This window comes from Phocoena sinus, chromosome 13 (assembly GCF_008692025.1).
Source record: "Phocoena sinus isolate mPhoSin1 chromosome 13, mPhoSin1.pri, whole genome shotgun sequence".
Taxonomy (NCBI): Eukaryota; Metazoa; Chordata; class Mammalia; order Artiodactyla; family Phocoenidae; genus Phocoena; species Phocoena sinus.
This window is the reverse complement of record NC_045775.1, coordinates 19,613,757-19,753,429: the sequence shown is the minus strand read 5'-3', so window position 1 is coordinate 19,753,429 and position 139,673 is coordinate 19,613,757. Positions and strand designations below refer to the sequence as shown.

Genomic DNA, 139,673 nt, shown 5'->3' with positions numbered 1-139,673 from the left:
TAGGCAGAGGATCTTTTGAGAGAACTGGCATACACTGTCAGCATCGTGGGCCCCGTGGGCTGGTGCTGATTTGTAGCTGTGAAGACCCCTGGAGAGGTGCCAGATGCATTCTGGGTCTCGAGGGAGTCGAGGCCCCACCAAGCTCAGGTTCGTAAATCCCAGCCATGCTGAGGTTCCATTTATTGTCACAGCCCTCTCTTCTGCTGGGTGTGCTTTCTCTACCAGCGCACTCCCCCTCTTTTGCATTGCTTGCGCCCTGCTCCTGCAGCCCGTTGACAGCTTCGGAAAGGTACAGTTGCTATGGCGATGCCTGGAGCCATCTGAATTCCTGCTGCACCTTCTGGAAGAAAAGGGCGTGTGAGGAGCCATGTAGTAGATTCCAAACCTAGCCTTCCCTAGCCTCCTCTGGGAAGGGGTCAGGGGTCAGGTGACTGCTACAGGTGGAGTGGGGGAGGTAGGTAGCCCACCTTCCTTGGGCAGATATTCCATCGCAGCAAGCCACATGCACCTGGACAGGTTCTCCGTGTGTGGTTCAGAAAGCCAAGTGAGGTCTCCTCCCAGGGCCTCTTAGGTGTAAGAGGCAATGCCAGTGGTTTTCAAACTTGGAATCAGTATCCCCTGGGGGGATTCTTAAAATATGGAGAGCTGGGTCCCACCCCCAGAGTACCTGATTCAGTAGCTCTGGGGCGGAGCTGGAGAATTTGCAGTTTGAACAGGCTCCTGGGTGGTGGTGGTGCTGTAGGTCTAAAGAGCACACTGTGAGGACCACTGTACTGCACATTCATGAGGAGAAGAGCATCCACGTCAGTGCCAGAAGCCCTCGCCGGTCAGGTGGAGGAAGGCCAGCGTCCGCTGTCTGCTCTAGAGGGAGGAGCGGCTTCCCGTTCCAGGAGGGCTCTGCAGTCGCATTTCTTGGCCAGGATCCCCGGGGGACCGGTGATCCTAGACTGTTTCTTTTTGGTCCCCACCAATCAATAAACAAAGATCTTCCCCTAGAATGACGGTGGGGGCAGCATCACAGGCGAGGCCTTGAACTTGCAGAAGACCAACCTCACATGCATAGTGGCTGAGTGGGTCCTGCACAGTCTAGAATCTTAGCGGTCAGGGAGACCAATGACCTGCCTGGCTCGGGAGGGAGGGAGAAGAGGGGTGAAGGGGTGTTGCTGGCACTTAGCCCCTGCAGTTGGCACTTTTACACCAAGATGCCTTCCCCAGAATGCAAATACCATATGCTCCACTAAACGATATTCAGGCCCCAGCTGGGCGGCTTACCTTTGGCCTACCTGGAGCTCCCACTGCCTGGGGTATTGTTCTAAGAGAGAAAGTGATGAGAAGAGGACCTGATAGATGTTGCAGCCCCTCCCGGTTACAAACAGCAGATGCCAACGATTCTGACACGTTCTCTGCACACTTAACCCCGCCTGGAAAACCAGGGCTCTAAGCAGTGGGCTTGGTGACTCTCCCACCGGGTGTGTCTGCAAACAGGTGGCGTGTGCTGACGCCATCTGCCTCCTGCCTCCTACCCCACGGGGGGACAGCTGGGCTAGGGCCAGGCGTGACATCAAATGGGTTTACCAATTCCAGAAAGCACTATTAGTTTCCCAGCTCTATGAAGGTTTGGGTGGGTGTGACTGCTTTCATTTAGAACACGTAGAATCCTTAAGGGAGGCCACGAGGAGAGCTGGGACTTGCTGGGGAGGGGGTCCTTTGAAGAGGCAGACACCAGATAGCCACGCTTGGTTTTCTGAGGTAAGTGGAGCCTAGCACTGCTAGAGGTAGAGGTTAGGAAGGGACATGTAGCCTAGCATGGGACTATTATTCAAGAACGTACTCGATACGCACGGTGTGCCGGCCACCAGGCCCCCTCCTCCGGTCCTCAGGCCTCACTGAATGCAGGACCTTAAAGCGTAAGGTTGAAGCCCTGTCTGAGGGCATAACTAGGGGGTGGGGAGTGGGCTTGGAGGGACTGCACTGCCCTCTGAAGCCCATCAGCCTCAGGACAGTGGATGCCAGCTGAGGCCACCGCAGGGAGGAAGGGAAATGGCCACTTAGAAATGTTGATCTTTGGGCCTGTGAATGGGAGTGGAGATGGGGGAAAGGGTGTCCCCATGAATTTAAAGGTCATGACTAATAACTTTCTAGCTCCTGGGGCCCAGGCACACTACCATTGGATAAGGAGTTATAGTTCGTCATCAGTTATAGCCTGAATCCTCGGCAGCCCCAGCCAGTGTCCTCAGACACACTTCACCCAACTTGGGTGAGGGGTGCGGTGAGTCCTCAGCACATGCGCACGGGAGTGTACACACACGCACACACACACTCGCACCTGAGCGGCCCTCTGGCTTGTGAGGTTTAGGTGTCAGGTACTGCGGTTTTCCCTGAGGAGAGCAAAGCCTTAGACTCGGCACCTGGCTTGGGGCTGGGAGAGCGTCTACACAGCAGGCCTTAAGGTCAGCTGCACACGCTGGGCTTTTCATTCGGGTCCCAGCTTACAGGTCATGCCTTCACCACCACGCCTGGTCCAAGGCCTCAGTCACTTAGTCTCCTTCCCTCCCCACAGAGATGGTATCCTTGCCCACCAGGCACTCAGCCCCTCACTGAGGAAGAATTCAATCTGGGTCCTGAATTTAAAAGCCTCTAGAAATTCTCCCCACATCTCCTCAGAATCCCAGGCCTTGTGGCCAGGCCCCTCCAGGCTCCCTCAGAAAGCAGGTCTGGCAGCTCCTCCTGCCTCTACAAAGCCTGATAGCCACTGGGGGGCGACAGGCCATGTGGCTCTGGCTCACCTCATCAACTACCTGAGGAACTCTGCCCTCTTTGGGGCTCCCCTGATGGGGTTGGTCTTTTAGAAGAAAGAACATGCCCCAGGGCTGCTGGAAGAGCAGCTCTGGGAAGGGGCAACAGCTGGGTACAGATGTTGCGTGGGAGGGAGACTTGGTGGGGGCCAGACAGCCAGCCTGAGTGCCCCTCTGGGCCAGCGTCTTGGGATGGGAGGACTCCAGGCTTGGGATCCTCTGTAGGTCCCCCTGTTCCCTTGACTGCAGGTCAGTATTTGTCCTATTTTCCTCATTGCCTTGGCGACCATTCTGGGGTCACCCTTTGTGGCCAGCCTATCCTGGGAGACCAGAGCCCGGCCATCAGAGGAGGGGAACAGAGGATGGGAAATACGGGAGCAGCAGGGTGATGTGAGGGCTGAAGGACCAAGGGAGGAGAGCGCAAGAGGAAGAAAAGGATGGAAGAGAGGCAGAGCCCAAGGTGAGGGGGAATGTTTCACAGTGAGATACAGGGGACTGGGCTGCAGGCTGAGACAGGAAACACCAGGATGGAGGAAGCGAGGAGAGGCCGGTGAGGGAGAGGCTGGGAGGAGGCAGGGTCGGGTGGATTCGCCTGCCCCAGAGCCCTAGGCGAAGGGCATCTCGTTCCTTTTCCCTGGCTCGCTAGCCCCACATTTTACCCTAACTATCCCCACTGGCTTTCCACCCCATTCCGATGAACTCAGGCTGGGGACAGGGCTGCCTGTGCCTCCCTGGGACCTCTACCCCTAGCACCGCCCCTGCCCTGGGCTCAGGCCTTGGCCTCCCACCCCCACCCCAAGGCAGAGGCCTTATCTCCCCACCCCTCCCTCCACCCCACATCCCACCCTGACCCCAGCCCATTTATGGAGCCTCCGAGGGGGCTGATGGAATTTCCCTGGGGCTTGTCTGGTTCAAGGAGTCGCTTATCTTCCTGCCTTCAGCCATCACTGGAGAGTGGAGGGGAGTTAGACTGGGGTCACTGGGAGGCCTCTGGAGCCAAACTTTGCAAACCGTGGGGTTTAATGCCAGGGTGGAGCTGGGAGAGGCCCATGTTTAACATTTCTGTTTACCGAGGCCGACCCTGGCCCACCTCACCTAGCTCCTAACTGGTCTTTTCCTGCCCCCATTTTATGATGGAGATTGGGTCTTTCTTCCCCTGCATATGCTTTCCTGGGAGCCAGCTCCCTGGACAAGGTCACCATCTAGATGTGTTGTAGACACAGAGCTACCCTCACAAAGGTCTTTTGGCTTGGTACACCCAGGGACACCTGAGACAGGAACTCCAGCAGAGACCTGGAGGCGCCCCCTGTCTGGAGAGCACTGTCCAGGCCCTGTGAAGAGGAACCAAGGAAATGCAACTCTGCCTTGAGAAACCAGCCAACAGAGTGACTTAAAGACATCTAGGAGGGTGCTTCCCTGGTGGCGCAGTGTTTGAGAGTCTGCCTGCCGATGCAGGGGACACGAGTTCGTGCCCTGGTCTGGGAAGATCCCACATGCCGCGGAGCGGCTGGGCCCGTGAGCCATGGCCGCTGAGCCTGCGCGTCCGGAGCCTGTGCTCCGCAGCGGGAGAGGCCACAACAGTGAGAGGCCTGCGTACCGCAAAAAAAAAGAAAAAAAGACATCTAGGAGGGAGTTAGTGAAGGAAAATACTAGAACAGAGAAAACAAGATAATTACACATAATCAGCTGTAGCCGTTGTGTTAGATGAATGAACGTCTAGCGTACTGATGCTGCTGGGTGATGAGAACCAGGTGGGCTTCTTCAAGAGGGCTTCGCTCTAAAAGGAAGGGAACGAGCATATATTAAGTACCTGCTGTGTGCCAGGTGTGTTCGCATATGTGATCTTTAGTGTCATCGCCCAACCAAGCTGTGATGTAAGTTCATCAATTCAGAGGACGAAGGCTCTGAGAGGTCAAGTAACTTGCCCCAGATCACACAGCCGGGAAGTGACAAGCCCATCCATCTGCTTGACTGTGATGCGACTCCACTTCCCAGCATGTCAGACTGCTGAAATGGCAGAATTTCAGCAAAGTTTCAAGGAAGAGAAAGAATATCCCAAGTTTGGGAAAGGAGGAGCGGGGAGATGGCTCAGACAAGGGAAGGGGAGTGTTGAGTCAGTTGCCTTAACTAGAGCCTGATGTGCCTGCTTCGAAAACCACAGTGGAGAAATCATTGCCCAGATTTGCTGATATTTAAGGCAAGGATTCTTAACCAAGAGAGTGGCTCTAATTCCTAGTGCCACCTCCACCTCTGGGCATACCCTTCTCCTGTGCTCCCTAGTCAATGCAAATGGAACCTCTACCTGCCCCAGACGGTTTCGTTAGTTTTCCCCTAACTACAGGCTCTATGAGACCAAATCCAGCAGGAAGAGAAGGAAGGGACAATGGCATGAGCCAGCCGTTCTGGGCACATTGACGACTTTCCCTAAAAGGTACGGCTGGCACCATCACCCCCTGTCCACAAATGAGACAGCTGGAACAAGAGAAGCATTTTGCCAGGGACACAGGGGTGGCAAGTGGCAGGGACTGGAATCCATGCAAGCCGTCTTCAGAGGCACCTCCTAAGCCCCATGTTCTGCCTCCAGGGCCAGCAGACATTGACTGAGCGAGTTCTGTGCCTGGCGCTGCGCCTTCCACGTGTCATCTCATGCACGCTGGGAAGGAAGAGGCGGAGTCTCAGCCTTGGGTTCAGCCGGGTGGCCTTTCACTAGGCCCACCCTGAAGTTGGCGAGTAATGTCCGGGGCGCCTCCATTTTCACCCTGACTTTGCAGGACAGGATTGGAAGGCCCCCTATCCACCTGTCACATTCAGCTCTGACCAGGCCTCCCACTAAGGGACTTACTGGGGGCTCCAGCAAGAGCCCCAGTGGCAGAACCGCCCGGCCCCCCATCCCCTCTATGGGGAGGGACATCAACAAGAACTTAATCGTTAGCCCCACAGAGACACTGTGATGTTGCCACTGCTATTCAAAGGTTAGGGCAAGTTGGGGAGCTTTAGAGTGTGAACAAGCCACCTTGACGACGCCAAGGAAACCGAATGGTCCGGGGCCACACAGTAAGGTGATGGAGGAGCTCTTGGGGGATATGCTGGTCCTTCCAGGCTCCCTTGTGTTAATATGTGCCAAGGGAACTGGCCCCGCTGTTTAGGATCATCCTGAATGTTAGGACAGGGTGTTTAAGGACGCTCCTCCATGAGAACACTCCACACCTCGCTTTATAACCTGGTCGTATGTGAACCCTTGAGCACTCACCCCGCCCTCCCTGCCTAAGCCGTGTCACAGAGCATATGCTCATTAACTGCCAAGGATGCTTCTGTCTGCTCACCAGGCTTTTCCACCCGTAACACAGAGGGTCCCCTCCACACACGATGTCGACCTTTGGAGAGGAAGGTCTGCCTGGAGCCATGTCTTCTGGTGATTACAGCGGGGATCCCCTCCTCTCTGCTGCTTTTAAGAATCTTGCAAGATTAGAGGGGTAAATAGGTACTTGTTGCATTAAAATAGAGTTCCTAATTTGCCATCCACTTAGTCATGTGTGTAAAATGTTGTCTCTGCCCTCAAGAGGCTACAGCCCAAAGTAGGAGGGTGTATATGGAGAAAAGGCAAAGTGATGCTTGTTAATTACCAAACACAGGGTACAGAAAAGTGCTAAGGGAATCAGAGAAGGAGGAAGAGTTTCACCATAGGTAAATAAAATGATACCCAAATATGAAGTAACAGAAGCAACACACCTGTCTCCTATTACACGAACTCATTCCTTCACTGGCTCACACACAGCCTGTCCAAGGCTGCTTTTCGATGGAGTTCCAGTGAGTTCTTTTACTGTTTCCTACGCTTGTAAGATCTTCAGTGTGCCTGGTCTGCCCCGTTAGCGTCTTTGTTTTTAAAAAACACATACTAAACACTATTTTTGAAGCAAAACCTTCCTCTTGGGATACAACTTTCCTTCACTGGCCCTTGCTTTTGAAGTCGCGCATACCCTTCTCCGAGCCAGCGTGCCTCCTCTGAGGTCTCTTTCAGGCTGGAGGCCTGTTGGGTATCAGTGTGCTTCGCCTGTTTTCAATTAAACCCCTCAAGCTGAAGCGGAGTAAATGGCTTTAGCAAGTTGATTTTCCAAAGGGTCAATCTTATTTTTGAACCAACGTGTCAAAACAAAACCGACTCAACCTACAACACACACAAGGCAAATAAATACATCTGTTTGCCGATTTACCTTAAAAATTACTAGGGCAAAGGGAGATGCAGAGGGCACACAAGGCTTCCGGGGAGGGGAGGGGGATCTCTTTCAGTTTCCCCCGCCGTGGTGGGGGAATCAAAGAAATGGCAGCACAAACCGGTGTCCTGGCCTCAGGGTGCTCAAGACTGGACTCAGGCCTGGAGGGTTCCTGCCTCTTCCCCTGCTCGGGCCCGGGATCGGGCCGGGCTGATGAGAAAGCAACCACTTGGCCTGTGGTCGCCTGCCCCCTCATCCTTGCCCACTATAGACGCTGGGCCAGGAGGGGTCTCTGGCCCCCGTGGACATGGACATCAGAGGCTGGGAAGGCGGACGCTCCCTCCTCAGCCCCACAGCTGAGGGGCTGACACCTCTTGGGGCGGGGGTTAGCGGGTGACCCACACTGACACTGGCACTTGCGCCTGCCCCGATCTCACCTGCCCGCTTGGCCCTCTGGGGAAGGAGCGCTCTGAGGAGCACAACCCCAGTGGCTGCGGCCTTATCATCTGGACTAAAGAGGCAGACGCTCTGCTTGCTGTTTGGGGACCAAATTGGAGGGTGTAACAGAGGGTGGCTTACAGTCATTTTCTTTGGCCCAGAAGGTATTTTTAAAACAATTTAGTGGGTTGCAAATGGTGAAATATCAGAAGATTTCGTAGAAAAATCCAGATTTACAGCTTCTCTGGAAAAGCTAGAATATCTGGCTATACTGATCCCACGATTCCCCCATGGCAACAAGCCCGCTAAAGACCCTCTGAAGGCTCTCAGACACTGTCCTCTCTCATCGCCAGGCCTGTGTATCCTGGGGTGCTGCTCTAGGGGCCGCCGAGGGCGTGGAACTGTCGGGCTCTATCTTGCTCGAAGGGGTGTCCCTGCATCCTCCGAAGCCCCAGCCAGAGAACTCCCACCCCAGCCCCCCACCATTCCCAAGCAGCAGCCCTCAGGGAGCCTCTCTCTGACTCTGAGGGTGTGTGTGGGAAAAAAGGCAACAATGCAAAGTGATGCTCGTTAACTACCAAACACAGAGTACAGGAAAGGGCTCAGGAATCGGAGAAGGAAGAAGAGTTCAACCATAGGTAAATAAAATGATACCCCAAAATTAACAGAAACAACATACTGTCTCTTCTTACATAAACTCACTCCTTCACTGGCTCTCATACAGAATGTCCAAGGCTGCTTTGAGATGGAGTTCCAGTGAGTTCTCTTACTGTTTCCTATGCTTGTAAAGTGTTGAATATGCCTGGTCTGCTCCGTTCACATCTTTGTTCTTAGAAAACACATACTAAAAGCTATTTTTGAAGCAAAACCTAAAATCACTTGTACTTTGCTGCTCCTTTCTAGAGTGTGACCTCAGACAGGTCACGCCTTTTTCTCTGCATCTACAAAATGAGAAGATAATTCTAACTTGCATGTTGTTTATAAAGATTATATTGAAACACGTGAGACACCTGGAACGGTGCTCGGCATGTAGCAAACGGTCAACAGCTGTTACTCTCCTTCCTTCCTCTGACACCGCAGGTGCTGCCCTTTCAGGCCCCTCAGCCTCTGGGAGGGGCTCCTGAACCCCCTAGGCCAGGCCCTCCTCCACTCACAGGTGAGAGGCTGCAGTGATGGAGATGTAGGAGGCTGGTGCTGCCAGGGCCTAAGCCCCACACCCAATGCCAGGTGGCTCAGAGTCACCCCAGGGAGTCTCCCCGGGGCTGGCAAGAGCTGCTCAGGCCTGGGGCACTGATTCATCTCCCCTGCACAGACACGTGAAACGCCACCTTCAGAGGTCAGAGGATGGGTCCGGAGCGCCAAGCCAAACCTCTAAACCCCGCTGCAGCCTTCACATCACAGAAAAAAAACTTCTGGGGGTGGGAGCTGACTCAGGAGTGCCAGGTAAGGACCAAGACAGGCTGGGGAGGGCCACCTTACAGACCTCACCCCCACCATCAAGTACACCCCTCTCCGGGAGCTAACTGCCCCTCAGCAGGTGAGGCAGTTTTTTCAAGACTCTGAAACACCAAGGTTTAGCCCAGCCTTTTCTCCCAGGGCAAAGAGGCTGGTTCGCCCTGGATGAAAGAGAGCCCTCTCTGAACAACTTAGCCTTCACCGGCGATGCCGGGCTCTGCACCGCTACATTGAGACTAAGGGAGGGTTCTCTACAGACCAAGAAGAATCTGCTTCATTCATTCACTTACCAAATATTTGTTGAGCAACTACTATGGGCCACACATATTCCAGGCCCTGGTGATATATAGTAAAGAAGGAGACAGGGTGCCCACTCTCAGGAAGTTTACATTTTAGTGCAGGAGACAGACAACAGTTGTGTGAGGGTGGGTGGTAAATGCTCAGCGGGGAGAAGCATGGTGAAAGTTGAGAGAGTGAGTCATGGGGAGAGGTCATGCATGAACTCTTCAGGGTGTAGGTCCCTGCCCCTACTTTTTAGGTGAACAAAGAGAAAACACACACTGACATTTGGCAGGAAATTCCCCCAGTAGGTCTCCAGTTGAGAACAGACTCTCTTGCCCTCGCTGTTTATGACTCTCTGGATCATGTCCCACCGTTGCCAGCCACCTGGGCCAGACTCTCCCAGCAACTAGTCCAGCCTCAGACTTACCTTCCTGCCTCATTTTCCCTCCTTCTTCTCTCTGCAGTCCACCCCTGGGTCCTGGACTCCAGGCCTTTGTTTCACACCCCAGTGGTTTTTTGTTTGTGTATTTGTTTTGCCAGTCCTTCTTTGACCACCTTCTCCTGTGACAGAGTTTACAGTCCCCCCATCATAGCCAGTCCCAGAGGATGACTTTCTATCTGCAGCAAAAAAAAAAGAATATTCTGGAAGTTACACACTTTCCAGAGCTTTCCTCCACCCTGACTATACAGGAGGCCAGGGAGCCCATCTTGGCTGCCCCAAGGTATCCCCCAAACCACCTCCAAACTCCTTCTACTCCTCCCCGGCTTCCCCACCTTCACAAGGGAGTCTTCTGAAATGAGATCAATTTAACTTCAGTCTGTGCTCTTTGGCAGAGTGGCCCTGCAGCCACTGCACTCAGTGCTATACTTCCTCAAAACTCCCGCTCCTCTCCCAAGCACCAGCCACTTCTCATTTATTGCCACAAGGGAGTTCTAAAATTTGACATGTGTGTGTAATTGCTGATTTGTGTCTGTGAGCTACTTGAGGGCAGGGCGCAGGTCTGTTTTGTTCATCAGTGACTGCAAAACCCTGCTCAACGCCTGGCAGAAAGTGGACGCTTAACAAACAGTTGTCAGATGTGCGAATATAGTACACCCACAAGTACAGTTATATTGGTAATACACGTACAACGTCAAAGACTAAGGAAACATGAAAAAAGAAGTGGTTTTGGCTGAGTGGCAGACCCTAAACCTTAGCTTCCTTATAACGATATATTTATTATAAGTAGGTCCAACCAAGAATTTTTCGTGCTGTGTAAATTTATGAGGTGTCTTATAAAGGTATGAGAAATAGAAACTCAGTTAATTGTAAAGAAAAAATAACATGACACACATTCACACACCCTCAGTTAACTGTAAAAACAAATCACACACACACACACACACACACACACGCACGCACGCACACACTTCCTCCCGCGTAGCTCAGGCGCTTTGACTGGGTGCTCTGGGTGCTGTCCCTAAGACCTGCCTCTGGACACGGAAAGAAAGCAAGACCAAGTCCAACCAATCAGAAGTCAGCACCTCCAAGGCCCCGCCCCCTCCACATGGGTGACAGACAGCAGGCTCCGCCCCAGCCCAGCGCCACCTGGAGGTCTAGGCGGACAAACGCGGCGCCTAACGAGAGGCTTCTCTGGCAGCCCGAGCGCGCTGAGCTGGCCCGGGGCTTCGTGGTCCGCAGACTTGCGGCCGCCGCCCGGCAGCACTCAGGCCGTTTAGGGGGCTACTGTGGGGTCACTGAAGGCGGAGCCGCTGAGGCGCTGTCGACAGCTGTTAACCTGTTCAGTCAAGTGACTTTTCCCACAACTTTCCGCTACTTCCTGTTGTAAATTATCCCTGCTTGACCTGAAGAATGGGTGTGATGAGGAAAAGCGGCTCAGAAAAGTGAAACAATAGTGCTTGCAAATGCTTCAATAGTATCTCTTTTGGACCCAATCTGCGTGCACCCGGAGAGCGGGTGGCGCCCTCTCCCTGGTCGCCAGTCAGCAGGGTGGGGACGCAGGGGCTGCCCTCCAGCTGGTGGCCTAGACGTCCCGGCAGGAGCCCAGGCTGCGGCCTTGCACTCAGATCTCAAGGCGGGGCCGCCAACGTGTCTTCAGCTGGCCCCGCCCTGAATGGGCCTGACTGGGTGGCCGTCAGCCCTGCTCTCCCTCACCTGCTCAGGGCACAGAACTAAAATCACTGTTATTCATTTCATGCTCCTTGTTCCTAATTTGAAAGGAGATCTGAGGTCACAGTCAAGTAGGTAGGCTGTGCTGAGGGTAAACTGGGGCAGACACTGTTGGCGCCCCTGAGAAATATCCTTTCCCTCTCTCGTGCAGCCTAACACCTAATGGCCTCTATTTCCCCTCATTGTTCCGATTACCTGTTAGTTCCCTTGTCCCCAGAGACATGCAAACCCCAGTGCTGGTCACAAAAGTTGGCTCCCATGGCCCAGGTTCTCCCCCACCCCCAGCCTCTTTTTCCCTCTCCACTGCTCTCCTGCCCTGTTCATGTACCCCAATATCCCCAGGGCTATGAGTCATGTTCAGCTCTTGGGAATTCATTAATTGTAGAATAAAAGGCTTGGTCTCCAGTAAAGAGATTTCAAGACGTCGGGGGCAGGTGGGTTTTCTAAATACTCTTTGGATGCCGGGAACCTGGGATGCTCTGGGGGGAGGGTACTGCAAGAGGAGGGGGAGGGTTAGAGCAGCGGGGACAGAGCTGTGGGCCCGAAGGCCCATACTCAGCAGGTGCGGAGCCTGGGTCCGCTGTCGCGGCCATCCTCATGTGCTCGGAGGAGCCCTGCCCCTCCCCGGGAAACTCCATATGGGTACAGAGTGGGGCTGGGCGCTCAGGTCTGGTCCTGCTTGGTCACTGAGATGCCTCTCTGGGCCTCAGTGGCCTCCTCCTTAAAACTGGCCTAACAGTCACTGGCCTGAGTGCCTCTGGGATTGTAATTAGGATCTAATGAGAGCTTGATCTGAAAGCCCATCTCAAAGATTATGTCCTATTGAGGGTATTTCCCTCATTCTTCTGTCCCCTTAGGTGACAAGGAATAGAGAGAAGGGGTGAGACAACTGATAAAAAGTACTGTTAGCTGCTTTTTTAGAGTGCAAGGGGTTCTGCTCTCCCAGCCACCTACCAGATCCTTGGGGGTCATTTCTAACATCCCTGGCCCTGATCCTGTGTTGGGCTAGAAAAGGAATTCAAGTCGGAAAGGGAGTCAGTCCTGGGGAGTGGAAAGAGCTATGGAGTTGGGTCCTGTCCCCCCGTGCCCCGAAGATGCTGCTGTGCCTTGATGGTGAGTGCCAGTTGGTGGGATGGAGATGGTGAGCCAGGTGCCTGCTTGTGTGGCTCTGCTCTGGGCGGGGCGCGGGGTGGGATGAGGAAGCAGCCCCATGCAAACAACCCAGCTCGGACCTTCTGGGAGCTGGTGGGCGCTCCATCTGCAGCAAGAGGGTTGGGACTCCTGAGTCTGTCCATATCTCCCTGAAGTGCTGGGGGCAGCTGGGATTCGGGCATCACCACCTGCCTCGCTCCATTCTGTCGTCTGCCCCTCACACTCTTCTAATACTGTCTTGTCAGGGGCACCCTGGGGGAGGCTCTGGTTGTCTTTGCTCCCTGTAGTACACTGCAGCTCAACTGGCTTCCTGGTATGCAGACCCTTATATAATCCTCTCCCCTTGAGTGTGGGCTGGTCCTAGTGACTTGCTGTTCATGAACAGAATAGGGCGAAAGCGTCTAAGACTCAGTTATAAAAGTCTGTGTCGGGGGGCTTCCGGGGCTTCCCTGGTGGCGCAGTGGTTGAGAATCTGCCTGCCAATGCAGGGGACACGGGTTCGAGCCCTGGTCTGGGAAGATCCCACATGTCGCGGAGCAACTAGGCCCATGAGCCACAACTACTGAGCCTGCGCGTCTGGAGCCTGTACTCCGCAACTAGAGAGGCCGCAATAGTGAGAGGCCCGCGCGCTGTGATGAAGAGTGCCCCTGCTCGCCGCAACTAGAGAAAGCCCTCGCACAGAAACGAAGACCCAACACAGCAAAAATAAATCAATTAATGAATAAACTCCTACCCCCACCATCTAAAAAAAAAAAAGTGTTCTCAGGCAACAAATGGCGGGCGAGAGAGGAGTGCTAAATTTGCTAGCCCCCTCCTTTCCTCTCACCCCACCCCCAGGCAAAAGAAAAAAAGAACAATTTTGAAAAAAAAAAAAAAAGACTCCACGCTTCCACTGCAGGGGGCACGGGTTGAATCCCTGGTCGGGGAACTAAGATCCCACGTGCCATGTGGTGTAGCCCAAAAATAATAATAATAAAAAATTTTTAAGTAAAATAAAAGTCTGTGTCCTCCATCTTACCCGCACACTCTCGCTCTCTCCTGTTCGCTCTAGCGAAGCCAGCTGCCGTCATGTTAGCTGCCCGGTGGGAGGCCCACAAGGCAAAGAACTGGGGGCAGCCTCTAGCCAACAGCCAGCATTGAATTGAAGCCCTCAGACCAACAACACGTGAGAAACTGAATCCAGTCAGCGACCATGTGAGTAAGCTTGGAAACGGACCGTTCGCCATCAAACCTTGGGATGACTGCGGTCAGACACCCTGAGCCTGAGGACCCCACCAAGCCACCCACAGATTCCTGACACACAGAAACTGTGTGAAAATAGATGTTGTTATTTAAGCCACTAAGATTTGGGTTAATTTGGCAGGAAATGTGTATTTCCTCCTTTCTCCTCAACCCTGTTCCCTCATCAGGGCTAAGTCTCTTTGGCCTTGGCCTTCATTCACTCCTCTGGTTCCCACCCTCCACTCCCTGCCCCTGCCTTTCGGAGGCTCCTCTCTCTTTGCCGTCATCTCTCCCACCACCTGATTGGGGTTTCCCTCAGCATCTCTGTCTCCATTCTCCTTGGAGAGCCCCTTGCTCAGGGCTTCAGTAATGAGTAAGCACTGTGTCTACGGAGATATTCTTCCAGTCGTTTCCCCCATTCCACCCGCCCATCTGCGTTCAGTTCCATTTCCCCTCTGGCCTGTGAATATATATTTTATCTGGATGTTACTATAACAACCCAAATCAGCTAATATGTCCCTCCTCGTCATCTCTGTTTTCAGTCAGCAGTAGATGTTTGTTCCCTTCAGAAGGCGGCTCAGAGCCTCCCCGGATCCCCTGCCAGAGCTGAGCACAAATCTCTCTTCCGAGCTGCCTCTCTCCAACTGAGACTCATCTTCTTTACACACGACTTTCAAGACATCAGATTATCACTCACTCTTGAGTCTCCATGCTTCCTGCTGAACCTGCCTGGTGTTTCCCACCAGTAGCCTTATGTGGCTCATGCAAATGGACCAGGGCTCACACCACATGCCAGTCCTCGCATATTTGGCCTGTGTACCCTGGTACAAGTTGGTTCACTTCCCTGGCCCCGGTTTTCTATCCTGTAGCTAAAAACTAGAAATTCCCCAGATGTTCTTCAACAGGTGGTACATCTGTGCCATGGACTACTACTCAACAATAAAAAGGAAAGCACTATTGACACACACAACAACCGGGATGAACCTCCAGAGAATTACGTTGAATGAAAAAAGCCAATCTCCAAAGGTTATATACTGCATGACTCCATGTATATGACACTGTTGACATGTGAAAGCTACAGAAACAGAGAACAGATGAGTAGCTGCCCAGATGAGCAGTTGGGGCGGTGGGGGGAGGTAGGGGAGAAGTGGGTATGACTGTCAAAGGGCAACGTGCAGAATCCTGGGCTGATGGAAATGCTCTCAAACTCGGCCACGTCAGTGTCAATAACCTGGTTGTGATATTACACTTAGGTTTTGAGAGATGCTATCATTGGGGAAAACTGGTATAAGGTATAGGGGATTTCTCTGTAGTAGTTCTTACAATTGCATGTGAATCCAAATTGATCTCGAAAGAAAAAGTTTAATTAAGAAAAGACACCCCCTTTATTGACTTGCATGGAACTCAACTTATAACCTAGAAGTTACATTACCTAGAAGGTACGTTCATTCCTAGAAGGTATGAATGAAAAGAAAATCACTGCTTTTTTTGAATAATTTGACCAGCTATAATTCTTTTTAAAATTCTTTTTTCTCCATTTCTTATTGAAATATAGTTGATGTACAATATTATAAAAGTTACAGGTATGCAATGTAGTGATTCACAAGTTTTAAAGGTTATACTCCATTCGTAGTTACTATAAAATATTGGCTATGTTCCCTGTGTTGTATAATATATCCTTGTAGCTTAAAAAAAAAAAAAATCACTGCTTTTAACCCCCTAAAATGTTTGTATTTGAAAAGTAGTAACAGAACCACAGGCTTCTAATCTTTTACCTTGACCTTGAGTGGCACTTCCACAGAAAGCTAGGTGGACTGTGGCACTGCCCACCGTGCTCGCCTGAGACCATAAGACCCGGTTCACTATGCCTACTTTCCTCCCCCTTCTGGCGCTCCTTTCCTCTTCCCTCTGGAGGAGCAGTGAAAATCGGGAAGAACTTAGGGGAGTTCCTCATGGCAGAGTACCTGAGTCTGAGGGTTTGGGCTGGGGCAGAAGGAGAGAGATGAGGGGAAGTCACCACAGGCAAATCAAGTTCTCGCCCTCACTGTGCCTTCCCTCTAAGCCCAGGATGCCCTCACTGACCATAACCCAACCATCCTCTAGCCCCAGCTCAGCTTCCATTTCCTCAGGGGCACCTTTGCTTCAGCCCACACCCCTTCTTGTTTGAGCTTCACCATTTAGCTCGTGATTAAGTGGCTAACGTCAGTCTGGATTGTGTCACGTGTAAACTCCTCACAAGCAGAGACCAGCCCACCAGGATCCTCTGTGCAACGCTAGGCACTGAATACACAGTACAAAAATAACGGTTGGCTCGTAACACAGTCAAAGGGATAACCTCCTCAATTCATGAAGAGGTCATCAAAATCAAGAAGAAAGACCCACAACCTGATAGAAAAGTGGTCAAAAGATAAACTGAGAGTGCTCGGTGTATAAATGCAAATGGCCCTTGAACACATGAAAAGACGTTCAACCTCCTCACCGTCAGAGAAATGCAAAACAAAACGTGTATGGAGAGATCACTGCTCACCCAACAGGTGGGCAAAAGTCCAAGAGTTTGACTACATACTCAGTTGGCAACATTCTCTTTCATATGTATTCCTGGTGAGAAGGCAAAATGCCACAACCCCTGGGGGTAATTTTTAAAACTTTTTATTTTATTGTTTTTTTTTGTTTTGTTTTGGTTTGGTTTTTTGCAGTATGCGGGCCTCTCACTGCTGTGGCCTCACGGGCCCAGCCACTCCGCGGCATGTGGGGTCTTCCCGGACCGGGACACGAACCCGTGTCCCCTGCATCGGCAGGCGGACTCTCACCACTGCGCCACCAGGGAAGCCCCCTAAAACTTTTTATTTTAAAACAACCTCAAACTTACAGAAAAGATGCAAATATGGTAAAAGAATTTATTTTTTTTTCTAAACCATTTGTGAATGTGTCAACATGGTGCCCAATCACCCCCCAAAACTTTAGTATAGGATATATTTCTTTTTATCCTATACTAGAAATATACTCTTATAAATAAGGACACTCTCATAACTAGAGTACAAACATCAAAATCAGGAAAGTAGCACTGATCCATTACTACCATCTAATACTCAGACCCAATTTACATTTCTCCAATTGTTCTAATAATGTCTTTTATACCCAAAATATCCAATCCAGAATCACACACTTACTTGTGATGTCTCTTTAGTTTCTTTTTTTTTAATTAATTAATTTTATTTATTTTATTTTTGGCTGCGTTGGGGCTTCGTTGCTGCGTGCGGGCTTTCTCTAGTTGCGGTGAGCGGGGGCTACTCTTCGTTGCTGTGCGTGGGCTTCTCATTGCGGTGGCTTCTCTTGTGGAGCACAGGCTCTAGGCACGCGGGCTTCAGTAGTTGTGGCTCGCGGATTCTAGAGCGCAGGCTCAGTAGTTGTGGTGCACGGGCTTAGTTGCTCCGCGGCATGTGGGATCTTCCCGGACCAGGGCTCGAACCCGTGTCCCCTGTGTTGACAGGCGGATTCTTAACTACTGTGCCACCAGGGAAGCCCCCTCTCTTTAGTTTCTTTCCTTCGATCTGGAACACTTCCTCAGGCTTTCCCTGGCTTTCATGACCTGGACGCTCCTGAAAAATACAAGTCAGTTATTTTGTAGAATATCCCTCATTTGGGGTTTGCAATGGTGTGATGTTTGTGTCCTCTCAAAATTCATATGTTGAAACCTAACCCCCAAGGTGATGGTATTAGGAGGTGAAGCCTTTGGGAGAGGATTAGGTCATTAGGGCAGAGCCCTCATGATTGGGATTCGTGCCCTTATAAAAGAGACCCCAGGGAGCTAGCTTGTCCCTTCCACTGTGTGAGGGCACAGAGAAAAGACGGCTGTCTGTGAACCAGGAAGCATCACCAATCATCTAATCTGCTGGCATCTTCATCTTGAACTTGCCCCAGAACTGTGAGATAAGTGTTTGTTGTTTGTAAATCACCCAGTCAATGGTACGTTTTAATGGCAGCTCAAAGGGACTAGGACAGGGTTTGTCTGATGTCTCCTTGAGATTAGATTCAGGTGCTGCATCTTTGGCTGGAATACGTATCACAGAAATGATGCCGTGTTGTTCTCACTGCATCCTGTTAGGTGGTGTATCATTTCAATTTGCTCCATTACTGATGAGGTTAGCTTTGATCCCTTGATTAAAGGGCTTTTCCATTGTGAAGTTATTCTTTTTTCCCTTTGCAATTAAAAAGTATTTTGCTGGGAAGTACTTTAAGACTATGTCAATATCCCATTCCTCACCAAACTTGCAATTTATTCCTTTATGTATTTCTAGCACTGTGGACTCAGGGATTCTCATTTTACACAGTGGGTTTATAATCTGTTGGTATCATTATTTTGGTGCTCAGATCTTCCCATATTTTGCCAGTGGGAGCACTTTTTTGTATCCCATCATTCTTTGAGCACTTCCTTAATTTTTAAGTGTGACATGTTCTGGGCTCATCTTGTTCCTTGCTTGACCCACCTCTAGAATCTGCCATTTCTCCAAGAAGGTCCAGTTCCTTTTAGTAGGGACTGGTATTTAGAAACCAAGATCTGGGCATGAGGTATACTCATCACTATTGAGGTTTAATTGCTTGTACGTGTTCTCAGTGGAGAGAAAAAGAGGAATATATGTATGCATATATTGGGTTGGCCAAAAAGTCCTTTTGGTTTTCTCCATAAGATGGCTCTAGTAGCACTTAGTTGTCTTTAACTTCATTTGAAACAATTTTGTTAGATTGTATTGTGACAGCTGTCATATCAGCGTGCATTAAAAAAAAATCAAAATTAGTGAATTTTTGTGTAGCCATTTTAATATTGAAGATGGAAGAAAAAAGCAACATTTTTGGCATATTATGCTTTATTATTTCAAGAAAGGTCAAAACGCAACTGAAACGCAAAAAAAAGATTTGTGCAAGTGTACAGAGAAGGTGCTGTGATCGATCGAACGCATCAAAAGCGGTTTGCGAAGTTTCGTGCTACAGATTTCCAGCTGCACGACGCTCCACGGTCGGGTAGACCAGCTGAAGTTGATGGCGATTAAATCGAGGCATTAATTGAGAACAATCAACATTATACCACGAGGGAGACAGCCGACACACTCAAAATATCGAGATCAAGCATTGAAAATCATTTGCACCAGCTTGGTTACGTGAATCGCTTTGATGTTTGGGTTCCACGTAAGTTAAGCGAGAAAAACCTTCTTGACCTTATTTCCGCATGCGATTCTCTACTTAAACGTAAGGAAAGCATTCCTTTCTTAAAACAAATTGTGACGGGCTATGAAAAGTGGATACTGTACAATAATGTGGAACGGAAGAGATAGTGGGGCAAGCGAAATGAACCACCACCAACCACACCAAAGGCCGGTCTTCATCCAAAGAAGGTGATGTTGTATATATGGTGGGATTGGAAGTCCTCTGTTATGAGCTCCTTCCAGAAAACCAAACGATTAATTCTAACAAGTACTGCTCCCAGTAGACCAAGTGAAAGCAACACTCGATGAAAAGTGTCCAGAATTAGTCAACAGAAAACGTACGTATAACCTTCATCAAGATAATGCAAGACCGCTTGTTTCTTTGATGACCAGGCAAAAACTATTACAGCTTGGCTGGGAAATTTTGACTCATCTGTTGTATTCACATCGCACCCTTGGATTTCCATTTATTTTTGGTCTTTACAAAATTCTCTTAATGGAAAAAATATACACAAGTATATTTTACGTCTATATTTATTTCCAGACCAATCAATATACAGGGTGAGCCTCAGGCTAGAGTGAGAGGCAGAGTCTAAGCTGTCGCCGGGAGGAAGGGGCTGAATCAGCATCTAGAAATAGGGGAGGGAAGTTTATGGCAGTTGCTGTGGGAAATCCAATAAGAGGGTAAAAGGAATTGAATAAAAGGACTGTGTACTGGCACAGACAAAACCATACAGAATGAATTTATGTCTCTATGATTTTCTCTGTGAATGAGGATAATGACATTTTATGGGTTACAGAGCACTTTTATTTCCACTCTTTGCCGTAACGCTCACCACTTCTGTGGTGGGCATGAAGAGGTGTCCACTCAGCAGCTTTGGGTCTTTAGGGAGCTAGTTACTAGTCCATGGAGTTCCTAGGGAAGGAGCTGACTGGCAGCCGGCTGAGGTTTTAAGGAAGGGATACTGCAATCCTCAGACCTAGTGCTTGCCCAGCCTCTGAAGGAATCCCCAGGAAGCCATGGCCATGTCAATAAGGAGCTGGCCTTCCCCAAAGAAGACCTCTTCCCTGCAGGCCCTCAGGTACAGCTGTGGAGAACAAGGAGCCAGGAAGTTTCTCCCAGGGTACCAGGCCAGGACCCAGCTCCATTGTGGAGAAGTGAGTGAGTCCTGGCTGCCCCACCAGCAGGGTGGACAGGCCACCCCTGTGTGCTCTTTCCCTTCTCCTCTCTTCCAAAGTCAGTCTTCATTGTGGATAATCTATTTTATCTCCACCATCATAGACTTGGTGTTTTGGGGATGGTTAAATTTATAACTTAGCCACTGTTGCAGATAGTAAGAAGCCACATGTAGACCATTGAGAGGAATGCACATTACTCGGATCCTGTCTTCCTTTGGGAAGGAGAGTAAGTGTTTTGGTTGTACATGGTAAGGGTTCTTTATTTTAGAAGGAGCATGTTAAAAATATCTTTTTAGGGACTTCCCTGGTGGCACAGTAGTTAAGAATCCGCCTGCCGATGCAGGGGACACGGGTTCGAGCCCTGGTCTGGGAAGATCCCACATGCCGCGGAGCAACAATGCCCGTGAGCCACAACTACTGAGCCCACGTGCATCAACTACTGAGGCCCCCACGCCCTAGAGCCCGTGCTCCGCAACAAGAGAAGCCACCGTAACGAGAAGCCCGCATACCTCAACGAAGAGTAGCCCCCGCTCACCGCAACTAGAGAAAGCCTGTGCACAGCAACGGAGACCCAATGCAGCACCCCCCCCAAATGTATATATATATCTTTTTATTGAGGTGAAATTCACGTAACGTTAACCATTTTTGAAAGTGCATGTGTGGGGAAAAGAGGGTATACGTGGGTGCTGGGTGGCCATTGGGTGGAGTGCAATGCGTTTGCCCAGTGCCCCTTGCTTTGGAGAGCAACACTGCCCCTTTTCCATGGGGTGCTGGTTGGATCTGCCAATCCCAAAACCACCTCTTGCACCCACTTAAGGGGGGTGGGCATGTGATCCACGCTATCCCACAGGCTGTAGAACCTGGTTCAGAGTGGGCTTGTGACTAGTCACAACAATTGAAGTAAACCTCAGGACTTTTTGGCTAGGGATGGCACCGTGAGTGAGGGTGACAATGAAGCACAAAACAGGACAACTGTGTCTCAGACCTTGAGGCACAGGGGTTGGGGGGCTGTTGTTAAGGGACATGGAACCTCATGTCCTAGAAGCATTAAGGAGGTTCCTGAAGGAAAGGAAATTATATTCTTCCACTGGGGCTCTAAGTTGGGAGTGTGTGAACATGAGACAGCTGCCCACCATCTTGGAGTTTGTTTAAGGTAGGGAGAAGTGCCAACGTAGTGGGAAGCAGACAAGAGTGATGGAGAGAGAGCCGGCTCTGGAGCTGGCTCTTGAGTCCCTGGATTTACCTGTGCCTGAATCCCCAGCCCTGGTCTTCCCAGTTGTCTAAACTCTATACTACTTAATCCTTTTGTTTGTTTAAGGTGGTTTAGGCAGGATCCTGTCACTTGTTTGTTACTACAGATGACCGATACTGCCCCTCACCCTTGATGATCTAGAGTCCACCAGGATACTGGTTGGGCCACAGTGGGCCAGACAGAAGTGATGGGGCTGTAGGAGCCCAAAGGCAAATCAATCTGAGCTGGACCCAGTGTGATTTGTCGTCAGAAGGGCCCAGTTGGGTTAGCCAGCATTAACGTGTCTCTTCCTAGGACAGCCTGGAGGGTCCTCCTCATGCCAAAAACGCCGAGGCCAGGCTCTGGAACCAGGCCTGTAGCCACACGGTTGCTTCCTACTGGACACGAGCAAACCCCCCAGCATGGTCACCTTGGGCCTTTTGACACCAGCAACACAGACATCCAAGGTCACACATCATGGACTCCCAATGATTTCATCATAAATAGTTCTACTGAATAGAAACGTGCTTTTTTTGTTGTTTTTGTGTTTTTGACTGCACCACATGGCTTGTGGGATCTTAGTTCCCGGACCAGGTATTGAACCCGGGCCACGGCAGTGAAAGCGCCGAGTCCTAACCACTGGACCGCCAAGGAATTCTCTCCTGAATAGAAACTTACAGTTGCCCACTTGACCCTGAAAATTTCAGCTTGTTAAGAGTAACTGTAGCGCATTCCCTGGTGGTCCAGTGGTTAGGACTCTGTGCTCTCACTGCCGAGGGCCCGGGTTCAATCCCTGGTCAAGAAACTAAGATCCCACAAGCCGTATGGTATGGCCAAAAAAATAGAGTAACTGTAATGTTTTAAGGTAACTATAATGATTTCAGAGTCAGATGAAACATGCTTTGAATCCTGGCTCTGCCACTTCCCAACAGTGTGGCTTTGACTGAGCCTCAGTCTCTTCATCTATAGAGTGAAGATAACACAAACTACCTCAGAGGGCTGCTAAGGAAAAGTGCCAACCTGGTGCCCGGCGCACAGGAGACACTCAGTAAAGTATCGCTGCTATTTGCGCGCAGTATCATACAAACCCTTAAGGAACGAAGAGGTATCGCAACCATCTTTCTAAACATGGTCCTCCTGTTGGCCAAACTTTAGCATGTCTGTGGTTGCCCGTCTTGATGCTGAAAGCAAAGTGGCACAGAACCTGCAATGCACATATTCATTCATCCAAAGCTTATTGAGAACCTACTATGTGCCAAGTGCTGGGCTACAGAGATGACAGAGGTGGTCTCTGTCCTCAAGGAAGGAACATCCCAAGTCTCTGGAACTGGCTAGGTGGAGACCACGGATAGCATGGCCTATCACCAGCGGCATGGGGTGACCACTTGAGCGAGGGTGACAGGGAAAAAGGCCGGGACAACTGTGTCGAGAGCGGCCTCTGACCTTGGGGCACGGGGAGTGGGCAGACTGAAGGACCTGGAAGCATTAGAGGACTTCTGGAAGGAAAGCTCTTGGATGAAAGGTCAGCTCTGTGTCCCAAAGAGTTAGGTAACTGTTCCTGTGACCCCTGGAGGGTTGAAGTTGGTGGCGGTGGAGGGAAAAGTACGACTGGTTTCAGCAGTGAGGGCCTGGGTGTCCATAAGTGGGATGGTTGGTGCCTGGGGAAGGGAGCACACCATGTCCTGCGGCAGGGAGCTCAGGGCACTGCCATGTAGCTGAAGCACTGGGTGGAATGGGGGTACACAGTGGCAGATGACTGGTGGAGGTACAGGCAGAAGAAAGGAGCCAGGCTGGGGAGTCAGGGGCCCCAGCACGAAGCCTTAGCGGTGGCAGTTGGGAGAGCGATGAACAGAGGAGTGGCTGTGCTGATGAAAGTAGACAGAGATGCCCCGAGTCAGAAACCTGGAGCCCTGGGAACTCTATGGGAAATGAGAACAACCCTCGCCGCAAAGGGGTGAGTAAGCATGAGGGCGGAGTGTAGGTGTGTGCACAGAATCTTAGAGCTGGAAGGGATCTTCAATGTCATTTAGTTCCACCCCCGAGCCATGAAATCTTTCAGTCTTCCACTGACCAACTGAGGACACTCAACTCTACTTGGACACCTCAAGGTACGGGGAACTCACTCCCTTCAAGGGGGCTCATCCTATAGAGGTGCTCGAGCCTCCCAGACGGCCTCGATAGCCTGGCGCCCCGACCTTGGTCCTGTTGAGTGGGCCGGCCTCCACTCGGCGGCGGCACCTGGCGGGGGTGGCGGGTGGCGTGGGACTTGCGGCGCGGATGGGCCGGCGCTGCTGTCCCCAGCCCCAGTGCTGAGGCAGGCAGAGAGCAGTGGGCTCTGGTGGAGGTCGGGAGAACTGCAGGGCGAAGACCGCCGGGGGCTCCGCGGGCTGCCGGGGGGAGGCACTTGACACCGGCCGCGGGAGAGGAGGGGCCGCTGTCCCTGCGGCCAGTGCTGGATGCGGGGACCCAGCGCAGAGGCAGCTCCAGGTAGCGGGGCGCCCCGCGGGGGGAGGGCTGCCGCAGGCCCCCGGCGGAGTGGCCGGGAGAGCGGCCGAGGCGGGGGTTCCCGGGCCCAGCGCAGGGTCGGGGCGCAGCGAGGTCCGGCCCTCCGACCCGCAGCGTGCGGGGACCCCCCCCTCCCCCAGCGGGGGCGTAGAGGCCGGGAAGTCGGGCCGAGGGCGCTAGGACCGGCCGCGCGCCCAGGCCGCTCCCGTCGCGGCGCCCCGGGGCCCCCGAGTCGGCGCTGCCTCCCTGGCCGGCTCCGCAGCGCCAGGGCCGGGGCCAGCGCGGCCGCGGGGGGCGAGCAGCGGGCGGAGGCCTGGGCCCGCGGGCGGCCGGAGGGAGGGAAGGAGGAAGGCGGAGAGAAGGGGTGGGAGGGGGGGACCCGGCGGAGGAGGCGGAGAGAGGGAGCGCGACAGCAAGCGGAGGGAGGGAGCGAGCGAGGCAGGCAGGCGGGCCGGGAGGGAGGGAGGGAGGGCGCGCGGGCGGCGGCGGCGGCGGCGGCGGCGGCGAGAGCAGAGGACGAGCCGGGACGCGGCGCCGCGGCACTAGGGCGCGCAGCCGGGCCGGCCCGACCCCACCGGCCACACGGTAATGAGCGCCGCTGCTGGCGGCCCGGGAGGCCGGCCCGGAGGCGGGCGGGGAGGAGGGGAGCCGGGCGGGGGCCACGGCGGCGGGCAGTGCCCGGCTCGGGGCACGCTCCCGGACCCCCGCAACTCGGCGCCGGGCGCTCGCGGAGCCAGGGCTGCGGGCGGCGACGGCGGGCCGGGCTGGCCGGGGCGGCGCGGGGGATTTGAGGGTTTGTTTATGTCCCCGCGGGCTCCACAGGCGCCCCCTCCCGTCCCGCCAGCTCCCGGCGCGTAGCCCCCTCCGCGCCCCCGCCCGGCTCCGGGCTCAAGTTCAAGTCTATACAATGCCGCGGGGGGCCTCCTCCGCCGCCGGCCTCAGCCGCGGTGCCCCGCTAGGCGCTGCCGCAGGGGCCCCGGCCTGGCCGCCCCCGCCTTCCGGGCCCTGCCCCCGCCCCGGGGCCCAACCTGGGGCCTGCGGCCGGGACGCCGGAGGGCGCGGACCCCGACCCGGAATAATCGGCTCCCGCCGCGGCCCGCAGGGAGCGGGGGAGGGGGGCGGGGGCCCGGCCCCGCGCAGGCTCCGCGGTGGCGGCAGAAAATGGCAGCCTGGCACGACCCGGCCCCCCGCCCCTCCCCCCGGCTCCCGGCCCTCCTCGGCCCGGCGGGGCGGGGGACCCGGGAGGCCCCCGGGGGCGGGCCGAGGGGTGATCTGGGGGCCGGACCGGGGAACGCTGCGCAGCGATCTTCCTCCGGCCACCTGTGGCTGGGGGAGCGGGGTGCCAGCGGATCTGGGAGGGGCTGCGGGGGTGGGGAGAGTGCCACTTGGGGGGCACACCTCTCCGCGGAGAGTCGGGTGGCGCGCGGGGGGGACGTCGTGCCTGGCTCCTCCCTGCCCCCGCCGCGGGCCGTGGGAGCCGGGGCGGCGGCGGCGGCGGCGGCGGCGGCGGCGGCGGTGGCGGCGCCGCAGTGTGGGGGCGGGGCGGGGGCGGGCGAAGATCCCGGGCCGGGGCCGCGGGGGCCGGAAAACGCAGGGGTGGGAGCCGCAGGGCCTGGGCCCGGAGCGTGGCTGGTGGGGACGCCCTGGGTCGCCCCCTGCAGCAGCACCCACCCCCCTGCACACACTCAACACGCACGCGGACACACTCACGCACACGCACCCCCGCTGGGCCGATGCAGACGTGTCCTTGAAAGCTTCGCATCCGCACGGTGAAGGACGAGGCCTCGCCGAGGCTGCGGATCGGGGTCTTCGGCCCCACGTCCCAGCGCCCCGGGAGACCCCAAGCTTCCGAGCCGCAGGCGGCCTCGGTCCGTGTCCCGCCCTCACCCCAGCTCCCCTCCCCCTCCCTCCTCCCTCCCCCTCGGCTCAGACGGAGCTGGCAAGGGTCCAGGGCCCGCCCCTGGCCTCCCCCAGCCCCCCATCGCTGGGGCCCGCGGCCCTCTGGCTGCCAAACTGCTTTTCGCTTTCCTGGAGGCTCCCTTCTTGGGGGCACCCACTCCCTTCCCTCTCACCCCCATTAGTTCCCCCGTTTCTCTGCATCCCTTCTGTCCTTCCTCCACTCTCCAGTGCAAAGGCAGTTGAGTAGGTGTTGGCCCCTTGGGTGGGGAGTGAGGGGCTCACTGGTTCTCAGGGGCTCTCTTCCGCAGCTTGCGAGAGGAGCCCCCTGTGGTTGCACCTTGACCCAAGATGGCGTCCTGGACCCAGCTGGGCAGCTCTGGCCTGTGTCAGGCAGGGAGGAAGGGCCCGGGCCCCAGAGCCACACAGCTCGCCCCCTTCCAAACCAGAAGGGACAGGAGGCTGCAGGAGAAGAGCCGGCCGCCCTGTGACCCAGCTTGCCCCTTGCTGCCGTGCCCAGAGACTGCCATCACCATCCCTGGGGGACTGTTCAGTCTTCATGTTTCACCCTGGGCTGCCAGCGCTGAACCGGCCTCCTGGGCTGGCGGGCTGCGAAGGGATCCTGGGATCAGGTGCTGCTCCGCTGTGCCTCCTCCCTCCCAGGCAGATGTGACAGCTGCAGCCGGGGAAGCTTTTCTCCTTGGGCGATGCTGGAGAGCTAGGACTGGCCTTTGGGATTTGGGGAGCCCAGCTGTCAGGCGGACCCTCTTTGGGCTGCCCCCTCTGCTGGCAGGGGTCGTTTCCTGGTGGTTTCCTGAGCTGCCTGGGTTTGGAGGCTTGGGCTGTTAGGAGTTCCTGCTAGGTTGCTGGGGCAAGGTGGTCCCCCTCTGCCTCCAGGTCCCGTTGAGGCCCTGGTTGGGCTGTTTGACAGGGAGCTCTGTGAAAGCGTGAGTCTGTGTGCATGTGTGCACATGTACTGCACGCAGTCAGTGGCCCAGGCAAACTTGTGTGGCGGGTCTGGCACCTGCCCGCCTCCCTTCCCGGGCACCACTCCTCTGGGCCCTGGCTCCCTCTCCAGCCTCTTGTCCAGCTCCTTGGGGCTTGTCTTCAGCTACTCATCAAATGCACACTTCCTGGCTTGGGTGGACCAAGGCTTTCCTTGTCCTCCTTCCCAGGCTTGTGGGCCTGCAACAGGAAGCCGACCTTAGAGAAGGTGAATTCCTTCTAGACTCAAGGAGTGTGGTCCACAGTGCAAGGGCTGCCCCCCGCCCCCCCCACCCCGGCACTGGAGAAGCAGAGAAGAGGACAGCCATGCCATGTGTCAGGGTGTCTGCGGACGGGATTCCTCTGCGGGGTGAGGGTTGGACTGCAGCTTGAAGGTCCATTCCAGCTTTTAAATTCTATGGCTCTGATTCTAGTGGTGGAATTTCAGACCCAGGAGTGGGGGCGGGGTGGTCTCGCCTCACAGAGATAATCAGGAATGGCTTCCAAGGAGAGGAGGCCTGAGTGAGAGCAGGGCCTCCTGGGGGCTGGGCCTTTGAAAGGAGAGGGTGGGGTGAGGGGTGAGGGCCCTTCAGGAGACAGGTTTGTCACGTCTGACTCCACAGGGAGTGTAAAAGTGCAGCCTCTGGTTAAGCCTTCTCACGTGTGTGTCCTCCTGTAGGTTTACGTGTACACTTGTGTGTGCGTAATTTCTGAGGTTTCCTCCCTGAGTCCGGTTTGCGGTAAGCTCCTGAGTTCCTATGGACCTTCTTGAAGCTGAAACTCCAAGCTTCTCATCCTTTCTTGGTCTCTCTGGTGACCAGCCCCCATCCAGGAGCCCACCCAGAGTCATCTATCTCACCAGAACCAGAGATGCTCCCAGTGCTTTTCCTAGCACAGTCACACATCACCGCCGTTGGGCCTCTGAAAAAGCCTGCAAGGGAGACAGACAAGCTGTAAAATACTTGCCCCGGGTGACCTGGCTGGGAAGAAGCGGGGGCCAGGCCTGCCCTCTGGGGAGCTTAGACTGTCTCCTGCTCCAGCTCTCCCGGGCTCCTGCGCTGCGTGTTGGTCTCTCCTCTCAGTTTGTGGCCTCCACGCGACCTTGCCCTGGCCACCTCTGGTCCCCCATCAGACATTCTGTGGGGTTTCCACGAGTGTCTGCTGCACATCTGTGTTTGAGCCCCTGTCCTCCCCCGAGTGGCAGGTTTGGTGGCCCAGCTGCTCTGCCTTCCCCGAATAGCCATCGCCTACTTACAAGCCAGTTCCTTAGGCTCAAGCCCTCCTGAAAAACCTAAATTCTTTCCCGGATTCCATCAAGGCTCCTTTTTGTGGGAACCAGATAGAAAGGGGACTCCGAGAGCAGTCTTGCCAGCTCTCTAATGGCCTTGCCAGCTCTCTAATGGCCATCCTCGGCCTGAAACGTTACCATTAGAATCCAAGCCCTAGAGTTTAGGGTTGAAAGAGAACTTGAAGCTCTGAGAACACCTGGAGCTGGGTTGGGGGCTGTTTGGTTGTGGAGCCAGGCCCGATTTCTTCCAGGGCTGGGAGTGCTACCCAGAGCCCAAGGCCGGAAGGGCCAACTGTGTGCCTGTCACATGTTCCCCTCCCTCGGCGCTTCCTGCCACCTTCCACTCTCTTGAGCCTGGGGTCCCTGACTTGGTGCCCGTGTCCTCTTCCCCCATCCCATGCCCCATGGATAGTTGAGTGTGCCTCTGGCCTCTAGCTTGGGGACAGGCAACAGTTAGGGCCACGGAATGGCCTGTGGGAATTGTTTCCGCTTCCATTCTGGTGTCTAATGGATGGTAGTGCCAGTCAGGAGCCCGACTGCCCTTGGAGGCTGGGCGTCTTCTGTGGGCCTGTGCACTCTGCTGCTCCTGAGCAGGGCTTTAATAGTAAATGAAAGGCGCCAGATTCCTTTCCACTCAAATCTTGAGGGCTTGTTTTCAGTCATTTCTCTCTTTGACTCTCTTCCCTCAAGAAAAACGTACCAAATCCGAGATCCGTGCGGTGTTGGAGATTCGCGTGTGTGTCTCCAAGCCTGCCTCCCCTTGGCTAAGTGTGTGGGCAAGCCAGGGTGTGGTGCACGTGTGTCTGCATATTTCTGTGTACGCGGCGTGCAGCCGCGTGGGGACAGAGAGCCTGGACGTGAGCTTGCACGTGAGCCTGTCTCAAGGCAGCCGAACGGAGGGCCCCGGAATCAGGAGGAGTGGCGTTCGGACGCTTCACAGTTGTGGGATCTGGGGTAGCGCAATTTCTCTGAGCCTCCAAGTTTCCTCACCTGTAACGTGGAAACAAGACCAGGCGCTCCACATAGGTTGTTGTAAGGATTCGCTGAGATAACGCCAGGGCCGCTCTTAGCAGAGTGCGGGCGCTCAGCGTTGGCGTGAGTAGCGTCATCACTCGGGTGGCTCACATGGCCTGGCACTGCAGGAGGTGCTCTGTGAAGTCTTGTCCACCTTCCTGCCTTTCTTGCAAAATCTTGGACAGATGAGGAAAGTGCTGATTGTGACTGAAAAATCTTCGTAGGCGGGAGGCTCCTCAGTGCCGTTTAGGAGTGCGTTCCAGAGTTTAACAGATCGCACCGTCAACAGGTTGTCTTTGTATCCACCTTAAACCCCTTGTGCTACAGTTTCAGCTCTTTATTCGGATTCTGTCCTGAGTGCAGTCTGTTTGTTGCCCTGTACCAGGGTCTTGCTGGGCAAGATCCTGTGCTGAGCTTTGAGGGGACACACGGTGAGTTTAGGGTGTGCCCAACTAATTAATGACCACAGACCAAGGTCGAGGGAGAGGGCGAAATAAAACGCTCAAAGGACAGTGAGGTCACAACCAACTGGAGGGATCAGGAGAGGCTTCTTGGAGGAGGTGGCTCCTGTGATGATCCTCAGAACACAGAGATGGGGCTTCCAGACCAAGGAGAGGAAGCCAGGCTGTCGGGGATAGGGTGGCTGGAGTGTGGCGGAGACTCCAGGGCAGTGAACAGGGCCTCGGAGGCCAGCCTGCGGCCCCACGCTGATTTGAGGGGAGTGGGCCCCTGTGCTCTGTAACTCCCGTGTGGCCTGTGGAGAATCGCCTGGAACTTCCCTGCTTGTGGCTGTGAGGGACGGCAGGGGAGACTGAGGGACGAAAGGGAGGGAGGGGAAGGGGCCGGCTGAGCTCATTTGGTATAGGATCTTGATTCCTTTATATTCTGTAGACTAGAGCTTAAGAGCTCAGACTTGGAGGGAAACAGAGCAGGGTTTAAATTACACCAACCCTGGGGGGTCGTGACCATTAAGGGGAACGCCAGTGGGGCAGGGTCTCTGTCAGTGATGGCGGTCATGATGTGAATGGGCGGAGGAGGGTCCCTGGCCTGGCCTCCCAGAGGTCTCCGTGCATCCCCTTCCCCAGGCCGAGGCACCCCAGCCTCCAGAACATTCCTGTAAGGGCTGCAAGCACAGCGAAAGGGGACGTCAGCAGACCCTGACTCCACCCTGCCCTCTTCCCTCCCTCCTCCATGTACAGCTGAACTGAGCCCCCAGCTTGGAGGGGAGGTGCCCGGGCTGGCAGCCATGCCCCTAGGTGTGGCTGCAGGTGCCTGACAGGCCCCGGCAAGGACAGTAAGTGGGCAGGGCCCGCCAGGCCACATCTCCCTTGCTGATCGCATAGCAGGCCTGTCTGGAGGACAGCGACAGGGGGAGGAGGTGTGGACACCTGGGGCTTTCCTAGCTGCATCCCAGCAGGGAATGAAAAAATTCTTTCAACTGTAGCTCAGCAATGCCAACTCCCATCCTGCTCTGGTCCCCTCTGACCTCCAAGGTTTCCCAGCCTTATTTACATCTGCAATCAGATTCCTATTTTCTCTTTCCTGAGGTCATGGCCCTGCTCACTGTCATCCTTATTGATCTTCCCTCTCTGTTTCTGTTTCAAATGTCAAGGTCATTTTTAATTCTGAGCAGTTGTTAGCTGCCCCCGTTTGGGTCTACAGAGGGGATGGAGGACCACCTCTCACAGCTTGTAACTGGAGGGCTGGAACTCGGGTGTCCTGACTCCTAATCTAGTGCTCTTCCTGCTTTGCGGCTATGTGGACGGATCCAGGGGTGGGGAAGATGTTCCAGACCTAATAGATCAGCTAGAGCCCGGTGTGCCAGTGGTCCTTCCTTGAAAAGGTTAAAAGATGCTCAGAGGGGACATTATGGGACGGTGGGGTCAGATCTGTGGCTTACTGAGCCATGGGTTGAATGTGGGCCCTATCATGGTGAATGTCCGGGAATGCCTGGGCTGGGAGGCTGGGGGACCTGGGAGCCTGCCTTCCCTCAGAGGTTCCCCAGAGGACACCAGGAGGGGCAGGCGAGGGCGCTCGGGCCCATGCCAGGCGGCTGGGATCCTCTGGCACTCCAGCAAGCAGAACCTGTTGGCAAGGGGCTTCTTGAGGAATGGTCCTTTGTGATTAATTTTGTAGATTCTGAAAGGATACCTAAATTTGTGGATAAAGAGGAATCTAATCGGATTCTTCCAGTGGCTTTGAAATGAGAGGAAGCGTGTCTATTCTGACATGTTAGATGTCCATGATATGGTGCAGAGTGTGATCTCATTTTCATAAAATTCCTTTAAAATACACGCCAGTGTGCACACTTATAGGCTAGCAAATGCTTAGAAAAAGTCGTTCTGGAAGGATAACCCAGCAAACGTGTCAGCAGAGGCCTTGCCACTTTACTTTGTACACTTTCGTAACCTTTGCAAAAATATAAAGGCGCATGCATTCCTTTCTTAATGACCACAACAAAAATAAAACCACACTTTTAAAGCTTCTGGATAAGAACTTATAAAAATTTGAGTCACCCTTGGGCTGGAAGGGTGGACTCTTTTATAATGGATACGAAACTGGCTTGGAGACTGACAGCAAAGGGTGGGGCTACTCAGGTACTTGTCTTTTCTGGAAAGGTTGCAGGGAGATTTATTGCAGACCCTGAGGTCTCCAAGCGAAGGCCTGGCCTGGTAGGGATTGGGTGAGAGTGGAAAACAGGCAGCTGGCAGCACCCCGGTTCACTCCAGGGCAGCAGACCAAGTTCGCTTTATAGGACGGTGACTGGAAACTCTCAGTTCTGACCCAGGATGGGAAACAAATCATTGAGGATCTTCCCTGAAGGCTTCAGTCTCGTTGCTGTTGTGACCCAAATGGTCTCGGTGTGGACCTCAGGTGACCCAGCCCTGGCATAGCCTGGGGAGCCCCATGCAGAGAGGACAAAATGGGGCTTCAGGAGGCCCCTCCAGGGGTGGAGGGGATGCCTGGGAAACTCGTCTGGCATGTGGGCTCAAGCTATGCCCGCCTCTGTGATCTGGAGGCCCAGGAGCAGGTGGCAGTGACCCAGGTGACAGGGTGGAGAGGTGAGGAGGGGCAGATATAAATTCCTCTGCCTGTTGCTTGGCAACAGTGCCCACCTCCCCCTTCCACAGTCCCGTCCCCCAGCCACCGTCCATGGGTGCCATCTTGGAGCTTGCTTTGCCCTCTAAGGCTGCCCCTGGTAAAGACAACAGGAGAAAGGGTATGTGGACTTCTCTGGCCCAGCCCAGCCCCACTCCGCCCCTGGAGTGAGGCAGGAAGATAAATAAAAGGACAGTAGCATGGAGGCAAGCCCAGAGCTGGTCCCTCTGCAGACCGCCCCCTGCCCCAGGCTGCTAGGGGACAGACGTGCAGTGCAAAGAAGTGACCGCGAGGCAGGCAGACCTTGATTGGCATCTCAGCCCTGCTACGACCATAGCTACAGAGGGACCTAAAAGTCTCTGAGCTGCAGGTTTTTCATCTGTGAATCAGGGATAAGAATCACATTCACATCTTGCTGGTATTGCTTGAATCAAATGAAATACTGTGTGAAAACTGTCAGCGCTGCGCCCAGCACATAGTAGGTACTCAGGAGGTGTGAGGTCTTTTTCTCTGAGTCGGGTCAGGACAGGGCTGCATGAGGGTGAATCTGGGGACCTGGTGAGATGACCCCATTGGAGGCCCCCTTGCCTTCCAAGACCCCACAAATGTTGCCTGTCATCCTCATCACCCCTTAGGGGTCGCAGGGCCTCCACTTCCTTTGTAAAGCCACGATTTGGCTGGTTGATCTCTGAGTGCTCCGGCCAGCCCCGGCCATCTGATCTCTGGGCCTTGAATCTTGATGTACTCCTGTCAGTTTCCCGAGAGTCCATGCCCAGTGGGGACCCAGTAGGTCCCCCAAGCCCTGGGCCCTCGCCCTTCCTGCCCTCTGCTCTCTTTGGGTCCAGAGCAGGCAGTGGCCTCTCCTCTGGTTGCTGGGCCTGCTGGCAGGGCTGGCTCTGCCCCCTGGCCCACAGGCATGGGAGGGTCTTGACCACAGCCGGGCCTGGGAGCTGGCACACAACAGTGGTTCCTAATGGTTTTATTACCAGCAACAATGTGGTGCTTGTTGCCATCCTCTCACAGGCCTGTGGTTCCCAGCCCAACTAGTGGTGGCCTGAGGGCCTGCCTGGTACTGGAAGCTCAGCTGGAAAGCCCAGTGGGGCAGGGCAATTGCCTCTGCATTTTCTTTTGTCAACACCCTCTGTGCAGCCTGGACTCTGAGATAGCGTGGTGATATGCTGGGGCCCCAAGTTGGCAGGCCTGGCAGCTCTTGAGTTTTCTCTCCAGAGGGCCCTTGCTTCAGATTCACAGATAATGTTTATCTATTCATTTATTAAAGACCTACTACGTGTCGGGCACTGGCTACAAAGATAAAAGAGACTGAGCTGGTCTTCAAGGACCCCGCAGGGGAGATGAGAGTCTGGCAAGGTGACCATTACATCGTAGGTGGGTGGAGAGAGCTCTGCAGCGTGTACCTGGAGCATTACAGGGGCTCAGAGAAGGGACGTCTCATTCAAGGGGGGAGGGAAGAGCAGGAAAGGGTTTCTAAAGGAGGTGAGGCTGGAGCTGAGTCTCAAAGCGTAGGGGGTAGTTAGCCAGGTGGTCCAGGGCATTTTCTCCCATGATGTGGCGGGAGTGATGGGATATGGGGGATCATGGGATGTGAGGCCGGAGGGCTGGGCCGAGCTGGACCACGGAAGGCCGGGATGTTACCCATTCGTCGGCGTTGGCCTTGGAGTAACGTGCCCATATTTGCGTCTGAGGAAGATCATCCCGGGGCGTCAAGGAGGAGAACTTGGGCAGCTGAGGCTGGGGTCGGGGAGCCCAGGCAGAAGGCTGGTGCAGGAATCCAGGGGAGCCGCAGTGCAGGTGTGGAGGAGGGCTGCTCTGTGAGGCATTTAGGTGGGAGTGACTGGGTGATGGAGAGGGTGAGGGGAGCTGGCTCAGCCCGCCGCGTGGGTGGAGGTGCCATCCGTTGAGAGGGCTCGGCTGGAGGGAGTCTGGGAGAGATCTTCCCATGGGAGGCAGGGCTAGAGTTGGGACTTGAGGGTGGTTAGGATTTGTGCAGGCGGAGCCTGGGCTGGGCCAGGCTTGCAGAAGAGGGAGGGCCTGTGTCACCAGGCCTGGATGTGGGGACCCAGGAAGGTGCAGGGTCCAGGTGATGGATTAGAAAGGCAGGTGCATTTTACTCCCTAACTGGTAGCAATCCCTGCAGACTTTTAAGGACGGAAGTAACTTAACCAGGCATTTGTACCACGTACATTGGGCATACTGTTGTTTGGGGGGGGCTTGAGCAGGGGCTTCTGCTTCTCAGGTGCTCCCCCGAAGGATGAGCTGCAAGGCCTAGACCCTGTTCCTCAACTCCCCGCTGCACAGTCTGGGGTGAGTGTCATCACCCTCTGACAGTGGTATGTGAATTGCAAAGTTGCCATCCGCCCTGGGTTTAGAGGCAGGTCTGCCAGTGTAGGAGGGGATAAGATGGGCACAGCAGTTTTGGTAAACAAACAGAAAAGAAACAAAAACTGTTTCTCTAAAGTAGGAATATGAGTCTTTTGTGTGTCACAGGAAGAGCTGTTTCCAAAGAATTTCTAGAAAAATGGCGTGAACCAGGTCAGCGTCACTGAACCCGGGCAGAGGCAAGAGGGCGGCATGGCACTGTGCCAGGGCCACCAGGCTCGGTGCTGAACAGACAGTGGTTTTACCTTGGCCCTGCCACCTGCTAACTGAGTCCTCCTCAGGAAGGTCGCTTAACCTCTCTTAGCCTCAATTTTGCCGTCTGCAAAGTGGAGACAACCTTCCAGACTTGTGTCATTTGTTTGTTTGTTTGTTTGTTTCAAACACTGCTTCTTGCCCTAAACTTGGATATTTTATGTCACGTGTCTTTTAAAAGAATCCTTCTACAGTTGGCCTCGCTGGTATTTGCGGATTAAAATTTAGCTGTGCCTGGTCCCTGTCTGGCGCTGAAGAGGCACAGCCCCCCACCGCGCACGCCCCTCTTCCCCTGTCTCACATGCCAAGTTTCCTCTTGCTCTTTGCCTCCCGAGAGGCCTGACCCCCCCAGTGGGTTTTGAGTTCCATGTTCCTGGGAAGCTCCACTTATCATGTTCCATTGACTCTCTTGTTCCCCAAACCTGGGTCACCCCAGTGTATTTGGAGAGCATCTGCTGAGCTAAATGGGAACTAGGGGAGGAGGCCAGTTCCTTGTCTCTTTTTAATGGAGGGGAGGGTCGGGTCTGTGCAGAGCTGCCCATGGCTGTGTGGAGAGCAGAGGACGAGGGAGGGAGAAGCTCTGACCCATCCAGGGCCTGGGCGGACCACGGCTAGGACCTTGCCCAGTAGCTGGCTTCTGTGCCAAGGAAAGGGGTGCAGGGCCCTAGTGGAGTCTGGGAGATGATCTCAGGGTGACCTCGGTCTGCATGGGGAGGCCAGCTTCCTCTGTGATCGGGCACACGTGGTGGCCATTGGGCTGTTTTGTGGCCCCTGTGACATGTAGCCGTGGCCACGGGGAGACCTTGGAGGCATCTCTGCTCTCCGGAGGAGGCTGGGTGGGAAGCTAGCTCCTCAGCGGGGGCTCCCGTGGAGGTGGCGTTGGCGAGAAGGCCTGGGCCGGAGTCAGGCTGTGCCTGGCTGGGGGTAGGGTGGGTGGGGACCACTGTCAACTTGAGTGCGGAAACCAGTGTTTCCCTGGTTGGTACAGACCTGCGCTTGCACCCCTGTCACAGGGGCACCCTCCGGAAGCTGGTGTGTGCGGACCGAGGGTGTGGTGGTGTAATCACACGGGATGTACAGCATAATGAAGCCGGCATACCCTTAATGGGATGCACAATTGTGCTGCATGCTAATTAGGTGTAAATGGTGAGCAGTTCTCGTAACGTTTTTGTAACTGGTATTAGTTTTGCAGAGGCAAACAGAGCTTATGTGGTTTGTTTCTTCTTGCTCCGTTAGTTCTCTAGCACAGGCAGTTCCTAGCTCTTGGAGGAATTCTACTGCAAATGTTTGTTTGTAGGGCAATGTTTTGTATTTTCTCTCAGAACAATGTTATGAATGGTTATGAGGTTCCCAAGCTGGTTTCCAAATGCCTCTTTGGCCCACACTTTAGGTGAAATGTGCGACGCGTATGCGGGGAGGCCTCGCCTGGGATCCTCCTGCTTCAGGTTCCTGGAGCCTGCCTGTGTGTGTGTGTGTGTGTGTGTGTGTGTGTGTTTGCACACACAAACATGTCTTTCTGCATGTGTCTGTGTATGTGAGTGTGCCCGTGTGGGTCTGTGTCTGTGTCTCTGTGTGTGCCTCTGACCCGAGGCCACAGTGGCAGGTTAAGGGTGCTGGTAAAGAGGTTATTTATTCTGGTTGCGAAGGCCCTTGCGCTGGGGGATTAGGGGAGGCCTCGCAGCATTAGCTGGGAGAGAGGACACTGGGTCAGGCCACAGCAGCCGTTCAGGAGCCAGCGAGAGCCATTCCTGGGCGTTGTCTGAAGTGAGAGTCTAGGTTTCTTAAGGACACTTTACTGGCCTTTCACCCTAATTAATGACATACTTTTTTCTTTTTGAATTTTTGCATTTAATTTTATTTATTTTTTTATACAGCAGGTTCTTATTAGTTATCCATTTTATACATATTAGTGTAGCTATGTCAATCCCAGTCTCCCAATTCATCCCACCCCCACCCCTGCCGCTTTCCCCCCTTGGTGTCCATACGTGTGTTCTCTACATCTGTGAATGATGTACTTTTAAAAAAAATTCATATTTATTGAGCGCCTACCACGTGCCAGGTATCATGCTGAACACTCGACTCAAATTCTCTCATATCTTAAAATGCGCTCAGGAGTAAGGGCTCTCATTGTGCGGTTTGGTAAGGTGTGGCCTGCGTCTGAGCGGCAGAGGTTTGGGTGGGTTCCGGCTGAGCCCCCTTAGGGCTGAAGGGGTGGATGAACTGCACCAGGGCCCCCGGGCCAGGGGCTAGTGATTCTGGCATGTGCCACCCAGAACCCTGGGTTCTTCCTCCTCTCGGGCCCCCTTTCCCCCTGCAAGTGGTTTGGTTTCGGTTGGGGCAGAGAGTGAGGAGAAGGCAACCCAGGGAGCTGCCGGTGGTTCTGACAGCAGTGGGTTCTTTCATGCAGCAGCAGCTCCCAGACCCTGAAGACTCTTTGGGGGACTTCCTGGTTTTGGCCCGGGAGGGGGTCAGCTCTGTGGCCTGGCAGGAGTGGGTGCGGGCGGGGAAGCATCGCACGGATGGTGTGAGGAGAGAGTGGTCCCAGGCAAGCTGGGGACCAGCTTCCAAAGGCCTGGGCGGGTGGGAGGCCAGCTGTCCCCGCTTCCCATGGTTCACAGACACCCTGACCTGAGTCCCTCACGACCCCTGGCACCCTGGGCATCTGAGGGCTGGCTGAGCCTGCGGACCCCGTAGCAGGCGCACGTCCTGGCCTGGGGCAGGTGGAGCAGGGCCCTTTCCGTTGGCGCACTGCCTTGGGGAGCTCTGGCAAGCGACCCCTAGAATGGGCTTGTGGGGGGGGTTCCCTCGAGGCACCGCAGCGCCGTGCTGGCGATGTTGCGGCTGCCTGGGAGTGATTTCACCCCCTCCTCTCTGCCTCAGGGGTCAGGCGGAACAGGGAGACCAGGGAGGGCCGGTGGCAGAAGAGCAGGGTGCAGGACAGGACTCTGACCTCATCTGTTTCAGAAAACACACACATCCGTCTACACGAGAAAAGCCAAATGACTACACAACAAACTGGTTAAAGACCCCCTGGGAGGGTGGTTGAGGAGGAGCGGTAGGGGGTGGGGGTCCTGAGGGGTGGGGAAGGGGGCTGGGGGCCCTCTGGAAGGAGCCCCCCCTCGTGGAGGAGAGAATGCTGTGAACGTAGACACAAGCATGTGGGGACAGGGGATGTGAGCCGGGGGCCTGGAATGATGGAGTCAGCTAGGCGAGGTGGGGGTCAGGTCAGAGCAGTAGGCTGAGGCCAGACTCGGAGAGCCAGCAGTGTAGGACCAGACCCGAGTTCGGATCTTACAGTGTGTGAAAATCACTGGCATCGTCGGGTTTTTAACAGTAACACCTTTATCGAGATGTGACTCACATACCATACTATTCGCCCGTTTAAACTATGCAGTTCAATGGTTTGTAGTACTTTCACGGAGTTGTGCCGAGAGGCTGGGGTGGGAGAGAGGGACACCAGAGGCGGTGAGACACGTTACAGGGTAACTGCCAAGGTCTAGACCTGTGGTCCCGAGGGCCTGGAGGGCAGGGGTGGAGAATAGGGGCCCGAGGATCAGGTGCCCGGTGCAATGTGGGGACTGAGGGGGCAGGTGGGATCTGAGTTCTCTGCGGGGTTTTGGGCTTTGGCAGCTGAGGGGAAGGTGCTGCCACCTCCACGTAGAGAGAGGAGCCACAGGAAACATGAAGCATCTGGTTCTAGAAGAGTAGGGTTTTAGGTAACTGCAAGTCATCCAGGTGGGGATGTCCAGAGAATAAAGTTGGAGGCCTTGCAGTAGGAAGTCTGCACTCATTTAAGCCCAGGTATCTCAGCAGAGGAGAATCTAGAGTACAGCTGGATCACAGCGGGACCCGAGAGGGGTGCCCACTGGGCAGCAATGAGAGCAAGACCCCAACCAGCCAGGAGAAAGAGCGGAGGGGCCCAAGGGCCAAGAGCTTGGAGCCAAGGGGACAGAGGGAGCCAGAGAATCCCCTTGTTTGTGAACTTGCAGGGGTCTCCTGTCCACCCCAGTGCCCAGCTTGGCAATGACACTCAATGAAGGATTGCTGAGTGAGTGCTTGAAGCAGGGAATGATTAGTCGGCAAGGAGGCTGAATTGAGCTCAAGGACGCCAAGGATGGAAAAAGGCCCTTTGAAGCCGTGGGTGACTGTATCTGTCAGGGCCGATTCAGGAGACAGGAACCATATAGTGATTTGAACAGGCAAAGTTTAATATAAAGACTTATTAATGATAACAGGAGATTGGAGTATTGAGAGATTGGCTGATAAGAAGTAAAAAGATCTGCAAAGAACACAGAAATAGCATATATGAGAACAGTAACTACACCCAGGGTTGCCATGGAGCACCCAAGGAAGAGGCCCCCAGGGCTGAGAACCTGACCTTGATGCCCCTGGCTCCCTGGATGACAGAGAAGTCACTGTGGTGCCATGTTGGCAGGACTTGCTGGAAACCTGCCCCCCGGAACTCACTGGAAGTCCATCCTTTTGGGTCCCAAGGAAAGTTGTTCATGAGGAAGTATCTTGCTGGGGGCACAATGCTACTAAACTACCCAGAAGGAGTATTGGGTGAAGCTGCTGGCTGCTCGCGACTGTCGAACACTGCTGGAGCCAGGTGCTGGGGAAGCACCCTTGCTGCAGGCCAGGCACTGGAGAAGCTGTGACTCGACAGGCCTGGCCACTAGGGGAGCCCCAGGGGCAGCAGGATCTGACTGCTGGACAAGTTGTATACGATGCAGAAATCCTTCAAGAAAGCACACTGGTTCTAGGAAAGAAAACTCCTCCTCCTTCAATGTCTCTCCAGTGCCCTCTCCTGAGGGAGTTTGATGTCATGCCAGCTGGCAAAGGGGACATATTTAAGGGGCCTAGCTTCATTTTTACAGAGCAGGCAATGAAGGGTGAATAAACTAACTGGCACGGTCTGCTGCTTGGGCTGCACAGCTTCCATCTGCCCCCTTTTACACACATGTGAGCTCCCCTACAACGACCCAATAGTTGTATTTCTACCTACCAAGACACAGCTGTCCTGCTTCCCGTTCTTACCCTGTCTCCCAAATGAGGCGTCCCAGCACTTATTGTATCAATCACTGTCTACATGAGCAACGCCTCAAGTTCAGTCACAGTCTCACTGAATATTCTGTTACCTAAAGACTAAATTGTAACGTTAACTTCTAACAACTTGTATATAAAATATAAATAGTGGGAAGATGAAGGAAAAAGAAGAAAAGTGTTACCATGTACAAATAAACACACATCTATATCAAGTAAATAGAAAACATGCAAAACTGCTATAGTTCTCATTTCTATATTTGTTCACAAGACCACGTTTGCTCTCCGGCTTCCTTTTCCCATTTCCCATCCTGTATCTCCTCTGCACTCAGCTGGAACCTCAGCAGGGCAGGATTCTTTTACCTGGTGGAGTGACCCAAACCTTGATTCCTGAAGGATCTGAATCCTCGGTTGTCCTGCCTTTTCTTTTCTCGGTTCCTGTAGGTTTTCATTAACCCTTACTTTGGGGCATGGAAGTTCTAAGAGGTACTTGAGAGAATCCTCTGATTCCAGAAATTACCTTCCTGGCCTTTATTGTATACCAGCAACCCAATTTCTCCTTGGTAACTAGGATCAATCACTCCAGCTTGTGGAGTAACTCCTTCTTGTCTGTTGGTTCAGCGGCATTAAGGGGGTCCCCAAAAGCCAGGTCAATGACTCGTCTTCCAGTGGAACCATTGTGGTGTCCTCTTGGCAGACAGCATTCAGAGCCCCTAAACCTTTTCAGAGATGCGGGAGTGGAGTGGGGACCAGATGCAGGGATCAAGGGGAGAGTAAGTGAAGAGGCTCTGGAGCTGGCACGTGTGGACCGTTGTTTAGAGAAGGCTGGAAGGGCCAAGAATCACACAGGTGTGGACCGTGGGCCGCCTCGGCCGGGGGGGGGAGGGGAGGACAGAATCAGACCCGGGCTCGTGGCCGTCCAGACAGCAGGCCCCGCCAGGGTCCACATGGCTGATTCTCACGTGGACTGTCAGCTTGGACCCTGTGCCCTGCCTCCTGGGGCGTGGGGAGCCCATCAACTGCCACCGCACACACGACCCCGACCCCCCAGCAGGGCTCCTCCTGGCTCACCGTGTTCGGAAATGCGTGCTCCTGTACGGAACTCTGTATTGGCTCATTTTGGCTCCCAAGAACAACTTCAGCTCCTTACCAGCGTCTATTCTGGGTACAAACCTCCTTTTTTTCTCTCCTCCCTGCTTTGGGGGCTGTGTCATGGTAACCGTAAGTGTGAGCAGAGGAGTCTGATTCAACTCGGCTCTGCTAGTGTGGCCGCCATGATGGCGGCATTTGGTGTGATGAGAAGTGCTCACGCTGGTGGTGCTCTGGCCTCGAGGGTGGTGTGAGAGCCACAAGTCATCTTGCTGTGACTTCAAAGCCAGACAGATGGGCTTTGAAGTGGGGAACAGGATGGCAGGATTGTTGGCCTGTCGCCAGCGGCTTTTGGTGTTCTACTCCCCCTTATCCAGCCCCAGTCTTGTGACCAAGGGTGGGGGAAGACGTGGCAGATAAACATCTCTGTCTGGGAGGCTGTGATGTCTCCTCTCGGCTTTCTGCTGCCCCCAGCTTACCAAGCTTATCACCACCCTGGCAGATGCTTGGGTGGTGTGGGGCACAAGATACTCTCACGTCTTCTGTCACCCACAGGACTCATTTGCACCTCCTCCTAGGGTCAGATAGGAAATTCAGCCGTGAGGCTGTTATCTCCGGGCTGGTGTCGCATCAGGGGCACAGAGAGCTGATCTGGGGTCTGTGTTACTCGTGCTCATCCATGACTGGGTGTCGCCATGTCTGTAAGGACTCTTGAGTTAGATGGACCTGGACTCAGAATCCTGCCCTGGGACTTTCGACCTGCACTACTCTGGAGAGGTAATTAACCTTTCCAAGCCTCAGCTTATCCTTCCATAGAATGGGAATAGTAGTAGAACCAACTTCATAGACTTCATAGGTTGGTTGTGAGGATGAGACGGGACAAGGCATGTCCCTTAGCACAGTGCTGGACACACGGTAGGCGCTCAGTAAATAGTAGGATGGATAAATGAATGAATGACTCCGAACACGATGATTAGAAGCTTGGACTGCCTGTGATGAAGTGGAAAACTGTGGGCTTCGGCGGGGGACAGACCTGGATTGGTATCTGGTTCCTCTACCCATGAACTGTGTGACCTTAGGCAGCTTTGCTAACTTCTCCATACCTCGTTCTTCTCATCTAGAAAATGGGGATAAAAATAGTCTCCACCTCAAAGGGTTGGAGTGAGGTGTGAGGATGTACAAGATGTTGAAATTGTAAAGCTCTTTTCACAGGGCCTGGCGCGTTGTAAGAATCGTAACCAGTACAAGCTCCGTTTGAGTGAAGTACACTCACGGGCACTCCAGGGAGGTCAACAAAGGAGAGAAAACCGTGGGCTGGGTTAGTCAGGGACTAATAATTGTTAGAATGTATTGAGTATATTCTTTGTGTCAGGCACTCTTGTTGGCATGTTTCTTAAAGCAAATAATTTTAATGTTATTTCATCCATTCTATTTTTTTTTTTTTTTTTTTTTTTGGCCACGCCGTGCGGCTTGCAGGGTCTTAGTTCCCTGACCAGTGAGGGAATCGAACCTGGGCCCCTGCAGTGGAAGTGTGGAGTCCTAACCACTGGACCACCAGGGAATTCCCTGTTAGCATTTTTAATACATCTCACTTTAATTCTCACAACGGGCCTGTGAAGTGGCAAGAGTTATTTTCCCCATTTTACAGCTGAGAAAACTGATGCACAGTTATGCCTCAGGTCACACAGCTGACGCTAATACAGACAGAATTTGAACCCACGCAGTCGGGCCTCCCAGGGAAGACTTCAGGAGGTTGAGATTAGTATATGAGTCAGGACCGTCAGCCGCAAGGCACAGACTCACTCACACCAAAGTAGGGAAAGTCTCACATTACCGGGAGGTTCAGAGATGCCCTGCCTCCAGGTCCGGGGGCCCAGACAATGGCCTCAGTGTTCCAGCGTCTATCTCCATCCCTCAGGCAAGCTTTCCCCAATGCAGCCAGCAGCTCCTGACCCACGTCCCATCACGTTAGCATCTTTCCTTTGCACCAAACGCTCCTGGGGGGCCTCTGATTGGCCCCGCCTGGTCACACGCTCACTGTGACTAGGGTGAGGGGTGGGTGGCCACAAACACCACAAAACCCCACTGGGAAGGAGGGGAAGGTAACTAGATCGAAACCAGCAAAGTCCACTGCAAAAAGGGCAGACTTCAGCTAGAGGGGTGAAGAAGGACCTGGTGCAGAGACGGTCAGATATTTTTCAGCAATTCAAAGAGAGGACTTGAGATGGAGCCGGAGGGGCTCTTATGGTGGTCACATTAGGGTTGTTTTTGATGGAGGAAGACCTGGGTTTGTGGGCAATTATGGTTTTGTTTCTGGAAGAGGATGATTCCTCACTGGCCCTTGTTGAGGTGAGACTGGGGTGACGATCTAGTCGGTGCTGGTTGGAGCAGGCTTGGAGGTGAGCCTTTGGGGTGATTGATTGGCTCAGGGGGTGCTGATGGGGTTGGGATCGGTGAGGAGGGTGGGAATGGTGCTGGGGACGGTGTGGTGGCAGAGGTGGGAGGTGACGCAGCAGGACGGTCTGGAGGCTTCAGGAGATGGTTGAATTGTGGGTCTTGGGTCTGAGATGGGCTGATGAGCGAGCTGGGCTGTGGTTAGGGATGTGGGCAGCAATGGCATGTCAACGTGCAGTTAGGGGGGAACATAAGGGAGGTGCACCATGCTGCACATGGGCTGGACTTGGTGGAAATGATGTGTTGCGAGAATTAAACATTTCGTGAGGGATGTGATGGTGGGGCGGGGAGGGAGGTACCACTTTTAGAGCGGATGATGGAACTCTGTGTGGGGGTGAGGAGCTGATGATGGGTGTTCTGTGGGACGTGACGGTTTCGTAGCGTAACAGAGGTGGAAGGACTTAGCTGCACTCTTATGGAGGAGGATGGAGGCCAAACCCATCCAATGGTTGCAGCTGGATGTAAGCCCTCATTCCCAGACCCATTCTCTCTTTTTAAAAATTACTTTTTATCTCTTCACAGTATTACATGCATATAATTTAAGAAGTAAACAGGACTAACATCTCTTCACCAAATGCAGTTGTTCCTTGTCTCCTTCCACCTTCTTCTTCTCAGAGGCAACCACTTTTAGCTGTTTCTTCTAGCGATTTTGCATCTCATGGGTCTGAGTAATGTTCGTATTTTTGACTCTTCCATTGTAGACATTTTCCATTGATTTCCTATTTGGTAAATAAGAATTTAGCTCTCTTATATGGCCAACCATGGCATTCTACCCAGCCAACCCCCTCAATATTTCTCGTGGTAGACATACTATCAATAGTACCTTACCAGGGGTCTTCCCTGGTGGCACAGTGGTTAAGAATCCACCTGCCAGTGCAGGGGACACGGGTTCGAGCCCTGCTCCGGGAAGATCCCACATGCCACAGAGCAACTAAGCCCGTGCACCACAACTACTAAGCCTGTGCTCTAGAGCTCGTGTGCCACAACTACTGAGCCCTTGTGCCACCACTACTGAAGCCCACGCGCCTAGAGCCCGTGCTCCGCAACAAGGGAAGCCACCGCAATGAGAAGCCCCCGCACCGCAACGAAGAGTAGCCCCTGCTCGCTGCAACCAGAGAAAAGCCTGCGCGCAGCAACGAAGACCCAACGCAGCCAAAAATAAATTAAATAAATAAATAAATAGTACCTCACCAGTGTTCTTTCAAAAATGTCTTGTGCCTATAATAATATACATATATGTATGCGTGTAGCAGGCAGGATAATGGCCCTGCAAAGACGGCCACATCCTAATCCCCTGAACCCGTGAATGTGTCACCTTATGTGGCAAAAGAGACTTCACAGATGTGGTTAAGTTAAGGATCTTGAGATGGGGAGATTTATCCTGGATCATCTGGGTGGGCCCAGTGTCATCATCAGGATCCCTGAAAGTGAAAGGCAGAGGCAGGAGGGTCAGAGTAATGTGATGGGAGAAAGACTGGCCATTGCTGGCTTTGAGGATGGAAGGGAGCCAGGAGCCAAGGAATGCGAGCAGCCTCTCGAAGCTGAAAAAGTTAAGAAAATGGAACCTCCCCAGGGCCTGCAGAAAAGCATGCAGCCCGCCAACACCTCGATTTCAGCCCAGTGACGAGAACCATTTTGGACTTCTGACTTCCAGAACTGCAAGAAACAAATTTGTGCTGTTTTAAGCCATTAACTTTGCGGTAATTTGTAACAGAAGCAATAGGAAATTAATTCACCAGGTAGTATGTCTACATCCACATACATACATACAAACATGCATACTTATGTATGTTATGTACACATACTTGTTAAATCAGCTAATGCAACTATTCATAGCTGAGCTTTATACTGTATTACAATAGTTTCTTTTTTTCCCCCTGAAATGAATAATTACCTTGTTTCTTTTTCTTAATTGACTTTTGTCATTTAAAAAAAATATTTACTTATTTATTTAATTTGGCTGCGCTGGGTCTTGGCTGTGGCACGCAGGATCTTCACTGCTGCATGTGGGATCCAGTTCCCTGACCAGGGATCGAACCTGGGCCCCCTGCATTGGAAGTGCAGAGTCTTAACCACTGGATCACCAGGGAAGCCCCTACCTTGTTTCTTTATCTGCCTTATTTTCTTTATACCTTTTGCCCATTTCTGCTACACCTCCTAATAGCTGTCTGTATGGCTTCCACGAGGGCGGTCACATCAAGTGTTATGTTTCAGTTCCATTTTTTGAGTTATCCGCTCTATTGCTCTCGGGGCGTGTGGCATAGTTAGCTGCCGTCCGGTGACTTCTTTTTGTTGTCCTCCTTGGCATTCCCTTTGCCTTCCTTCTGGTTGGAATTCTGGAGCCCATGTCTTCTTGCTTGTTTTACTCCCCCGTTTGGAGCCCATTGCCCAGGACAGGTCTTCATCTTTATCCAAATCCATTCAGTCCCTGAGTTCAGACCACAGAGTAAAAACAGCGAATGACACCTGTAGTTTTGTCAGGTTAAAAAGACAGTTCAGGCTTCCCTGGTGGCGCAGTGGTTGAGAGTCCGCCTGCCGATGCAGGGGACACGGGTTCGTGCCCCGGTCCGGGAAGATCCCACGTGCCACGGAGCGGCTGGGCCCGTGAGCCATGGCCGCTGAGCCTGCGCGTCCGGAGCCTGTGCTCCGCAACGGGAGAGGCCACAACAGTGAGAGGCGCGCGTACCGCAAAAAAAAAAAAACCAGTTCAGTGGAAGCAGCTTAAGTGTCCATCGACAGATGAATGGATAAAGAAGATGCAGCACATATATACAATGGAATATTACTCAGCCATAAAAAGGAACGAAATTGAGTTATTTGTAGTGAGGTGGATGGACCTAGAGACTGTCATACAGAGTGAAGTAAGTCAGAAAGAGAAAAACAAATACCATATGCTAACACATATATATGGAATCCAAAAAAAAAAAAAAAGGGTTCTGAAGAACGTAGGGACAGGACAGGAATAAAGATGCAGACGTAGAGAATGGACCTGAGGACACGGGGAGGGGGAAGGGTAAGCTGGGACGAAGTGAGAGAGTAGCATTTACATATATACACTACCAAATGTAAAATAGATAGCTAGTGGGAAGCAGCCACATAGCACAGGGAGATCAGCTCGGTGCTTTGTGACCACCTAGAGGGGTGGGATAGGGAGGGTGGGAGGGAGACGCAAGAGGGAGGAGATATGGGGATATATATTTATGTATAGCTGATTCACTTTGTTATACAGCAGAAACTAACACACCATTGTAAAGCAATTATACTCCAATAAAGATGTTAAACAAAAAAAGAAAACCCCAAAAAGATACATGTACCCCAATGTTGACAGCAGCACTGTTTACAATAGCCAAAACATGGAAACAACCTAAATGTCCATCGACAGAGGAATGGATAAAGATGTGGTACATATACACAATGGAATACTACTCAGCCATAAAAAAGAACAAAAAAGGCCATTTGCAGCAACATGGATGCAACATGAGATTGTCATACTAAGTGATAGTATTATCATGCTATCCACTAAGATTATCATACTTTCTCAGAAAGAGAAAGACAACTATCATATGATATCACTTATATGTGGAACCTAAAATAAGGCACAAATGCACCTATCTACAAAACAGAAACAGACTCATAGACATAGAGAACAGATTTATGGTTGGCAAGAGGGAGGGGGGAGGGAGAGGGATGGACTGGGAGTTTGGGGTTGGTAGATGCAAACTATTACATTTAGAATGGATAAACAGTATGGTCCTAATGTATAGCACAGGGAACTATATTCAAAAACCTGGGATAAACCATAATGGAAAAGAGTATAAAAAAGAATGTGTATGTGTGTATAACTGAGTCACTGTGCGGTGCAGTAGAGATGGGCACAACATTGTAAATCAACTCTACTTCAATTTAAAAGAAAAAAGAAAGTTCAGTGGTAGAGGGCATGGTGCTGCCCTTCCATGGTGGAAGCACTGCAAGTTGGAGTCTTCCCTCGGATGTCTAGTGGTCCTTGGTTGTCCTTTCAGGGTTAAGAACAGGGGACTAAAAAGCTGATTGGAAGCTGGCTGACTTGCAGATCCACACTGGCTGACCTAAACAAGCCATTTGGAAACCATTTGGGTTCTGGTGTCAATATCTGTATGCTTAGGCCTTTCTTCTTGCGCTGGTAAGATTCTCCAGAGAAGAAGGTAAGGTCTGGCTGCCACTATTCTAGGAGCCCAGTGGGGGACTAGCCTGGGGGACTCAACCTCAGCGTTGAAAATAACCTTCGTCTCCTTGGTTTTTGTTTATTACTCTTGCTGTCAACGGTGCTTGTTGACTCTCTGCGCAAAGACCCTCTGTTTTGTGCTCTCTAGAGAGTGAATCTTCAGACTTCTGGGGGAGGTGGATTTAGGGATTTTACTTCTTTCATTCGATCCTTTTTATTTTCACACATGCATCCTCTTCACCCCTGGTCCCGGAGATACGTGGTGCTATCATGCCACGTGTCTTTAAAGGACTCTGTTATAAATCACTTGTCATGTGCTTGTCTGAAATTTGCCTGCCACAAATCTGCTTTCCAGACCCCCACATTTTGTTGGTGGTGTCTCCTCTCTGTTCAGCCCAATCTTGTGACTTTATGTCTTCTTTATTTTATTTTTTTCTGGCCGCACCATGTGGCATGCGGGATCTTAGCTCCCCAACCAGGGTTCGAACCCGTGCGCCCTGCAGTGGGAGCACGGAGTCTTAACCACTGGACCACCAAGTATGTCCCTTTATGTCTTCTTTAAAAAATCTTTCTGCTACATTGGATTTAGAAGGTGGCGCACTTGGGTGTGTAGATTCAAAATCCCTTTCCTCTTCCACAGCAGTTTTGTAACTGGAGCGGTGAGGATGGTGACCATGTCAGTTGTGATACCAAGACATTTTCATGATAGAATTCCTCAAAACAACTTTTTTTGAGTTGTTATGAAATTATTCATGGCCACTGTGGACGTTAGCAGTATAAAGGAGAAAATAAAAGCTGCCTATTGTGGCGGTAGGGCTCTTGGCAAGGGTTTTTATTTGGTGGTGGTTTTGTGGTGCAGCCCTTGGCATGCGTGAGGAGGATGCTTTGGTGCCGGGAGCAGCAGGGCCGTCATGTCATGGTAGACACACGCTGCTGTGTTGGGACCGTGGGCCCAAGAGCAGGTCTCTTCCCTCGGCAGGACTGCTTGGGAGAAGAAGGAAGCTTCTAAGGACGGGCGGGAAGCGCAGTGTTCAGGCCTGGACCTTGGCCACCACAGTGGGCTCTGGAGCTGTGCAGTGCATGGCCTGTCCAGCCATGTGCTGGATGGTCTTAGATGATGCTGGGTGGCTTTGAGGGACACTTACTGACAAGGCTGTTCCATTGAGTTACACAAAGGAACCGAAAGACTGACCCAGGTCAGCTGTGTTTGCTGTGAGACAGCGTGCAGCTCATGTCAGAGGGGTGAGCAGAGGAAGGGGCGGAGGAAAGAGCCTTTCCTTTCCTTTCCGGGGTGTCTGCCGTCAGGGTCAACACCCTGTGATGTTCTGCATTTCCCTCCTGCTTCCTTCCTCTTGTCACTAGCCACCAGAGGTTCTCTGAAAGTTTTTTCTTACAGAAGCCCCTGGATGTTTCTAGGCCTCAGGGCAGCATTGAGACACATATCCAGGAGAGGGCTATCTGCCCCTGACTTACTTTGTGCCTGGCTCGGACTCCATTATAGGGCTCTCGGGGCTCCTGGAGATGGCCCAGCCTCGTAGGATCCTGCCCTTTGCCTTGGGGCCTCCAACAGCTTGGCAGGGCAGGGCTAGAAGACGTTCTCGAAGATCATCTAGTCGACCTCTTCCATTTTATGGATGAGGAAGCTAAGGGCCAGAGAAGTTCTTCCCGGGTTCAGTGTTCTTCCCAGCCAGACCCTGCCTCTCTCAGCTTGTTCATCCTTTTGAAGATTTTGATGTGGTGGGTGATCGGGGATATTTGTGCTAACAGACAAGGGGTGGGTTTGAGGGGGACTCGCGGGCTGGCTGATGATGGTCAGAAGCCTTGTGGAGTTCTGGGTTGGCCCGGTTGTCTGATGGGCTCTTGGGGTTGTTTCTGTGGGGTGGTGTAAGCTGGGGGGCGGAGCTTCATAGAGATGCCCTCAGAGCCCTAGAGTCAGAGATCTGGATTCAAGCCTCTACCCTGACACTGAGACACGGGTAAGCCCTAGCCTTTTGCAGCCTTAGATTCAATAGTAGATGGTACTAATACTTGTAGCTGCCCAAAGAGGAAGACCCGTCCCGGGCTTTGCACCGCGTGGGACACACGGATTTGCTCTCCCTCCTGCACCCGCATAGCAGACGTTCCTCGGCCCAGCACTGCGCCCAGCCTGGACCAGCGCTACACCTGCGGCTTCCTTAGGGCTCACCTGGGGGTGGGTGGGAGCACCTTCAGCCTGTCCAGGCTCTAACTTATGGGGGCCCTCGTGTCCGGGCCCTAAGGAGGCTCCTCCCAGCGCCAGCTTCCCCCTCCACACCCCCCCACCTCCCAGCCCAGCGCCCATCCCTGGGGAGGGGCTGCACCCGTGGGAGACCCAAGCCTGCGCCTTCTCCGGTTCCTGGTTTTCCAGGGAGCTCTGGCTGGAGGGGGATGGGAGAAGCAGCCCTGGAGTGGGGTGGGGGGGAGCGGGGGAAGCAGAACCGGGAACTGGAAGTGGAAGGGTGTGGGTGGGCCCGGATCCAGCCTGCCTCCCACTTTCCTCCTCCTGCCAGGCCCCTCCCCGTGCTGGCTGGCCCTCGGAGGCAGGCGCTGGGCCCAGGCTCCTCCTGGGGGGCGAAGAGCCGGAGATCTCTCTGCGGCTCCTCCGAACCAAGGGGGTGAAGCCGCGACCCGCCCCCCCCCGCCCCCGCCCCAGCTGAGGCCTGTGGCCCGGCCTTTGTTAGTTCACTGGCGAGAGGCCCGCACCTGAAGCAGGGAGGCCAAAAAGCCCCTAAAATTCAGCCATGTGCGTTCGCAGGGCCCCCTGGAGCCCACAGTTCCCCAAGGCAGGTGGGGCTGGTTCGCGGGGTGCCGGGGGAGCGGCCTGGCATCCTCCCTCGCTCAGTGCGGCTGCCGCCTCGCCCCCTGCCCCACCCCGGGGCGTCCCCTGGACAGCCCTGCAAACCCAGGCCTTCAGCCTGGCCGCAGTCCGGGTTCACCCTCAGCCTTCTCCGGGCCCAGACGCTGGCCCTAAAGTGAGGTGACATTCATCTCACTACATCCTGTGACTGCGGCTCACTTCCTCCACGTGGTGGGGGCGGGGTGGGGGTAGGGGCGGGGGGAGGACAGATCAGAAGGAAAATGTAGCCGGCTGGGGACCTCTGGGATTTCCCGGGGGGGCGGGGGGGGCGGAGGCTGCGGGAAGCTTTCAAAGGAAAGAACAGCCGTGAATGAAGAGACGGGAGGGGGCGGGAGGCGGCTGGAAGTCCCACAAGTGGCGCCCACTGTGCCTCAGCAACTGTCGCGTGTTGGAGGCAGGTGCGGCCCTCCTGCCGATTCGGCCTCGGTGCCCGCATCGCTGGGTGCCCGCATCGCTGGCTGCCGGGTCGGCCTGCGCCTGGAAAAAGGAGTCAGGCCAGCGTGGCCCCGGGGCCGAGGGTCTGGCCCTGGGAGCCGGTGGCTGTCAGCTGGGGCCTGGGGTGGAGGTGGCTTGCCCTGCTGACCCCTCTTCTCTTCCCCCCACAGGTGGAGCCACGGGAAGCCCAGCCCCACAGACAGCCTGAGGCCACGTTTCACCCTCGGCGCCGGGATCTATGTTTAAGTTTTAACTCTTGCTTACCAAGACCACGATAATTCCTTCCCCAGAGGCCAGCAGCCCCCCAGCCCCGCGCAGCCCCAGCCTGCCTCCCACCGCCCAGCTGCCCGCGATGCCCGCCAGCGGCCCCGGGGACGCCAGCGGCCCCGCTCCGGAGCGGGGGGAGGAGGAGCGCAAGGTGAGCAGCCGGCTCTGCTGGGGGCGCTGGGCGCTGGACCGCGCCGCTCCGTCTTCACACGGGCCTGTAGGGAAGACCTATCTCCCTGTTTTGGTGATGAGCAAACTGAGGCTTGGAGAGGTTAAATCCTGGTGGTCAGGCTCCGGGACCCAGTCTTCAACCCCCGCGGTGTGTGAGCAGAGCTTCAGACCCCAGGCGTGTGCGGTTGTTAGGGCTGGCCTTGCAGGGTCCTCACATCTGGCTTCCTTTCTGGATCGGCCTCTTTACTAGCTGTGTGTCCTCAGGTGAGTCACTTTACCTGGGTTAGCTGCCTCTGTTTCCCCAGGGGGGTTAGTAGCTTTGGGGAGGCCAAAGACAAGTTCAGGGGGCTCTGTAGATGGGAGGCCTCGTGAGGGCTCCCCCGGTGGCACAGACAGCGAGGCTCACCGCGGTGCGTGGCGCACTGTGTGCTGTGTGCTCAGGGTGGCACCAGTCACAGTGGAGATGGTGATTTCCCTCCCCTGCCCCATCCCTGGCGCTGAGCAAGTGTCACTTCTGGCCATGGAGCTAGTGACCTCCTTGTTTTTGGAGCCCCATGAGGGGTGACCTCTTCACCCTTCTGCTCAACTCCAGGATGGGCCTAAATCAGTTAGAGGAGATGCCAGCAGACTGGTAGGTGTCCCCGCTGGCTTTCGACAGGCAACCTCGGGACCTCACCAAGCTGTGTCCACCTGTAGGCAAAGCCATTCGAATCCCCAGCACGTGGACTCTTTTTCCCTTCTGTGGAATGGTAGACCCTGCCGCCACCCTTCCAGGGAAGCTATGCCAGCCAATGGCCTTCCTGGGGTGTCCCATCTGTCATGCCCTGGTCCCCGCAGTTCCCTCTGCCTGTTCTCCTCTCCCTGAGTGGGAGTGAGGGGTGGTGATACTTGGTGGTATCTGAGAGCTTCTGGGGCACAGTTTGTCCTCCTGGAACCGGGGTGGACACCTGACACTAGGTGTGGGACCACTGAGCACTCTGAGGGGGTCAGCTCTGGTGATCCGCCATCAGCGGCAGTTCCGAGACCTGCTTCCTGCCCCCCCTCCCGCCACGTGTGCTCAGCTTCCTCTGGGCTCGCTCATTCTTAGAGCCAGTGTCTGCCTTCTGGGTGGTTTCCATCCATTCGGGCCTTGAGGACAGCCCTTGAAACAAGTGGGGCAAGGACAGATGGCCCTGGTTTGGAGATGAGGAAGCTGAGCCCAGCTTATCAGTGGGGGGTCCAGATGAGAGCCTGCTCTCCTGTATCGGAGTCTTTTTCACTGCCCCACCTGCATGGGTCCTGTTACGGACACACACACACACACACACACATGCACGCACGTGCGCGGATGCGTGCACGAAGCCCAGACACCTGTCTTTCCAGCCCAGGATCCTGCAGAGTGCCATGGGACTGGGGACCATGTATACCCCCAAGCTGGGAAGAAAGTGCATGCTGCAGCCCACTGGGTGGGGCTCCTAGGGGTTACAGGTCAGTCCCTTTCTTTCTGATCCCGCGGACTCAGGCGGCAGCAGACCCAGACCCTGCCGCCATAGAGTCAGGGCCACCTGCACCCACCTGTGCTCTTGAGTGGCAGCCGTGGCCATGGATAATTCCCTTCCCTCCTTGGGCCTGGCTTTGCTCCTCCGTTAGATTAGGTGACCCTGACCCCTCCCCCGGTCCGATGTCCTGACTGGTGCTGACACAGCTCCGTGTCCATGCACTTGCAGTTGGTGGTCAGCTGCCCCCCGCCCCCCAGCTGGAGGAGGAGGGGCAGCCGAGCCACATTTCTCCGGTTACTGAACAGGGCTTCCCTGGGCCGCAGAGCCCCCGGCCCCTCCCATGGAGAGCCGCAGACAGGCTCGCCATCATGACAGTTCAGGACAGGGAAAAAGCACTGGACAGAGGGTCCCGAGTCCCGGGCCCCAGGCCTGAAGATGTCACTTATTGGAGATGTGACTTCAGGCCCTCTGGGCTTGCGTTTGCTCAGCTGTAAAATGGGGATAGTAACTCTAGCTGTGCCTGTTTTATGGGGTGGTTGTGGAAGTCAGATGAGGTCACGGGCATGGAGTGAGTGCCCTGCAAACAGCAAAGTCTGGTCCAATTATGAGGGATTACGATTGCTATTATTATCTACCCATAGTAACTGTTCTGGCTCAAGAGGCAACAAACACACACCCAGGCCCAGAGCCTGGTGCTGATAGAGGGAGCTGACAGATGGGGGCTGGGGTATGGGGGGCGCTCTCCCCGGTGTGCATGCTGGCTCACCTGGTACACCTCCCTGGCACCGCTGGGCTGGTTCTCGTGCAGCCCCCAGGAGGGCAGGCAGAGATGCTGACAGCCGCCCACGGCGGCCCGTGAAAGCCAGGCCTGGGGCAGGGGTACTGTGTGGCTGCAGAGTGGAAGATGGGTTTGGGCCACAGCCCAAGGAGTCTGGCAGAGTTTCCAGGGGCACCTGGCACAAAGGAACTGTTTGGTGAGCCAGAGGGCAGGGGTGTGGCTGCCCACTGGCCCCTTCACCACCTGGCCCCATGTGCCCTTCCCGCCTGCCCCTCCCCCCCCGGCCACGCCTCCCTGTACCTTTCACTCCAGTACTTCCTGGAGCTGCCAGGCCTTTGTTTATGCTGCTTCCTCTGACTGATGTGCCCTTTCCCTAATTTTCTCTCCTCTCTGATCAAAGCCCTGGCTTCAGTCTGTCTTGAATTACAGAGAGAACCATTGGTTCTCAAAATGTGATCCCTAAACCAGCAGCACCTGGAAGGCTTAGAAATGCAAAAGCTGGGGCCCCACCCTAGACCTGCTGAATCAGAAACTCTGGGGAGGGGACCTAGCAATCCTTGTTTTTACCAACCCTCTAGGGGATTTGAGAAGTACTGGTGTGGATAATATCCAGCCCCGCAGCTGCCCCAGGAGCGCAGGACCCCAGCCACCATCGTCTGGGTGGATCTTCAGGGCCCGACTAGCGCACAGTAGGTGCTCAGGAAGTATCTTGTGGATAGGATGGAGAGGAAGATGAGAGTGGATAAGACCCCTTCACAGGAGAACAATCCCAGAGCCCTGATCAAACAGGCAGGGTGCAGAGCTGTGCGTGGTAGGCTGAGGCAGCCGTGGCTGTTCTTGGCAGTGCAGAGAGGCCTGTGTATGTGGTGTCCTCGTGGCACCTGCCCAGCAGCCTCCCCAGCCCTACTGTCCATGTGTTGGGCAGGGACGGGGCAGCTTGGGGAGCCTGGGAGGAGGCAGGCTAGGTGGGGGTGGTGGTGAGGAGGGATGCTGAGCCCTGGGACTCTGGCAGTGAGGGTCGGCTGGGTAAATCTGGCCACAGAAAAGGGAGGGGGAGCTGGCCTTATGAGAGATGGGAAGGGAGGTGAGCATCAGGAAGTCCAGGAGCCTTGGTTCTGGCTCAGAGGGGATCATGGAGATATGGTGCCAGACCCTGTGTAGAGAGGAGAGAGGCGGGCAGAGGGAGCAGGACGGGGGACCAAGAGCATTCCAAGCCCGGGGCTGGAAGGGCCTCCTCAGATCCCCAAATGTGAATCAGTGCCTGGCCAGGAGTCCAAGCCCCGGGCTGGGCCCCGATCTTGCTGTTCCCCTCCTTCCTCGGGCCTCAGAAACATAACAGATGCATTGAGTGCCGACTATCTGCCAGGTGCTCTTTTAAGCTCTGTACTTGCATTATCTTATTTCATTCTTACAACTGCTCCATAAGGTAGGCTCTATTATTTTCATCACTCTATCTTATTAAAGACTAAACTGATGCTCAGAGAGGTCAGGTCACTTGTCTAAGGCCACACAGCTAGTAAGTAGTGGTGCTGGGATTCGAACCCCAGCTCCTGTGCCTTTCAGGCTGCCTCCTATGTGAAGGGGGATGGAATGGATGGTGTCTCCCAGCTGTGATGTTCCATAGTCCTATCCAAGTTTCTTCTGAAAGTCGGGATGGTCAGAGAATGCTTTTCTCTGCGTAGCAGTGCTCTTGCCCTGGGGTCGCTGTTGGGGGCACTTCATCTCCAGCAGGAGCTCACGTACACAGGCTAGTATGTGTGACTGGCTATACGTGCGCACGCACATACACACACATACCAGGTACATACTCTTATGTGTGGAAGACACTGCTGTGGACACGTTGCTTCTTTCCCTTCCTCCTTCCTCCTTCCCTCCTTTCCTCCTTTTCAGACTTAGGTACCTTTCCAGGTACCTGGCACATAGTAGGGCTCCACGAGTTTGTTGGGTGAACTGAATATACCTTGCTGGAGGACCTAGTAAAGGGAAGGGGATAGGAAGATACAAGGATGGGTAAGCCATGCCTGCCCTCTGGAGGAAACAGGCCGCTCCTGGACGGCTCGCCCTGAGCTCACCCTCTCCTGCTGGGTAGGAGAAGCGCCTGTTGGGGGGGTACGTGTTTGTGCTGGGGGGAGCACAGCAAGTGTGCCTGTGTGTGTGTGTGTGCATGCCTGTGTGTATATGTATGCACGTATGGCCAGTGCTGTGGCCAGGGCTCCTCCCTTCTCACCTAGGTCCAACCCAGAGACCTGGCGTACTGATTTCCCTCGGGCGCCGACCACTTCCTGCACTCCGGTTCCGAAGTTCAAGGGCATCCTTGGGTGGGGTTCCCCCGGCTCCACGCTCAGCTGTTCTTGCTGGCCCACAGATCCGGTGCCCGCCCCGGGCATGCCCTGCCTTTAGAGCACTCAGATGCCCACACACGGTCACTCGGCCTGCTCTTTGCTTTAAAATCGTCACTATAGGGGTCGTTGAGGGAGCATCCCTCTTACACATTTAAACAGTTCCAGTAAAGGCAGCTTTGCCCTTACCTCTTCGGGAACACAGCTAATAATAATAATGGCGTGTCCGTTTTTAGCTCAGTGGAGTCGATTAGATGCTTGTGCATGGAGAGCAGGCAAGTGATGTAAACAGTGCCCACCCCAGAGCTGACTGGGACCTCCATTTTAGGGTTCGGGTTCTCTAAAATTCTCTAAGTTAACTGCTATTACATGTCAAGTTTAACTCTGCAGTCAATACAGTCTTGAGTGGGGGTCGGTTGGACTCTGGAGATAGACCTTTGTTTGAATGTGGACTCAGCTAGGTGACTGCTGAGCGGCGTAATGAGAGATTTCCGTGAGATGGTGTGTGTGAGTGGTTAACACGGTGGCACAAATTTAGTCTTGTAATTTATTTTGGATAGTTAACTAGCTGTCTATCTATCTATATACTTACCTTCCTCCCCATCTACCTGTCTCTCTGTCTGCCAACCTATCTGCACATTTGTGGTGAAGATCCACTGCAGCCCCGAGGACTGAGAGGCATGGGAGAAGAGTGGGGACAATGCAGACGAGGGTGTGAATGGTGTGGGTTTAAAGTCCCCTGAGAGCCCACGGCCTATGGCCCCCTCTCCCTTTACCCACTGAACAGAAGCAAAACTGAGGCAAGTTGCAGGATGACCTAACTCCTTTTTTTTTTTTTTTTTTGGCTGCTTTGGGTCTTTGTTGCTACGTGCGGGCTTTCTCTAGTTGCAGCGAGGGGGGGGCTACCCTTCATTGTGGTGCGCAGGCTCCTCATTGTGGTGGCTTCTCTTGTTGCAGAGCACGGGCTCTAGGCACCTGGGCTTCAGTAGTTGCAGCACGCGGGCTCATTAGTTGCAGCACTCAGGCCCTAAAGCACGTGGGCTTCGGTAGTTGTGGCTTGCGGGCTCTAGAGCGCAGGCTCAGTAGTTGTGGCGCACGGGCTTCGTTGCTCCGCAGCATGTGGGATCTTCCCGGACCAGGGCTCGAACTCGTGTCCCCTGCATTGGCAGGTGGATTCTTAACTGCTGTGCCACCAGGGAAGTCCCAGGATGACCTAACTGCTGATGGCAGGGGCTATGCTACCTTCAGAGGCTCGCGTGCGGGGCCACGGCCGGGCCCAAGGTCCCTCAGGTCTGGGCTGGGGTTGGAGCCCATCCCGGCCAAGAAGCCGGCCCCACAGGGCCTGGGCGGGGAAGCTGAGCTCAGCTCTGCAAAGGGAAGAGGGCCGGCGGGGAGCTGAGCAAGAGTGGGTGTCCCAGGATGACAGGAATGGGAAGATATCCTTCCTTTCTGGCACCTGGACTGGGCACAGGGCCTGGTCATGTCCTGCAGCTGCCTCTGTGGAGAGCCACAGGGCTCTTAGGGCTGTTACTTACAATCACCCCCCCTTAGCATGTGCGCGGTGTGCAAGGGCGTCTAAAGGAGTTTCCTTTGCCCGGCAATTAACTCACCTACTCCTCACAGTAACTGGAGGATCCCCATTTTACAGGTAGGGAGTTGAGGCTTAGAGAGGTTGAGAAACTTGGTAACAGTCACGTGGCTACGAAGTAGATTTTTCTGGATTCTTTCCATCCACCAAGGGAGGGTGGCCGGTGGGGTGGGAAGGAGATGGTGGGCTGTGCAGAGCCCGGGTGGGCTGCTGAAGGAGCGAGGGCGAGGGGGCTTGGGGTGGCTGCTAGCAGAGTGGGCGCGCTCCATCCCAGCCCTCGGCACAGCACAGGCACTTGTGTATTTATGTGTCGTCTCTCCCTCTGAACTGAGTTCCCTGTTTGCTTATCTTTATATCTGGTACATAGCTGGTGCTCGGTAAATGTTTTTGAGCACATCCATGGGCCTGGCCTTATGGTAGCCCTAGGACCACAGGGGTGGGCACGGCTGGGCTGCAGTGGGCTGGGTATGTGCTGGGGGGAGTCTCCGTTCCGGAAGGCGGTGAGGCCCCAGCATGGTGCACGGGGTGAGGAGGGCCTGGGGAAAGCCCACAGTGCGCAGGTGCCTGGGAGCTGTGCGGGTGTCGGAGGGGCCATCAGGACACGGACGCTGCCTTCTGGGAGCATGGCCTTTTGGGAGTCATGGAAGACCTTCCTCGATAATTATAATACGAAGCCCACTGAGCAGTCAGTGAATATCTGTTGAACATTGTTGAGTTAGTTGAAACAAAGGACTGATGAGCTTTGGGAGGTGACCGAGAGCAGAAGAGACGGGGGGCTTGGGAGGGCTGCGTGGAAGTGAGAGCACCTACAGCAATTCCCGGTGCCCCTGCCCTCCCCTCCCGTCCTCCTGCAGCTCACCCTGCGGCCCAGCCTGGGCCTGCCATGCGTGTGCGTGTGCATGTGTGCGCGCGTGTGTGCGGGGTGCTCTGCGGAGTCGTGGGCCTGGTACTCAGGCACCCAGAACGGGGCTCTGCCTGCCAGAGAAGCCAATTCGTTTCACTGAATTCCACGACCACAGACAGGCCCTGGGAGGCCAGCCAGCCAGCTGGCAAAGGCTGTACGTGCTTCTTGTCCCAGGGGGCCCGGGCAAGTGGCCGGCTAGATCCGGCAAGTTCATCCCCTTGACTCAAACGCCAACTTGAGACATCTGCTCAGCGGATGCTGGGTCAGTAGCATCCGGTGTACGCTCTGAAGGGGGCACGTATGTCTGGCTGGCCGGCTGGCTCTGGGTGAGGGCCTCGTGGGATGTGTCTCTCTTAGCGGGAGGGGTCCCCGTCTAGGCATGAGGCCCCTGAGACAACTGCGTGTGGATGTATGCGTGTGAATGCCAGAGCATACCTTTACCTTGGCTTGCCTGCCTGCTCATCGTCGTGCATATGTACACGTGTCAGGGGCACACGGCATCGTAGGGTATGGTGGCATGTTGCTGTGGAAAGACCCGAGGGCTGGGAATCAAAAGATTTAAATTTTGGTTGTAAAGGCCTCCCTTGCTGGCTCTCTGATCTCTGAAAGTTAGGTAACCACTCTGAGCTTCAGATTTCCCGCCTGCGTAATGGAAAAAAATAAAACCAGCTCTACTTTCTGTAAAGCATAAGAGTAAAATGAAATAACGTACGTGAAAATGCTTTGTTAATTACCATGTACTGTACCAACGTGAGATTATTGTCATCATGGCCCAGCTCCTCAGAATGCGAAGCTGTGTGTGGCCTAAAATAATCCATCCAGTGAGCTGTGTTAAAATGTAGGTCAAATCATAGCCTCAGAAGTTGGGAGAGGCTGATGGTAACCACCTAATCTGACAGGCCACCAAATGTAGAGGGGCTTTGAAAACTGTAAAGAGTTACATAAATTGAAGTGACATGATTACGTTTAAGACGAGAAAATACGTTTTGGTCATCCTGTTTCCTGACTTTGAGTCATAAAGATGAGAACGGCACTGGATTCTCCTGCTTGGCTGTATTTGTGCACGTTTGTGGATTTGTACCCGTGCCTCTCTCTGTGTGTATGGACTTGTTTATTGAACATCTACTATGTGACAGTCACTCGTCAAGTATTTTGAGTGCCTGCCCTGTGCCAGGTGCATCGCTCTAGGCACTGGGGACGAAGCCAAGGTGAATAAGACAGAGTTCCTTTCCTCGAGGGGCTTCTGGCTTGATCATGATGATAGCTGGTAGTTGCAGTGCTGGATAGTGGGTGCTATGGGAGAGGAAGGACCCATAGACTCAGTCTAGGTGGGGTATGGGAAGGAGGGGCCCAGGGGAAGGGAATCTAGGAAGTGAGGTTGGAAAAGTGAGGCAGAAGCAAGGGTCTGTGCCAATGTCCCAGGGAGGGAGCAGCCCACATTTGCACCTGGTGCGGTCGGTTTACGATGGGTGGGAAGTGCCCGCCAGATCCTAGGGCCTTCCTTCACCGGGGCTAAGGAGCTTGGCTTGATCCTGCAGGGCCCTGGGAGCCCCCTCAGCAAGGGCTTAAGCTCTGTGGAGTGACGTAATCAGCTTTGCATTTTGGAAGGATCACGGAGCCCCAGCGTTCCTGAGTATCTCACTGCGGCGGTACCAGCCAGATGTTGGGGTTTGTCTGTAGCACTGAGTGATGGCTGGGGCAGTGAGCTGGGGTTTGCATGGGGGTGGGGAGGGACGGGGAGGAGGGAGGGATGCACGTTTGTGAATAGTTCTGGTCGGGACCTGGGAGCGGAGGAAGTCAGCAATTCTTGAGTGACTCTCATGTGTCAGCTTTCCATATATTACCTCATTTAATTGTTATACCATTGCTGTGAAGTAGATACTATTATCCCCATTTTGTAGGTGAGGAACGCTAGACTAGAGAGGTTAAATAGCTCGAAGGGACTAGGGAGTAAATAGCAGAGCAAAAAGTCCAGCCTGCCCCCTCCCTGCCCCAAAGCCCACCTCACTAGAATTTCTGCCCATTCCTGCCCCCTCCCACTGGGAGGACTGACGAATTCAGCCCCTTCACTTGACAGATGAGGAAACCAACCTGGGCTCAAGGCTCTTCCTGCTAAATTTGTTACTGTTTTCCAGCTGCTCCAAGTCACTGTGGATGCGACTCTTCCCTTTCAGGGTATTAGTGACACCTCCCGGCTCAGTGCTACTGGCAGATTTGATAAGCATATTTTACATTCCTTTGCTCAGCCCATCAGCAAAGATATTGAATGAAACAGGCCCCACAACAGATGCGAGAGTGAACCGCTTGATACGCCTCCTTGAGGGGCACGCCCCGAGCCATCTGCTCACCCTTCTCAGTGTATTACCCCTCTCCCTTGTGGGTGTGAATGCAGGCAGACCCAGAGCTGAAGGTATCGCCACCTCCCTTTGCCCCGCGATGTCGCCGTATCACGGAAGAATGACGTGTTGACCGAAAACGGCACGCTTTTCACAAAGCCGTGCTTCAGGGCTAGATGGAAAGGGTATGGGCCAGAGTCGCTCAGACCTCGGTGCCACTCCCCACCTGGACTCTCGTGGAGACTCGGTTTCCGAAGCACACCCCAGGGGTACCGGAGGGCAGAGTGTTGGACTGGGCATCAGGTGCCGTTCCCCGCTTGGGCCCTGAGGGATAGGCTCAGGACATGGCCCTGGGGGCTCCCCGTTCTCAATACATCAGGACCTGGACAGATGGTCTGGCATCAAGGTCTTCCACCTCTTCCTCTTGGGGGTGTTGCATTGAACTAAATTCAACAGGGAAGGATGTGCTGAGCATCTCCTGTGTGTCAGGCAGAGCACGTGTGTGGAGGTGAGGAATGACAGCAAGTCTCCAGATGGCACAGGGGTTGCCTATCAGGGGCCCCCAAAGGCTTTCTCCATATGCTAATGGAAGCTGGGGCTTGGCGGTCCTGAAACAGCAGGTGTCTTTGTTTTTAGTCAGCACAGGCAGCCTGGTAATTGTGGTTCCTTGGTGCTGATCTGAGGCTCTGATTGGCTTTCCCGTCTCTGATTAGTTCAGAGCAAAAGTTAGAAAATCAGATGAATCTCTTCTGTAAGAGATGCAGTGTGCTAAAGAAATAGTTCAGAGCCCAGAATTTCTGGGTGGTAGGAGTCTTTTCAGACCCCATGGCCACCCAGGCTGGTCCTGACCCACCTCGGCACCCCCTCTTGGCTGCTCCCTGTGCATTCCAGGCCCGTGGGCCCGGCCACGAGCAATGGTCAGAGGCTTGGCTAGGTGTGGCCTAGTGCTCTGCAGGCAAGTACAGGGGCTGGGTGGGCCTCCTGCTGCCGGGGAATATGTAAGTCCTCTCATCGAGGGGCATATGGAAGACCCACTAAGTGCTGCTGAGTCTGTTCTAGGCTCTGGGCATTCAGCAGTGAACAAAACAGGCAAGGGTATGAACCACTTAGTCATCTGTCTTCTTAAAAACCCGAGAAGCAGGCAGAATGGACACCTTCCTACCCCCATTTTATGGATGAGGAAACTGAGTTTCAGAGAGAACAGTCCTGGAACTAGCACATGGACAAGCCGGGCTCATACCCATTTTGCTTTGCTTTAAGCCCCGTGCCTTTCCACGACCTTGCGTGGCCTCCAAATGTGTTGTAAATGCCGAGTTACCCGGTTGGCACGATCAAGACGGCGCCCTTTTAGCCGTGGTGTAACCTGACCAAAAGCACCACCTCAGCTGAAATCCACTATACTTGGGTAGATTCAGTTGGAACTTTCACCAGCGTTAAGCTGCATTGGTAATATTTTCTCTCTGTGTGATCCAAGTGATTGTTTCTTAAATGGGGGTGTCTGTGGGGTCTCAGAAGACAGCCCAGCACCAGCAGGCCTGGCTTACCATGGCGCATGTGGCCCTGGGCCCCCCTCCAGTCCAGGCCCACAGAGCTGTCATGGAGGCCTCCCCGCCACTTGGCTGTCCCCCACCTCGGCCTTTCTGCCCTCACAGTTTCTCTGCCATGTTTTCCTGAAAAGAGCCTCTCAAGGGTCTCTGGTCCTGGGGCAGCCTTTCTCTCACCACCCTGGACCCTCACCTCCTGTCCGCAGCCGGCACTAGGCTCCCTGTCCTTGGCTTCTTTTCCAGACCTTTCTCGGCTGGGTTCCTTAAACTGTCTCTCCAGCCCCTCTCCGGCCCCTTGGTCCTCATTGCCGTGTCATTCTGCACAGCTTCCCTCTGAGGCTGACCGTTTCCACCCCTAACCAAATCTCTCTGCGCTCGACTTCTTTGCATCTGTCGACTTTGCCTCTTGGGTTGGCAACTCCCTTTTTTCTTGTACCCACAATACACCGGCGTCCCCTTTCTGCTCCTCTGAACACTCTCTCCACCTCCCGCAACTTGACTGGAGTCTCCCCTCAGTGCTAAGGCCTGGGGCCTCTGTCATCTTCCACCCATATGTCCTCGGAGGGCTCCCGGACTCTCAGCTGCAATGCTAAATCTCCTTCCCGGGCAGGTCTGTCCCAGATGTGCCTTGAATGGATGGATGGACAGAGCGGGCCAGTGCCACTCTTCCCATTGGTCTCATGTCTGTGACGGGTCGCAGTAGGTTTCCATCTGCATGTCCCACCGTCACCTGAAAATTAATGTGGCAAACCACAAGCTATTTTGAAATCACAAAAAATGAAAGTTGAGTGGGACATTGAGGGCCACCTCGATTCAATCCCCTGGGAATCTGTGCCCCTCCCCTTTTCTGTGGCACCAGCGTGGCTCTGGGCTGGCGCCCTCCCCTGGGAGGACTGTGAAGATGTCTGCGGCTGCCGACGTCGTGCAGGGCACGAACGGCAGGCGGCCTGAGGGGCCTCTGCTGGGCCAGGGTCCCTTTCTCGCTCCTTCCCCAGCACAGCTTTCGCTCATGATTAGTCATGCTGGAGCCGGCTGAGTCAGAAGCAGCTTGTGGGTGGTTTGTGGCCAGGCTGGAGCAGTGAGGCAGGAGGACTTTCTAGGTTTATGTGTCTGCCCCACGAGACAAGCATTGCAGGGCTCGGCCCTGGCATGTGCCAGGTGAAGGGTGGTAACAAAACCAAACTCTGGTCCAAAATTCAGCGAAGGACGGGCATCACGGTGAACCAAGACACGGTCCCTGAGATGCTCCCGCGGGGTGACAGGCACATGCAGTGCCTACGCGATGTGGCAGCTGCTTCAGGGCAGGTGTATGTACAGGGGCTGTAATGCCCTCCGTGGTCTGTGGTACGCCTCCTTCCAAGGGTTGCGTGTACTTCCAGTAGACATCGCTACATGTCATGCTTCTCTTCCTGTGATTTTATTCTCTTCAATAAAGGTGATTCATTAAAGACAGCATTAATCATTTTGGTACTTGTTTTAGATTTTTTTTCATATAAATAAACTCATATCCAGAAACAAATTCTTTGTCAGAGCGTGTGTTATGATTCTGTGGTTCAGAGAACGTGTCCACCCAAGGGAGAGCTGCGTTCTGCTGGGGCAGCGGGGCGGCTCTGAAGTCCCCTGAGGATGAAGTTGACTCGGCCCTCGGGGTGGCCCAGCTCTGCCAGTCAGAAAGCGGGTGAAGACCATCCCTGCCAGGGGGACCAGCGCGGCACAACCCTGGGAGTGTGGCTGCCCTGCGGGTGGGACGCTGGGGAGGGCGCTGGGGTCCAGCCCCGGCTTTACAGGCTGTGTCTGTGCCCACAGGAGGGAGAGGAGCAGGACGAGGCTCGCGGCAAGGAGGAGCGGCAGGAGCCCAGCACAACTGCCCGGAAGGTGGGGCGGCCTGGGAGGAAGCGCAAGCACCCTCCGGTGAGTGAGGTGGCGTACCCCCAGCCCAGGTGCGCGCGCAGGCGCACGCACGCGTACGCACACACGCTAACAGCACGCACGCACGCACGCGCCTGCGCACACTGTAAACGCCCGTGATGTGTCCTGCAGGGACCTGGGCACGCCAAGACGGGGCATGGAGTGTACCCCTCCAGCTGTAGAGCCCAATTCCATTCCCCATTCACTGGATCCCCAAAACCACCCCCAAACTTTCCTATTTTCTGCATCGAACTGGAGGCCCCTAGAGGCCAGGGGACTTGCGCTGTGGGTCTTGTGGGACTTGAACCAGGCGCCTGACTCTCAGCTTCTTTCTGGAAGGGCAGCAAGAGAGTGGGACTTGTTTTTCCCTAGCCTGCCTGCATGGGCCCCTCCCTCCCCATCCAGACACCCACCTTGGGCCTCAGCCCCACCTGGAGAACTTGGAGGGAGGGAACTGAGGTCTGGAAGTCCGATCGAAGTGAGTAGGGAAGAGACGCAGGCTGTGAAGAGAGGAGGAGGGCTGGGCACTGTAGAAGTCCAGTGGAAGTGTAGACCCCGGGCTTCCGGGTGCCATTGCCTCTGAATCGGGGTGGGGGGGACTCTGGGGTTGCCCAAGATGAGGCGTGCTCCGGAGGGCAAGGCCCGTGGGCGGCAGGAACGTGCCTTCCTTATGCCTTAAACTCAGAGGCAGAACAATAGTTATCTGCCAGCTGCAGCCACAGCTGGTTCCTTTCTTTTCGTCCCTTCCAGCTGAGAACGGGGAACTTGGAGCAAGAAGGTAAAAGGAGCCAGGAGCCCCGCATTTGTAACTCAGCCCTTCAAGGAAATGTTCTCAGCGGGGCAGGATTTTCCTCCTCGGGGCAGAGAGCAGGGTGAACGTGGCTGCAGTGAAAGGGGCAGCGGAGGGAGGGAGGGCGGGCTGCACCAGCTGGAGGTGAGGGGGGCTTCTTGGAGTCGGGAGCTCTGGGAATCTGCAGGGCACTGAAGTGCACCACTGCCACTTCTGCTTGGAGATTTGGAGGGGAGGGGGGAAGAAGCTAAGTCATTTAACTGGTAAGTAATTTTAAACACTTTAATATTAAAGCAGACATGGATATTTTATGGCCTGGAATGAAAAATTCACATGCAGTTGAAAGATAAAACGGGACTTCAAAGGAATTTTCAGCTTGCAGCAGACTCCAGGCTGCGCTCCCAGGTTCCCGGGGGTCCCTCCACTCTCCTCCCCACCCTCACAGGGCACCTGGCGGGAGAAGGTGGAGGGGCACAGTGCAGGCTGAGTCAGAGCCCACCTGTCATTCCGAATCTGAGCTGCACGTGTGCTCGAGATCGAGATCTGCAGCGCAAACTCCGCCTTTCCCTGGCTCGGGTGCTGGGGATGGGAGCCACCACCTGTAGCAAATGGGACCTGGCAGCCCTTTGACTCACATTTGTGAGTCCCTGGAACCAAAGGGAGGGAACATCACTGAGAGGTGGGGTGGGGCCCCAGGATCAGAGGGTGCAGGGAAATCAGGGGTAAGTGTGGAAGTGCGTCCAGAGATGGACGATGAGAGGGAAGAGGGGCACGGCCCGGTGGGTCATACACCCCTGGCCTGGAACAGTGCCCAGCATGGAAGGAAAAGCACTGTCTTTAAAATCCAACAGACCTGGGTTTAAATCCCAGCTCCGCCACAGACCACCTGTGTGACATTGAACAAGTCACTGCCCGAACCTTGGGTTCCCGTTCTGAAAAACAGAGATGATAAAAATGCATTCCTCCTAGACCCCTGTGAGAATTAAATGGGTTAAAACACCAAAGAGCCAGTGGTCAGCAAAGGTCGGTCCTGCCCTTACCCGAAACAGAAGCAGCAGCCCTGGATTTACTGCTTCCCAGCTGTGTGACCTTAGCAAGTTACTGAACCTCTCTGAACTTTTGCTTCCTCATTGGTAAAATACGGCTACTGGTAATACCTGCCCTGTCCACCTCCAGGGGTGCTGTGCAAACAGCAAAGTGGGCTCCAAATGCACAGGGCCAGCAGCGTCATAAACCGGCATCCCCACCCCCGGAGGGGCCAGTGGGCCAGGGGTCTGCAAGGCCTTTCGGGTGGGAGCCTGGCATCGGCCTCTCAGCAGCTCCAGTGGGCAGCGGTGCGCATCCCATGCAGGTCAGTGTGGATGTGGTCCAGTCCTAAGTGAGGCCCTGGGAAGGGAGAGAGTGCGTGGGGAGGCATGGGGCTGAGGCAGCTGTCGTGAAAGGGACGCCTTGCACGTAGAGGGGAACAGAGAACAGCCCGCAGATCTTCCCCGGCAGCAGGCCCGTGGACCCCAAGGGAGCCCACGTGGGGGAAGTTCGTGCTGCAGCTCAGGGCCAGCCCACGGTCTCCTGGGCCTCGGGCCACCTGGTTCACTTGTGGAGCAGGTGCTGGCCCAGGCCTCCACCCCTCCCCAGCCGAGGAGCACAGCAGGGAGGGCTTCAGGGGACCTGGCGCAGCTGTGGCCCTGGGAACAGATTGACCAGGGAGCTTTAAAGCAGCTGAGTGTGTGTCATCGAGCTAAGCCTGGAAACGGGGTGGGAGGGTGGGCTTGGCTCAAATCCTGGCAGGTGGAACAGAGGGAGCAGTGCTGGGAGTGCAAACATTTGTGCAAATGTTGCATATCCACTGCTGGACGGGGAGGGACGAGGTATATCCAGTGGTGTCCTCACCATCCCCCGGCCTGAGGCTGTGAAATCGTCTCCAGAATTTCCCCCAGGTCTGCCTGTCCCTGAGTGCCTTCCACTTTCTCCTGCTCCTGTGTCAGCCTCCTAGCTGCGCCCTCACCCAGATCAGGCCCCACCTGCCCCCAACATCTCTCTGGAACCCCCGGCCCTCTCTTTTTCGGTGACAAACACATTACACCTACTGAGCAGCTGCCAGATAAATAAGACTTATTTCCACCTAGTGTGCTAGAGGGGAGGCCGCTTGCGGTTACACTAAATACAGCCCGGGGCACGTCGCTTTCACCTAGGAGCTTTCTTCTCCTGGGACGAGACCTGGAGCCCTCCATTTGCCTCCCCCATGTGACCCCTCCTGCCTCTGCACTGCCGCTCAGCGTCCACCTCTTTTGCCAAGGAAACCCCGCCTCTTCGCTGCTCCCTGATCACCCCAAGCACGCTTGTCCCGCTGCCTCGTAAGCTGTTCTGCAGCCTTCCCTTCTCTCTACCTGCCCGGTATCACAGCCCACCAAGGCCTGTCTTGCAAATGAAGCCCAGGGCAGCCATCGTGACCCACGCTAGCTCTCCCTTTTGAACTGACTGTGAAATTAAAATGAACACTAAGAAGTAAGACAAGGTATCAGCCCACCAATCCCGGGCTTTGGTCCACACGCCTGACTGCGAAGCACCAATCTGCGAACTGTTTTGCTACCTGTCTGTACAGAACTTGAGAATCAGCATTTAGAAACCTTTATATCAATTTGATACTGTCGCCACATCCACAGTCATGATGTTGTGTTTTCCAAAAGTACCATTTCCTGGTGGATTGGGAGTTTTAAAAAACCTAAACCAAAGCCTGGCTTTTCACACAGAAAAGCTGGTGGAGAGACCTTGTCTCTTCCACCAGATCTGCCATTTAGAGGCACCCCCGTTGCACTGTCTGCCCACTCACTGAGGTCAGCGACCACGAAGAAAGGCTCAGGGTGGTGCAGCAGTCGATTGCCAGCAAGGGCTTTCTGCACCGTGACCTCATTTGATGCCAGCGACAAACCTGTGTGGGGTAGGTGGAGGCCGCTGGCATTACCATCCCCACATTCACACGAAGAGACTGAGGTTCAGAGAGGACGATCTGGACCTGGACTCCACACCTCCCGACTGCAGGGCCCACGGTGCTCATTCCCCCCTGCCGCTCCAGCCGCACCGTCTGGAAGACTGGGTATCCCCAATTCGCTTTAAGATAACATATGAAGGCAGGGCTGTTTGAAAAAGCGTGTAGACCTGGTCCAAAAAGCATCCAGAGAAAACAGAACTGAGCAGGGCAATTGACCCAAATACCAGGGAGCCTGCAGGTACGTGGGGAAGGCTGCAGCGGTCTGAGGAGTGAGCAGTGGGCCCATTTCAACCGGGCGGCGGGGTTGGTCTGTGGCACTGGCCTCAGCGGCGGAGCAGCAACAGGAAACAGGAAGCCGGCCTCAGGGCTGGGCGGAGCCTAGAAAGGGAGCTGGCACCTGGGTGCAGGGCCTGCTGGCTGGCCAGTACCCACAACCAGAGGACGGGACAGCAGCCTGCAGGGCTGGTCCCTGCTGGCCAGAGAGTGTGGGCCTGTGTGTGGGTGTGAGCGTCGGCTGGGAGGAAGAGGCATCTTCCTGTTCACCGGCTCCGAGGACGTTGCTGAGTAACAAGTGAGGGTGTCCGAAGCCGGTTCCTGCCTGCTCACAGACCCAGACTGCCCCGCGACCGCCTTTGTCCTATGTGCTGGTTACCGCTGGGGCTCCAGGAGGGACAGTATCTGCCCTTGCCCGCCAGACCCTGGGGTGGGGACCGGCCTTTCAGGGCTCCCTGCCCTGTTTACTAGGTATATGCACTTATTCATTGAAAATTTATATTCATCAACTTCCTCCAGGGTTATTTTTGCTCAGTGGGAGCACTCTGAGGTCACCTCTTGCTAAGAATAACCCAGAAAGGGGGGGAGGGGGAGGGGAGGAGGGGGAGAGGGCTGGGAGCAGGCACCGAGCTCAGCCAGACCCGCTGCTGCGTAACTCACTCCTCACTCCTCGCTGGAGGCTGAGCCTCCGTCGTAACGCCTGAGTGAGTGAGTTCCTGAGGGCCAAACGGCTCCACGTCAAAGCAGAAGACTTGTGCTGTAAGCTGTGTGAAGCCGGGGGACCGTTCCACTGCAGCTTAAGCCAGCCGAGTATCGTCTCACTCAGTTATTCGGCCTTTGCAGTGTTGGCTCATTTTCCCAACTAATATGACCGTTCGATTCTTAAGACAGAACTCAAATCCCCTCTTTGTGTCCGGGTTAGAAGGGCTCCCTCACTAACCCCTGGAACCTTGACTCGGTGACTTGGTGCCCCTTGTTTTTATGCACGAAACTTCCTGAAAGGGCATCTCCCATTCCTGGGCCCCGGCCCCTCACGGGGCATCCCTGCCTGTGACCTGCGTGGGCCCACTGCTGCCTGTTCGCCTGTGTCGTCATGCTTTTGAAGGTGTGGGGAAAACAGGGCTGTCAGACATCTCGCGAGGTTAGAGACTTGCCTTGTAACTGTGCCATGCAGACTCCTCTGCCCATTCCCGCAGCTGATCACGTCAAACCAGCGCTCACAGAGCCATGCAGTACCCCAAGAGCCTGGCCCGTGGTCTGCACCTGAAGTGCGCTCACAGAGCCATGCAGTACCCCAAGAGCCTGGCCCGCGGTCTGCACCTGAAGTGCGCTCACAGAGCCATGCAGTACCCCAAGAGCCTGGCCCGTGGTCTGCACCTGAAGTGCGCTCACAGAGCCATGCAGTACCCCAAGAGCCTGGCCCGTGGTCTGCACCTGAAGTGCCGAAGACATGTTGGTGGGAGGGGCTGGACTTGGGCCTTCGAAGGGAGGTGACGTGTGGCAGGGGAAAGTGGGAGGTTTCCCCACCTAGGACCTTCCTGAGCAGCGTATGCAGGGACGAATGTGCGCGGGGATGGGTGTGCTTGGGGGAGGCCAGACCGTGCGCAGACTGGCTTGGCTGAGTGGACGAGGGTTTCATTTACAAAAACCTTTGATCTTGGGTGGAGAGGTAGTTTGCAGACAGCCTGAGCGTTTATATTTTATCCTCTCAAAAATGTGCTGTGTTTATCTGGAGGATTTTTGAGACGGTGGGAGGTGTGAAGTGATGGGCGTCATGTTTTGGGAAGCTCACTCTGGCATCCGTGAGCATGATGGGTTGAGCACAAGAGAATGCAGGGAGATAGGATGGGGTACATTGGGGCCAAAAAATGCCCCCAGAGCCTGTTGGGGGGCGGCCATGATGGGACAGAATTGGCAGGGCCTGCAGTCCTGGGCTGCGGACCAGGGAGAGGGAGGAAGGTGCTGCCAGCCCCCAGGGCCAGTGGCAGTGGTATTGTCAGAGATGGAGACTTCTGGAAGGGAGCAGGTTTGGCAGGGGCCCTTTCCAGAGGCTGATCTACTTATCTGGTCTTATTGGGGGAGCATCTGAGTGAAATCCCAGACTCTCCATTTTGTTTTTCCAAAAACCCCTGTTTATTTTCATCCCTCCCCGGTCCCTTCCCCAGAGCCACATGTTCCAGGCCCTCTCCAGCAAGAGGGGTTCATTCCCTCCGGTCCCTAGCCCCGTGGGCTTCCTAGGACCCCGTGGGCGTCTCCGGAGCCCGAGCTGCACCTGCCCCTCTCCCGCTGCTGCAGGGACCTTCCGCACACACATCTGGGCAGAGTTATTGACGTCGGTCTTCTTTCATCATCCTCACCTAGAGAATTTTGTGCGTTTCAGTCCTGCCACCTCAAGAAAGATATACAGAGATGGAAAAGCTCCAGGGAAGGGCAGCTAAATCGATGAAGGGGAAGGCAAGGCAGCCTAGTGAGGACAGACAAGAGAGCTTATGGCTCTCCAGTCTGGAGAGACGAAGCTGAGCGGGGATGTGATTAAAGCTATGAAGTCACACTGTAGGGTGGGGCAGGATGAGCATTGCCCCAGCGGGGGTGGGCGGGGGTGGGGAGACACACATCAGAAACTTTAGAAAGGTTCGTGAAGCATAGACAAGAAAGCACCATTTTCCATGCTGAGTTCCCTTCTCACCCAGCCTGTCACCCTAGGCCTGGATGTAGAGGTTGAAAACAGAAAAAAACTGCGAAAGAGGTTTACTTAAATACGACCTGGATCTTCTCTACATAATGGCTTTTTCAAGGGAGGCTCCAGCTCACCCTGAAATCCTTTGAGGTTGACTTCAAAGAGCACAGTCAGGCTCTCTTCCAGGTGGACAGGTGTCCCTGCTGGAAGCGGAACCCCGGATGGGCCGCCACTCACCAGGCATGCTAGTTCTTGCATCCATTTGTCACAGCTAGCAGGGGCCCCGACTGAGTGACCTCTAAGACTTCGCCACACCCTGAAGTTCTCTCCTTAGTCCTGAGTCCCTCTTCTCTCTCTCTCTCTCTCTCTCTCTCTCTCTCACACACACACACACACACACACACACACACGCTGGAGAGATCTCTGGAGAGGAGGGTGGGAAAGAAGCTCCCAGCCTCAGGGGTGAGAGAAATGGTGGCACCTAGAAGTCATACCCAAGCTGGGGTCAGACTTGCCAGAGTTGGCCCTCTTTGGCCTCTGGTCCTTCTGTCCCTTGACCCCACTGGTGGCCCTTTTGGCCACTCCACTAGGGAAAAGGAAATTGGAAGGGTCAAGGTCCTGGTTCCAAAGTCTTGGGGTCCGACTCCATTCACCCCAGGAAGGCTGAGCAGGGAGGCATGTGGGCCTCTCTTGGGAGTGGGCGTGGGGGACCTCTCTGGCTCTCCCTGCCTCAAGGCCACTTCCGGCCGATCAGAGCAGTGGGCTGCCAGGGGAAGGGGCTGCAGGAAGGCCTGGGGCAGAGGAGACTGGGGAGCCTGGGCCCAATGCCAACGCTTAGGGGACAGGGCTGCCCCACTTATGTGGACGGTTTGGCTGTTTCCTGAAACGAGAGTCAACCTGGGAAAATCCAGGGCATTGGCGGCGAGCTGAAGGGTCTGCGAGGGACGGGAGTGAACGGAGGGTGCGGGTGGAGGGGGTTGTTTGCGTGTTTTTGTTGACATCATTCTGGGGCATCTGAGCACATCTCTGCGGCTGGTGAGCGGGTGTCTCTGGGCCATGGTGAACCCCTTGTGTGTCTGTGCATGTGATTGCGTCTCTGTGTGTCTTTAATCAAGAGGCCATAGCTGGCCAGACGCCAGGGTCCCCGGCTGGCATAGAGCTGAGCGTTCCAAGTGCCTTAAAGGCACAATGGCGATGAGGGGGGAGGAGGGAGGGCAGGAAGGCTGGGGAGGGCGAGGTGAGGCCATCCCACATCTGCCAGCCTCTGGGCCTCTCCCCGCCGGAGCTCCCCTGGGGTCTGGGGGCAAAGACCCCTTTCAGCGGCCGCTCCTGGCACAGGAGGAGAGGGTGAGTCAGGTGCCCAGAGCCAGGCCAGAACGTGGCTCCAACCTCCAGGGCCTTGCAGTGGTAGACACAGGGTCCCAGGTCGCCCCCCTCCACACCTGGGCCCAGGTAAGCCTGCGCCCTGGGCTGTGCTGGAGAGCTGACCCGGGGCCCTGTCTCCCTTGTATCATTTTCCTCGCCTCTTAGCTTTCGTGTGCAGGTATCATACCTGTCAAACAGGCCTCAAAATCCCTTTCCTATTTGGAGCCCCGGCACTCTGCCCCACCTTGGAAGACGAGGCCTCCCTTCCTGAGGGAGGGTTGGAGTTCTGGGGTCTGGTCCAGACATCCAGAAAAGGGGGAGGGGAAGGGGGCAGGGTGGGCAGCTGGGGGACTGGCTTTGGCCTGGACAGGTTCACTGCAGGAGGTTCCTTCTGGCTGTGCCTCTGGCCTTTCCCTGTGGTGGCTGCTGCCTGGGAAACAGCTGCAGCCTTTCCCTGGCCCTGCTCAGGCACATCAAAGCCTCCTTTTCCCTCCTTGGATCCCTTGGGATTTGAGGTTGGGCTTTTCCTGAGACTCAACCCAGAGCGGGTGGCTAGCTTTCAAATGCCTCTCCTGTACCTGGGTCATTTTGGAAGCTTTACCACTTAGAAGGTGTGTGACCTGAGGCAGACCTTGGAGACCTTTTCCTTGGAAAAGTGAGAGTAACACCAACCCATCAGGATAATTGGGATAATTAAGTCGATCAATTGTATAAGCATAGCTATGCCGAGTCCTCTGCTTAGCACCGGGGAGCTGTCAGTGGAGTGGTTGGAAGGAAGAGAAATAAAAAGTTAAATAAGGCAAAGCTCACAGTCTAGGAGGGAGACACACAGTAAACAAATAATTAGGTAACATGTGAGGAGTGCTCTAATGAGATAGGGTGTGAAAGTGCTTTGTAAACAAATGTGGTATGCGGTGGGCTAGGGGATGTGAGTGAATGCTGGGGTGAACTTAAGGGCCAGGCTCCACAGGGGCTTTGGGGGTGTTGGGGGCAAGGCTGAGGGTTCCAAAGACCAGGGCCTGGCACAAATACCACCCGGGGTGGTGTGTGTGAGAGACAGACAGACGGACAGACAGATTTTAAAATGTTCCTTAGAAGACGGAAAGTAGAATAGTGGTTGCAGGGGCGTGGGGGTGGGGGTGGGGGTGGGGAATTTCGTTTAATGGGTACAAGAGTCTCAGTTTGGGATGATGAAAAGTTTTCAAGATGGACAGTGTTAATGGTTGTACAACAGTGTGAATGTACTTAATTTCATTGAATTGTACACTTGAAAACGGGTAAAATGGTGGGGTTGATGTTGCATATATTTTACCAAAACTTTTTTTTGTTTTAAAAAAATGGTCCCTGGAAAAAGTCCCCGGTCTGCACCCCCGTCCTCAGCCCAGGGCTTTTCAACAACAGCACCATCCACGTTTGGGGCTGCATAATTTTTGTGGTGAGGGCTGTCCCCTACCCACCAGAAGCCACTGTCTGTCCCCCCAGACCACAGTGCGGTGACCAAAAGCGTCTCAGACACATTGCCAAATGTCCTCTGCGGGGCAAAATTGCCCCCAGCTGAGAACCACTGCCTTCACTGCTTGGAATGAGCTGCTCGCAGGAGGGGCCCGAGGAGCAGGTGGGCAACAGAGAAGCAGGAGGCATTTCCCTGGCGTGGAGGGGTCTTGCCTGGAAGGAAGGCAAGGATCGGCAAACTCTGAGGGGCCCCGGGAGGTGGGCCCGGGCGGGGTTAGGCGCACGGTGGGAACAGACTCTGCGTGATCCGTTGTGTCCACCACCCCAGGGAGGAGAAGTGAGGGGGCCCGTGGCTGCCGTTCCCATTCTGCCTCCACTCCCGCCCTCTTCCCGTACCCCACAGGTGAGAAGAAGGGGAGTGCAAACTGTCACCTCTAGCTGCTGGCGGTGCCTTCTACAGGGACCAGGGGCTTCTGCTGCTACCCCTCCCCGCCACGGGAACAATGAGTGTCTCAGGGTGTGCCGTGTCTCCTTTCAAGGCAACTGTAAAGAATAAAAGCAAACAGAAACAGGATTTTTAACAGTTACACTTGACATGAACAAAGTTGAAACTCCCTCTAGACGTGTGAACTGGATGCTCTCACTCATAACCTGGTCTTTGGCATTAAGGGATCAATTATGACTACTGAACACCCGCCAGGTGCCCTACTCCGCACCCAGTCTAACGTAATAAAGCGAGTCCCTGCCTCTAGGAGGTGACAAGCTAATGGGGGGTGGGGGGAAAGGAGGGCACAGGCCTGGCTGGGGTGGCCACTCCTAGTGGCTTCCAGGTCTGCTCTTCTCACCTGAGATGCCCTTTTAGGGAGCACCCGGCTCCTCCCTGGAGATTTAGAGTTGCGTCAGTCCATTTGCCTGTGGACCTCCTTCCTTCCTCCTCTCAGTGGTTTCTTCTGGGTGGATCTGACCTGCCCAGTTACCCTGAACTCCAGAGAGGGCCAGTGAGGGGCCACTACTGGCCATGTGTGTGGGGGGTTCTTGATGGGTAAGATGGATCAAGGGTTGACCGTGGCAAGAGTCAGCAGCTCCCCTAAGCCCAGAGCTTTGGTCAACTCAGGGTCATCCACAACCAGAGAGGGCGGGCAATGGGGGATGGGCTGGTCGGGAGGAAAGGAGGGAGAGGACTCGTGAGATTGGGGTAGATTTCAGCCTGCTGAGCTACCCCCGGGGCTGGAGCTGTGCAGGGTGCTCCCCTACCCCTCATCCGCCCACCTCGGGAAGGATGGCGTGTCTCATGCTGCAGACGGGTCCTCCAGGGCAGGCCTGGGAGGGGTGCCCGATCAGGGTGGGTTGGGACCCTGGGGCTGGGTTGAGTCTCGGAGCAGGTACTCCTGGGTCTCTATGCTATGGAGCTGGCAGTCAACAGGAAGTGAGTCCCAGGGTGAGAAGAGGCCGTGTGGTCCCCGGGCAGGAAGTGAGTGACAGCGGAGTTGTCTGAGCAGTTTGTGAGGCTGGGAGCCTGCCTCGACTTGAGGTGTCTGTGGGGAAGCAAGTGGCTAGAGGAAAGGAGGACCACGGCCATGGTAAGAGATTGGCACTGGCCCAAACTTCTCAGCCTGCGTTGGCCAGCGGGATCCCCGACCCACCTCCCTGGGAGTGCCGCGTTTGGGGCTCTGTGGCGCTGGCACAGCCGGGCCTGAGGGTAGCAGTGGGGGCCCAGGCATGCCTGGCTCTCTGGGTTGCCTGGGCCACCTGACCCTCTCACACACTGGAGCCTCGAGGAATGAGAGGATTTATCCAGGGAGGGGAATTCTAGGGAGCCTGCTGGCTTGAGCGGGGAGGTGGGAAAGACCTTCTGAGTCCTGAACAGGGTGTGTGGGTCCTGACACCTGGGGATGGCAGCTGAAGAGAAAGACAGGGCCTGGCTGCTCCCCTGGCCGTCCTGCGTTTGGCCTCCTGGCTCTGCCGGCCTCGGCCCCAAGTGCCCAACCCTAGTGGAGGACTTCTCCCTTCCGCCAGAGGCCAGAGGCCTCGTCTTCCCCTTGCTGCGGCCCCCACCCCTGCTGCTGAGCCGCGCACACGTTTGTAGCTTTCTGTGGGAGGTTTTCTTCCTGGAAGCAGGCCTGCCCCCGGCCGTCCCACACAGCCCTCCACACGGCCAGGAGAGCAGGCTGGCAAGGCCGCGCGTTCCCTCTGCTCGCCCTCAGCTTCTCCGTGTAGGGACTCGTCCAGGGAGGACGCTGGCTTTTATTTTTGTTATTTTTTAACAAGGCCCACGTCCCTATTCGCCACCTCGGGGGTTTCCTCACCATACAACAGTGGGCTCAGAGTTGAGATCGTAGATCCTTGGAGCAGAAGCAGCCTTGAAGGCGGCCGGGCCTTGCAGGGAGGGTCTGGGGAAACCAGTGCTCTCTCAGGCTTTGGGGGGTGCTTCAGGGATACAACTCTCTGGAGGGAATTTGGCAGGATCTACTCACACATGGATGGGCAGGCCCTCTCCCCCCGGCCAGTCCACTTCTGGGACTCTGGCCTACAGAAATCCACAGGTGCACAGAGCTGTTAAGTGCAAGGGGTTCACTGCAGGAGAAAGCAAACCAGCCCAAAGGCCCACCATTAGGAGATGGTTGGAATAAATTAAGGAGCATCCATTCGATAGAACGCTTAGCAGCTGAGACAGAATGAGCCCGATCCATATGCACTGGTATGGAGTGATGCCCGCTGTGCTTGCTAAGTGAAAAAGCAAGTTGCAGAACAGGATAAGTCGTATGATCCCTTCTTAGGGGAAAAAAAAACCTGGATCTGGATGTGTGTATAAATACATGTGTATAAACATGTAACTTACACATGATTGTAGATGCATAGAAAAAAAGTCGAGAAAAGCTACTTGCCAAACTGTTAACAAGCAATTTAAAAAAATCTTTTCTTAAATTTATTTATTTAGTTTTTGGCTGCACTGGGTCTTCGTTGCTGCGTGCGGGCTTTCTCAAGTTGCAGCGAGTGGGGGCTACTCTTCGTTGTGGTGCGTGGGCTTCTCAGTGCAGTGGCTTCTCTTGTTGCCGAGCACAGGCTCTAGAGTGCGCGGGCTTCAGTAGTTGCGGCATGCAGGCTCAGTAGTTGTGGCACGCAGGCTCGGTAGTTGTGGCGCACGGGCTTAGTTGCTCCGCGGCATGTGGGCTCCTCCCGGACCAGGGCTCGAACCCGTGTCCCCTGCATTGGCAGGCGGATTCTTAACCACTGCGCCACCAGGGAAGCCCCAAACTGTTAATAATGGCTCACCTGTGGGGAGTGATTTTGGAGGCACAGAAGTGAAATAGGAGCTTTAACCTTTTAATACTACTCACTTTTGTGTGGTTTGAGTTTTTATAATATGTGTGTCTGACTTTTATAAACAGAAAAAAAACTTGAAAAGAAGGAAACCCTCCATTGGTCTAGCCTAGTCATCTCACCTTACAGGTGGGGAAACTGAGGCGCCCTCTTGAGCGGCACCTTCCTGAGGTGTTTGCTGAGCTGGTGCCACTCCCGCCCTTCTCCAGGCGGCTGATCTGCAGGGGAGCCGATGGGTAGGGCTGCTGGGGGCGGCCTGGTGCCCGCGGATGTGGCAGAGCGCCAAGTATAGGGGACTCTTGTCTCTCCTGCCCCAAGAGGACACCTTCGTTCCTTCTGCTGTGTCCTGGCCTACCTGCCCCCAGATGACCAAGGACCAAGTGCTGGCCACGCTCTGTCCTCACAAAGTGTGTGGCCTCAAGCTAATCACAAAATTCTCTGAGAGCCTCCCCAGGGAGGTCGAGTGGCTCTGAGGGGTAACGGGTGAGGAGCTTTTGCCCACCATGCAGTGACACTTACGAAGGACGGTTATGACAAATCTCAGTGTGATTCTTGTAGCAAGCTCAGTTCTGAGACTCTTGGGAACAAAGCAAGACACTTCCTCTTGGAGGGGAGCATGGCGCCGCGTGCTAGGGAGGGTTCCTGCAGAGACTGCGGTTGCTGGCTGGGGCCTTGGCTCTCCTGGGGTCTGAGCGCCCAGGAAAGGCTCTGGGCCAAAGCCGAGGGAGGGACCTGTGCTAGGCTTTGGGGCCCAGAGGAGGCCCTCCTTCACCCTCACACTCCACCTGGCCAGGCAGCAGCTCGAGAGACCAAGAGGAGGGGTCCTGGTTTGAAGTAGGGATAGTGTGAGGAGATCTGTTTTCAGTAGAGGCCACAGAGAAGACTTGGGCACCCTCTGTCACCTCAGTGAGTGGGAATGGCCTGGCTGGGGCGCAGCTGGCAGTGGGACCAGGCTGTTAAACCTGCTCGGTTTCTTCTCCCGTTTTCTTAACTGGAGTCCACAGACCTCTTGACTTCAGGGGGTCAGGCCTGTGAACCCCTTGAATCTGAGAGGACACCTGTGAGTGTATTTGACTCCATAAACATTTATGTGAACACAGTTTTCTGGACAGCGGTTGTATAATTTTCACCAGAATCTCAGATGGGTCAGTGATGCAAAAGGGGCTAAAACCACTGGTCTTAATTCTCCCCTCACGTTTATCTTTCCAGGTGGAAAGCAGTGACACGCCGAAGGACCCCGCCGTGACCTCCAAGTCCCCGTCCATGGCCCAAGACTCAGGCCCCTCAGAGCTGTTACCCAACGGGGACTTGGAGAAGCGGAGTGAGCCCCAGCCAGAGGAGGGGAGCCCCGCTGGGGGGCAGAAGGGCGGGGCCCCAGCAGAGGGAGAGGGTGCAGCTGAGACCCCGCCCGAAGCCTCCAGAGCCGTGGAGAATGGCTGCTGCACCCCCAAGGATGGCCGGGGAGCCCCTGCAGAAGAGGGTAAGTCCTGGGCAAAAGCAGGGCAGCCTCTGCTGGGCTGGCTGGGATCCCCCTGAGGGTTAGAACCTCGGGGCTTAGTGGGTCCCAGGAGGCCTGGGCTGGGCACGGTAGCGGAAGGTCTGCTTGCCAAAGCTGTGCCCTGCAGGCTGGATACAGCCTGCACACATTTTTGATTTGGCCCATGTAGTATTTTAAACATTAAAAAAAATGAGTTGCCAGTATTTAAGAATCAAGAAATTTCACATGAAAATCTGGAGTTTTGGCTTCTCATGGAAAAAAGCAGCTAGATCTGGCAAGAGTGAGTTTACAGAATGCCATTGGTTGCCGGACTGCGGTAATGGCTGTCTCCCCATAGGCTGGTCGTGTGCCTCGCTTTCCCTCAGCCTTTGCCTGGCCTGCTTACTCTTCCGCAAGACCTGCGGCTCTTCGGGATCCACACGTTGGTAGCCCCTGGCCTGGGCGCTCGAGGGAGCAGATGTCCTTGTGGATATTAAAAGCCCAGCTAGCTTTTCCCGGTGCAGATGTCCTGAGCCCACCATAGTTGAGTGGACTGGACTGAAGTTTGGTGGTGACAGATTGGGGGAGGGGAAGAGCAGGGGGGGAGTTGGGTGTGCGCTGCCCAGCCCAGGCCTCTTCCTCTGAGGACTTTGTGGCCTGGCCCTGGAGTCCTGGAAAGTTGCCCACTTTTCTCTTTAAGGTTAAGCCAGGGATTTCGGGGCCAACAGAGCTGTAAACATGTTAGTAATGAGGACAACTAGCATTTGTACAGGGCTTCACAGTTTACGAAGCACTTTCTCATACATTATCACGTTTGATCCTCCCAGGGCCCTGCCAGGTTGTTTTGCATATGTGCATTTTGATTTCAAAAAGCCTTCCTTCCTAAGTGTACGTGAGGGAGTGAATCAGTCGATTAATTGGCATAACTTAATTTCGCATGCAGTCAAACCTAATATTCGTGCAAGGTAGAGAGCATCTCCGGAAAAGAGATTCCCAAATTTATTTTAAAATATCTTTCATTCGTCTATTATTCAACTATTTATGACGCTCCCACCATGTGCAAAGCGCTTTCTGAGGTACTCACTCTGCATTTGTTGTTTTATTTACTCTTCCAAACAATCTTCTTCAAGAGGGATTACTATCCTCATCTTAAGGTGGAAAAAAACTGAGCCTTAACGAGATGAAGTGACTTGGTCAGGGACCCCAAGCCTGTCAGTGGCAGATGCAGAATTCATTCCATCTTGGTCTCTAGCTTCCGAGTCAGTCGGTGTGCCCTTCCCAGATCCCCCGCTGTTCTGGAGTGGGGCTTGGAGTGGGGGATGGTCCTGAACTCTGCACCTCCGGGGGTGTGTCCTGACTCGTGGTGGGAGTGGCCAAGGGGCCAGAGTGGAGTGAAACTGGAGGAGAGGGAGAAAACGCCATCCTCCCCTTACAACGGCCAGATGTACAAGAGCAGAACCGGGGAACCCATCGGCCCTTCCCACCAAGTAGGCAGCTCCTGGGGCCCCACCATGGCTTGCCCCCAGCCGCCACCCAGGGCCAGGGCAGCCCTTGCTGCCTGGTGGGATGGAACCAGCACTCCAAGGCTGCTCTTAACCCATGAGAGTTTGCTTTCGGTTTGGGATCTCCCCGGCTCTGTTCGTTCTCAGGAGGAACTCCTTCGGTCAGTGAACAGGGGTTTATTAAACACTCATTTGGTGTGTGCCGGGATCTGGGGAAACCATCACGAGCAAAAACCTGGTTCTTGTCCTGGAGGACCTCCCAGTCCACTGGAGAGATAGATGTTAATGAGAAATGCACACTTACAAGTGTGTGATTATACACGGAGATAAGTTCTCTAAGGGAAAATAAACATGGTTTTCTGAGGAGCTGTAACAGAGGAACGCCAGCCAGCCTGGGCTGTTACACCTAAGCTGAAGGATGAGCTGGGGATCACCAGGGAAGGCGAAGGGCCGGGAGGAGGTGAGAACAAGTGGGAGGGAGCATGGTATCCAGGGACCTGACAGAAACCTACAAGTCTGGAATGGGGGGAGGAAGGGAGAAAGGTGTGCGACAGCAGACAGGACCAGCGCAGCTTCAAGGCTGCCCTCTCAGGGGTTGACGTGATCCACTTTGCATTTTGAAAAGATCCCTTTGCCATCTGGATCCTGGAATGGAACAGAGGGGCTGGGAAGCAGGACGAGCGATTAGGAGGCTGCTGCAGGCGCCCAGGGGAGGAGGGTGGATCTGGGGAGCTGTGGATGCTTGCCAGGGACACAAGGGGGAAGGGGAGAGATGGTTCAAGGGTTACTCCTGGGTTTGGGACTTTCACATATTGAGCGGATCCTTCTCAGAATCTTAGTGCAAAGTGTACTGGGCAAAAACATCCCACGTGTCCTTGATCTTCAAAATTTGGCCCTGGAGCAGTCCTGTGTGGCCCCAGCTATTCAGGTAGTGGGGATGCTGGCAGGGATCAGAGCTGGGATCCCTAAAGGTCACTGTGAATTGCCTGGTTGCTGAGACTGGTGAGCTATTACCTAGAGGGGTGGGCAGTGGCCTACTGGAGGCTCGGCCACTGGTCCAGCAGTCAGCCACATAGAACACATATGCAGCTGCTTGGTTCCAACGAGGAAGGAGACTGAGGCCCCAGGGTGGAAGTGAATTGGCCATGGTCTCCTTTCGGTTCCCCTCATTCCAGGTCTCTTTTCAGGGGCCCCATCCGTCTGTCCCGGAGCCACTCTCATTAGTTCCTACACAGGAGAAATGGAGGGCTTTAAGGCAGTCTTGGCCTGGGCACCCTCCCAGGAGCCCCAGATCTTGATAGTACAACCAGGAGAAAGGAAGAGCAGAGGAGATGATGAGTAATAAAGGACAAGAGCCACCTGGACAGGCAGGTGGTGGCCCTGGAACTGCTCCTGCACTCTTAGCCCTGAGGCCGTCATGATGATAGTAGTAACGATGGTAATGTGGCTTTCTTTTTTATTTTATTTTATCTTATTTATTTTATTTTTTCTGAATATTAACTCTGTGTTGAGTGTTCTATGTCCTTACTACTCAAAGTGGTCCATGGACAGCAGCGTCTCCTGGCATGACCTGGGATGTTAGAAATGTAGAATCTCAGGCCCCACCCTAGACCTCCTGAATCAGAATCTACATTTGAAAGAGATCCTCACGATTTCAATGCATATTAAACTTTGCTGTTTATGTAATTCTCTTATTTAATCCTTGCTAGCATCTGAGGAAGACTTTTTTACCCCCCCCCCCATTTTTCAGGTGGGGAGACTGAGGGTTCGGACAGGTTAAGTAACTTACCGAGATTATACAACCAGTAAAGGACCAGCACCCAAGTAGGGTCAGTACAAAGCTCCTCTCTGCTTAGACAGAACACGCAGCATTGGGCTAGTGGCTGCCCTCTGAGGCCAGCCTGGCCTCAGCCCTGTCATTGAGATTTGGGTTCACTTTAAAGGGAATTTGGGGGTGGCCCCTGGCAGAGTGTAGCCTCAGATCAACAGGTAAGTGTTAGAAGCACCCTGGCCTCTCCTGCCCCCAGGACATGAGATGCCCCAGGGTCATGTCCAAGCCTGCCAGGGCCACCCTGGAAGGCACACAGCCACCTGGCCCAGCCTGTGACCCTGGATCTGGGCCAGGAGCAGATGGACTGCAGAGGGAGTGTCGAGAGAGAGCCGCTGACCCCCCTTGACTCAGGACAAGTGCTGCATTCTAAGGCCGCCCAGTTGGTTGTTTTGCTGGGACGGGCTGGAAAGTGTGTGTGTGTGTGTGTGTGTGTGTGTGTGTGTGTGTGTGTGTGTGTGTGTGTGAGAGAGAGAGAGAGAGAGAGAGAGAGAGAGAGAGAGAGGGAGATCACTCAAGTGGGCATGCGCAGAGTATGTCAGGGAGAAAATTCCAGAAAGAAGCCAGTTGGAAACCGCATGAGGAAAAATTCTGTTTCGGGGAGCATGGGGGCTGGGGAATGAGGAAGTGGGGGAGCATCAAGGTGGTGCCGTGTAAAATAAGCTAGCCGGCTTGGGAGTCAGGAGCTCTGAAATCTGATCTCAGCTCTGGCAGTACGTCTCTCTGCTCCTGGGGCCTCAGTTTCCCCTTCGAAGGGCTGGACAGGTACCCCATCATCTCTACAATTCCTTCAGCCCCGACTTTCTTTCATTCTAATGAATAGATGATTCCCCGTAAACCACATGCCACGGAGGGTCCCGGAAGGAAGGTCCCAGGGGGCACCAGGCTGCCTCCTGATTCAAGGGTGGGCGCCCCCTCCTGGCAGCCCAAAGCCTCACTAGGGCAGAACGCGGAGGATCTGAGAGGAGGGGCGACCCCCGGGAAGGAGGGAGGCCCGGAGCGGGCAAGAGGGGAAGCCTGGCTCCAGGATGCCCGAGAAAAAGTTGGGGAGCTGGCTGTGGTGAGACAAGAGAGCCTAAAGGAAGCTCGAGGAGGAGACAGAGAAAGTCCGGTGAGACGTAAAGGCCTGCTGTGTACACAGCCTTGGCGAGTACACGTGACCCCCACTTCCTCCCGCCCCTGGGGGCAGCTGGCACCGCGGGGCCCACACCTCCCACTCGTCTGCAGGTGCTGGCCCTGCCCTCCCCGTCCCCAGATTCCAGGTCGCCAAAGCCCAGAGCAGAGCCCCGGGTCTTCCCCAGTGAGAGAGTGGGAAAGAAACATCCTCTTCGGGGACCGAGGATTCAGAGACCTTCAGTGCTGTAGCTGGTTTCTGCCTCAGAGCCAGGAGATGCAGGAGGGGCTGTTTTTTCCGTTTTGGGCTCTTTGTCTCCCCTTCACACCCCCCTCCCCGCCCCCCCAAGCGACCATGAGCCAGCCTTAGTGACCTTCCTGCTTTGGGCCCAAGCTCAGTACTCTTGGCTTCAGACAAAGGAGTTCTGGGGCCCAGGTGAGAGGAGGCTCACCTCCCACTCTCCTCACCCCCTAGCCCAGCCCCGTCCTCCAGCAGGAAGCTCAGAGGCATAATTAACCCAGCCTACAGCCAGGCCAGGACTGCAGACTCCGGGATGTGATGGCCCGGGAAGGGCGTTTGAGAGGTGACGACCCTGAGCTGGGTGGGGTAGGAGAGTGGGTAGGTACCAGGGTAGGAGCGCAGGGACATTCTGTGCTCCCCGCCCCGGACCCTTAAAGACGGTACTGCTGGGGCTTCAGCCTCCAGGGGAGCCTTCCCTTCCAGGAACTGGAATCAGGGCCCATTGAGGAACTGCAGGGAAGAGGAGCAGGGAAACGCTGCCTTCCGGAAGCATTAGAAGGGTTATGTACCTTGATTCAGTGAAGAAAAGGCCTGGATAGCTTACAGAGGTCACGTGGAGACAGTTGGAATCCAAGGCTTCTAGAATAAAGGCTGAACTCAGGGACCTAAGAATGGGCGGAGAATGGGGTACCGAAGCAGATATTCATGACAGAAACGCATTATTGAGAACTTCAGGAGCACCTTAGAAACCATTTCCAGCATCTTTATTTTCCAGATGAGGAAACTGAGTCTCAAAGAGACGAAGTTGTTTCAGCAGAGTCTTGCTGCTGTCTCCCTGTGCCCTCCCCCTCCCTCTAGAGCATCTTTGCTGCACCCCACACATACAAGCCAATACTCCCTTCCAGGGCCAGGGAGCGCTGTGCAGTCTGGCCCCTCCTCTGGGAAGGGAGCTGTGTCGCAACTGGGAGCAGCCAAGGGGGCTATTTCCGGATCCCTTCTGTGTGCCTGAGGCACTCGATGGGCCAGAAGCCACAGTGCTGGCTTTTCTGTTGTTCCTTCGGATTTGGGCCTCCAGCCCTGCCCCAGTCCTTTTTCTGCCCTGGCTGTGCTCTGAGTCCTGGGGCCAGCATGACGCCTGGCACACAGTAGGCCATCAGGTTTGACACAGGAATGACTAAACGGTTGGAGAAGCCCTATCCCCGTGGCAGGGACCCCAGGCACAAGGTGAGGCCTCCGAGCCACTCCTGTAACTCTGCCGACAGTCCCTTTGTTCTTCCCTCTCCACAGGCAAAGAACAGAAGGAGACCAACATCGAATCCATGAAAATGGAGGCAAGTGTTTTCCTCAACCCCCAGGGGCTCTGTGGATCCTGATTCTAGGAGAAGAAAGCCACCGCTCTGACCGACTGTGGCGAGTGTGTGTGAGGGGGCCCAAGGTGGCCCCTGGCCCCTTCTTTACATGTCCCTCTGTGAGGAGCGGAGGAAGTGGGTGTGGAGGTTGGAAGGCCCCCAGCAAGGCAGCCAGCTGGTCCCCCTTCAAGACCAAGCACCTCCCCTCCCAGTTTATGTCCTGCCCCACATCCCTCACTTCTCCAGCCCAGACAGGGGCTTGGCCCGCACTCGCAGGGCTGGCATCTCTGGCCAGGAGTCAGAGCTCTGTGTTCTGCTCGAGGTGAGTGCCTCCTTGGTTTCCCCTCCAGGAGGAAAAAACCCTGCAGCGGGGCTGTCCGTGCTCACCTTAATGCCGGTCTGTCTCTGTCGTCTCTGTCCTAGGGCTCCCGGGGCCGGCTGCGGGGTGGCCTGGGCTGGGAGTCCAGCCTCCGCCAGCGGCCCATGCCGCGGCTCACCTTCCAGGCGGGGGACCCCTACTACATCAGCAAGCGCAAGCGGGACGAGTGGCTGGCACGCTGGAAAAGGGAGGTGAGGTGCCTTCTGGCCTGGGCCCCAGCCTGTCCCACGGAACTGGGAAACCGGAAGTTAGCTTCAGCCACTGTCTGCAGCTGTTGTCAGGCCCTGGCTGAGCCTCAGTTTCCCCTTCAGGTTAACCTCTCGCACTTACAGGGCACTGCTGGATCCCTAGGCAGTGGCTGGGTCCTTTGTTCTTTCAACAAATGTTATTGGATGTTTACCGTGTAACCAGGCAGTGTCCTGGGCTTTGCGCGTATAGCATTCCTGCCCTCATGGAGCTGACATTCTGATGGGGAAGATGGACAGGAAACAAGTAAACAAGGGGTTGAAATAGAGGTTAACAGAGGCCTGCTTTAGGTGGGGTGGTCAGGAGAGGCTTCTTGGAGGAGGTGGCATTTAAGTTCAGGCCTAAAGGAACAGAAGAGCTGGCTCTGTGAGTTGTGGGGTGGGGGAGAACATTCTAGGCAGAGGAAGTAGCACAAGCGAGGCCCTGACTTGTTTGGCTACGTGAAAGACCGATACTCCCAGAGTGAACCGAGCAGGGGAGAAAGTGGGGTCAGATGAAGCTGGGCGGTAAGCAGGGTCCAGTCATACAGGGCCTTGAGGTCCCGGCCGAAAGCTGTTTTTTTGTTTGTTTGTTTGTTTTATAAATTTATTTATTTTTGGCTGCATTGCTGCACGGGCTTTCTCTAGTTGCGGCGAGTGGGGGCTGCTCTTTGCTGTGGTGCCCGGGCTCCTTCTCATTGTGGTGACTTCTCTTGTTGCGGAGCACGCAGGCTCAGTAGTTGTGGCGCATGGGCTTAGTTGCTCCGCGGCATGTGGGATCTTCCCGGACCAGGACTTGAACCCGTGTCCCCTGCATCGACAGGTGGATTCTTAACCACCGCGCCGCCACCGGGGAAGCTGCCCCGAAAGCTGGTTTAACGCTGTGTCCTGGGAAGCCATTGAAGGTTTCTGTGCAGGAGAGTGATTTGATGTGGATTAAAGGAGCAGCAATGGAGACAGATAGGGACAGATCCGGAGATTTAGAGATAGAAACAGCAGGGCTTGCTGATGGATGGCCGGGGTGGGGGAGGGGAGGGAATGGAAGCACGACTCCCAGGGGTTTGGCCTGAACACCTGGGTGATGGGTGTGCTACTTCCTTAGGTGGGGAAGACTAGGGGAGGAACGAGTTTGGGATGGGAAGGAATCAAGGTTTAGCCTGAGATGCCTGGAGCCTGGAGCATAGGGAGGTCCAGGCTGCAAATCAAAGATGAGAAGGCGTCAGGAGCAGAACCTGGCGTTTAAGTCCACGAACACTGATGAGCTCATGTAGGAAACAGGAGGAGAAAGCAGAGACAGTGTCTCTGGATTCTGTCCACAAAAACCCGACACTTACAGCCACGTGGAGAGGGGGAATGGCAGCAGCAGGACTGAGAAGGGGCCTGGGAGGAAGAAGAGGGAGGAAGAGCCGTGTCTCAGAAAGGAGAAGGTTTTCCAGAGGCAGTGGCCGCCCAGCCCTGCGGAGGCTGAGTTGAGACAGGCTGTTTGCACCTGCCGATCTGGAGGTAGCTGGTGACTTTTAGAGAGGCTTCTGTGCGGGTTGGGAGGGAGAAAGCCAGCCCAGGGAGGGCTTCAGTAGCGAGGGGAGGTGATGTCGTGGAGACCAAGGGGCGAAACCAGTTTACGAAGCACCATTGTGGGGCTGCTCTCCTGTATGTCTGGTTAGTAGAGAGAAGCCCGTTGACCTACCGGCACCAGGAAGGGAAGGGAAACGCGAACTGCCACCACGTGGGGCCTTTCACCTTCACTCTCACTTGTCTTTACCCCAGGCCTGCAAAGGATGGTGTTATCCCGTTTGCATTGTGAGAGAACTTGCTCTAGAGAAAGTTCAGTACAGGGTGGGGTGGCTACTTGATTGTTTCCAGTTCCTTTGGGATCCAGGAAGGCAGAAATTTCTCTCATGGAGGAGCCTGGAAAAGGGACAGCCTTTCCAAGGTCTGGGAGAAGAGAGGCTTGACTCTGAGCATTAAACTGGTCTTTGGGATGGAAATTCATTCAGGACCTGGGGCTATTCCCCTGTGGCCTGTGGGAGGGGCTTTGCCTTTTAACCCCTTGTTATGAGTGGCCTGTATTTCTGCTCTCCCTTAGCCCTAGGGCCAGAGGCTAGATATAAAGACTTCTTTTTTTTTTTCTTTAATATTTATTTGTTTATTTGGCTGCGCCGGGACTTCGTTGGTGCGTGTGCGGGATCTTTTAGTTGCGGCATGTGGGCTCTAGTTCCCTGACCAGGCATGGAACCCGGGCCCCCTGCATTGGGAGCGCAGAGTGTTAACCACTGGACCACCAGGGAAGTCCCTAGATACAAAGACTTTTACGCTTGAAGAGCTTCTAGAAATTTGGTGATCCTCAAACTGTGCTCCCTTGAAGAAGCAGTATGGAGGCCTGCTCTCAGTTGCAATAAAAAAGGCAGGTCTTTTCTCAACTCACAGGGAAAAGTAAGATAATAGATACATTTTCTCAATTTTAAAATTTCCGCTAAAATTTAAAAAGACTTTTTTTTTTATTATGAACCTGTTCTGACATAGACAGAAATAGAGAGACTAGTATAATGAACCCCCATGTACCTATCACCAAAGTGCAACAACCATTAAAAGCTTTTCTAGAAAAAAAGTGCAACAACCATTAAAAGCTTTTCTTTGGCATCTGCTTCCCCCAACTGATAAAGGTCATCAGTGAGCGTGAACAGAAAAACTTTAAAGTTGATTTAATTTACAATATTTTAGGGATGCGTGACTTGAGATGTAGAGACTTGCACCCCGAATATATTTTCTGTTAGTAACGTTGCTCCTTGTTCGTATGATACAACTCAAGATTTCCACGACTTCCGGTACAAGCGCTAGAACCCTTGAGCCCGTTATTTCAGACTAGGGGCTGGGGCTGCAGAGTTACGAGCTGGCCACAAGCTTACTCAGGGCACAGGGAAGGGGCTGGAATGGGATTGAGTTCAGGCTGCTACTGCCACGTGGGGGCCATCCCCAGAGACCACACCCGCCCCTCTTGGGCTCTGCCAGGGCACTAGGGAAGGGCTAGCTACAGGTAACAAGAGCATTGGGGAGGACTTCCCCGGCAGTCCAGTGGTTAAGACTCTGTGCTTCCACTGCAGGGGGCTCGGGTTTGATCCCTGGCCAAGGAACTGAGATCCCACATGCCTTGCGGCCAGAAAGAACCGTGGGGAAACACAGGTAGCTCCCGAGATTCCCAAGTGCCCCTCAGGCTAAAGGGCAGTAACTGTCTTCACCAGGCCTGTTTTCTGAGTGGCTTACCGTCCTCCTCTTGTGGTTTCCCCTTAGTTATCTGGCACTTGGCCCTTTCTTCTGAAACTGCCTCACTAGGCCTTTCTGACCTCGTCCCCAAGATTCTTCCCATCTCCTCCAACTGCACCTTCTTAGCATCCTCCTCTGTCCCTTGACAGTGGCACCCCCAGATGTCTGCTCCCACCCTCAGCCAGTCTTTAAAGACCTTTTTTTTTTTTTTTTGGTTGTGTTGGGTCTTCATTGCTGCGCGTGGGCTTTCTCTAGTTGCGCTGAGCGGGGGCTACTCTTCCTTGTGGCGCGCAGGCTTCTCATTGTGGTGGCTTCTCTTGTTGCGGAGCACGGGCTCTAGGCATGCAGGCTTCAGTAGTTGTGACTCTTGGCCTCTAGAGCGCAGGCTCAGTAGTTGTGGTGCAGGGGCTTAGTTGCTTCATGGCATGTGGGATCTTCCTGGACCAGGGATCGAACCCGTGTCCCCTGCATTGGCAGGCGGATTCTTAACTACTGCGTCACCAGGGAAGTCCCCTCAGCCAGTCTTGCTCCCCTTACCACTTGTGTGCTCTCATAGATCCTACTCCCAAAAAAGACACATTCCCTACTGCCGAATACAAGCTGTTTCCCAGACTATGCCACTGGGAGGTTCCGCCAGCATTTCCAAACCTCAGAATGTGACGCCTGCCCTTTGAAGTTCCTGCAGGGCACCATCATTGAGCTGACAGTCAGAACCCTCCCTGTCTGAGTGCCCAGTAAGACACTGGAGCTACCAGAAGCCTAGGGGATTCCTGGTTATCCTATGACAAGGGCGAGGGATCGGGCACCTCAGGAAGAGCATCACCAAGGGCCTTAGGCTAATTCTGCCTGGGGTCATCCTCAAATCAGCGAGAGTTGGCTTTTGGCTTTTAAAGGATGAACTTGAATTTAGGGAAGCAGGAGGAAAGGCACTGCAGAAAGAGACATACAGCATGTGCAAAGGTTCGGAGGCACAAGGCAGTGTGGCCTTTTCAGGAATGGAAGTTCATGGTGGTGGGTGATGGAGCAGCAGGAGTGTGGCTGGGAAGCTGGGCGGGGCCTGAGGGCCTGTGTGCCCTGCTGTGGTGCTTCACCTGATCCCAGTTTGCACCTGGTCCACATGCCCCACCTGTAGGGCCTTCTTCCCTCAAAACATCCCCCTCAGCTTAGTTTCCTTTTCCCGTGACCACCCTTGTCGGTCCACAGTTACTGAGTGAGGTCTGCTCTTTACTGCGCTGTCCATCTGAGATTATCTGCCTCCCCAGGCTTTAAAAAAGAAATTAAGAAGACTTAGAATATCACAAATGAATGAAATTTTAAATAATTGGATGAGGAAAGTGGGGCATTTCCTCCTTCCCTGAGGCTGAAGTGGGGATTCCTGCTGGAACTGGGATGCTGGTGTCTGTCCCATCTCCTATTCTCTGCATCTCTTTGCCAGTCCTTTTAAGGATTAATCTCTGCTTTAGTCATGACCAGGTCCTGCTACAAAACCAGCAATGGTTCTCCACTGTCTCCCCATCATGTCAGAAATCCTCTGGTTGTTTCTCAAGGCTTCAACCCTCACTGTGACCTCCACGATGGCTCCACCCCACTTCACTACCATTCTGTAATAGAAAGGTCCCCTGTGAGGGACCAGTCTCCCCTTTATACGTCCTTCCTCCTTGCCGTTGTTCCTGCTGTGCTTTCCCCTATCCATTCTTCAGGGTTGAGTCCCAGAGTTGCTACCTCCTCCAGGAAGCTCTCTAGGATTTCTCCAGTCCACACTGACCTCTTCCCTCCTCCGCACCCCTGTAGTCCTTACTGTTAATATTGTTGGGTTTAGCAATCAATTGTACTTCATAAAGTATTTTTCACTAACTCTTTCTTACATGTTATGTCTTCACCAATCATGCCCAACCTGGTTTTGGGCAGGGAGAAGAGGCTCAATGAATACCTGTTGGTTGACTAAGCAGTTGGGAGGTGGGTGAATACGAGACCTCTTCTCAGGGAGCTCAGGCCCAAGCCATTGGTTTGCAGGGGTCCTGACAAGTGTACCTGGAGAACAGCGTGGGGCTGGGGGACTGTGGGCGGGCTCCCACGGGTAAGGCAGTGCCTGAGTCTTCGCCACCCTGTGCTCCTGCTGTTCCCACTGGGCCTCTGCTGTGCTTGAGTCGAGGAGAACCTTCCTTGGCCTGGCAGAGCTGGCCCAGTCCTGGGCAGCTGGGAGGGCAGAGGCGAGGCATCCCTCCACCCAAAAGGGGGCAGTTCCAGGCTCCTCCTTCTGCCTATTTTCAGAACAGAATGACCCTGAGGGAGCGCTTTAGGCTTAGGAAGGGCTTTTTACAGGTGTTACTTTATTAACCCTCATTACTGAGAGGCAGAGGCCTGGCCAAGCAGCTGGAACAGTCATTGAGCCAGAGAGCCTGCAGACTCCCAGTGTGTATCACTGCTTAGGGTTTTAGGACACAGTTATGGCCGGGCGATGTTATGACTCTCTTTAATCTCTTCACCCCAACTGATTCTAAATTACTTAGAGCCAAGGTACCGTGTCCTGCTGATCTAGGATCTGGTTTCTTTCCTGGCTCCCAACCCGAAAGGAAGGACTTCTGCATCCTTAGACTTATTAGATGCTTAATACATATTAAATACTGATAACGAATAACCTGTGGTCCAAATATCACATTATCTCCTCCCCTCCCCTCTCCCTCCTGCCCTCAGACCCCCCTCCCCTCCTCACAGGCTGCCCTCGTGGCCTCCTCTTTCCTGGAGGTGAGTCCAGATGCTGACTCGGCTACTTACTGGATGTGGGACCTTCAGCATCACTTACAGCTGAGCACAGCTGAGGTCCCTGTGCTGTTTCTAGACTTGGCTATACTCTGCTCTCCTGGGCATGTCTCATCTTCATGGGAGTAGCACTCACCAGTTTGTTTTCTGCTTCTGCCCAACCTGAGCTTGTTCAAAGCAAGCCCTCTTGGCGCCTCCGCCCCCAGGGCCGCCATTCAGGAGGTACTAGGTAAAGGTTTGCTGAATGAATTAATGAATAATTCGGATCTCAGAGTTGTGTGGGTTGATAAGCTATACTACATAACATTTATAGCACAGGGCTAGTGTATAATAGGACACGGATAATGCTTTGTTGTTGTTGTTGTTGGTTTTGGTTTTTTGGGCTAAGCAGCACAGCTTGTGGGATCTTAGTTCCCTGACCAGGGATTGAACCCGCACCCTTGGCAGTGAAAGCGCGGAGTCCCAACCGCTGGACCGCCAGGGAATTCCCAGAAATGAATAATTTTTAAAAACTGATTTTACATAAGTATTACACAAATACATTCCTGTTAAAAAAATAAATAAACCCATCCCTTCCCAGTGATTTTAATTCCCCCATCAGAGAGGTACCTAATGCTATCAGTTTGGTGTACATATGACATGATTTTCTCTATCTATCTATGTGTGTGTGTAAATATATAATTTTGCTTCACAGTTGCTTTTTTTTTCTTTTCCTTTTTTTAATATATATAGAACCACACCGTAGTTTCGTTTTACAGCTTGGTTTTTCGCTTAGAATAAATCTGGGCAATCAAGCCACGTAATTACTGTTCTCTTCCACCATATGGATTACCACGATTTTATTTAACCATTCTCTTACTGGCGGACACTTGTGTGGTTTACAGTATTTTACTGCATAAGCACTGCAGCAGTGAACATCCTGGGTCATGCCTCTTTGCGCATCTGTTTCTCTAAGATAGATACCTAGAAAGAGAAATGCTGGGTTGAAAGGAATGTATATCTTGCATTTGATACAGTCTCTGCCAGATCGCCCTCCAAAAAGGGCAGTGCCAATTTATGCTCCCGTAAACAAGGTATGAGAAGATCTCCACCTTTGCCAACATCAATATTTTGCTAATCTAACGGGTGGGAAAACGGCGTCTTGTTATGATTGTAATTGGCATTTCCCAGATAATAAGTGAGGTTGGACATCTTTTCATATGTTTATTGGCCATTTGCGCTGCTGCTTCTGTGAGCTGAGCAAATGTTGCTTCCTCTTGCTTTATAACCCTGCAGTCTCAACAGACTGTGCTTCCTGTCGGCCCTGGGAAGAACAGCCTGTGAACGTCCAGCCTGTGAATGTCATCTCCTGCTGTGCTATATTCCATTTAATAAGCAACCGCTAAGCACCTACTACGTCGGGGGGGGGGGCATTGTGCTGGGGGCTTTGGGAATAAGGAGATGAATTAAGTGTGATCTCCTGGGCTTTAGTACAGGAGATGCGAGAAATGGCAACACAAAGTAGACCATTAAGGACTAAAACCAAACTATTAGCAAAGTATGTGCGTAGCAGTTTTAGGGGATTCCGACTGGCAGACGGTCCTTGCTTATTCACTATATGTAAACTAATGAAAACCTGAACGCTTGCAGGATGGCCTCAAAAATAACACCGCCCTTGAAGGAGATGATGCCATTTGGAGCAGGCATGACAAGTATACTTTACCAAAAGGCTGAACACATTTTAAAGGGACTCCTGTGACAGCTCGTAATCAGTAGTGAGTTCCAGGGCTGGCCTTTAGGATGGGCTGTGAAACTGTCATCATAGAGGCGCCCCATTGTCTCTTAAATGGACCGGCTGTTTGCACACTGGCGTGTTCATTCCATCTGGGGGGCACAGAGAGAAGAGCTCTTAGAACAACCCTCACTTTTTAGTGGTGAGAAAACAGTAGTGGGGAGGGTGGTCGTAATTTGAGTCTGGTCCACCAGCGGCCATGGCCAAGCCTGAACTAGGCCAAAGGGGTAGCTTTGTGAGCACGTACTCCATGCCAGGGACTGTGCCGAAAGCATTAACTTTCGCCACAGTCCTAAGAGATGATAAAGTTAATTTGTATATCAGGATTCACAAAATGGAGGCCACCCCTGTGGCCCAGCCCAGTTCACGAATCTAAACCTAGGTCAGTGCATGGGAATTCCCTGGTGGTCCAGTGGTTAGGACTCCGTGCTTCCACTGCAGGGGGCACGGGTTCCATCTGGGGTTGGGGAACTAAGATCCCAGCGTGCCTCGTGGCGCAGCCAAAAAAGTTTAAAGGATAAAATAAAATAAAATAAAATAAATAAACCTAGGTTAGTGCAGTTACAGGAAACCCTTGCCAAGGAATCCTAACATCCACCAATCATAATCCTCCAACTCAGTTTAGCGAGCTCACCTTCCCCTAGGAAACAGGACCGGCTGCCTCTTAGGGAAATTCCATCTCTCCTAGCCAATCACGCCCTGTTCCGAGGTGCCCCTTCTTACAGTAGGTGAACCTCGCTCTCGCCCAGCATCCCTGGTCAAGAGCGCTCGCGGCTCTGAGGTGCTGTACTCCCCCAGTCCAAGCACTGTTCTGCCCTGAATAAAGGACATCAAACTTGTTACTAAATTGTATATTTTTTCATTTGACAGGTATATTATCTGCAATTACTACAAGAACTAATTTTTATCCCCATTTTACGATTAGGAAGCTAAGATTCCCCTAGGTGAGGAGGTTAAGAGCCACGTGGATGTTCTTGTGGAGAGGCCCATGGGCTAAACCAGACTCCAGTTTACATGCTGCTTCTGTTTCGTACCCAGATGACTCCACTAGAACCGGGTCTTCCTGGTTTTCAGTCTTGGCTTCCCCTGAAACAACAGAATGGGGTGGGAGGGAGCACAGTGGCCCAGCCCTCCTGCCCATGCTGCCTCACCCCACCTCCGCCCTCACCCCACCTTGGCTGCCGGGTCTTGCCAGGTTGGGGTCCTTTTCACCCTGGGGACCCCTCCCGCACTTCCTGCTCCCCTCATTTGGTCCTGAGCCCTTGCCCTTGAATTACTGTTTTTTCATGATCTTATGTTTGATGTTGTGAAACTGGCTTAAGTGAATGGAATGAGATTCAGGAGGTCTGGTTTCTGGGCTCAGCCTCTACCCCTGATCAATTTGAGAAGGTCATTCTCTTCTCTGCGCTTTAGTTTCCTCGTTCGCGGTGTGACACAAATAGACTAGCCGACCCCCGAGATTCTGAAATTGCATAATCTAGGGGGAGGAGGACTGGAGTCATGACCTGTAGCTCCCTTTGTCTCTTATATGACCTTGTACGTACATCCTAAATTAAATATTTGAGTGAATTCTCAGACTTCACATATATGCCTCTTCAAGAGGCACATACATAAAGCATCTTGATAAAGATGCTTAGAAAAAAACTTTCATAAAATTCACATTTTGTGCTAGAATATAGCTTTCTTTTTTTTTTTTGCGGTACGCGGGCCTCTCACTGCTGTGGCCTCTCCCGTTGCGGAGCACAGGCTCCAAGCGCAAATGCTCAGCGGCCATGGCTCACGGGCCCAGCCGCTCCGCGGCATGTGGGATCTTCCCGGACCGGGGCACGAACCCGTGTCCCCTGCATCGGCCCAGCCGCTCCGCGGCATGTGGGATCTTCCTGGACCGGGGCACGAACCCATGTCTCCTGCATCGGCAGGCGGACTCTCAACCACTGCGCCACCAGGGAAGCCCTAGAATATAGCTTTCTTTTCCTCTTCATGATGGTCCCCTTTTCTTCCTCTGTGTTTTCGGCCAGGATCAGAAAGGTGGGACATGAAGCTCGTCGTTGACTATGGGCGTGGGAGGGGCTTGAATCCGTCACTAAGAACGCTGATGTTGCAAATGCCCTCCCCCCCCCCCCCCCCCCCCGTCGGACAGGCACATCTTCCTGGGGCGTTTCCTTAGCTCAGGAACTCACATCCTTGTTCTGACTTTGGTCGCCATGTTCCTAGGTCTGCCCCTGACCGCTACTTTTCATTAGTCACACAATCATCTGTTCATTATTTTATTTATTTTATTTTTGGCTGCATTGGGTCTTAGTTGTGGCACGCGGGATCTTCGCTGAGGCGTTCGGGATCTTTCATTGCGGCGTGCAGGCTTCTCTCTAGTTGTGGCGCTTGGGCTCCAGGGCGTGTGGGCTCTGTAGTTTGTGGCACACAGGCTCTCTAGTTGAGGTGCGCGGGCTCAGTAGTTGTGGTACGCGGGCTTAGTTCCCTGACCAGGGATCGAACCCACGTCCCCTGCACTGTAAGGCAGATTCTTTACCACTGAACCACCAGGGAAGTCCCTGTTCATTATTTTAGAGAGTTACAAACCTTGACTGAGCAAATACTTTGTGCTCAGGCTTTCAGAAAACTCCATACGCATCTGGGTCTCTACTGTGTTCCCACATTTTCTAGACACTAAAGAAACACATTTAAAGGAATGTGAGAATCTCACCCTGGGAGAGGTAGGCAGGTAAGTACTGCAATAGGTTGCAGTAGAAATGTGAGGAAAGGGGCCATGGGAGCGGCTAACTTGCCCTGCCAAAGGAGCCCGGGAAAGCTTGCCCAAGAAGAGACATCCTGCAGGCCTGCCACTGGGACAGGAGTTTGCCTAACAGGGACAGTGGGGGGAGGGCATTGAGTGGGATCATGAGGTAGGTGGTCCAAGAAATCCTCTAGGAGTTTGGGATCTAGAGCACCTCAAGATTTCTTGCATATTTAGTTCAGCTTTCGGAAACATCCTCATAGCCCTTGCTACGAGGCAAACAGGAGAAGACATAACGGTGCCCTTCTCTCTGCTTTGTTTTAAAGATCAGACCATTCGTTAAGGAGGTCCAGGGAGGCTCAAGCATGGCGGGGGTCAGCTGGACTCTGTTAAGGAGCCAACGCTCTAGACGAAGGAGTGAACGGACTTGTGTTAGTATTTCTTAGATACACACAGCACCATGCTGGCGCTGTAGGAGACCGCTGCACCCAGTCCCAGGGCACACATGGTCTAGAGGAGGAGGCAGGAGTGCTCACCGTGAGCTGCTGTGTCAGATGCAGTTCTGTGCTCCTGCCACCAAGAGTCTGGTGAGCACAGAGGAGGGCGAGAGAGCTTCTGCAGGAACTCCTGGAAAGTTTCATGGAGGAGGTGTCCTTTGAGAATTCCAGTAAGGATGAATAGAGAAGGTGTTTCAGGAAAAAGAACCACTGAGGGCAAAGAGAAGGAGGCATGAAGCTTCTGGGTTGTTTAGGGAACAGCAAGAGATCTGGTAACTAGGTGTGGGAGTTGGGGAGGAAGAAGAGAGAAAACTACAAAGGGAGATGGTCAGATCGTCACCAGTCTTCCTGTCATAGTGAGAAATGCAGGCTTCACTGTGTAGAGGGAGCTGGAATACGAGAAAACTTGATGTGTATTTTGGGAAGATAACCGTGGCCGCATTGTAAGGGGGCCCAGAGCAGGGAAGGTTAGAAGAAGGACCAATTAGGAGGGCATTACGTCTGGTGTTGACGGAGGGTCCAGGCAGCGGGAGGCAGACTTGGTAGATACAGCTTACCTCTGGTTGGCAGGAAGAGAGAAACCTGCCTGGGGTTTGGGGGCTGGGGGTGAGGGGACATTATCTCAGCTAGGGAGGAAGAGCAGGTTTGGGGCAGGAAGGTGGTATGGACTTTCCATTTTCTTAAGGATGTATTTTGATGAGCGGAAGTTTTTCATTTTAATAAAGTCCAATTTAACCAAATTTTTCTTGTATTGGGGTGTGTGTGTGTGTGTGTGTGTGTGTGTGTGTGTGTGTGATCTCTGAGTTCTCTGCCTACCCCAGGGTCATGAAGATATTCTCTTAGGAGGAGTGGACTTTTTTTGTGTGTGTGTGTGGTACGCGGGCCTCTCACTGCTGCGGCCTCTCCCGTTGCGGAGCACAGGCTCTGGACACGCAGGCTCAGAGGCCATGGCTCACGGGCCCAGCCGCTCCGCGGCATGTGGGATCTTCCCAGACCAGGGCATGAACCTGCGTCTCCTGCATTGGCAGGCGGCCTCTCAACCACTGCCCCACCAGGGAAGCCCGGGAGTGGACTTTTAAGTTAGGTTTTGGACAAGCTGCTTTTGAGAAGCCAGCATGGTGGCTGTTGGTGGGGAGAGGGTTAGCAGGCACTCAAGAGTCATCCACCTGGAAGGCAAGTGCAGGCTGGTGAGCAGGGAGGGAAGAGCCCAATGCATGGAGAGCAGCCCTGCCTTGAGAGGACCCGGGTAGGGAGCGACAGGCACTTGGGGCCTCTGGGAGCAGCTGGCTGGCATGCGGTGTGTGTGTGTGTGTGTGTGTGTGTGTGTGTGTGTGTGTGAATGTTACTATCTTTCTGACTTGCCATTCTTTAATAACAACTCTTCACAGATGCCATATGACTCTAGTCAATGATTAGTGGGCAGTATATTTTAACTTTTCACTTCTAACTCAGATGGATTAAACAAAAATAGGGATAAAACAGTGCAGTCTCCTATATATTTGAATCTAGATACTGTTTAAAAGGCAACTATATTGGGCAAACAAAAAACCAGAAATTGAGTTGGACTTGCTTTATATATACCAAGGATGCTATTAGAATTCAGTATTTCTTAAAGGGCAGGTTTGTGTATTACCCGGGCAGTGCGTTAAAAAGGCACATTCCAAGGCCCCATTTTGAAACTAGGAGGCAGAAACTCTGGTGGTGTTCCTGAGAAATCTGATTTTCTAGTCAGGTCTCCATGGTTCTGGGGCTTGTGAAAGTTTGAGAACCACAAAGCTTCGGATGATTTGAAGTAAACCAAATCTGACAGCAGAGATTCCTCCAAAAATGCATTTATTGTATCACCTACCACCCTGTCACCCACATCGGGGGTCTCCCCACACATTCGGATCACCTGGGAGTTTGCTTTAACCACCGCTGCCTGGGCCCCTCGCTCTGGGTCCAGTACATCTGGAATTTAACGATGGGCCCTGGCCCAGAGCATTCCTGAAACTCTCCAGGTGATTCTAATGTACAGCGGGGTTGAGACTCTCAGACCTTGAACACACCAGCCAAGGGAGAAGTACGGGCTCTAAGGCCGGCACAGCTAGAGAACCGTTTCCAAACGTCGGTGGGGGAGAAGACCGGAAAGGACTTGGTTCGGGGATTCAAACTTTTCCTTTGGGATGGAGATGGTAGGCGGTCCTGCTGTTCTCAGCAACGGTTTACCGCACTTGCTTGTCTGCTGGGCTCCTCCTGGGTCTTCTCTTTGGACCCTGAAACTTGATAGGGTCTGCATGCCTGAATCTGAATGGTGGTCCCTGAGGTCCCTCCCTTTGACCCCTGGAGGCTGGAGACAGGGTTGGGGGAGGGGAGGAGAAAGCAGCCCAGGCTGTTCAGGTTTACCTGGTTCCTGTTGATACACCGCCCCCCCACCCCAGGTATAAAATTAACATTTCTCTCCAGAGTCTAGTTTTTAAAGCAAAGTGACAGTATGAGCTTGTGCGTAAGATTCTTTCCACCTCTTAAATGATAAGCCCTCCGGACTTCCTTTGATCTTATCTGTAATACTCAGCAGATACTTGTGGTCCCCTTAGACCGATCAAGAAACTAAGATACAGAGAAGCTAGGTGCGTACTGACCGTCCTGGCGTCGGCTGGGATTCCCTGCTCACATGCTGCTCCGTCTGTTCTTTCTCCTGGCGAGGGGCAGGTGAGGTCTGGGGACCTGCAGCAACGCCATCGCCACCCCTGCTCCCCGCCCAGAGCCTGCACTCGACTCGCTCCGGGTTAGGGGATGGAAGTGCTGGGGGCAGGAGACTTGGGTTTGTGGAGAAGCCTCCCCCTCTGCAGCAGACCCGGAGCTGTAGGGAAAGAGGATGCGGATCGGCGCGGGGAGGGAAGAGGCAGCAGCTGAGGCTCCAGGAGCCTGATGGCAGGTCTGGAGAGTTGGGGCTTCCAAGCCCTCCCATTAGGGAAGTGTGGTAATGACCTGGGAAGGAATGGGGGAGCCAGGGAGGAATGAGGGCTGCCTGGGACAGAGGCGGGGAGTTGGAGAAGTGAGGGGTCAGCGAAGAGGTGGCTCCCAGACCCTGCATTTTACGCTCTGGATCAGAATTTATGTGACTGAGCGGATGGTACACCAGGCCCCAGGCAGCTCTCCTCCCCAGCGGGGGTCCGTACAGCTGTGCTCCTGCTTCTCCCTGGGAAGCTAATGCGGTTTGCAGATGCCCCCAGTGATCTGGCCGTGCTGTCTGGGAAACCTGGGAGGCTGGGCCCAGTCCTGGTTCACCCTCTCTCATCCTCCCTTGAGGCTTCCTGCCTTTCCCGATCCGGGCCACCTCGGATTTCCTTCAGCACATGGAGAAAGCATCTCCACCACATAATTTACCATCTAATTGCATGCTGTCTTGAATGAGGGCTGTGGTTTCATGTGTGGTGGGTCTTGGGCACGCAATTAGGCTGTGAGTAACAGGCGGGTGGAGGCCATCTCCTGCACTGTCTCCTCCATGTCCTTCCTGGCCTGGCTACTGCATGTGCTCGGGACTCCTAGGGCTCCTGGACCCTAGTGTTTAGGTGTGTTTCGGGCAGGCTCAGAGGTTGGCTCCAGGGTAGAGCACAGCCTCCTTACAGTTCTGAAACTAGACTAGACTGGCGGGGGAGGGGGGTGCCCCTGCCCCATGGCGTTTGCCTAAAGCTGTGCCTCTCCTGGGCCCAGGTTTGGGGAGGGCACCAAGCCCAGATGGGCTGGCACCCTGCAGTTGCCATGGTGACCCTTTAGCTTTCCTCCCGAAGGAGGATGGATTTCTCTTTCAACCCAGATCATCTGCCTGGGCAGCCACCATGCTGTACACTCTGGGAACCAGACTGCCTAGCCCCACTACCTTCCACTTTCTGCCACAGGGGACGGTTTGTTGAGAGGCTCAGTTTTAAATCCCAGTCCAATATCAGAGACAGCGTGTTCTCGTTTCAAGGGGGAGCAAGAGAGACAGGCCCAGGAGGTGGGCAGCTCCCCTCAGGTGTGTGTTTACCTCCTTAGTTTTTGGCTCTGACCCTTTGGGTGGGGGGCTGAGTCCCCTGTAGGCCTGTTTCCTCATTTGTCACAGCCAGGGCCATTGGTGGTCTCCACACCTGGCTGGTATCAGAATTACCTAGGGAGGTTTTAATAGATTCCTGGGCCCTACCCCAAGCCAGCTGATCTGCATAGGTGGGGCCCAAGAATCTGTATTTTTAAAAATCTCCTCGGGTGATCCTGATACAAATAAACCCAAATGAGTATGGGATTCTCCTGGCAAGGTGATCTGTGAGGCCCTCACAGGAAGGAAAGGAAGCTCTGCCCTGTGCTGAGGATTGACAGGCCTTACTGGGGTCCCAGGAGCTTCCGAAAAGCCCGTTGTAGGTCAGTCTTGTCAGGAAGCCGGTGTTTCCTGGTCATGCTGGCTAAGCCAAGACCAGGCCCCCACCTTTTCCCCACAGGAGAAGCCAGGAGAGAGAGGATGATGGGCTGGTGGGGGGGGGGCGCGCGGGGGGCGGGTTGCCATAACAACCAGCTCCAGGCAGAGGCCTCCCTTCCAGGGGCTGGTACTTCACCCCAGCAATGGTGGTTTCCATGGAGATGGGTTACTGAGGGACAGGGGGAACATTTGCCCCACTTAGTGCATTAGTCAGGAGGTACCAGAAGGCAGAACATCTCTAGGTGGGATCCCTGGACCCCTGTCAACTTTGAGTTCCCCCCACCGTGGCCTCTGCTCTCTGGGTGCAGGTCTGACGCTTTCTCCCTGCTTGGTTGCGCTCTCTGCGACCGGTCTCCCTAGCAACAAGTCCTGCTAACTCCTTGTCGTTGGCTCTGTGGCTATTTTTAGCTTCATTGCCAGCAGCCCAGTCCTGGTCATTTGCTTGCAACCTCCATATGGATAGCAGGGGAATAGGAAAACAAAGATTCCTGGCCTCTTTCGGGAGCCCTGGACCTGGACCTCTTAGCACCGATCGGAACTTTGCTGTGGAAAGTACCCGTCCGCATCTGGGAACTTGGTCAGTGGACTCCATATGAGGCTCCTGAGACAATGTTGGATTCAGTTCAGCAAACACTGCTTTCATCCTCTTTTCAGCCAGCAAGAGGCTCTGGTCCACACTGCTTGCATGTGAACCTGAGTAAGATCCCGGCCCTGCCCTCTAGGATTTTTAATTTTGTGGAGGAGAAAGATGAGTACACAATCAGCTTAGTACAGGCAAAGACTGGCAAGTGCTAGGAGAGGATTACAAAGTGCTCTGGGAGTATGGAGGAGAAGGAGGGACAGGGTAACTTTTCAGTGGGGGAAGATCAGGGGGAGGGGCTAGAGCAGCACTGTCCAGAGAACATTCTGCAATGAGGGAAATGCTCTAAAATCTGTGTCCCCGGTACAGCACCCCGAAAACCCACATGGACTCTTGGACACTTGGGACATGGCTAGTGCACCTGAGGAACTGAATTTTTATTTAATTTTAATGAATTAAATGGCACATGCAGCCAGTGGCTCTCTTATTGGCCAGTTCAGGTCTAGAGAAACCTTCTTGGTGGAGGTAACTGGTGAATTGGGCCTAGAAGGATAGGTGGGATTTTGGCCAGAGGAAGGGGAAGGGGAAGAGCAAGGAACAGCACGAGCAAAGGCACAGAGGCAGGGAAAGGGCATATTTGGGAAACAGCAAGTGGGTGGGCAGAGTGTGGGCTGTGTGATGTAAGTGCTGCAGGTTGTGGGGGCCTTGAATGCCATGCAAGGAGCGTAGATTGTAATCAGCAGGTAGTCACAGGTCTACTGTGTAGTACTGAGGCTTTTGGGCTGCAGATGGAAGGGCAGGCCAGGATCAGAAGAGACATCCATCTTGATCTTGTAGCCTTTGCCTGGATAAGGTCTCGCTGGTCTTGGGGTCAGTGGGAATGTTTATGTGGCAGAAAATATGCAGTGTCCTCCCAATATGTGGCTTTGCAGATGGCTTCTTAGGGATCCCGGCTTCTCTGATTCTGAGTACAGGGACTCGGGGGTAATGTCCTGTTTGCGGGAAGCAACATAACCTCCCCACCTCCCACCAGCACTGGATTTTATGACAGAGCACGCCACAGAACGCTGAACTTTGAGTTAAAACCAGTCAGGCAGGCGTGGCATTCCCACCTGCACCTGTGGGAGTTGCTGCTCTTGGGTGGAGGATCACGACTTAGCATCTCACGTCAGCTCTGTGAGCTGGAAGGTCGGATTCACAGCACATCTTACAATCGTGCTCTTCAGAGACAGGAGTGTGACGTACACCAGGATGTTCAGTTTACAGATTTATAACAGGACTTGTCCTTTCAACGCAGATCCTAGTGATACAGGACCTAGTGGTCCTGATGTTTTCTGGCAACTTACTGGCATCAGAGTCACTGGAAAATGTAATTAAAGTTAGAAGTTTGCTTGATGAACACGGGATAAGTGCTGAGAGTCAGGTGTCCTTAAGAGGTGTTTTCATCAGGCCTACTGGATCACTGCTATCGGCCTGCCAGACAGGAAATGTGCCCTCTCTTTCAGGTCACCCTCCCTTTTGGACCATGCTGGACACTTCCTCTCCAGCGCTTCTTTTAGGCTCTTGACATCCGCCAGATCGTCTTTTCGTCCAGGGGTTCCTCCTCAACATACTTCGAGAACATTTCCAAGAACCTGGCTCACTTTACATGACCCTGCTATTTTAGGTTGACTATCTTTATCTTAATCAAAAGACCTATCCCAGTAACCACCTGGGAGGGTTACTTTGGAAGGTCGAGGACATATATGACCTGAGGATCCTAGAAGGCTGCCCTAGTTTTTTCCTGACCTTTTGCTAAAGTCACCTCTTATCCTAGATCTCGGGGTCTTTTCTGCGTTGAGGTCTCTCTCTGCCCACCAAGTACAAAGAGGACACGAATCTCAGTCTGAGTGACTTACAGTATAGAAAAGGGTAACCTTACCTGTCTGTGTAGCTACAGGAGAGGGGCGGTGCTCTAAGTAGCGAGGGGACACCTTTGAATTGGGCTTTTTTTGCTTCAGTTGGGAGCTGTGTGGAAGAGGTAAGATTTGAGCTTAATTTTACTAAAGCAAATTTTTTTTATTGAGGTGTAGTTGATTTACAATATAAGTTTCAGGTGTACAACACAGTGATTCACAATTTTTAAAGATTATACTCCATTTATAGTTGTTATAAAATATTGACTATATTCCCTGTGCTGTATACTATATCCCTGTAGTTTATGTTATATATAGTAGTTTGTACCACTTAATCCCCTACTCTTATGTTGCCCCTCCCCCCAATTTGAGCTTAATTTTAAAGAATGAGAATAAGGAAGTTTGGCAGCTGGAGGGAAAGGCTACTTTATTAAGTGGGCCAAGAAAAAGTGAAACTGATGGCCCTGGTCCATCCTGACACTTTGAGTCCTGACTGCATGCATAGGCGTCATTACTTACTGAAGAAGTCCCGAGACCATGGAGTGCAGAGTCTAAGGTGTTTAACCGCATGGTGATGGAAAAGGAGATGCCATAGATGAGATAGTGTTTTTAAAAAGAGCCGGCCAAGCCAGATCAGGAACTTCATTTTGAGAGGAGGCCTGGGGTGAGGTCTAAAGTGGCCTGGGAGGATGCCGGGGAGGCATCAGTGAGAGAAGCCAAGCAAGTCTTATTATATTCCTTAAAGGGTGGGAGCAGGCAGGAGGTATAAACTCACGGCTTCTCATCTCTGCTTGGGGATCTTCTGAAAAATTATACCAAGCAGGTACCTTGATTGAGTTGAAAGATGGCTTGGAGCAGAATAGGACCTGTGTTTTATGGAACGGCTCCTCTTTGCTGTATGGGTTCTGGATCTCAGTCAGGGTGGGGAGAGGAAGTTTGTACTCCCTGAGTATTATTTGGAGAAGGCTCGCTCTGATTTGGAGTCCTCTTCCTTTTTCGGGGCCTGCTTGTTCTGACGGCCCCCAGAAGGGTGCTGAACCCCAGGAGGGATGGTAGGTAGGCTCTCCTTCACAGCCCATCTTTTGACCTCCTTATACCAGCACCTGTTCCAGCTGGTTTGTTCCCGCAGCTTGTGGTTGGAAGCCAGGCACCTGGGGGCATTATCTCCTTAAGTGATGCTGGTATTCCAGGGCCTGGGAGGGCAGATGTCATCACTCCTGTTTTACAAGTGAAAAAAGACTTCTTGGAGTTAAGTGGCTTGTCCAAGGTCACAGTGATAGAACCAGAACCCCAGTCCAGATCCTCTGAGAGTGTGGCTGGCCAAACAGCCCTGCCCTGCTGGGAGTATTTACCCTCAGCTCCCCTGCTCTTCCTTTTTTTTTTTTTTTTTTTTTTTTTTGGTGGGGTGGTACGCGGGCCTCTCACTGCTGTGGCCTCTCCCGTTGCGGAGCACAGGCTCCGGACGCGCAGGCTCAGCGGCCATGGCTCACGGGCCCAGCCGCTCCGCGGCATGTGGGGTCTTCCCGGACCGGGGCACGAACCCGTGTCCCCTGCATCGGCAGGCGGACTCTCAACCACTGCGCCACCAGGGAAGCCCCTCTTCCTTTTAATTCATCTTGCAAACAAACCAGGCTAATCTTTCTTTCTTTAAAAGGAATATTTATTTTGGCTGTGCTAGATCTTAGTTGTGGCACGCATGTGGGATCTAATTCCCCAACCAAGGATGGAACCCGGCCCCCTGCACAGGCAGCGTGGAGTCTTACCCACTGGACCACCAGGGAGGTCCCCAGGCTAATCTTTCCAAAATACCCATTCACCCTGTCATGTAAGAAAACCTGCGGTTATTCTTCACTGCGATAGGATATATCCATCAACATCTCTCTCCGCACCCCTTAGCTTTAGTTGTATTGTGGGGCGGGAGGTGAAGGTGGGCAAGTGTTTTCCTCCCTATCCAGCCTAACATCTCTTATTTCCTCCCTATCCAGCCTCATTCCAAATCTGATTCATCCTCCAGGTTCAGCCTCTGCTCTACACTGACCTCCTTAACCTCATTTATCATTGATACTACTTATTTTTGTTTGGCTTCCAAGCCATCCTGGCCCATCAGGGTGGTTGGTATTTGTGGTGTAGTTCTCTTTATAGATGCTTTTCAACGATCTTTTCCAATCTCTCCAAGATCTTTTCCAATCTCTCCAAGTCTAGTTGAATTTGTCAGCTCCTTGAGGGCAGGGCCAACAGTGTCTGCTTCTTTGATGTCGGGAGGGAGAGGGAGAGAGAGGGGGAGAGGGAGAGGGGGAGGGAGAGAGAGAGAGAGAGAGTGAGAGAGTATATGTATGTATGTATGTATATAGATAGACATATATATACACACACATATATATTCTTCTTGGGGGGCGGGGCCTCTGCTCAGGAGGAGGGAACTTGAAATGGTTGTAGCTGCACCTGGAGGCTCCGAAGGAGTGCAGTCTTGAGCAGCAGATGTCTGTGCCTGGGAATGAAGGAATTGCTGTACTTTTGAACTCCTCCTCCCCACCCCCCAACCCCGCACCTTGCAAACAGGAAAATGAGACATCCAAGGCTGACCCAGAGTGACCTAGGGGACCCAGGGACTTGGCCAGGAAATGATTTTCAAAGCCTGAACTCCTCTTCACGCCACGCCGTTTAAGGCAGAGGAGACCACCCCCCCACCCCCCCACCCCCCGGCAACGCTCCCAGTTCCCGTTCTGGAGCGCACCCAGTTCTGTACGGGCGCTTTCTGCCCATCTCTGTGTGCTTTGAGTTTTCCTACAGTTTCCTGGGCCTCTTCGCTCATCTGTAAGCTTTTCCTTTTTTTTTTTTTTTGGTTGTGCTGCTGAGACTCACTTTTAACAACTTTCTCCTGTCTCTCCCAGACGGCCCGAAAGCTCCTCTCTCCTTTTGCCTGCGCTCCTGGTTCTCTGGGCGCTCGCACCTTACCTCCGCAGCTGGAGGGCAGACCCTTCCCTCCCGGTTCTCCTCCTTCCCTCCCCGCGCGGCCCGCGGGCTCCCGGCCTCGCCCCCCGGCTCCGCGCCGGGCTCTGGCGGAGTTGGAGGAGAGGGGGCGGGGAAGGCTGGCCGGTTGGAGGGGGCGGGCACCGCCTCCAGCCTGGCCTGGGCGGGGCCCTGGGAACGGGCGGAGGCCCAGCCGCGCCCCCAGGCCCCAGCGCCGGCCCGCGCCCCTCGGACCGAAGGAGAGGGGCTGGCCCACTGCCAGCGTCTGAGAGCCGGCCCCCTCCCCCGGCCCGCTCGCAGCCAACCAGGCACTCCAGCGGGGCCCACGTGACCTGGAGTTCTAGACAAAGAAAATGTTCAATCCCTCCCCCCCACCTCCCCCTCCCCCTCTCTCTGGCCCCCTCCGCCCCCCAGCCCCATCGCCCCCTTCCCCTCCCCCCAGACGGGCAGCTACTTACAGAGCTTCAGGGCTGGGGCTCACACCTGAGCCGGACCACAGAGGGGCTGCACCTGGCCTTATGGGTAGGTTCCTGGATGGAGCCCTGGGGAAACTGGGGGCGGGGAGGCGGCCGGGGCCGGTGGGAGGATCTCTGGGCCTGCAGCCCTCTGGGCTTGAGAAGAGTCAAGTCTGCCTCCCCGGCCCGCAGGAGCTGGCTCCCCTGCCTGGCCTGAGTTCTGGAGATGCTGAGTTACTGCTGTCCCACCCACTTCCTCCTCAGGAGCCCCAAGCCCCACTCCTTCCTGCGCTCAGGTGGGACCTGGCGGCTCAGGGGCCAGCAAGAGCAGGCCTGGTGTGAGCCTGGGGCAGTGGTCAGCGAAGGCTGGGGGCAGGCCCCGGCCCGTGGAGTTGGGCTAGCAGCGGCGGTTTTGCTGAGCTGGCTGGCAGATGGGTTGTTGGCATTTCCTTGCTGACCTGTGTTCCTGGCTGGTGGACCACGCCGTCCTCAGGCTGTGCCAAGCTTGTGGCCTCTTGAGAGGGACAGTTTCTTCTCCTGCCTGTTCCTGGGAGCCACCGTCAGGCCGCCAGAAAGAAGTGGTGTCAGGGTGGGAGGGAGCAGTGTGACCCTGACAGGGGGCTGTGGGGTGGCCTGACGCCGGCCTGTGATGGGAGAGGCACCTGGGACAGCCCGGGGTCCGCGTGGGTCCCTGGACCTCTGACCTTTGGAATGGGAAGCAGCCTGAGTCGCAGAGAGAGGTGGAGGCGGGACAGCTGCCCGAGGAGACGGGACTGGATGGGGAGGCCATGCCTCCACCAGAGTGGAGTTACCAGTGGCTCTCCAGGCAGAACAAACTCCAGGCCAAGTGGCCTCCTCGAGCCGCCGTAGTGGGGCTGGTGTGGTGTCTTCCTGATCCTGCCCAGTCTCTTGGCTACTCTGGGGTAGGACCTTCTGAACTGAGGCGGGGGTGGGGGGAGCCTTTAGCCCAAAAGCCCCAGCCCAGAGTTAACCCTTATTTCTCCTATTGTCCGGGGGGGGTTGGCATGAACGTGGAAAAGGGGCCTCCCGCACTGCCCTAGGCAAGTCTATTCTAATGAGCCCCTCCCCCACCCAGCCACCCTCTCGCCCCTTCTTCCCCTTTCCTCTTGCCTCCTGCTGCTAACCCACCCCCTTCTTCCTTCCCCCACCCCTTCTGGCCTTGTCCCGATGGAGGCCCCTTCCTCCCCTGCCTGCCAAACCATGCTGGGTGCGTGTTCTCCTGCACCTACTGGGTTGGGGGCGCTTAACAGCCGTCAGCAGCACCGTCTGACAAGCTGGGGGAAGTTGTGGGGGAAGAAGAATGTTCAGGAACTCACTGTGGAGGGGTTGAGAAGAGAGACAAAGGGGCTGAGGGGGAGTGAGGAGGGTGGTGTCAGGCACGACTGCCTTCTAGACTGGGGGAGGCCGGGGGGAGCCCGACGCGTGTGCCCCGGCCCCCCGCAGCGCTGCTTGCTGGGATCCTTTCCCCCTGCCGCCTCCTGCCACCTGCGCACCTTGTTCTGGCTGAGGGGGCCCGTCGCCCCTGGAAACTGGGTCTTTTGGCAGAATGGTGCTGCCTTCCACCCAAGGCAGCACCCTGGTCTAGGTCAGCGGCCGTCCCTGAAGTTCACGGAGGCATGGTGGAGGGAAGGGAGCAGAGACTGCTAGGCAGAGCATTTATCTGAGCAGATCTGGCCCTGGGATAGCGCAGCCGCAGCTGACAATTCTGAGAGAGAACCTCTCTCCCCACAGGCTTGAGAGCACACCTAGGCACACCTTGTGGGAGAGGAGGAGGTAGATTTTAGGAAGGGGTGGGGCAGAATCCCCCAGGTGAGGGTGGGGCTTGGGAGGGAGGAGCAGGTCCTCTGCGTTCTTCCACCCTCACCCCACCTGGGAGCTCTCTCTCCCAGCTGTTTGTGGGCTGGGGGCAAAGGATGCTTTATCCCATTTTAGAATTTGTTGAGTCAGAGAAAGAACTAAGACTTCCATCCTCGTGTTTTAGGAATTGCCACAAGAAGCAGATTTGGTCTGTGGCCAGTAGGCAAAGACTTGAAGATAGATCAAAATAAAATGAATCTAAGGGACAATAGACCATTGAGCTGTTCTTAACCTGGGACCTGGGGGTCCACTGACAGGCTTTGAAGAGGCCTTGGAATTCTTGGTACATACATACGTCAGCTTCTTCAACCAGTCAGAAAAGGTTAACAGAAATCCTTCAGTTCAAACTCCTTTTTAGGTGGAGCAACTCAAGGGACTGCTCCAAAGTCGGCTGTTAATTAGTTGCAAGGCTAAGACAGGAATATAAATGCTGTGACTTCCAGCTTAGAGGTCTTATACTCCAGGTAATCTTGAGGGTGGGTTTGTATTCACAGCTCTAAGCTCTCAGGGAAAGCTTCATGTTGAAGGTGGGATTTTTTTCCCTTTGCATCTGGTGTGGTGAAAACGGGTGCAGAGCCTTGAAGCTTGAGGGCCACGTGTCCTAGATTCAGCTGTTGGGGTGAGATGGGTGAGATTAGGTTGAATGGCCCTCAGAGCTAAGTATCAGGCATTTCATTCTCCTCTGCAGGGTGATGGGAATACTGGAGCAGGTTTTGAGAAGGAATGGGCGTGCAGGTCATAGCCTGAAAGATGAGCATGAGATGGTGAACGGTGAAAGGATGGAGGCTGTTCAAATTGGGAGAATACTTGGGTTTGGATTAATTTGTCAGTGGGATGGCAGAGAGGATGCCTGGCTATACTGTGGACTCCCTAAATAGTTGTTGAAAGAATAAGTGTATTTATGGATCTGAAAGGTGCATGTAGAAAGAAGGCGTAGAATCTGGTGACAACATACATTAGATGTGATCCTGAGAACTCCAGGATGGCGTGTGAGCATGGGAGCAGGCAAGCTCTTCTGGGGCTTTTCGTGGTGGTTGAGCAGATGGGGAAGGAACCGTGCGCTCTGAACACAAAACAGTGATTTCTTCGTTACGTATCACAACAAAACTAGAATTGTGGTCTGGAAGCCAAGACCAGGAAGAGAAGGGGTCGATTGCCCAGGAAAACTGTGGAGAAAAGGACAAGAGGATCCATTTCTAGATCGGGGAGTAAGATAGGAGAGGCTGGAGCCAAGGTCTGTGCCTCATCTAAGGGGCGTGGTTAGTATCTGAACAGAATTGATCTCTCCGTATCAGAAGATGGGCAACTGCTGATGCTGACAATTGAGGAAGATTAGACGAGGGAGGAAGATCTCCTAGGAGGCAGAGAAGGCTGGCATTGAGCCAAGTGATCTGAGCTCACCTCTCAACTTCACGTCTTTCTGTTTTCCGCGGCAAGCTGGTTGAGTTGATGAGGGAAGAACAACTCTCTCCAGCCCCTTACCTTCTGTCACTGTCTCCAGACCCTGGAGAGATTGAGAAGAGCCCCTTGAGTGTCAGCTCAAGGTAACTTCTGTTCCTTGTTTCCCCAGGCTGAGAAGAAAGCCAAGGTGATTGCAGTAATGAATGCTGTCGAAGAAAACCAGGGGTCCACCGAGTCTCAGAAGGTGGAGGAGGCCAGTCCTCCTGCTGTGCAGCAGCCCACCGACCCCGCATCCCCCACTGTGGCCACCACGCCTGAGCCCGTGGGGGCTGACGCTGGGGACAAGAACGCCGCCAAAGCAGCTGATGATGAACCGGAGTACGAGGTGAGCGGCTGGCTTCACCTGCCTCGTCCAGCTCCTCCCGTCCTGCTCTCTCTACCCGACCCCAGGCCTCTTTGTCTCTCCAGTCTCGCTCTGTCCATTCAGATGGCGCTCCCTCCTGGCTGTCCTGACCCTCAGATGCCCAGGGCTGGGGTTGCTTTGGGGGGAATCAGGGTGGCAGGGCCTCGTGACCACCATGTAATGACTTCTGCTCCTTGGGGCTCCAGGACGGCCGGGGCTTTGGCATTGGGGAGCTGGTGTGGGGGAAACTGCGGGGCTTCTCCTGGTGGCCAGGCCGCATTGTGTCTTGGTGGATGACGGGCCGGAGCCGAGCAGCAGAAGGCACCCGTTGGGTCATGTGGTTCGGAGATGGCAAGTTCTCAGTGGTGAGTCGTGGGGTTTGGCGGTAGCCTGGCAGGGGAGGGCGGGGAGGAAGGGGTCTTGGTCCCGGGGCCTCTGGTTTTGGCTGGGGGCGTGGTTCGGAATTGGGATGGTAGGAGGGGCTCTGCTCGTCTCCACTCTGTATATGTGCGATTGGAGGAAGCCCTTGAGATCATTAGGTTGCACTCCAGACAAGAGTCGGATGTCTTCCAGGAACCCTGTACCCAGAATTCCCTTCCACCTGCATTCAGGTCCTCCCCGACACCGGGGCTTGGACTCCTCCTTTACGTCATGTAATTATTTCCTGGTGCATCCAGTCCTCTTGAGGGCAGAGGCCAGGCCCTAATGGCCCCACCCCTGACCACGCCAGGCAAGTGGTGGGTGCTCGGTGAGTGTGGAAGGAGGAGCAAACGAGGGCGGGTTGTGCCTTCAGGTGTGTGTGGAGAAGCTGATGCCGCTGAGCTCCTTCTGCAGCGCCTTCCACCAGGCCACCTACAACAAGCAGCCCATGTACCGCAAGGCCATCTACGAAGTACTGCAGGTCAGTGCCCCTCCGAGGGACTCAGCAGGGCGAGCTCAGACGGCAGGGACCACTTTTGGTCTGGAAGCTGGAGCACAGGGCTTAGGCCTGGGCAGAGGGTCTGCCTGGGAGGCCCTCGGGCCTCCTTTTCTCCTTACTCGTCTCCTTTCTGCACCTTCTCCCACCTCTTGCCTGAGCCCACCTTCGCTACTCTCCCCACACGTGTTGCCCTCCAGGTGGCCAGCAGCCGAGCGGGGAAGCTGTTCCCGATGTGCCACGACAACGACGAGAGCGACACTGCCAAGGCCGTGGAGGTGCAGAACAAACAGATGATCGAATGGGCCCTGGGAGGGTTCCAGCCCTCTGGCCCCAAGGGCCTGGAGCCCCCAGAAGGTAAACGCAGGTGCACCAGCAGCTCCGCGCCCAGGCTCGGAAAGCCGTGCTTAGGTAGGGCCGTCAAGGCCTCCTCCATCAAGCTTCGCAGTGGGAATGGCTGCTGTCTCCCTCTCCCTGGGGCCAGGTAGGGCCAGTGCCACTCTGGGACTTTGAACAACCTGCTCCCCCTTGGCTTGCTGGCACCAGAGACTTGGGAGCTAGGAACAAGCTGGGCACCGGGCCGCACCCTGCTACACCCCGTTGTAGGTAGATGGTCCAGGGGAAGAGAGCTGGGATTCCTCGTCAGCCAGTAACCATGACCTCATCACATGCTTTCCCGATCCAGAGGAGAAGAACCCCTACAAAGAAGTTTACACAGACATGTGGGTTGAACCCGAGGCAGCTGCCTATGCACCGCCCCCACCAGCCAAAAAGCCCCGAAAGAGCACAACTGAAAAGCCCAAGGTCAAGGAGATAATTGATGAACGCACAAGAGGTAGTTGGCCTGGCTCTGGAGAGAGCGGCAGGGTGAGGCCCGCGCTCAGAGGAATGGGCATGACCCTCGAGGCCTCCTCTGACGCTGGGCTCTCCTCCCCTCTGCAGAGCGGCTGGTGTACGAGGTGCGGCAGAAGTGCCGGAACATCGAGGGTGAGTCCTGAGGGGGCAGCTGGGCCTTGCCCCTGGGAAGTCAATTGTCTGTTCCACTTGGGCCCTAAGGTGGTGGCCGGCACGGAGTACTATAGGTACCGAGGAAGGTACGATGCCGTGGGACATCAGTACTTGGTGACAGGATGTGTCCTTCATGTCCCACCACCTCCAGCCTGCTTGACACACACATCTATCTTCCGGTGCCACGATCTTTCCTGTCGGTGGTGGGAACTGGTCATTAGGGTTTGGGACACTCCAGTGGGTCAGATAAGGGTGGCCTCTCTTGGATCGGAACTTGCCCTTTTACCTTTCCTCACCTTCTCACATCTGGGGGTCATTAGTGCATCCCATATCTGTCTCCCTTGGCCTAGTGATGGTGTGTCCAGCTCGGGGCCCTCAGGGCCAGGAAGGATGAAGGCAGGGGCCTAGGCCTTAAGGGTTGACTGACCAAGGACATCTCCAGAGTAACACAGGGTCAGGCCCCGTTCTCACAGCGGGTTCTTAACCCTCGTACCATGCCTTTCCTGGAAGGCGGCATTGCTGCTCAGGGAGATGAGTGGGCTCCTGAGATCGGGGCCGCGCTGCCTCCCTGTTCCATGGGGCCCCTCCCAGACTCTTTCCTGCCTTCTTTTCTGGCTGCTGTTCCAGCACGCCCCTTGTTATAGCTTTTCTGGACCTGGGCTTCGGCCCAAGCGGGGAGGGGGCCCTTCTGTGACACTCACTCTGCTTCCTCTGTTGCCCAGACATTTGCATCTCTTGTGGAAGCCTCAACGTCACCCTGGAACACCCTCTTTTCATCGGAGGAATGTGCCAAAACTGCAAGGTAGGGGCACACCCGGCAGAGGCGAGGCCCCGGCTGGCCACACCTCCTGGCCTCTGGGCCGCAGGCACCTGGGATAGCTGCGAGGGTGACTCCGAGGTTTGCTCTTGAAGCAGAGTCCTGATAAAATGGATCCTTGGGTTTCAAGCATTTGACTTGCTGTTGCTTTTCCTCTGAGAGATCCCTGCCCCCTCTAAAGCCCCATTCACGTCCCCAGATGTGGGCTCACAGTCGCTAGTGTGAAGTGGGCGTGGACAGGCTGATGGGTGGGTCGCCGTGCCCTGGGCGCGGGGGACCACAGGGCGGTGCAGGCCTTCTTTTCCGGGCCTTCCCACGCGCCTCTCCTCGGTTTGTCCACTGCAGTGGGGAGGCATGGTGTCCCCTTCCCAGATCTGTGGTCTGGGCTGGACCCTGGCTGGATGGGTAGCGGGGTCGTGTCTCCAGGGCTCTGTGTCGAGGTTTCAAGGCCAAAGCCCAGAGGCTGGGTTCGTAGCCTGCCTTCACCCTGGCTGGCCTGGCTGCTGCCCGGCGGTCTCTGAGCCTCCGCCGTGCTCCCTAGAACTGCTTCCTGGAGTGCGCGTACCAGTACGATGATGACGGCTATCAGTCCTACTGCACCATCTGCTGTGGGGGGCGCGAGGTGCTCATGTGCGGGAACAACAATTGCTGCAGGTGAGGCCCCGCCCCCGCGCGCAGCGGCCCTCCCTCTCTGCCCTGCACCGCGGTCACCCTCCATCCGGGACTGGCCTTGGGGTGAGGGTCCCCTCCGCTCCACTGGGCTTCCTTCCAGGTGCTTTTGCGTTGAATGTGTGGATCTCTTGGTGGGGCCGGGAGCTGCGCAGGCAGCCATTAAGGAAGACCCCTGGAACTGCTACATGTGCGGACACAAGGGCACCTACGGGCTGCTGCGGCGGCGAGAAGACTGGCCCTCTCGGCTCCAGATGTTCTTCGCCAATAACCACGACCAGGAATTCGTGAGTGCTGGGCCGAGGGTGGCGCTCCTCACCCCCCCACCGCCTGCCAAAGCCAGAGGGCAGACTCCACCAGAGCGAGAGTGCTTCGGTTGGTCGGGGGCCCGGGCGCCGGGCAGCGGGGCCTGAGTCGCGAGCGGGCTGTGCAGGTCTGGAAATCCCAAGCGCTCACAGTTGGCCGGGAGGCCAGCCCCGCGTGCGGGTCTGTTGGACACTCCCGGACACTCACCTGGCCTGTTGTGCTGGCTGCCTAGGACCCTCCGAAGGTTTACCCACCTGTCCCAGCCGAGAAGAGGAAGCCTATCCGGGTGCTGTCCCTGTTTGATGGAATCGCTACAGGTGAGAGTCATTGGCATCTTCGTTCTGGGACGTGGGAGCTGGGCTCAGGGGACTGTGTGTGCGTAACTTCGGCAAAACAGAGTGACAGTTAACGTTACAACTGTTAAAATATTACCATAAGGAGGAAACTTCTGTGTTCAATGAAAAGTAAAACTAAGTGGTAAACCAGCACGTTTGGTGGGCATTGCCTTACTGGGGACGTGAGGCCGGGGGCGGGGGGCGGGAACGGGGCAGTGGGAGGGAGGCGCTCCAGCAGAGGATAGAGCCGTCGCTGGTCAGAGACTATGGAAGATTTTCACAGAACCTCGAAGGACAGACTTGGCGACCAAAGCAAAATCACGGGCAGTCCTGTTGTGCTTTGATTATAAGTCGCAGTGAAAAAACAAACTCTAAACAAGAGAGTCTAAAGAATATTTAAATCGCCCGTAATCCTATGACTAGTGTTTTGGTATATGTCCTTTTACATTTTTAGATTTCAGAATTTTTTTTCTGTGCATGTGTGTGTTTATATAATCATATGTAGGTAGATAAGTAAGACAAAAGGATAGTAAAATGCATAGTAAATAGTAAAATGTGTCGTAACGTGCCTTTTCATTTATGATATCATGACTGGTTTTTCATGTCAACCAGTATAGAACTACATTATTTATAAATGCTGCATAGGATTCTATGGAGGGAAACTACCATCATTTATTTAATGAACCCCCTATTGGGTTGTTTACTTTTTTCCCCACCGCTATGAGCAGTTCTGTGACAAGCATCCTTGTACATGCAACTTTATATACTTAAACCATTAACTTTTAGGGAATACCGGGTCACCGTGTAGCCGCTGTTTTTAATTTCATGTGGTTCTTGACGTGAATACTCATATACACCCCTCAGCCCTGCCCCAAGGCTGAGGCTTTTCAGTCCTTAGGAAACAAATAATCCTCCTTAGAACTTGTCTTCATGGGACCAAAGGGAGATAGATGGGCAGGCTGGGCCCGGAGACCTTGGCCAGAGGGTGGGGAAGGCACCTGGGCCAGATGTCTGTCTTCTGTTCCCAGCTCAGTGCTTGATGTCATGTGAACCTAAAGGAGTTAATGTACAGCTTTGGTTTCCCAGGCTAGGACCTTGAAGCCTTCTTAAGCCCCGTCACACTCCAAGAGGCCGTGCAGGCTCCTTGTGGGGAGGTCTTTTGGGAGCAGTGGGAATGGTGCTGTGTCTCCTGACACAGGGTCTGTTCTGTTTCCTTGCCTCAATTCAGCAAGCCTTTGGGGAAGGGCCGTGGTCAGGAAGTGTGAGTAGTCAGTTCAGGAGGAAACACGCTGACTGAGACCGCCCACTCTGTCGTGAAGACATTTGCAACCCAAGAGAAGGGCTGGCTCAGGCGTGCGAGCTGCTCTGAGGTGGAGGATGTGCCACCTCAGAAGGTGCTGGGCCTTACAGAGGGGGGGAGGCCATCCCGGGGGCTGTAGGCTGGGGTGGGCATCAGTGAAGCCTTTCTAGAGTAGGTGGCGTTTACCTTGAGTCTTGACGGATGGTTGAATTTTGCAGCAGGAGGTGATAGAAGGGCTGAGGAAGGACCAGTGTATGCAAGGTACAGAAACAGCAAAGCCCAAGAGTCGCCTGTTGTTGTCCCTGCTTTCCGAAACCCCCTGCTGTCCTGTCCTGACTATTTTCTGAGTAGATCAAATTAGGCGTGAGAGAGCCTCGACGTAACAGCCTGTTTGATATCCTTGCTATTGATACTCCAGTTTGATCCAGAAGTCTCCTGCGGCTTTCAGGGCAGGGTAGGGCTTGGGCCTGCCTTTGACCCATGTGTCCGGCTGGCCCGAGGGACCCCCTGCAAAGACTGGGGTGCCAGGGAGGTGACCCAGTGACGGTGCGTTTTGCTGGCTGGCACAGGGCTTCTGGTGCTGAAGGACTTGGGCATTCAGGTGGATCGCTACATCGCTTCCGAGGTGTGCGAGGACTCCATCACGGTGGGCATGGTGCGGCACCAGGGGAAGATCATGTACGTCGGGGACGTCCGCAGCGTCACGCAGAAGCATGTATGTCAGTGCCGCCACGGCCCCGCCCACCTTCTCTACGTCACTTAGCTCCGGGGACAGCGCCAGCTCCTTTCATTTTGTCCATTTGCTCTTTTCCTTTCTCCCCTCTCCCCTGTTGAACTCTCTCCCTCCTTCTCTTCCATTTCCCTCCTTGTCTCTAGAGGATCGGGGCAGATTCCAGTGGGAATTGGGGGCCAGGCTTCTTGGGCCTGGCTGGTTTCCGGGCCCTCTCGAGTGGAGCGCTGTGGGTTGCAGTGAGGTTCCCATCCTCCCAGTACTGCTGGCGAAAGGTTCGCCAGCCTCCATTTTGGGGAGGGGGGGATCTGGCGGGATCCTGCCTGAGTGGCCCCTTGCTTTTCCAGTTATCCATGTCGACCTCGAACTACAGGCCCTCAGGCATCCTGAAGGGCATATGGAGGGGTTCAGATGGTCCAGACACCTGCCCAAGGTGCGCAGAGCACAGAGTACCTTTCATTCAGCTGCCCAGCCTGGACCGCTGTCCCCCCTGAGTGGCTGCTTTTCCTGCTGGGGGCACACTGGTTTCCCCACTGGCCTCAGAGATGGTCCAGTTCAGTCCTTTCCCTTTATTATTTAGGAAACAGCCCAGAGAGCCTCAGTGACTTGCCCGTGGCTGCACTGTGTTTGCGCGCGCGTGTGTGTATATGAATGTACGTGTGTATGTAGAGAGCATTCAAAGCAGCTGGGTCTCTTCTCTCCCATGCCAAAGTACTTTTTTGCCAAATTCACAGATCCTTTCTCTCTCCCTTTCTGCCTCTGTCCCCGGACATCAGGCCCATCACCTTACCTTTATCCTCCCAGATCCAGGAGTGGGGCCCGTTCGATCTGGTGATTGGGGGCAGTCCCTGCAATGATCTCTCCATCGTCAACCCTGCCCGCAAGGGACTCTACGGTAGGTGCTGCACTCACCCCTCCGCCTTCTGAGCTGGTGCTTTCGCACGTCAGTTTCCTACTTGGATATTTCTGCCCTGGGACGGCTACTCCCAACGACCCTGTCCTCCCCTGCCCTCCCCGTGCCCGGGCCACACCACTGTCTCCTGCAGACAGCCCCAGCTGATGGCTTTCTCTTCCGACCTCTCAGAGGGCACTGGCCGGCTCTTCTTTGAGTTCTACCGCCTCCTGCATGATGCGCGGCCCAAGGAGGGAGATGATCGCCCCTTCTTCTGGCTCTTTGAGAATGTGGTGGCCATGGGCGTTAGTGACAAGAGGGACATCTCGCGATTTCTCGAGGTATAGCCAGCACCCTTGGTTTGGTCAGCTCACTAATGGCTTCTACCTTGGACTGCTGCTTTATCCCTGTCTCATCTGCATTGTGGAGCTGGGGACTGGTGACTTCCGCTTCGCAAGGGGCCCGTTTGGGAAGCTCTGGGCTTCCCAAGTAGACAGGGAGGAAGCACACCTTGGACAGAACCCGTGGTCTCACTGTAAGAGGTGGTATGTGGGTGTGGGCCTCAGCACTTGGAGGACCTGACTGTTGTAAACGGGGTGGAGTGTCAGACTCCTGGGCTTGGGGGTCTGTGTGGCGTTTCCCTGGGGGAACCTTTGAGATACCAGAAGCAATTTTCCCAACCAGAATGGCTTGTCCTCGCTCCCTGGCACTGTGACGGATGCTTTATGACACCTGGGAAGAAAACACAGCTTATCTCAGTTTCTATTTCCCATTTTGTGGGTCCCAACTTGGCTGAGCCTGGTTTGGGCTGTGCACAGAGGGTTTCTGCAGCCAGAGTCCTTCTTGGGGTGGGCAGTCTGGGAGCCCGAGCCTGTGCTCCCGGGTCTTGGGGGCAAACGCCTCAAGCTGGTGTGTTTGGCTCATAATGTGGACGTACTACAGCGAACACATCCACACTCGTTGGAACTTTCTTTCTCAAAGCCTCCGGGTGAGCTGGAGCTGTGTGGTCCAGTGTGGTGGGCATCTGCCATGTGTGGTATTTAAATTGACATTAAGATTCCTCAGTCACACCAGCCTCCTCTCAAGTACTCCGCCATCTGCAGCTGGTGGGCTAGTGGCCACTACATGGAACAGTGCAGACAGAACATTTCCATCATCACAGTGTGGACTGTGCGGGTCTAGACTGTTCCAGTGGGAGCATGTGGAACGTAGCTGGGTTTAATTCCAGCTTTTCCTGGGGCCTTCAGGCTCTCCCAGTGTGGCCTCGAGAGAGAGAAGTAAGAGCCTTTGAGGCTCTAAACTAGCCAATTTCCTGCACTCTTACATTTCTCTCTCACTCATCTTTAACCTCTGTCCTGTTTTATAGTCCAACCCTGTGATGATTGATGCCAAAGAAGTGTCAGCTGCACACAGGGCCCGCTACTTCTGGGGGAACCTTCCCGGTATGAACAGGTTGGTGAGAGCTCTGTGCCCAGGTGGCCGCGGGTGGGTGTCTGCAGGCAGGATGACGCCCCGAGGAGGGGGCCAGCCTCCCCTGCTGACCAGCTTGCTGCTCTGCCGTGTTCTTCTTTGTTTCCTTTTCCTTGAGGAAGAAGGGGAGTCAGGTGTAGAAAATACTTGCCTGAGAAACCAAGGACTAGTGGTCCCAAATGGGACCTTTAAAAAGCACACTCTTGACACAGAAGAGGACTCATCGTGCTGCTGAGTTATGTGGTTGGTTCTCCTACGTTGGTGATGTGTCTAGAGTCAGCTGGTCCCTAGTCCCCTGAGGTAAAGCTGTGGAGGATGTGTTTGGGGATGGGAAGGAGAGCGGTGCCCACAGCTGGGCCACATCGGGCTCCAGGAGAGAGAATCTCGAAGCAGCAGGCACCTTGCAGCTTAGAGGGCCCTGCTCCACTTATTATCCACACACTTTGTGGGCTTTAAGTCCTTTTTTGGAAGGATGCTCTTCGTTTAGGTTACACAGAGATTTTAATGTCCAGGAATGAAGAAAATTTCGTTTCCTCAGCGTAATAATCGCACTATAAAAAGGCGTATGTGAAGAAAGGACTTCTGGTTGAGAGTTAGTGGTTCAAAAGCAGAGGGAGATCCACCCGGTCTAGATATCGGAAAGAAATATTTTGCAGCATGTTTTGAGTGTGGATTTTAAGCCTCCTTGGTACACCTACAAATTGGGAACATCATTTAACCTGGCCTCGGTCATCTAATCTGCCTCTCTGCCAATAGCATGAAGTTTTAGGAACTTCCCCGGTCTCATACCTGTTGGGCAAAGCTGCCGTCTTTTGCGAGGGCTTGTTGGCTGGGAAGGAGATGGGTCAGTGGGCAGCTGACCTGAAAACTGTCTCAGTGTCTCCCTAATGTTCCCAGGATGGATGTCTGTGCGTATGGGAAAAATGGACTGGCTTATGTAGTCCAGTATTTTTATGGAGCCAGTAACTCAGTGTACCCTGACAGCCCTTGGGGGGATTGTTCTTACATGCTTCTTCCAACTCTAAAATTCTAGAACTCTGAGCTTCCAGGAGGAGCAGAGGTACCGCGAGGGACCAAGTAGAGTGTATATGCGCATAAACAGGGAGGAGTCTGGAGGCGCGATTTGACCATGGGTCCAGGGGTGATTCCCATGCAGAGACGGTGGACCACTCTGTGAAACCTTTATTAAGTAATCCTAAATGTCAGAAAAGGCCAGCAGCGAAGGTGATATTTAGTGATCTGGTCTGCCTTCTGAGAAGTGACACGTTCCGTGTCACAAAATTTTAGTCTTCTGGGGACTGTGCAGAATTTGTCTAGTTAACTAGCTGTACATTTCAGGTGTACAGTTTGATGAATTTCATCCAGTGTACAGACCCATGTAACCATCACCGTAGTCGAAATACAGGACATTCTGTCATGCCAAAGCTTGCTTTGTGATGGGTACTTTTAAGACTCAGTCTATTTTTAAGTAACAGGTTTAAAAATAATTGGGCTTTTCCCCGTCTGGGCAGGCGTTGTCTGTTCATTTGTAGTTTGAGACCACTTCTGAATTTACCTTTAGGGCTTAATGCTTGGGGGACTTGTGTCTGTGAGTGGCTGCAGTGTATGTCGCATGTGTTTTGGGGAGTTTGAAGGGGCTTACGACGCACGTGGGTGACGGGGTCCTCTTTAATTTCCCCATGTGAGTCAGATGGCTGCTGGGTCAGGGCCCTGGGTGCATCCCTGCCGTCGTCCTGGTCTCTGTTGCTACTCTCTCTCTTCTGCCTTCTAGGCCGTTGGCATCCACTGTGAATGATAAGCTGGAGCTGCAGGAGTGTCTGGAGCACGGCAGAATAGCCAAGGTTAGCCCCAGCATCAAAGCCCTCTGCTGGGGGTAAGGAGAAGGGCAGGATGGGCTGGAACAGCAGCAGGGCTGTGTGTCCGGCCTGCAGAGGATGCGACTGAGGGGGTCGTGCATGCAGTTGGCCAGAGCCGGAGGGTCGGGCTGGGGGGTGGGGGGGAAGCCTGGAGGGCTGGGGGAGAGGTCAGGAATCCTTGCTGCCTGCAGCCCTTCCGTGCTGAGCTCGCCCGCTGCTCCTGTGGGAGGCAGACACTTAAGACGTCTTTGCCAAGGTCCCTGCGTCTGCTACGGCTTTTGAATGATTGAGCCAGGACCTATTGCACGAGCCTTCAGAGCAGAGCTTCTCCTGTGATGTGGAAGCTCCCTTTCTCTCTGGAGAAAACTCCTGGGACTGCTGGCACCCCAGGGGTATCTTTGCGCCCCTGAGTAACTTGGCATCCTTTTGCCTGTAAGTCACTACCCCTGGGAAAAAACAATTCTTAGGAGACTTACGAAGGACAGTGGCTCAAGCTGCTGTCTGTCAAGCCCTTGGCCAGTGGGATTGGACTGAGGATGGCCGGGTGACCTCAGTGTAGGAAGAAAAGCAGGGCAGTGGGGTCTGTGGAGGCTCACGACTGGAGCCTGACCCCGGCCCCTGGATGGACCAGGCCTTGTCACCTTTGGACGCACCAGTCCTTGGCAGGTGCCTGGCAGGAGCAGATGAGTACTCATTTCTCTTTTCCCCTCCTCGTCTTCTAGTTCAGCAAAGTGAGGACCATTACTACTAGGTCGAACTCCATAAAGCAGGGCAAAGACCAGCATTTCCCCGTCTTCATGAATGAGAAAGAGGACATCTTATGGTGCACTGAAATGGAAAGGTACCCACTCACGCTGGTGTCGGGCAGGAGCGGGTGGGAGGGATCTCCGCCTCTGCACCAGGCTCGGATCCCCTGCGGATACCCCGTGAGCAGTGGGTTTTCCCAAGCATTTCCCAACATGGCAGATTCCTGGGGGAGGACTCCTGTGCGTTGTAAGGCTGGTTTAAAGTAAGGGGGGCGTCTAGGAATCAACCCCCGATGCCTTGGCTCCCAGCGGTCCTTCTGAGCTCCAAGGAAGCACTGCGGCTGCAGGAGCTTGCCTACGTCACACTTGCTGATGTTATGTGCTTTGCAGACCAGGACAGTGTGGGACCAGGTGGGCCTTAAAGCCTCAGCACCCTGCTTTGGCACAGATTGGACTTGGGCTAGATTCCTCATTCTTGGGGTAACTGCCATTTAGCCAGACAAAAAGATCATTTACACAGACAGCCAGAGCAAGCAGGAACTCCTGACATCAGGCAAGGGTTTGGCCCCTTGCAGAGTCTTCCGTTCTCTGCGGGGGAAGATACCAGGGATGTATTTTTATTACATACAGAGTTGAGATACCCACCGTGGGTCTGAATTTCAGGTGGAGCGTGTCCTGGAGGTGTTTCTCACAAACGCTAACTCTGTTTCTACTGTGTGGGAAATCTCTAGGCAGTGATCATCTTAACATACCTTCAGACCCACAGAGAGTAGCCGGGCGCCTGAGTCTCGAACGGGTTATTAAGGACACAGAATTGCCCAGGCTGGCGCTGACTCCTGCCCTGTCTGCCTTTTCTCCCCAGGGTGTTTGGCTTCCCTGTCCACTATACCGACGTCTCCAACATGAGCCGCTTGGCGAGGCAGAGACTGCTGGGCCGGTCGTGGAGCGTGCCCGTCATCCGCCACCTCTTCGCCCCGCTGAAGGAATATTTTGCTTGTGTGTAAGGGACGTGAGGGCGAACCGAGGTAGTGAGACAAGGTTCAAACAGACACACAAAAACACAAAACACAACAAAATACCAAGAACATGAGGATGGAGAGAAGTATCAGCACCCGGAAGAGGAAAAGGAATTTAAAACAAAAAAAAAACCCCACAGAGGCAGAAATACCGGAAGGCTTTGCCTTGTAAAAAGGGTTGGACATCATCTCCTGATTTTTCAATGTTAATCTTCAGTCCTATTTAAAAACAAAACCAAGCTCCCTCCCCACCCTCCCACCCCCTTTTTTTCGGTCAAACCTTTTGTTTTCTACTCTTTTCAGAGGGGTTTTCTGTTTGTTTGGGTTTTTGTTTCTTGCTGTGACTGAAACAAGAGGGTTTATTGCAGCAAAAAAAAAAAAAATCAGTAACAAAAAATAGTAACATACCTTGCAGAGGAAAGATGGGAGTGAAGGAAAGAAGGAAATTCTATAGAAATCTATATATTGGGGTTTTTTTTGGTTTTTTTTTGTTTTTGTTTTTTTTTTTTTTTTACTATGTATCTTTTTTTTGTTGTTGTCTCTAGCCTGATCAGATAGGAGCACAAGCAGAGGACAGAAAATAGACACTCAGGTGGCAGAGTTCCCTCCCAGCCACTGAGCTGTCTTGCCAGCACCATTCCTGGTCATGCAAAACACAACCCAACTAGCAGCAGAGAGACGAGAACACCACACAAGACCCTTTTATACAGTATTCAGGTGCCTACCACACAGGAAACCTTGAAGAAAATCAGTTTCTAGAAGCCGCTGTTACCTCTTGTTTACAGTTTATATATATATGATAGATATGAGATATATATATAAAAGGTACTGTTAACTACTGTACAACCCGACTTCATAATGGTGCTTTACAACAGCGAGATGAGTAAAAACATCAGCTTCCACGTTGCCTTATGTGCAAAGGGTTTTAACCAAGGATGGAGAAAGGGAGACAGCTTGGAGGTGAACCGTTAACCGTGGTGGGGTTTTTTAATTTCCCCTTGGTGTTTAACAAGGTGAAGGAGGAGAATTTGGGAACAGCATTCTCCCGTTTCTCCCTGCCAAAAAAGGGGGTGAAATTCAGTGGTCGGGACCGTGGAAAGCTGAGAGTGGGATCCATCCAGGCTCATGAGATAACCTTTTGATTTTTTTCGAAAAGGAGACTCCCTCGGCAAGATGGCAGGATGAGGGGTCTTCATTCCCAATTTCTCACATTAGCCGATTCGAGGGCTCCTTGCGGTGGGGTCAGAAAAAATCCAGAGTGCGGGCAAGTGACAGTTCAGACCCCACCTGGAGCAAATAAAAAAACATACAAAACGTACTGGTGCTTTCCTGTCTAAGTCGCTTTTTGTGTGTTCTTTTATGAGGCCCCCACCATCCACCCTCTGTGCACAAGGCGGCTTCCGGCCCCTGGAATGTGATGTTTTTGGTCATCTCCAAAGGCTGCAGTTTTATACTGGGAGGCTGATGACACCTTTTGTTATAATTATTCTTATGGTTCTGGTTATAATTATGTTTGTTTTCAGATTTTCTTTAAGAAAACAAAAACCCAACCCCCCCTCCCTTTAGGTTTCAAACCAAGGTGCGGGGAGCAGGGTGCTTCTAAGTCAGTGGTGGCCCTGGTGCCCTGGCTCCCCACCCCTCGGGCCAGGTGGGCCACCGGGCGCTGCGACAGCTGGGCGTCGGCCAGGGGGTCCCCGAGGCCGGCCTTCCGGGCGCGTCCCTCTTCTCTTCTGCTTCCCTCCTCTCGAGTCACGTGTGTCAGGGCTGGAGGGAGGACCAGGCATCTCTCTCCTCGCGTGTGTGATTGGAGTGGTGTGTATTTCTTTTCTAGTACTTGGTCTGATGATAGCTGTGCTCTTACCTCGAGTCAGCGGCACCTGGAGCCCCAAGTGCATGACACTTGGTTCCGCTTCCCGGCGAGGCAGGCAGCCTGGTGTTGGCTGTAGGCAGGGACAGCATGTGTGGCTCCAGGGTGAGGGCCCAATGGGCAGATGCCTGCCTGGGTAGATGGGGTGTAGATAATGTGGCATATAGAGATATATATTTTATAATGGGAGGGGGGAATGGCACCTCCTGGGACTGGCAGGGCTGGGAGGTGTGCTGCCAAGCACATGGTCCCACGTTCGCATCCCTAGAAAGATAGGGCCTACGGTGATAGGCGCTATATAAATACATAGATAGGGTCACGTATAAGAAATATTTTGTAGTGGGGAGCGGGGGAAGGAGGCTCAGAATGCTGAGTCTCGGGCCCCACTGCAGACAGGCCCCACACCAATCAGTCAATCCCGCACGCACGCACACACCACACACACACGCCACACACACACCACACACACACACGCCACACGCACACACACACACACACGCCACACACACACACACACACACACACGCACACACACACAGAGCCAGGGAGCTCCCAGCACTCTTCTCCCCAGGATTCAGGACTTTGCAGAGTCGGCCCTGCAGCTCTTTACCTCTGTTGCCCTAATTGCAGGTAGACTGTCAATCCCAGAAGTTGCTAGGTGCTGAGGGCAGGAAAAGGAGGAGGTTTTCTTTCAGCAGGTGCTCTCCTCTAGCAGGTAGCGTTCTATCTCTTTTGCCCCTGGTGATGTCAAAAGACTCTTCTGTTAGCAACCTGTGACACTGACCTGCAACCCTAGGCACCAGTCCAGTCAGCCCTCAACTCCCCCTACCTATTCTCCCCCGACCAAAACGAAACTGACGTCCAGGGCTGTCTTGGCCAGGGGGCTTCCATTGGAAAAAAATGGGACAGTGAACCTCATCTTTTGAATAAAGCAAATTAGTAATTGGTGACAAAACTAAACCAGGCTTTGAATCCCGTGCTCATTGCTCAGGAGTAAGCTCACAGCTGGTGGCCGCGGTCTCCCACTCCTTTTAGGGGTGCTTAGTGCCGCACCCCAGGCTACTCATTTCCCTGTCAGATTGGTTTTTAAGATGATACCCAGTTGCTTCCTGCCAGCTCTGTGCCGTGATGCCAGGTGGTGATGGTGGGCTCCCACGGGGCTGGAGCAGCTGTGGGGGAAGCCCTCGGCCCTTCCCTCGTTGGAGTCTGTACCGAACTGTGGTGCTCACCCCACCCCCTCCAGCCAGGCTCCATCTTCCCGGCCCAGAGCCCACCAGCACTGCTCCGGAGGGCTGGGGGAGGAGGGCTGCCGCAGGCAGTCCAAGGTGCTCCCTCCCCTGGCGGCCAACGCTAAGGTCTTCCCAGCCCCAGTGTCAGGGCAGAGTCTCTTCCTCTGCAGACAGACTTCCTGGCTCTCCGAGGCCTTTTGTCCACTGCTTGTGTGCAGGAGTTTGCTTTTCCCAGTGGCCCAAGCTCCACCCAGGGGCTTGGTGTGGGGAAGCAACTCGGTAGCCAAGGATGTGGTGAGCCTGAGGGCTCGGCGTGGGCCCGCCAGCTTGCTTGCTGTGGCTGATGACCTGTTTCGCGCAGTCTGGCCACCTGACTAGGCCCCAGAAGGGGCCAGATGCACCCTCGAAGGGATGAGAGTTAACGATCACCAGCTTTTCTTCCAGCCACACCCGTGGGCTTGGTCCCATAGTAGAACCTGGTAGGGTGCAGGGGACCTTGGGGATGTGCCAACTTGGCCACACCGGGGTGCTGTCCAACTCTGGGGGTGCTCCTGGGGGCAGTGATCAGGTCCCCTTCTAAAGGGGAGCTGTGCTTGGACAGGCTGAGGTGAGGTCGCGCGGGGATGCAGGTGGGGGTCGTGGCACTTGCTGTGCGTGAGGCTCAGGGTAGAGGCAGTGCAGCGGGAGAAACCACGAAGGCCTAGGGAAAATTCTGGAGTGTGTTCCCAGTGGGGTTTTCTTTCTGAAGAGCAGAGGCCAATTTACAAGTTCCTGGAAACGAGGGTTTCTAGGGCCGAGGATGATGCCCCCGACTTGCTGCAGGTGCCAGAGGGACCTGTGCCTCTTGCCGGGGGTAGGTAGCTGGGGCTCGGCAGGGCGCAGGGCCCTGGGTCGCTTGCCCGAGGAGGAAGCTCGTCTCCAGCCGGCGCCGCTGAGCCCCGTGGGCCTCAAGCTGGCTGGTGCTGCCTGCCTTTCCCGGGAGCTGACCGAGGAGCACAGGACCCGTGGGGTCTTGCAGTCAGTGATGGCAACGCAGGTGTGCCACTGTCTGTTTTTCTTTCTAGACCCCAGAACCTTCCTGCTATTGAACATTCTAGAAAGCAAACTTCCCAAAAGAGCACGCAGGACCGCTTTGCTTTTGAGATGGGCCTGGGAGTGGCGGCTGGCGAAGATGCCTGTGGGTTTTTGGTGAGTCGCTAGAGTGCAGATTGGGACAGGCAGACCCAGCAGGAAGAAAGGCTGGTGGTGGACATCGAACTGGTCTAATGAGGGCCGGCTCCCCTTACTTCCTGCATAGCTGGCAATTCTGGGGAAGCCTGAATTGATGGGGTGGGAATTAGATGGGAATAGCCCACGGTCTCCAGCACAGGAAGGTCTGTAACAGGAGCAAAGGAAGGAACTATTTCAGCAGAGCCACCTGGGGAATGTTCTTAGCCTTCATCTCTCTGATGACATCATTATACATAAAGTGGATCTTGGAGGCGCTTTTGAATTCCTGTCGCTGTCCTGCTTGGGGCAGAGAGGCTGTGGCACTGGTATTTTTCAGAGGTGTCGTTTTCAGGAAACTTGCAGGGTTAGGGCCGTGGGTCCTGCCTCGCACTGTGATCTGATGAGGGCTGGTCGTTGCCTGTGGTCAGGGTAGCAGCAGAGCCAAGATGCTGGTGAGAACTGGGTTTCTAGCCAGGCCCCGTTTTGATCGCAGGAGATGAGGAATCTGAATTTGTCATCGGGCGTGGTCTAGTCTGGCCCCTCCCAGCGCTTGTGATTAGAGATGACACTGGAGTTGTCCTGCCCTCTTTCCTTCACCTCTGGAGGGCCTGCGTGGAGCTGGAATGGCTCTCCCGGCCATTCCTTGCTGAGGCAGGGATTAACCACAAGTGTTTGGAGGATCTAAGAGGAAAGAGAATAGATTTCTATCAAGGGTGGACTCCACTGTTCTAGCAGAAGCTCTCGAGTCTTTACGTTTTGGTAAAGGAAGGCTGGGGTCTTCAGGAAGCGAGAGCAGCCCCTCTTGCACCGGTGTGTTCCAGAGACCCGGCTGAGTGGGCCTTGGCTTGTTTATCAAGCTGATCCTCAGCAGTGGAGCCTGGGGAGGGGGAGAAACAAGCAGGTCAGAAGCAGTGAGGGCAAGGATGGAAGGTCCTTAGCTAGTCGTGGCTGGCCAAATCGCCCGAACGGAGGCCCGCAGATTCCTGTAACTCCAGTAACTGGAAAACGCCCCGCAGGGGCATGGGAGGGCACCTTTCTCAGCCTCTAGTCTCACGGCCTCCAGCCCTGGGCCTGAGGACATGAGCAGGGATCCGAAAGCATCACCTGAGTCCCATTTCACTTCACAGACTGATCTGGTTGCACAGCCCTAGAACCCAACCAACCACAAAAATGCCGAAATTCCTTAGAATACGCAGAGGGAGGAGGTGACTCAACAAGGTGCTAAAACATTTTATTAAAAATATATATTGTTAAATTAAGTCTGCTGTCTGGACAATGACTGTTTGTTTTGTTTTCTTGTAGTGGAGTTTAAAAGAGACTATTATTTTACTCTGATATATTATTATTAAAAAGGCATTTTAACTTTGTACTTGAAAACTAAATGAGCGATTTCATGTGTTTTAGCTGAGGCATTGAAGTAGCGGGTGCTTACTTATTTGTGGGAAATCATGTATTCATACTGAAGAATAAACTCCGTAGCTGATTTGGTAATAACTTTTACTGTTACAGACGATTTCGCTTTGACCCCGGCGGGAGAGCACTTTTACTGCACATTCCACGCAGCTAAATGCAGGACTTAACTCCCCAGACCCTTCCCTTCCCAGCCCTCTTTCCTTTCTCTTCAGTTCCTCTTCTGACTCTTTGTTGTTGTTGTTGTTTTTTTTCTCCCTGGTTCCAGCATCCTTTCACCACTGTATTTTTTTTAGGGTTGCTTCTCTATTTATTGACAATAATAATGTACATTTCACAGTCTGGTTCTGGGACATCGGGGAGGGGCAAGTGTGAAAGGGCCCTGCACGGGTCCCCACCCCCATGCCCTGGTGTTCTGTTGTATCTCTGTGTAAGTGATGCTCGTGACATAGCTGTTATGAAATAATTATAAAGAGGTCAGTGCGTACAGCAGATGTAGAAAGTCTGTCAGTTCCGCCTTCATCACGTTTTTTTTTTTTTGGTTTTTTTTTTTGGTTTTTTTTTTTTTTTTTTGTGCCCAGAAGCATATAATAAAGCTCCTTTCTAATGTACTTGTGCTGGAGAACACTTGAATAAATGGACTGTTTTTGTGCAAAAAAGAAAAACGGAAAAAGCACCGTAATAATGTCCTTTTGTCTTGCGTCTCCTTTCCCCTGACATGACTGTTGGCAACCTTCTTCAGAGGGGTTAAGTGCCCAAACCGGGAGGTCCTAGCACTGGGTCTAGACAGTGCAGTTCCTCCCTTTAAAAACATCACCTGCATGAACATTCAATAGGGACTGTAAACTGGGTGCAAAAATGGGTGGTTTGGTTGACAGGAAGCTCAAAGATAAGTTAGAGTGAAGCAAGGTTGCAGGAAGAGCAGATTCTGTCCAAGGCTGAGCTATAGAAATTTTCAGACTAGAGCCGGGAGAGGAGTGGGCCTTGTGCCTGTGTCAGACAAGCTAGAGGGCTTTGGTTACGGGCACCGTTCCTCTCTGTGTGGGGTTTCTCCAAAACACAAGGGCATCCAGAGGAGAGCAGCCGGGTGGTGGACAGTCTAGACTGTGCAAGGGACCCTGGGAGACACAGGTGTTTGGCCCCCAAAATGGGAGAATTTAGAGAATGGTGCAGACAATGACAGGGAGAGCCCAGGGGGCTGGGATGATTTGGGGCAGTTCCACGTGGCAGGCGGAAGTGGGGCCAGTCGGCCGAAGTTGGTCTCTTTCAGCTCAGCATAAGAAGATCCTTTTTCACTACTGGCCAGCAGTCTGAGGGCTGCCCTGGTCAGTTAAGAGGCGCTGGACAGCCACTGGGGCTCCTGCTGACCTTCCTTGAGACCCCAAGTCTGGGTCATTCTGGCTGACCCACCCCTCCTCAGCAGTATCTTGCAAGTGGACGGTGCCTTGCGGTTGGAAGAGCCCGTTCACACATGATGTCCCCTTTGTCCTCGTGACTCTTTGCCTGGCAGTTACTAGTTCCCTGTTGTCCCATCTAAGAGACTGATCTGAACACATAGAAGAACTGGGCTTTTCCCATCACATCTCCTCTCTAAGACCCCTGGCATTCCATGCTGCATTTCCATTTCCTAAGTGCCAAGCAGATCCCGCCAATGATTTCTTGTCTTCAGGGAGGATTACTCAAGGTTTCTTTCCTACAGCAGCTTTCGGGGGAGGTTTAGGACCGCACCACTTTGCTGGCAGCTTTGAAAGAAATTATAAGGGGGAAATTTGAGAAAAAGGGGAAAATAACAGGCTTTTTTTTCATGGGCACTTTTTATTTTCTTTACAAAATTGTAAATGTATATTTAACTGTTATCCTACTTTTTTCTCAATATTTTTCAATGTTGATGTAGAATTCTTTTTTAAAAAATGGCTGCATGGCATTTTCTTGTTGGATGTTTGTTTCTATATATATATATATATATATATGCATTTTATTTTAGCTATAAATAGAGCTGCAATAAATATCTTTATGTGTTGGCTTTTCCCCCCTATATTTTGTATTTTTTTCTTTAAGATAACATTACCAGAAATGAGACTTACTGGGGCAAAGTAGATGAACATTTTGGTTGGCTCCTGACATGTTCGCCTGATCTCCTCCCAAAGGTCAGCCAACAGTGTATCTTCAGCTCTGAGACTCTCAGTTCAGAAAGAAACAAATGTAGTCTTTAGTTTGACCAATTCAGAAATGTGTTAATCTCAGTGGGAAAGTAAAGACTCAAGACACTTTGTGTGTGTGAGAAGCTAAAAATCTGTAGCGAGAAGCCAGAGGTGGAAGCAACACTATTTGGTCACTTAAGTTTTGAAAATTAGCTCACCTGGAGTGCCAGCCTAGAGGAGGCATGGTGGGGGGTGGAATTCGGACTGAATCCCTGAGACTCTAGCTCCAAGTCTAAGGAGAAATGGGAGGGTATCTTCGGTGTCCTTTGGCTCTGAGAGCCAAGGCTGAGCACCCCAGCGTCGTCAGAGCTGAGGGTGGGAGGTCTGGCTAGAGCTTATGGGAGGGAGCTGCTAGGGCCATTTCATTAATAAAAACCATCCTGTGAAGTTCCTGGGTTTAAATGAGGTGTCACTTGATGGTAGAGGGGTTGGGAAAAACAGGGAAGGGTCAGGGCTGGGCAGGAGTCAAGATAGATGGGGAGTGACAGGGTTGACTGCCCAGGTGGGTCGGCCCCAGGCGGGGAGGAGATGCCACACACCACCAGACCCAGGCTGGCTGGTTCAAGAGAACCTTCCCTGGGCTCACCATGTTTGACTCAGTGGATCTGGGGTGGAATAGAGGAAGGAGGGAGAGAAGAGGCTGCCTGGGGGCGCTGGCTGGTTGGGGGAGCCAAAGCCATAAGTAGCAGGGCCAGAGGTGCAGGCATGGGCACTGGGTGTAATTCCTGGGGGATGTGGGTGTTGGAGGAGGGGCTCTAGTGAGGGGAAGAAACTGTATGTTGGAGATGGGGACGCGGGGAAGTCACGTGCAAGGGGCACGGGGGCTCCCCTTGGACAGTCTCCTGGCATCAGCCCAAAGCTCCCTTTCTCTTAAGTTTCAACACACCTTAAAAGGCCATGGCCCATTCACCTCAGTGTACCTTTTCCTCCCCTCAGCTAGGATCCTAGGAGGGGGTGCGGCTGGGTTGGAAGTGCCTGGGGGCTTGGGGGCGAAGGCCTCTGAGAGGTGGACAGCTCACAGCAGTTTCCAGAGATGGATTCAAACCTCAGAGAGCGACACTGCCAACCCCTCACCCCTTCTCGACCCCGAAGCCCCCAGTGCCCTGAACTGTCTCAGAAGAAAGACCACCATTCAGAACCCACGGATCTGGATCCTGTGTGGCCTCGGGCAGGTCAGCTACCCATCCTGAGCCTGGGTCTTCTCTTTGGAAACCTGGGTTTTGTCTTGTGGTCAAGCATGTGGCCTCGGGTGCCCTACCCCCAACCCCAGCGTGGGTACAGCATGGGCGCTGGGTGGGGAGGGGCCCTGCCCGTGGGACGCGCCACCACGCAGCCCCCCTGAGCCCAGGGCTTTAGCCAAGGTCAGTGCACTTGGCTGGAGGGAGGGAACCCGGAGCCTTTGAGAAGCTTTGCCTCTGATGGAATCAGAAGGCCTCCACTCCATCGGAGGAAGGAAAGATACCAGCATAGAGAAATATACCCCAGTCTCTCACAAGGCGTCCATCCCTTGCCTGGCCCTGACTTGGCTCATGTAACAGCTACGTGAGCCCTAATCCATCACTGAGGTCCCGCCTGGCCCAGTGTGAGGACTTCTGTTATCTCCTGTCCTCCCTCCCCCAGCCCACCCCTCTTGCCTGTCTTGAGAGGGAGCTGACCTGCTCTGCTGCGCCACCTCCCTCCACCGGCTCTGAATCCCACTCTGCCCTCCTGCTCGGGCCATAGCTCCCTCTGTCTTCTCCGTTTCTCCCCAGGCATCTCCTTAATGCCACCCATCATCTCACACACGCATACTGTCCCTTGACCCCCATCCAGATGCCCTGTTTCTCTGCTCCACTTTACAGCAAAACTTGAAAGCACTCCCAGCCCTTGCCGGCTCTGCTTACTCACTTCTGGTTCCCCTCCAACCGCCCCGGCAGGGCCTTCACCCCCATCCCCATGACCTCTCAGGAGCTGGACCGACGACTCCCCTCCTCCCTGAAACCTTCTACCTGGGCTCCTGACATCACGCCCCGCATCTTCTTATGCCCCCGGGTCCCTTCCTCCTCCTGTTCTCTGCATGTGGGAGGGTCCAGGACTCCCACACCCGCCCCAACCCTGACTTCCCTCAGAGACCCAGGTTCATATATCCAGCTGTGATAAACCCCCCGCCCCGCTCTTGGAGGTTAAATAGGCACCTTAAATGTGACCTGAAAATCCGAATTGTGACCTGAAAACCTGAATTCTTGGTCTCCTCCCAACTGGCTCCTAGTCTTCTACATCTTAGTAACCGGCGCTTAATTGCCATCAAAACCCTCGGGCTCATCCCTGATTCCCCCCTTTCTGTCACTTCCTGTATCTGGTTCGCCGGCTTGCTCTGACAGTCCTCACCTCTAAATATATCCTCCATTCAGCCATCTTTCACTACCCTGCTTCTGCAGCTTTAGCCCAGGTCCCCATCACCTGTCTCCTAACTGGTCTCTGGCCCCATCAAACCACAACAGGTCTCTTTGCTTCTCTTCCTGTCCCTTCCGGTCCATTTAATACACAGAATAATCTCATTAAAAATCAAATCCTCAAAAACTCCCATCAGCTGTGTTCTACTGCAGCAAGAAGAAACCTTCTCACCCTGGTCTCCAAAGGCCCACCAGCCTCAGACAGCACCCCAGTCACACTGGCTTTCTTTCCCGTGAACGTGCCAAGCTCTTTCCTGTCACAGGGCCTTTGCGCAAGCTGCACCCTCTACCTGGAAAGCTTGTTGGTCTCCCTCCTCTGTTTCCCCTCATTCAGGTCTCAGGGCAGAGAAACACTCCCTGACTACTCTGTCTCAGGATATCTTGTTTCGACTCCTTCCTCATTTATTCCCTATCTTTGTAGCTATCACCCTCTGAAATTCCGACTCATTATTTTGGCTTACCTGTTTATTGTTTATCTTCCCTGCTAAAATGAAAGTTCCGCAAGAGCAGGGACTTTTCCCTGTTTCAGCAGGATCCCCGCGGCCCAGACCAGGTCTGGTACATAAACGTTCTGTAGTTATTGTAATCGCTGTTATCACTAACATGTGTTGAGTGCTCAGTACGTACCAGAAATCATTCTGTACTAACATCTCCACAACCCTCTGTGCCAGGTACTATTATCCCATTTTACAGATGGGATACATACTCTGTCATGGTCACAGGACGCATAGCGGCAACATCCGAATTTCAAAAACTTGTCTGCACACTCAAGGCTGCAGGTTGCAGCCTGAGTTAGTGCCCCTGCTTTGCCTCTCACATGTCTTGGGCTGGTCCCCTAGGGTCTCTGTGGCAGCTCCCCACTCCCTCCTCAAGGGTCTGGGTGTGCAGCCCCTCACCCTTCCCTGCTTAGTCCTGGCTCCTTCTCCACCCACCGCCCCAGGGGACTGCCTCTTCGGAGTCAGGGGCACGCAGGAGCTGGAAGCCAGGGCATAGGGGTACCTCAGTGAGAGATCTCCTATTTTATAGTTCCAACTGTGTGCAGACACTCCCACTGGTACCTCCTCCCCAAGAGAGGCTACCCAGGCTCAGATTTGGATGCCCTCCTCCCTAATTTTCTGTTTCAGCCCCTTATTTCCATTGTGGTTCTTACCACAATTGGTAATCGTTTTATTTACTCATTTATTGTGACTCCCTCACTAAAATGGAAATCCAGGAGGGCAGAAACAGACTCTGTTTTGTCCTCTACTGCAGCGGTCCCCAGCATTTTTGGGGGGACCCCTGCCCTAGAGAGTGGACCACGGGTTTTTTTTTTAATTAATATAACGTGACGCTTTTTCTTCTGCAGCCTAAAATTATACTAATTGCACCAAATTTTAAAATAACCAAAAAAGGGAAAAAGCAAAAAAATCATTCATCATCTTATATCCCAGAGATAATTGCTGTTGGAATTTGTTTCATTTTTCTTTTGCATTAGATACATACACAGTTTACTAATTTAAAATTGTATTATTCATTAACATACCATTTTGTAATAATTACTAACATTTTTTGAGAGCTTACTGTGTGCCAGATATTATTTTTCTGTCAACATTTTATTGTGAACATTTCCCCACATCACTAAATATTATTTGAAAACATCATTTTTGAAGGCTGCATACTATTCTCCCTGCTAGATATACCATATTTATTTAATCCATCCTCTGTTTGGGCATTTAGATTGTTTTCTTGTCTTTTATTTGGAGGGTGCTAAATATTATCAAACTGTGTTGGAGTGAGCATTCTATCGTGTTCCCTCACCAATCAGCGTACTTTTACATACATTTTTGTAAAACAAAAAACACAGCATAGTTACCAGAAAAGTAGCAGAGTGTGATGGGAGGGGTGCGGTGCGCTCGGGTATCTGCAGCTTGGCTGGGTCGGGGTTGGGGGGGGGGTCCCCGGTGTTGCCTGACGATCCAGACAAACCTGGCAGCTTTTCCTCCAGCAGGCCCCAGACGCCTCTCCGCACAGCCCGGGTACTTCGGGGAGGGGGGTGGGCCTCTGCCTCGCACGCATGCGTGCACCGCCTTCCATGCCTGCCGGCCGCCTTACTTTCCTAGCTCTGGCTTCCTTGAGAGCAGAGAGGTCCCTCCCTACCTGGGTGGGGCTTGCGCCCAGGGGTGCGGGAAGGTGGGGGAGGTAGCGGAGGTGGGCGTCTTCACCTGCGGGGATGCCGCAGGTCCCCCTATGACCGAGACAAATTCCTGTCTGCAAGGGGCACGCAGTCTAGTGGGATCATGTGCAGCCTTGTGCCCATAGCTGGCCATTTTCTAGCATAAACGTTTTTGGGTTTTTTTTGCCCATCCCCAGTCCCCCGCATGTGGGATCTTAGTTCCCTGACCAGGGATGGAACCTGCGCCCCCTGCATTGGGAGCGTGGAATCTTAACCACTGAACCGCCAGGGAAGTCCCTCTAGCATTAAACAGTTCGAAGTGTAATTTCAGCTGAAAGGGCTCACGTCCTATGTTAGTAAACTGGCCCCAGAGAGACCGCGCGCTCCCATCTGCAGTGCGTGAGGGTGCGCGAGGGCCGGCCCTCTGAGCTTGTGTGACAGGTGGGGCAGCAGCTGGAGAAAGGGCAGAGGCGTTAGGGGCTCACTTTTCCTGGGGGGGCTTGGGGCTGTCTCCACGCAGTTGTCCGAGGAAGCACTCTTGGATGCCGCCGCGTGTGGTGATGGGGACGGGGTCTCCGGTGGTGGCCGGTGACAGGAGCGTGGTGGTTAGGGCCCCTAGAGGATCTGGGTTGCAACCCTGGCCCTAGGAAGGTTATTTCATGCTCTGAGCCTCGGCCACTTAGGAAAATAGGGGCAATCACGGGGTTAGTGTGAAAATTACAGGTGATAACTGTTGTGTAAATGCTCAGCACAGGGCTGGGCTGGCCTATACAGGAGCACAGTAAATGCTGTATATACCAATCGTGTGTGTGTGTGTGTGTGTGTGTGTGTGTGTGTGTGTTGGGGGAAGGGGTAGTGTCCAGGAATGGACACAGTTTGGGATGTGCACAGGTTGCCCTGGTCTGCAGCCTCCTCCCAGGGAAGCCTTAGGTTGCGGTGCACTTTCCCCCATGTTAGTCCTCAGCACTTGGGTTTCTAGGTTAACCGAGTTAGAGGAGGGGGCCTTGATGACTCCTGGGTGTGCAGCCTGAGGGGAATCAGCTGTGGTGGGATCTCTCCCTGGAAGCGGAGAGGACGTGTGTGCTGGGGTGCGGGGGTTAGGGGGTGCTGCTCTCCCTGTCCTAGCTGCCATGGAGCAGAGTTCTGACCGTGCTGGGGACTGGGACAGGAGGTGGGTCCTACTGGCAGGTGCTCTCCTGTTTTGAGTGTGGATGAGGTGTCAGTAGGTTCCCAGAAAGAGCAGGTCTCCTGATATGGGCCAGCTTTCACCATCCCCCACCTGAATCAAATTGGTGACTAAAGAGAGGGGGTCATTGTCCTTCAGGGCCGGGCTCTGAGGCTGCTGTCTCTAGACAGGCCAATGGCCTCATTCCCTGCAGCTCTGGGGAGCCAGGGACCCCTGAACGCGCCTGGAGAAAGTCCAGTCAGGCTCCACACACCTAGCTGAGTAAGGCCTATGGAAAGAGGGTGGGACTCGGGGTCCAAAACCATCCCTTATTGGCTCTGACTCTCCACATAGTGGGGGACAGAGTCGCTGACCCGAGCTGTGGTTTATTCATCCAAAAAATGGGTTAATGTTCTGCTTTAACCAGGTCCTCAGACAGTGGCTGTGGAGAGCCCTCGGGAGCGATGGTTATTGAGACCCCCAGTCAACCTGCCCCACCCAAGGGCTGGCTTCCCCTAGAGCGCAAGGCCAGAGACCTGGGACCTAGCTCTCTCCATCTCTCTCTGTCCCTCTCTCACAGTACATGTTTGTATCCAATTACTCAAGTCATACTTGTCCACCGAATTAAAAACATTAGAAATTCAAGAAAGGCACAAAGGAGAAAATAAAAATATGTGGTAGTTACATGGGTGTGTATTTTTGTCAGAACTTTAGCTGTATCTTAAATACAGTGGGGTTATTGTATGTAAATTATACCTCAATAAAGTTTTTACTTTTAAGACTCCCACCATTACTGACATTTTAGTATATTTACTTCTAGATTTTTATTTATATATAGTATATATTCTATTGTATATACATATGTAAATGTGTGTATATGTATAAACCTATGTACATAAACTCTAAACAACCCTCAAATTCTAAATGTATGTGTGTGTGTGTATATATATATATATGTATATATATTTGTCTTTTAAATAAAAATGGACCGTGACGTGTGTGCCCTTTGTGAAGAGAGGCTTTCCGTGCAGGTGGCCAGCAGCTGGCGTCCTCCACCTTCAGGAGGTCTTGCCCACTCTGTGGAACTGGGCTGTGCACGCTGGGCCCCCGTCCAGGCCACGGTGCCGCCTGAAGCAGTCACTCGGGGTGGGCAGCCCGAGAGCAGCTCTCCCTGGACTCAGCCAGGCCTCTCTCATCCGCATTTCTGGAAGGGCCTCTCAGGCCCTGTGAACCCCGGGCAGACGAGGTACCAGGCCTGTGTATGAGCCTAGGGAAGGAGGCAACACTGACTAGAGGACTTTGAAGTGAGAACGTCCAGGAACTTGGGGATGGCCCGGGCAGGGAGGGAGGCCCACTTGAGGGGGCAAGGGATGGCAATGGGGTAGCCTAGGTCACAAAAAGAAACAGAATCCTGTCTGACTGACAGAAGGGGGCTTGGCAGAGCTTGGACTAGGCGTGAAGGGTGGAGGGTTGGGAGGCGAAATGCATGGACTGACGTGGGGTTTAGGAGAGAGGCAGGGCCCCAAGAACTGCTATCCAGGTTTCTGTATGGCTGGAGCCCACACTGGGAAGGTCTGATAGGTGTTCTGGATCTCCAGGTCTGGCTGTGTAGAACACACCATCTATTCCAAAGGGCAGACAGAGTGGACAGATCAAACAGTGGGGCAGAGCTACAGGGGCTGTCTTTATTTCCAACAGGAAGATGTGGCCGGCTGTCACCACGAGAGAAACTTTCTGATCAGCTCATCCTCCACCCCTTGAACCTCATGGGGTGAATCATACTGCCTTCGTCATGGTGACATATTACAGAAGCACGTGCTTAACAAAAAGGAAACAGACCCTTTCAGTTAGGAAGGATGCAGGGTTGATTATTCACAGCATTGAACAGACCTCGAGACCCGGCGCCAAGGCTTGGTGCCTCTGCTGTCTCTCTGTCTCTCTCTTTGGCTTTCTCTCTCTCAGCTCTCTCGAGCTCTCTCCACTTCTATCATTTGTTTTTGTTTGGCTGTGTCTGGCTTCCCTCTGTAAACAGACTGATTCCAGACGGGGGAAAGATGGCCACTGACAGCCCTAAATTTACATGCTCTCAGCTGACAGCCATCTAGCTCAGGGAAGAATTCTGATTGGTCCCGCTTAATCCTGTACCATCTCATTACTGGGTACAGTCACTGTGTCCAAGGGAGCTGGGTACCTTGATTGGCCAAGTCAGAGTGATATGGCTGAAGGGTAGTGGGGTGGGGGAGGTAGACCCCCTGGTTCCAGAAGGACATGGAGTTGAAAGGGGCCGATCAACCCAAAACAAGAGCAACCAGATGCCATCACACATGGTTTCTAGGATGGAGAGGGCAGAGGGTCTACATCACGGAACACACAGGCTACTCAGGGAGACGGGAAGGCCAGAGAGGTCAGTAGAAGATACTCATGGCTGGTTGCCCTCAGACCGCCGGGAGACTGCTCAGCTTCTGGAAAAATTAGAATAGAAACACTGACACCCCTATCTTGCAACTGACTGACTCACATTTCCAAGGCCACAGAAGCTGGAGGAATCAAATCTAGAACTGTGGATCTTAATAATGGTAAGGATTCAGTGCAGCAAAGCAGAAAAGGCAGACAGACCAGAGTCAGAATCCCAGCTCTTTACCAGCTGTGCGGCAATCAGCTCAACCTCTTCAAAGACTCCGTTTCCTCACCTGTAACGTGGGAACAATTGATAGCCTCCTTCCCAGGGCTGTTGTGAAGATTAAGACGTGTACGCCAGGTGTTCAAGAGAGCACGTGTATGCGTTCTCAGTCAACGAGATCTAACGTTATGGAATTAGTCTTTGACCTATGCTGCCACCAGTGAAATTGCTGGAATCCCACCTCCCTCCCTCTTTTCTGGGGGATCCTTGTTTCCCAGAAGTCACCCCAGATGCCTTCCTCGGGCAGAAGTAAGGCATCCAGCCCGAGAAGGCAGGTGGGACCTCCCTGGATGGGGGCAGGCGCTCTGAGGACCTGCTCTGGGCCGCCCCGTCCCGCCTTCCCTGTGAGCCTGCCGCAGGGCAGCCGGTTTGGCGAGCTGCAAGCCCCCTGAGCTACTTAACATCGAGGGGGCCCTGGAATCAGCAGTCAGGCATTTCAGGACACCCAGCTGCAGGAAGCAGAGTACGGAGGGACACCCAGACAGCGGCCCTCTCCAGCATTCCTTCCCTGGGGCCAGGTGCACGCTGCCCGTGGCCCTCCCTTGTCTGTTTCCTTCCCTTACCTCTGCCGTGGCCCCTCTAGAGGGCTGGTGTCCCAACCTTCCTAATCTTCTGTCCAGGCACCATGCCTAGTTGACCCAGTCTCTCACTCCACACCAGGTTTCTGGGACAGAATCTGATCGCCCGGCTTGGATGGGGGTCACTGCTAATCCAATAAGCTGGGATGGAGAACGGCTGTGTGGTGCTGAAGCCTTTATTTGTTTTAGCAAGGGGTGTGGCCGGCTGTCTCAGAGGCCCTGAGAGAGGGCTCAGTGGAGAGGCACGGTCTTTGGGGGAAAGGCCAGACAGCCCTCGTCCCAGGCTCTTACCTGCCTACTTGTGTCTGTGCCAGATCCCGAGGCTGCCTTGTGTTCTAGCTTGACTAGTGATACCTGGAGAAGAAGTATTTGGTGACATGTGAACACTACGTCAAATTCAAATTTCAGCTCTCTATGAGTTTCTTAGGCCTGCCATGAGAAAGTACCACAAACTGCACGGCTTACAACGACAGAAACTTACTGTCCCACGATTCT

The 139,673-nt window shown here is 54.0% G+C and overlaps 1 protein-coding gene and 1 non-coding gene across 8 annotated transcripts; one reads left to right on the top strand and one right to left on the bottom strand.

Annotated features, from left to right (window-relative positions):
- The first annotated feature begins 23,660 nt into the window (after positions 1-23,660).
- DNMT3A (DNA methyltransferase 3 alpha) lies at positions 23,661-128,643 on the top strand. 7 transcript variants are annotated; one of them, XM_032652327.1, is made up of 23 exons: positions 23,661-23,822; positions 51,038-51,285; positions 64,079-64,183; positions 78,257-78,527; positions 84,496-84,539; positions 84,981-85,127; positions 109,961-110,176; positions 110,401-110,559; positions 110,988-111,095; positions 111,311-111,467; positions 111,796-111,945; positions 112,053-112,097; positions 112,841-112,920; positions 113,477-113,589; positions 113,708-113,891; positions 114,143-114,227; positions 116,115-116,260; positions 117,080-117,170; positions 117,360-117,508; positions 118,534-118,619; positions 120,409-120,478; positions 121,216-121,334; positions 122,102-128,643. In XM_032652327.1, the coding sequence occupies exons 2-23, from the start codon at positions 51,220-51,222 to the stop codon at positions 122,241-122,243; spliced, it is 2,733 nt and encodes a 910-aa protein (XP_032508218.1). In that variant the 5' UTR covers positions 23,661-23,822; positions 51,038-51,219; the 3' UTR covers positions 122,244-128,643. The 7 variants fall into 7 exon arrangements, with proteins under 7 accessions (XP_032508218.1, XP_032508217.1, XP_032508221.1 ...); XM_032652326.1 differs by lacking the exon at positions 23,661-23,822 and adding an exon at positions 24,302-24,425; XM_032652328.1 differs by lacking the exons at positions 23,661-23,822; positions 51,038-51,285; positions 64,079-64,183 and adding an exon at positions 75,209-75,306.
- On the bottom strand, positions 45,374-45,446 carry TRNAG-UCC. Its single transcript has one exon. It is a non-coding gene; the product is annotated as a tRNA-Gly (tRNA).
- Positions 128,644-139,673: the final 11,030 nt, after the last annotated feature.

Excerpts from the sequence above, each read along its gene's own strand:
- DNMT3A (XM_032652327.1), top strand. The coding sequence starts at position 51,220 with ATGCCCGCCAGCGGCCCCGGGGACGCCAGCGGCCCCGCTCCGGAGCGG. Across the intron at positions 51,286-64,078 it reads GGGGGGAGGAGGAGCGCAAG|GAGGGAGAGGAGCAGGACGA; the intron begins GTGAGCAGCCGG and ends CTGTGCCCACAG. Across the intron at positions 117,509-118,533 it reads ACATCTCGCGATTTCTCGAG|TCCAACCCTGTGATGATTGA; the intron begins GTATAGCCAGCA and ends CCTGTTTTATAG.